This window comes from Callithrix jacchus, chromosome 8 (genome assembly GCF_049354715.1).
Source record: "Callithrix jacchus isolate 240 chromosome 8, calJac240_pri, whole genome shotgun sequence".
Classification (NCBI taxonomy): Eukaryota; Metazoa; Chordata; class Mammalia; order Primates; family Cebidae; genus Callithrix; species Callithrix jacchus.
Genome location: NC_133509.1, coordinates 48,688,616 through 48,832,794, shown reverse-complemented (window position 1 = coordinate 48,832,794; position 144,179 = coordinate 48,688,616). Strand labels below are relative to the sequence as shown.

The 144,179-nt window shown below is 38.4% G+C and overlaps 1 protein-coding gene across 3 annotated transcripts; it reads left to right on the top strand.

Annotated features, from left to right (window-relative positions):
- Positions 1-54,221: 54,221 nt before the first annotated feature.
- TMCO5A (transmembrane and coiled-coil domains 5A) lies at positions 54,222-118,312 on the top strand. Of its 3 annotated transcripts, none has more exons than XM_035259888.3 (10): positions 54,222-54,434; positions 85,723-85,846; positions 86,235-86,285; positions 87,038-87,109; positions 90,205-90,261; positions 90,731-90,790; positions 91,239-91,303; positions 92,374-92,431; positions 96,659-96,699; positions 110,799-118,312. In XM_035259888.3, exons 1-10 carry the CDS (start codon positions 54,310-54,312, stop codon positions 110,995-110,997), a joined length of 852 nt encoding a protein of 283 aa, XP_035115779.3. In that variant the 5' UTR covers positions 54,222-54,309; the 3' UTR covers positions 110,998-118,312. The 3 variants fall into 3 exon arrangements, with proteins under 3 accessions (XP_035115779.3, XP_017832951.3, XP_054095721.1); XM_017977462.4 differs by lacking the exon at positions 54,222-54,434 and adding an exon at positions 83,473-85,323; XM_054239746.2 differs by lacking the exon at positions 54,222-54,434 and adding an exon at positions 83,473-85,323 and having other exon boundaries at positions 85,672-85,846.
- Positions 118,313-144,179: the final 25,867 nt, after the last annotated feature.

The following is a 144,179-nucleotide window of genomic DNA, read 5'->3' as shown; positions in this document are numbered from 1 at the left end:
GGTGTGTTTCTGTTACTCACAACTAAGAATTCTGACTAATTTTCTCAGCAACAGAGAGGCCTACTGTTTGTGGAATGGATAATACCTACAATACAGCAGAACATACGGAAGCCTTTCACCCATCCTAATTATATTCTCAACTAATAATAACATAGCTTTTTATTACAAAGAGAACCTAAGAAAACCTTAGTCTGACCTTGTTAGAGTGAGTTAGGAACTTTGTCAACAATCTCTCTAGATCCTCCCTCTTAGTTCCAGGAGAGATGCTAAACTACAAGGAAAAGGAACAGCCCAGCAGATGCTCAGCAATAAGGAAATTAGCCCTGATTTTACCCAAATATAACTTTCTGGTTTTTGGTTTATTCATTATCAACTCTCACTCAAAAATGGTTTGGATCTGTGTCCCCACACAAATCTCATGTTCGATTGTAATCCCCAAAGTTCAAGGTGAGGCCTGAGTGGAAGTTGAATTGGATCATGGGGAAGATTTCTCATCAATGATTAATACTACCCACTTTGTACTGTCCTTACAACAGTGAGTTCTCACAAGAAATCTGGTTGTTGAAAAGCATGTGGCACCTCTCCACTCTCTCTTGCTCCTGCTTTAGCCATGTGACCTGCCCACTCCCCGTTTGCCTTCCTCCCTGATTGTAAGCTTCCCAAGGTCTCCCCGGAAGCCGAGTTGATGTCAGTAACATGCTTCCTATAGAGCCTACAGACATATGAAACAATTTAACCTCCTTTTTTTATAAATTAGCCTGTAACAAGTATTTACAGCAAGGCAATAACAGACTGATACACTCATTTTCTTGTGTCTTCTCCTTCCTGACTGACTGGTTGTCACTCACCTTTCAGAGTTTGGCTCCATTTCCTAGACCCTTTTGTAAACAATTTTTCCATCACCACCCCCAACCTTTGGACCTCCTGCATGAAATTTATTATTTATTGGATAACACAGTCAAGGCATAATTCAGTACCAAGGGCAGCTGCTAGAAATTTGTTGCCTTTAGTTATAAAAGAAACTTAGTAAGAAAGAGTTAGTTTTGGAGCTGGCTCTTGAAGAATGGATAATTCATGGATAGGAGTGGAGGAAGAAGAAAGATAATTCCAAGTTACTAAACAATATAAACAGAGGCTCTAAGATCAGAATGAGCTGGTCAAGTAGATCAGAGAATGTGTCTAATGAAAGTGGTTTGCACAGAGAAATACTGTATTGTGGAAAAATGCAGCGACAAAGGGGTTTAGACTTAATTCAGGAGTCAGTGAAAGCTCTTATTCTAGGGATACTCAAATGTCATTTGGTTATGAGACAACGAATTAAAAAATAATATATCCTTACCTCAACTTCTAGGGAATACCATATAAATCAAGATTATACCCATGTAAATACATACACACATAAACATACAAAAGCCTAGGTCACAAATAAAAACATGCTTAGCCCAACAGGCCTTTACCTGACTTATGTAAGTTGCTTAGGAATACATTAGCCCTGAGAGAGTACTACCCGCTACAAAGAATTTAAGCTTGGGAAAGTTGAGCTATTCTTTGTATTGCACCAGCCAATTTTGTAAGCTCATAAAGTTAGTGCAACTTCAGTGCCAGAAATTCAGATATTTGGAAAATTATGTTTAGGGCCCAGCAATTCCTTGACCACTTCTCAGATGCATTCAAATTAAAGATCAATTGAAAACCACAGTCATGCATTCCAAATTTCAGTGGCCTAATGGGCCATGGATAAAGCAATATGTCTTTATTTTTACAGTGGTATAAAAGGAATAGACATTATTAGATCCTTCCATTTTCTTCTTTTTGAACTGTTTCTCCAGAATTGGACGTTTGTAAATCCCACAATTACCAGGAAATCTTTTCTTCAAATAAATGGAAGAAATATTGGGATTTAACATTTTCTTGCATGTGTCAGCACTTTCTGTTTTTTTTATTAAACTCAGGGAGATGTCAAGTTGAGACAATATATAAGAATGTTACTGTAAAAAAATCATTGAGGACAGAAGAAAAAACTGCTCACCTTATATGAATTTGGATACTCACAGAGACCCCATATAAGAGGACAATGGTTAGAATGAAAGGTCAAGACAGGAACAACAAAATGTACTTTATTTTTATTGAATATACAATTCTGAATAAAGAGTCACCTTTCATCTATTTCAGTCAAAATAAATGAAATTATCCTGTGGTAACAAACTATCCCAAAACCTCAAAAGTTTAACCAAACAAAAATTAATGTGTTGCTCATGGAAAATCTACTGCAGGCATTGGTGCCCTTCCAGAGCATCTCCTCATGGTCAACTTCAAAGTTTTAGTCCTATTGTCACAGCTAAAGCCCCTCCTCAATTGCCCTGGTAACAAAAGAAGAAGCTAGAGAGGTGCATGAGGGCTTTTCAGGTCTTTAATCCTGAAGTGACATACTTCCTTTCTATCTATATTGCAGTAGCCAGAAACAGTCATAAACTCTGCCCAACTTTAAGAAGGCCAGAACATACAGAGCGCAAACATAATCCAAATAAGCAAGAGGTATGTAGGCAGCCACAGAAGAGGATGAAATAAAGGAAAAATAGGGGAGGTGAGATGGAAAGTACAGATGGAGGAGGAGGAAAAGAAATTAATGTAATTCAACCACAGACTTAAAAACAAGAATCTCTAAATTTTGAGTTCTAATCTCAACTCTACTCCAGGATTGTGCAAGCCTTAGGATTCTTAGCTAAGTAAAAAGAACTTCTTGAGACAGATATGAAAAAAGCAGCTTGGAAAAGTAACTATTCTAAAGAATAATGTTCTCTGAAAAGAGGAATTGAAAAAAAAAAAAAAAAATATATATATATATATATATATATATGCCAGAAACAAGACGTATAAGCTAAAAGCCTCACAAAAATACAGAATAGTCTTTATTTTACATATAGAGGTATGAAGACACTGGGGAATACCATGTACATTTCCATCTATAGACAGCAAAACAGTTAACTAAAGTTTCAAAAGAACATATCTGTTTAAGAAACCACAGATTTGACATAGATATTCTGGTGGAGAAAAAGCCAGGAGCCAATATTAGGACTCACGTGTGAAAATCTGTGATAGTAACTAAGCCTTATCAACAATTTTGACAGCTCTATAACTCAAATTCTCATTTGTAAAGCAGAACAGGACTAGTACCAGCATCACCTACCTACAACAGGAAAATGTTTTAAAAGGCTCAAGGTGATCTATAAAAGAAGCACTAATCAGAAAATTGCCATATAGCCAAGGTGGCAGTGGCACCTAGAGGTTCCTTCGAAGAATACTTTTGCATCCAGTAGAATTCCTTTGGTCACATGGTCACAAAGCCATTTACTTTTTTTGTTATTACTTCCTAAGTAGCAACAATCTGATATTAGTCATTCTCTATTGAAAACACATTTCAGGATTACAATGGTTCGAGTTAGATTTTTTCAACTTTAAGATGAGTTTTGGGGGTTAGTAGATGCATTTTTGACTTCAAATGTTTTCAACACACCATGGGCTTTCTGGGTTGTAATCCCATCATAAGTCAAGGAGCATATATTATCTTCAAAGAGCATTTTTATTTTACTGAAGTCAAACATTATCTTGCTTAAAGAATATATATACATTATACACGTTTATGTACATGCTTGAGGAGATATCATTATGTATTTGTGCACGTACATACAAACATTTACTATTGGTGTGTGTGCTCATGTGTGTGCTTATGTGTATGCTCCTTTCTCTATGACCCGTGTGTCTCTTCACTAGAATCCATTATAGGAGGCATGCAAAATGGATACAAGCCATATGAATTCAGCGGCCTCATGGATTTGGATGCTCAAAAGCAGCAGTCATCTATCAAAGGAAGTGTATTGGACTAAATGGAGAGATTTTTAATAAGAGGCAAGGGGGTGCACTTTACCTAATAAAAAGAGCACAGAAAGACCCTGGCTGTGGCTAATGTGCATAAAAAATTCAGCCTGTCAGATCCTCACTTTTCTAATTCAGTAATCTAAATAATTTATTTGACATTTTAGCTCAAGATGACCTTTCTTAGGAAAAAATTACTGTTTTAAACTTTTAGCAAGTGCAACCCCAGCCACAGAATCCCTATTGAAGTCTGCATTTTCCCAAATGAGCAAAGGTTAATCTCGTAGTGCTCAAACACATTGCTGACCCTTTTAAATGGTTCGCAAAATGTCATTTAATTTTTTAATCTAATTTCAATTATGTTGTAATATTTGAGTTGAGTATTTGGGGGTGGGAGTACTGATGTGAGATTCCAGTCAGGTCCTACCTAGAGAAATTTAGGCAAATGATTCTTTTTAAATAAAACAGGGTTAACAGATAATGCCATGCATTTCCCCTGTGGTTTGAATATACATATAATCATTCACAATATATAATAAAATCAAGCACACTTCCCCTGAAGGATTAACAAATGGGGATTAAGGTGGTTGGTTCTTGAGAGAAACAATACAAGATTCCAAGGTTCTCAAAGGTGCTGGATGATTGAGGATATTAGCTTTTAAGCCAAGGCTACTCAAAGGAAACCCATGCTCTAAGCCATATAGGGTCCACCTTATCCGCAGATTTCATCTTAGGACAGTTCTGAGTCCACCCAAGAGATAAGGAGGGTGACAGATGTTGTAGATAGATCACTATCTCATCCATCTACCATCTGTTAATGAAATTCCAACTTTCTCTCTCAAAACCTATGCTTTTTGCTTGCCAGCAGATCAGAAAAACAAAAGAAGGTAAAATTGTTACTATGAAGATAACTGGATCTTCTGCTCTGCACAATAAGCTATCATTTCATCATTGTATCCTCCGAAGCTTATCTAAGAGATTCAGAAATGTTGCAATACTTTGTTAACCAGGATTTCCTCCTACCCATACCAAAGGATAACAGCATTTGGTACTCTAATTTGACAAACATCCCATTTTCTCATTGTCATTTTTTAAGCAATGTGCCCCTGGAAACACTGGGTGACTTAAGTTTCTCTGTTATTTGCAAATCCAAAATACTATCGTTGGTGTCCATGCCAACGATCTGAGTACAATGAGCTGATGTGAGCATCAAGCCAAGATATGAACGCTTAGCTCCATTACTTCCTCTCATCATCACCTCTCTTGATGTAGCATTCACCAGAGAGCCTAGTGCTCCTTATTTTCCTTACGCTGAAATACCATATTTCCCTTAATCAAAAGTACCTATAAGCCACACTCAAAGAAGGTGCCTCAATAAATGGAGTTTTGTACATAACAACCCATAGGCAGACGAGTCAGCATCTTGCCTGTTCCTCCCACTTTGCCACTTTGCCAAATTTGCCTCCAAAGGAATATTTAGATCAGACACAGATACAAATAAAGATGTCTGATTATCACTTCTACTTTAAAACATACATTTTTTACTATCATCAATGAGAACTGTGTGAAGTCTAGGATACCATGCTGTTTCATAAATGAAAAATAGTCTGTTTCTGCTATTTTAATTACATCCATCCCAAGGGTTCTCAGCTCAAGGTGTACATTAGAATCACACAGGGGTAACTGCAAAAATACAAACTTAGGAGCCCCTCTTAAATCTTACTGAATCAGAGTCTGTGCATATGGGCCTAGTGTCATATATTTGTATGAAGCTATGCAGAACTGGGTATGCTTACCTACTCCTGGTTAAGAACCACTAATTGGGTAAGTGTTCACATGGGTTATCTAGTATAATTGGAATAGTGAATGAATGTGTGCTCTGAGGAAGAGAATTTCCAACATGCCTAGACTAAAGGATAATCATTCCAAACACATGAAAGATTTGGAATGTGCAGAAAACAAAAGTCCTATGTAAAAGTATCTCTCAAACCATACTTTATTATGATTTATTTTAGATATTTTGATAAAATATATCTTATCCCTGGCCCTGATCATTGTTTGGAATATTTGCTATAGCAATTGCTATTGCTAGAAATTGCTGGCATTCATTTAAGAAAAACACACAGGCAGTCAGTCTTTGGTATAAAAACTATACAGTACTATATTGCCATACCACTCAAAAAAGAGTAACATGAAGAATCTTGCCTGAGAGTTACTGGAATTCCCACATTCCAAGGTTCCTGGTTCTGATTAAGGTAAAAATGGAATAAATTGGGATCATATTAGAGAGAAAGCACAAAACACCAAAAGGTAGTTCCTAAAAATTTCTCGATCTTTTTCTTTTCTCACTCTAGAAGATTCTACAGGCTTTTCACACTTGAGTATCTCAGATCCCAAAAGTCCAAGCTGTCCCACATTTTCCTGGAAACAATTTCCCAAAGCTTAACCCATAATACACAATTTCTGCAACAGTTCTGAAAGAAAGTATATCTTTCATATTTTCATATTTTATAGGGTTAAATAAGTTTGAGAGATCCAAATGCACATTAGCATGGTCAGTCTTGGGGAAGCTATTACTATGGAAATGAAATGATTAGTAAGGCTTTCCTAAACTGTGAAATAACTATCCTGATTTTATGTGATACGTTAACATCCAATGAGAAGCTATTCCAAAAGACACACTTTGATAATGATAGCTGTAAATCAGCCAAGACTGTTGTCTCTTCAACCTCGGCGATTTTTTATTTGTGAGACAAAATGTCACTCTGTCACCCAGACTGGAATGCACAATCATGGTTCACTCTAAACTTGACCTCCTGGGCTCAAGCAATCCTCCTATCTCAGTTCTCAGCCTCTGAGTTGCTGGAACTACAGGTGGGCACCACCACACCCAGTGTATTTTTAGATTTTTTTCATGGAGACAGGATCTTACTAGCTGCTTAGCATGGTCTCAAATCCCAGGCTCAGGCAGTCCTCCCACCTCATCTCCCAAAGTGCTGGGATTACAGGCATAAGTCAGTGTACCTGGCCCACTGTGAAATAACTGAAGTCAGTAGAATTGAAATAAGTAAAACAGTCAATAGATGTATCTCTTCTCTTCCTTTAGAACGATGAAAAACTGCTTGAAGACAGAATGAATAGAAGTGGGGTAAGAAGAAACAGGGGAAGAGTATGCGTCTGAACAAGATATGCTACAGGCTGAGTGTACAAATCAGGAATCATTTTGCTCTGAAAGCTCAGCAGCATTCTAATGTAATTAACTGTCGCTCCTTGCTTCTTAACTTTGAGTAAACTTGCTTACTGTGCTTAACTGTAAGACAGAAAACAATTTAATTAAATTGCAATGCCTGAGTTCCCCTAACCTATATCACAAATGTAACCATTAACATTAATATTCTAATCTCAGTATCTCCAAGCTCCATTCACTCAGGTCCCACTCTCAAATTCATTAAGTTCAATAACTTGCCTCAGTACTTGGAAGAGTTTTTATTGGAATTCAGGATAGTGTGGCTTTTAAATACTCTATTCCACAGCTTGAGAAGCATAAATACTTACTCTCAGTGTTTTCTTAAATTGGTCACAGCAAACCAAACTTGGAGTCCCCCCTTGAATGGCACTCTCCCTGAGAGCTGGCACTCCATCACCAGCCCCTCCAATAAAGCTCCCAGAGCCACCACCAAAGCAGCTACTATCACCTGTGTGTGGACTCCTGCCAAGTGAGCAATGATGCTTTGCAAAACAAAAGCCCTCCTCTCCTCCTTGCTTCTGTGCAATGGTGACTTTGAGTGTCATCAGAGCCCCAAAGAGGGCTTCAGATCTCTATGAGACAGATTTATCTTCTCTCAGACAAGCCTTGTCATTCCCGCTACCAGCCCAACTATGATTGCCACCCATCAAGCTAAATTCCTATACACTCTATGCCTATCAAAGGACAGAGGAGAAAGAGCACCATTGTTCCTTTGGTGCTAGTTTAAAAGGAGGGAGAATAAAAACAACTTCTCTAGACCTGTATGTGGATAGCTCCACAGTGGGCTAAGTGGCTTGGTCCAAAATATTCTGGTGTTTTAAGAAACAGATATTACAATGGGCAAGCATGTCTCTTTTATCCATGGGTTATAGAAATTCCATGAGAGCTGCAACATTGTTCTCAAGATTGCATTTAGCCCTGAGGACCTGCCACTGAGTTAGGCTTCCTTTGCCAGACTCCATCTTCCACTATGGGCAGGTAGCCTTTTCTTTTATCTCACCTTTCCCCTAAAATATGACTTCCGTTCAGCCCCTCTTCTCATCCCTACTTTCTACCATCAGAACATACTTACCCTGTGATATGACTTCCCAATACTCCCTTCCCCATTTCATCCCAGACTCTGCCATTCAACTCTTCCCCAGGTCCCTTCCAGGAAGCTCCACATACCTTCAGATAAATATGGGCTACAAAGAGAGACAGTTTGAGAAAAAGATGTTATGCTACTCATATGTCCAAAGAGGCTGCATTCTTACTAACTTAGCCTGACCACAGCTGCCCTTGATTCCAGCCCTTTCCAACCCTGGGACTTTGCTTCATGTCTTTGACTTGTCCTCTTTTCCAGCTCCTTCCCCTTGGCCCACAGAAGTCCATTATGCCCTTCCTTATCTCTGGCCTTCCTTTCATTTTCTAATTTTCTTCTCTATCTTTCCTCTTAAGCATTCACTCACTTCTGCAGCTCCTACAAACAGACTTCTAAAATTGTTCTGATTCCAATCCCCATTCTCAATCATTGGTATATCTAATGGCTGCTTTTCAGTTCTTAATTTTCTTGAGCTCTGTGCAACACCACCGGCAACACTCTGTATCAGCAACATCCTTCCCTTTGTTCGTTCCACCTCAGTCTTTCTCCTTGGGTTAGTTTCTTGCTGCTCTGTAAACTCCTTCTAGCTCTGTTTTATTTCCAGGCTTCTGGTATACTGTTTGATCTGAAGTCTTCTTGGCTTCCCCCTCCTATCACTCTATGCACTCGTCTTCAAAAGATCTCTATTTCATAGTTCCCCTTACCATCAACATACCCACATCTTCTTTTCCACTCAGTTGCATCCCTGGAGCTCCAGATCCATATGTCCCACAGTCAGTTGGACAATTGCATCTGGGTGTCTAATAGACACTCAAAACAGAAATACCTTGTCAATTTACTCTGCCACAATGTATTTCTCATTTTGGTGTAAATCTACCTAGCCACCCAAGAAAGAAATCTAGGAGTCTCTCTCCTTGGTCTCCCGTGTCACCAGGTCCTGTCATTCTCATCATCTCTCTCTCTCAAATTTGTCTTCTCCCCGCTATTCACACTGCTGCAATTCAGTCAGAATTTCCTATCTGGCCCCTACTTCATGTTCCCACAGCATTCAACTGCAAGAATGGTCCAATATATTTATACTGAACTGGATTCAGTTCCTCAATGCATCATTTTCTTCAAGATTTTTATGATTTCACCCATTCTGTCCTTCCATTCAAAATGTCTTCCTTCTTCTTGTTCACACGGTAGGGACTTCAAATGTCAAATGTCAGTTCCTCCATGAAGTGATTCCTGATTTTATCATGAAGAGATGTCTTCCTCCTTTGTGATGCCATAGCACACCAGATACAAACCTCCATTCATAGCACTGTTCTTGGTGGTTTGCAACTCTCTCTGTATACCTTTCCCCCTGCAGACAGTAAGTGTTTCTTGGGTAGGGAGACTATGTCTATACATCTTCACCTCACCAAAATTTAGCATTGTGGTGGGCTTTTAAGGATTGCTGAACAAATCGATTTGTCTAACGAACATTAAAAGAAGTGACAGAAATTAATGTTAAGAGAGAGAAGCAGGGATTTCTATTTGGGGGAGGTGTAGGGATTTTTAGCTGTAGAGGGGCAGGGAAATAGCCCTGCTTTCAGGGAAAAAATTCTGGAAAGTCTTGTACTTGGGTTCTCTTATCCAAGCTCTGCCACTTGCTGTATAACCTAGATTAAGTCATTCACTGTGTCAGAGCCTCAATGTAATCATTTGAAACAAAAAAGCTACACAACTCAGTCACCTCCAAGGTTCCTCTCATCTCAAAGACTTTAAATACAAGAGTTAGCCAGAAAAGAAGGGGAACTGAGAGTCAAACATAACATGCCAGCCTGGGTTCAAAGCCTGACTCTGCCAATTACTAGAGGTAACCTTAAGTAGAGTATCTAACTTCTCTAAGCATCAGTTTCCTTGCCTACAATGCACGTACAAATAATATATGTTTTTCCATCACAGAATCATGTAAAACTTAGTTGCTACACATATAGCACTTACAACAGTAGCCAATACAGACAGGCCAAGCACTTACCAACTAGAAGGCACTCTGACCACGAATGAACTTATATTTGACTTCGTAGCTTTTCACTTTAATGCTGTCTGGTGGTATTCCTGACTGAAATCACTCCATAGAGGAACTTGCTTTGAGGTTTGAAGTTTTTACCATGCAGACAAGAAGGAAAACATTTTGAAGAGAAGGACAAAATGGGTGAAATTATAAAAACGTTGAAGAAAATCATGCACTGAGGACCTGAATTCAGTTCAGCATAAATATATTGGACCATACTTGCAGCTGGATGTTGTGAAAGTGTGAAGTAAGGACCAGATTGGAAATTCTCAGTGTCTGAACTGCAGCAGGGAGAAGATAAATTTGAGAGGGGGAAGGTGAGAGGGACAAGACCGAGTGACCTCAGGACCTCCTACATACATAAGTCAGTAAGCCATTGAGTAGCAACATAGACTATAGATTTTGTCTCATGTCTGCTGTTTCTGCCAGAAGAACCAACCATTTTTCCACACAGTTGAGAGTAAGAAATCTAGCATGTATGGAACTGGCAGGTGAGACATTTAGGTTTCAGAAGTCTATCTTGGCCTCTATCTTCTACCAACCTCCATAGGGCCCTGGAAAAATTCATGATCAGTTTTCCCTCAATTCTGGGGAAAGAAGTGAGAGGATCAGAGGATCAGAGGATACTGGGGCAAAGGAGTTGATTTCTTCTGAACTCTTCCCAGAAAGCAGCCCATCAATCACAAGCCTGCTTCTTTTCAGGAGCTAGAAGTCACAAGAAAGGTATATCTCCAAGAAACAAAAGCAAAAGCAAATTTACTTCATTTTGAGACCATCATTTTGACTCCCAAGACCATTCTTTTTTCTCAGACTCCTTTTCTCCCAAGATGATTTCTTTTAGTGAGTTTTCCAAGAAGGCCCTTCACCTCCAGCTTCAGCCTTGGTCTTAACAGACCAACAGGTGATAGAAGTGAATGGACAGGGAACTTTGATTTCCCTCTAGCTGGATCCACACTCAGGTGGAGAGGCTTAGTAATAGGAAGCCTCTCACCTCCATCAAAGGCTAAGTGGACTTTCAGCAAGACTCTTTTAGGTATCCAGCATGTCTAATACACCAGATAGATTCTCCATTTGCTGAGTAACACAATAGGTAAAGGAGAAGCCCAGCATCGCATTCAGGATGTTTGAGAACAAAACGTGCAGGCTGGCAATGTGACTCCATAACCACTGCTAGAATACAGGACTGGTGGGGCTCCTGATACGCATGAGCCCTGGCTACGTCATTACAGCCTCTTGGAAGAAAAAACGGGATTGCAGATTTGGGCTATGGGTTTCCACTTATCTGAATTAGTAATAAAGAACTTGAAAGGCATTGGAGCAATGCCATTAGTCCTAGCTGCCTTCATTATTTTTAATATGCCTTTGTTCCCCTTCATTTCCCTTTAAGATTGGAGAAAGTCCATGTAAGAATTCGTGATTTTCTATCCCAATCTGCCTGTTTCTTTATAAATAGGCACACTTGAAATGGCACTGCCTCAGGAGTGACTTGGCTTAGCATGCTAGCAGACCCCTGCCAGGTGGGCTGCCCAGCAAAGTTCAACAGAAATAGTGCGAGTGGGCTAAGAGATGGATGGCGGCCCTTACCTGACCACGATGGGAAAACCTTTAAAACGACAAGCAAGCAGCCTAATTTCTTTTATTCCTCAAGGCAATGGTGAGGGGTTTTGATCTTTCCTGGGTTTGCTTCTCAGCCAGTTCTCATCCTTTGTCTTGCCCCTTTCAATGAGGTTCTGCAGTTTTATTTTTTCTAAACCAGAAAATGTCATGTGATTCTGTAAATGTTTTCTTGCTGTTGTACTTTTCAGACTATTTTCTTCCTTGTTTTTTGGAGGCCTGAATCTGCCTTTGGTCACACTATTTGCTCCTCTATGGTCACCTCGGAGAAGATTAACCCTTTCATTAAAAAAGCCTGGCCAGGGTCAAACTACCGCCTGGCTAGGGACTCTTATATCCCTTTGATCTCCCAGCTATGGAGAAATTATTAGCAAATTCTAAGCCTTCCCATGTGATTTGTTTTTGTAAATTTGTAGAAATTATTCCTAATCCTATTACGTGGCCTGGGGCAAACCTGCATTAAATATAGGAGACTTTTTGTTATGTGGCAGATGGATAATAAAGGAATGCTGAATGCAGCTCCATTCCAAGTTATGGGAATCTGGACACTTCATCAGCATTCACTTAATCCTCTGCCATGGCTCCGCCTTTGATGAATGCTCTCATTTATGACCACTGATGCCGCTCACTTAATTTCAGAGAAGAAAAATAATACCTAGCTGTTAATGTGAATATTTGAGTTTATGGCTGTACAATGAATAATTGTGACATTATCAAAGGAACATCTCCTTATACATTATTCAGTTGTATAGACCACATTAACCAGAGATTGGAAACTTGCAATTTTGCATCTTCCATCTTCTTTGGAACGGAGACACCACGCAGACAAAAGTCAGTGTCTCAAACCAAATTCTACCTGACAATGCGTATCAGCCCGCACTATATTTTGCTCATTGTGGTGCCAATCTCCTATCTTACCAATGACATTTTTTCAAAGAAAGAGGGGATTTCCTAGAGACTCGACCCCATGCAACTTCCATAGCTTATTATTGAATAGGAAAATGTAGTTTTGGTTTCTGCTTTAATACTGATGCCATGGAGGATGTCTTGAGGGTTAGACTGAAAATTAAGACAGCACACCTTTGCTGCTTATACTTTATATATAAACTGAAGGCCTTTTTCAAGTATGTTTTCACTTAGACAGCATGAGAGAATGGAACTCATCCATGAATTACTGAGTCTTTGCTGGGTTCAGCGAGGCAGAGATCCGTGCTGGTACCGTTAAGGACAGTCATGCAAAATCACTCACTTCTCTGTTACAGAATAGATATGCCTCAGCTGCTTCAGCATCGTATGCCTTTGTTTCTGGGGAAGTAGGGGATGAGGTGCCAGAGAAGAGATGTAAAGAGTAGGATGGAACATTTTCATTGTAAAAACTCAGTGGATAGTGTTTTTAACTGAGATAGGTGTAGATGTTATACACAGTCATGTTGTCTGAAAACGCCAGGAATATTTTATAAAACAGCAAATTTATTTAATAAGACAGCAAATACCTGTGCCAGACTATGAATGGCACCATTGAGGTATTGATTTTTAAACTATCCTTCCATTTCAGTTTAATTTCAAGATTGCTTGGTAAATACATTTTGAGGTTAAGATCAGATTTCTCGAAAGATGTTTTCCTGAGTTGCTGTTTGAGTAATCCTCGTGAGATCAGTTATATAGTTATATTCATGATGGCAAAACGCCCACAAACACATCTTTGATACTTGGGAGGTGCACTAAGCTAAATGAAATCAGCGATATGTGTCACTTTTCCAGTTTTAGTAAATTATAAGCCCAACATTTTCATATTCCGCTAGCTTCCACACTATAGTCAATTTATTGACACAAACCACTAACTGAAAGACTGTAGAAAAAAAAGTATTTTAGCCCATATTCAAAAAATGCATTATGGAAGTACATTTATGATTGTTCAATGCCCAGAAGCAAATGTGAACAGGACACACATAGTTCTACTCAAACTCCACATAGTTTAGTAATGCATAGTGAAAGCAATACACAAGACTTCTAGATGGTTAAAAGAGAGGTTCTAATTGCTGTTCGTTTTCATATTATATGAAATTAATAAACTGAGTAGCAAACTTGGAGTTAGCCAGATAAGACTTTCTCACCTCTACCTACTGAGGCTGAGAGTGACACCATCAGGAATCAGGTATAGACTCTTGGAACCACTCAGAATAATGCCCAACTAAACACATACTTTCAGCTGAAGAAACTGCCAATTTATGTCTGTGATAGGTGACTTCATAAGCACACTCAACCATTTTGCTTATGGTTATTGTTCTTTTTGACAGATAGAATGGCTCTAAAAACAATTCTCACATTCACTCTGCCAGCATTTATTAGTGGCCATCTGGATTATCTATCCCAGAAAAATAGATGCAAAAAAAATTACAAAGGAAAACTTAGATGAAAGAGCGTATCAGGTATACTAAAGACCAGTAGGTACCGAATCTAGTGCCAACTAAACACAAACGTCTTCTGTCTTCAGAACAGTCTTATTCTCAGTCTTGTTTATCAAATACTTGATTTCCATTCAAGTCATTGGGAATTTAGTAGACTTAGGGTGGGAAACTGACATGGATTTTTTTAAACACCATAGGTGATGCTGATGCACAGAATTAATGGCCACAAGCATAATGTGTTCAGGAATGAAAATCAAGCATTTGAGCTTTTTTCAAGTTTTGCAGGAGGTTATTTTGATTCGCAGCCATAGTTAATAACTTCTCCTCTGCAATTTGCCTTTACTTTAGAGGCACTGTGGAAGAGGGAAAAGAGCTATGATTTTGAAGCCAGACAATCCTGCATTGAAAACCTGGCATGCTTTCACCAGTCTGAGAGTGTGCTCTCAGACAAGTCATTTTAGCTCTGTAAGTCTCTGACTCCCACTCTGTAAAATGGGGATAATCCACTTACCTCACAGAGCTACTGTAAAGTTACTACTCCAGTGTCCGGGACATAGTAAGCACTCAATCACTGTGGCTTTCGTGTGACACTGACCTAACTCCCCCCCATAGTACAGGGAGAAGAGGAGGAGGAGAAGGAGAAAAGGAGGGGAGAGAGATTAGGTTTCCCAAGCCTTCCTTTACTGAAACAAACAGGCTTTACTGTCCAAATAATTCACTGCTAACTTGTATTCTGAAAACAAAACACCTTTTCAAAACAGTTCCAACTCTTTTTTTCTTCTAAAATGACAGCTAAAAAAAAAAAAAAAAAGCTAGCTAAAGTAAAATTTGTTTGCATTGTCACTTAAAGCAGGCAGAGAAAACAGAGGAAAAGAAATCACCTTAACTCTTTTTCCATGACCTTTACCTCCCTTTGAGGAAAATTTAAAAGAATAAAGCAAAGCCAAATGAGCCATCAGGGTGAAAGCTGTATATATTATTTTCATATGGAAAATGAAAAAAGAAAATACCATGCAAAGTGGAAATGGGGTTGCATGCCACAGCCAGAGGAAGCTGCCTGGGCAAAAATGCATACATCCATGCATGGATACATACGTACATAAATATATTCATGCATGCATACATAAACACATGGCATGTTAATAGAGAAGAAAATTATACTCTTCCCCCTAACCATGCTAGCACTTCTATTATTTGGAACGCTCACATCAAGTTAAGTCAGTCTCTTGGCCCCACTGGTGGTTTCAGAAAGGCAAAGCAACCACTTCACGACTCCAGACCTATAGACTGAAATTTTCTACTTTGCTGTAATACACCTCATGTCAGCTTTCTTCTGCAAACAGGTCTATAGCAAATGGGTTGGGAAGCTCACCATCTATATCATGTGTAATAAATTATACTTTGCTGAAATGTTGCCTTGCTAAAATATGCTAAGAAAGCTGTGAACAATGTTTACAAATAGTTCACATGTCACAACAAAACACCCACCACTCATGCATTCTTGCATTTCGCTATAATGAGCATGGTAAGAGAGGATACCGCTCTTAAACATTAGGAAAGTATTCTTACGGAGACATAATTGGGAGAAATTATTTAAATTTATAGAAAAATTATTTTTTTCTTCCTTCTTGAAGAGTCTGCTCTCTCAACTGTCAAGACAGCAGCCTCAATTTCACTCGCTTCCAGCATCTCATCACACAGCAGGCTGTTAGCACTTATTTTTATTTTGGTAAGTTGTTAATTTCTTGACGAAGCAAAAAACTTTGCTTACTGCTATTACATGCTACTGACATTTTAAAAAGCTGATGCAAACTAACAAATGCTGTATCATTTCAGGCAAGGAGAAAAGAGTTGCCTTCCTTGGAAGCCAAATGATCCGATTGTGTTTCAACCTGGGAGGCACCAAGGTAGGGCAGGTGTTGTTATTTCCACTGGTCATTGGGAAACGGCTGGGTGCAGGACAGTCACGCATGCCCAAAGGCTATAATGAGTAAGGAGAAGTACTTATATCAAAACCGTTTGCCTGCCTCTAAAGCTCATATTATTTCAAAATCAGAAAAACATGAGGAGGAGCTTTCAAGGTAAAATGCAGCATACTGATGTGAGATATTTGGGGGCAGAAATGCAGAAACAATTTACAGTGGAAGATATGTCAAAAGTAAGATACCTGAACAGACATTTTCACAGTGAAAGAGCTCTTCCTATGATATATCTAAGAAAGATCAGGAAAAACTGCTACATGAATGGAGTACAAAAAGTTTTCCAACTTAATTATTCTTAATTTTGTTTGTAAATCAACATTGAATTTTGATACTGTGGTGCTCACAAAATTTTGTAGTTCAGCGACTTAAAACTAATTTTCTCTATGATAAGAAACAGTCCCACATGATGTTAGTATTTTTTAATAAAAAGTTATTTTTATAAACATATAAAATCACATTTTTCATCAAAAAATCAAATACTTTAAAAATAAAGCCTTTGGTTCTTTGGTTCACTTAGAGCTGCTTACCTTTTTTAAGCAAAAAAACCTCTCTTCTTTGCTCTTGGGTCTGTTTTCTAAACTCCACCACTGGATGTTTTGTCACTTAATTAAATTAACCCTGTATTCTTGTTCTAACGGTGGTGCTGTGAAAGAAACTCTCAGTTTTTAATTCCCCCTGATGCAAGCACCATTCACTCAGCTGCCTTTTTGGCAGTGTGAGTACAGAAAACAGAATCAGGTGAAAAATAAATGTGTTTACCTACCATCAAAACACCTTTCAAGTCCAATACACATTTTTGTTCTATTAATGCCAACACGAATATGCAGGCACTGTGGCAAGAGGTGCTTTAAAATACAGCTAGGCAGACCGATTAAAACGTGCTGCTTTCTCTCTGCCAAATTCCTGCCTATGGGGAGCAATTAACTGTGCCTTCCATGCATTCAAATACTGAATCAGAAGTGAATCTTGTATCTCTGCCACTTAGACAAGTATAATTCCAATGGAAAGATTTATCAACAACTCACAGGCAGTTTGGGGTTTGGTTTTGTTTGTCAAACAGCACAAGCCCTCACGCTGCATCTGGACTCTGTTACAAAGTCACACGGGGGACAGGAACCCCCGGAGAAGGGCGCTCATTTTGGCCGATGAACAAGCAAATAAACCCAAACATCAAGAAGGCGCTTTGAACAAATAAACTGCTCTGTGCTAGACTGAACACACATAACATTATCCAGGAATATAACCCAACAGCAGAAGAGCTACTTTATTGTGGCTTCTTTGCAGTTAGAGAAGTCAATGTCAAATGTAATTGCAGAAGCCCATAATTGAAATTCTTAAAACATGAATGTATTCTACCAATACCATGTGAAATCACCAAAGGTTCCCTGTATGATGAAAAACCCCAGCACTGAAGGATATTTGAATGCAGTAACAGGATTACAAATTAGTCCAGGAAGAAAAACAACAACAACAACAAAAGAAAAAAAAAACGATTCTTGAAGATTTGGTGGTGACATTTTTATTTTTAGGTTTTAAATTTTTTTCTGCTCCATCAGTTATTTCATATGTATAGTTCTGTGATTGCTTGAGAGATAAATGGTTGAAGGCTATTATTACACCGGCCCAGTTACGACATTTCCACCCTGGCTGCCCAGCTTCAATGATCTTTTGGGTATGACATTTTAGCTTTGGCCTTGGTCCCCATCAACCTCTGAGGCAGAATCCAGGCAATGATCTTTCTGGGACCTGACTAAATGCCTAGTTAACTACAAGGTTACTCACAGTGGAGCAGGTCACAAGGAAACATTCAGGCCCCCAGATGTCTTTCTTCTTGCCTCAAACAAAGCAGATGTCTTAGATTTTGCAAGGCTGTGTGTAATCTACTTTGGCTTTGCAATTAAGAAACTACATATTTACCATGTCTTTGGACATTTTGAACTTGTTGTTTCAAGGGGAATATGTCTTTCAAGTGCACAAAAGTCAAATAGTTGAAACTTTGCAAGTAACAGTGATCCTTCATATAGATTTAGGACAAAATGTGGGAGGGAAAAGTGTTTTATAATGTACTCATCAGTACATATATATCATAAATATCTCAAGATTATTATGCATTGCATTATTAATAAAAGGTAACTCTGTTATACTTTTTATAACTGAAACGATTATTGAGTATTTCTATTTTGATATCTACTTTCAAAACTTACAAGCAGATGAATTCACAGTAGGCTGAGAACTGGCAGACAAATTAATATGCCAGAGCTTTGTTCTTAATGAATTTCAATGTTTCTGTTTCAGTACCTAAAAACATTTTCACATGATCTTAAGAGAAATAAATTAAATTTTCCTAGAAATAAAAAATAAATCATAAATAGATGAGTACTTTAATTGACATTAAGAATATCTGAATAAAACCCAACAGTTTCATAGACTTATGTATACACAGGAATGCACGCACGCACATACACACACACACAACAAAGATATGAGTATCAGATTTTAAAAGCCGTTATATCAATTCAAGTAATTTGGTACACATCGTCACAGAATCTATCCAAAACCCACCTGGAAGTTTTTCTATTTTTTCATTTCTTTATTGGTCCCAAACATCAATGCCTAGCCAGTAAGTAACCACTATCTCTAAAGCATTATAAATATTCATTTTTAGATAATAAAGACTTTTAAAATCCTCTCAAAAAATGTCAAGCTATTGCAAATGGATAAATCACTGTACACCTAAGTCTGTATTTGCATGGCTAAATTATGTATTGTAACTATGGAGTCTTTTACTTCTATTATGCCAAGGCGCACACGCGCATGTTTCCATGAATCTTTCCTTTAGGGGCTGCAGTATTATCATAATAAAGTCAAATACCCCACATTCTACAGTAGGTGTTCCATTTCACCTGGAAGGGACTCAGGCAAAGAAAGCAAAATGTACCAGCCCCGGAGTCTGAATTCCTTTGATATTGGCTGCTTATGTCATCTTCTTTGCAGTAATTGAACTGCTCTTTCGCTGTGAATTAATTTTAGCAGACTTTTTTTTTTTTGTATAAAAGCAAAATGTGTAGCATTTTTGAAATAAAAGAAATATATTATGTTACCATCTCTTTTATTAAAGCTTTGTTTCTCTTTTTTTCTGTCAAGGTGCATGAAGTGCTATGAAGCTTTTTCAAGACTATAAATTATGGGATAAAGTTTTAATAAAGAGAAGTTACACCACCGTGATGTGTCAGCCACAATGGCTACAGTCATTGTTCTTTAAACTTAAAACACTGCCTGAAATGCAAGCCTATTAGAAGACTTCAGCCAGTTTTTGTGAATTCCTGTTTATTTATGAGGTTTGCTTTTGGGGTGGGGTTATCTTTAATTTGATGTAATCACTGAAAGCATCACCTGAGGTCTTTGGTTGTCTTCATAAATGTCTAACATCACAATAGGCTACTGGCAGAAACCAGACTTCCACCTAAAGAAAACTTCATTTGTACAAAATTTCAAATGTCTAAAATCCAAAACAATCTACAGAATGTAGTTGTCTTTTAACATAATTTATCTGAATTTTTGTTACATTAATGGTGGGAAAACTTTTTATTCTTGTGTTTTTCTATTTATTACCTTTTTTGTTATGTTTATATTTTGATATTGTTTTTACCAAAAGTAAATTCACAAAGAGGAATTTTGTGTTTTGCATAACTATACACCTGATATTTACTTCTGGTGCTCTAAGAAATCGAAGGCTACTTAGAGTACAATAAAAAATAAAAATGTAATCAGTGGAATAAAGTATTTCTGTGAAGTCTGACAAACTAGAAATTTGAATTGCAGCCCCAAATATTTAAATAAGGTATTACAAAAGGAGTGCTAGAAACTAGTATATTGTGTAATTTCTTGTGAATAATGGAAATGTTCTCTATCAGGCATTTTTGTTTAAACGGAGTACATGTTTAAGAGAGATGGTATTCAGTCATTGTAACCTTCCATGACACAAGTATTAGTCCTGTTATAACTTCATCTTTTGAAAAGGAGACATGCACTAAAAAGAAATTCACAAAGTTATGAAAAGAAGTACAATTTAAGCCTCTCCTCCATCTCCATCATGTACAAATGCATCATTTCTCCTATAAGGACACTGATGAGGACTTTCAAGCATCCTCTCCCTGCGAATTCTCCTGTCAAAGCTAAACAACATTACAGCACCCATTTTGGATAACACATCTCCTCCGATGCCAAATGCCATGGTTTGAAAGTGTTCTCAGAAGTTCTTAAAGACAGATTTACTATAAATAAACTGCCAATGCCTTTATATTAATTGAATTCGCCATCTCCCAAAGATTCTTTGGTATGGTTGGTTAAAAGATAATACAATTTGACCATTATCCACTTAAATCCATTTAAATAAAATCTGTGTTACACAGAATTAAAATCATATTTGGTGGCAATATTCATCAATAAGGATCATACCTAATCATTCTGGAATGCTCTGAATTTCCCCTGTGTAAACAACATTCTCTACTAGAGGCTGGAGGCTGAACAAGGCATTTCGGGTACTCCTCTGTTGTAGTCTGTATTATCGTGGTAGCAGAAGGAGCGCTGGACAGAGAGTTAGAGGACTGGGTGGAAGTCCTGGCATGACCACCACGTGTGTCCAGACAAATCCTGTCATGTCTATGGACTTGAGTCGCTATTTATCTAAAATATGACCAGATGATCTAGAAGCCTCCCTCCTCTCCTACAATGGCACGTCTCATCTGAGTAAACACGAATAGGAGGACAATGTGAGCTGTTGCTGAGAGAATGTTATTACACGGTGGGTCTTCAGAAATCGGGTTTTCCCAAAGTCACTGTGCCTCAGCCGGAGCCCAGCAGCATTTTGTTATCATTTAAAAGACTAAATATGGAAAATTTTTGTTGGCTACAGTGAATAGGAAAACGCAAAAACAATTTTTAAGTCATTTACATATTTTACCAGAGCATTACCGTTTATATTTTATAATTTATTATATTTTAAATAACTTCCAGACAGAAATTCTGCACCATCGCTCAGATTGCTTGAGAGTGAAGATCGCCCTCAAGAAAACAAAGCACAACAAAAAGAGTCTTTTGTTGTTATTTTTGTTGTTATCCTAGCATTTGGGGTCTAAAACAAATTCTCCTTCAATTAATATTGACAGGCCTCTTTTCTGAAGATCATAGTTCTGATACAAATAACTTCCATGGGTGTTTTTTATTTGGCTCTGTGGTGGTAAAATGCTAGCTACTGTTTACAGAGAATTTATGTGAACATTCCTGGGATATGAATTATAAGAGAGAAGCAGTAAATACATTATATGAGAGAAGTATTAAATTCCTCTGCTCACTTGCTAAAGAAATACCCAATTTCTGCTAACTTATTCTCTATACCTGAGACACCCTAGTGTGGGAATGAAAACGGCCTCCCCCTGTTCAGGAAAGGATCTCTGTGGCCACAGGGTCAGTGCAGTCTTGACTTCACCCCCAACCCCTGATCTGCTCCACTTTTCCTTTTTCATTCTCCGGTATCGCCACGAACCATAAACTTCCCACAGCATCTCACAGTGTTTTCCTGAAAACAGCAGTGCTATTAGAACACAATAAACACATAAACAAATCAATAAAAGCACAGTGGTAGAGTTTTGAATCATCATGTCTAGGTGGCAGAAAAATTTCTCCTCATCCTCAAAATATATAAAATTACTGGAAGTTTGCAGAATTTTTTTTCAACTATGTTCTTTAAAACTCTTTTCACACAAAATTCTCTCTTAACAATGAAATTTATGAAAGATACACACACACTTAGAGTAGAAAAATGTGAAACTGGAAGGTCCTCATCATGGTTTGTCTTCAGTTCTGTGCATGTTTACATCTTGTACCTAAATACCGACATGAATTTTTTTAACAAACAATGTTTAAATTCCATTTATTATTTCTTGGGTATCTGAATATATAAACCGAATACAAAATGTACCCAGTTTATCTCTCATTTCTCTAATTATGCATGCAATGGTGCCTATTTATCAGACAGTGCCTGCTTGATTCAAACTTTCCAGTGGATTTTAGATGACTCTGTCAGTTACACAAGCAGGCTAGTTCAAAGACAGCGAAAGCGCTTGCTTTCAAATGAAATCTATATTTGGTAATTCTTAAAATATCATTTTTCCATGGCTTTGTAGGGCATATTGCTTACTCAGATAATGTGCATGCCTTTCCAGTGAGGCACTTTTTGGAAATGTGATCTTGGGTCACTTTACGTTAAACTTACTTACTCTACACATAGGATGAGTAATGCCAGATAAAGTACTGTCATTAAAAGCATTTTTATTAAGGGGCTGGTAGAGAAAAGCTTTAAGCAATGTTAGCCAGCTCTTTGTTGAACCAGGTGGGACATGTACATGAATAGAATCTCTTCAGACCTAGACCTTAGCCACAACACACCTGGCCTATGTTTGGAAAAGAAAGTCCCTCTTGTTTGGCTACACAGTCAGCTACGAAGAGCCAAGACAACTTTAATTTATCCATTAAGAATGGAGGCCCATATTTAAGAGTCATCAGCAATAAAGGAAAATACACTGGATCATTTCAAGTGCATGCTAATCATTTAATGTAATAAATGGAGCAACTCTAATTATCTCCCGAGGAAATGATTTCACACTAAAACAATGGGAATGAAGAGGTTACTTCAGGAGCATAATACCCAGCTGAAAATTACTCATGTGAATCAGAGATTTCTCTTGTATTTCATAGGGGAGGGGCTTTTCCCCCACGTACCCCTAATTCGGTTGCCTCCTTAATGGGGTTAAAGATATTTAGCACCAATCCTGCCGTGTTCTTATTGTGTAACCCCAAGCAAAGCTCTCACCAGGCTCAAGATCGGTGTCTCTCCTAACTGCTTTGAAAGCTGCTCCCTAATAAGAGGGTATCTGATTTCAATGCAGCAAAACAAATAAATTAGTCTAGAGACCACTGCAGCCTCCTCACGTCCCATTCCTCGCCTCCCCCAAAATGATCGATCTGCCACCTACGCTAGCCATTACAAAGGAATTTCCAATGAAATGCTTGGAATTGTTTTTTAAATGTTTCAAACTGTCATGACCAATGTTTTTGAAAATGTTAAGTATAGTTTTTTAAAGCTATTTGTTTACTTTTTGGCATCACAAAATGAAGGTTAAAAATATAATGGAGGATTTGGAGGGATAAAATATTTAATCATTTCATTGCTTCTCTTGCAGAAGACAGGTTTCACCATGAGCATAAAATGGTTAGCTAAATTCTCTATTTCTGTTGCCTCATTGTTCTGTTTCTTTTGATGAAACACATAAATCGAACACTGTCCATTTAGCATTTTTAAAAACATATTCACAGTAAATAGAACAACTACAGTGGAGGGGTACACGACCCCCTCAAAACTAGGTAGCAGCGTGATTTTGACTTTTTCATATCCTTCCTTTAAGTAAATCCAAATATAAACAGACTTGATTTCTGAATAGTTCCCCCCTCCAATTTCTCATAGCTCTGCTTTTGGGAATAAAAAACCCATTAGAAAAATCTTTCTCTTCATAAATAACAAAGAATTAGAAAATTGTGTCTATTTAAGTTCTACGTGGAAGCTAAGACACTCTAAGTACATATTTATCACTGTGAAAATAGTAAATGTAAATAAATTCATAATTCTGTGTCTGTTTTGGTCATATTCAAAGGTATGTTGAATAAGGAATCAAATCCTCTTTAGAATGGAATTGATAAACACATTAGAGAACATGAAACAACTATACAAAATAGAAAACAACCCAATGCAACACTGATTAATTCTCCAATTAGTGTAAAAAGTGTAAGCGGAAATCACAATTTTGAGGGAGAAGATTTGTATTTATTTAAAACTGACATCCGTATTTTATAAAAGGGAATGCTTTGACTTTCTTTTTACCTTAGCATCCCTGCTCACTGTGTACATGAAAACAACCGGTATCAGCTATGAAGTTAATTGGAATCAACTGCGCCCATCTTTACAGGAACACACCGGAATGTGCACCATTCAGGCTCGGCTTACCATAATATTCTCTACGGAATAGTTGACCACAGGATTCTCATTCACAAACAGCCAGGTTAAACAGTTAAATGCTAGCAAATCCTGCATAGCCCTGTGGGAAATTTCACTTTAATCCTGAACTTATAAGAGGACAATCAAAGCCCAAAGCCTGGGTAACAAATCTGATCCTCTGTTGCAATCTGTGTCCTCATGGGAAAGAGAGAGGTGCTCTCCGTACAAGCCCTAGATGGATAAATACCTAAATGATGAGATAGATGGGGAATGCAGAAGAGGCGTCTGGCTTCAGCCATTCGCTTCCAATTCCATATTACACTGTGAGAGGCAATTCTTGTGCAGCTCAGGAGCAGCCAGTCCTGATTACTAGAAGTTGAAGTGTGGCTTAAGGAATGATTAATGACAGTGTCGGGAAGAAAACAAAGCGCAATGAGAGTTATCTATAATCCACCTGCTTGCAGATGCTATAGTAAGGGAATGAAAATGGCCCCGGTGAGCTCTGATGATAAAAAAATCAAACTAGAAAGGTGCAAAGCTGTAGATATGTATTAATCTGATATATAAAAACTAGGTCTTAGCTTGAATAAAGCATTAGGCATGAATGGAGCCCCATAGGTGATAGATACTAGGCCATAGTGGACTTCACATTGTCTGTATTTTTTAAATCAAACAGAACTGTTCCCTTCAGTATTGCCTTTGACATTAATAGGTTGGTATTTGAAAAGTCACAGTTCACTAGATGAGCAGGCTTGTGAGTGCAAGCTCATTAAACAAACCCCCTTTTCTTGTTGTTCTTAAAAAATATATATGATGACACGATAGCACCACCTTGTGGTTTTGCTTTGCATGTACACACTACCCCCGGAGAGGTCTAAAATTCAATCACATTTTCCAAACATATAAATCCAGGGGGAATGTAATTATAAGATCGATGGTGTACTATATAAGCAAGCACGTTTATGAGTAGCTTTCACCTAAGACAACACAATACCAATAAGATCAATGATGCTTCATAATGTATTTTTGGATGCAATATGAGGTCTCAGCCTGGTCATTCCAATTAACTACTTTTATTTCAGGCCACCAGTGCAAGGAGATCAGAAGACATCAAATATCCATCTATATGAAGAGAAGGCACAAAAGCGTTTCACATGCTTGTTCCCCAGCAAGTAGTCACTGGCTTCCAAAATTTAACAAAGCTAAATAACAACACGTTGAGCTTTTCATAATTTTTCTATGTGGGGAAAAGATTGTGGAGCAGTGAAATGCGTATGTGCTTTCTTCTAAAACAAAGAACATTTTGCTCATGTCTAGACAGAACTCTAAGCACCTTTAGGAAGCTAAATTTTTATGTTCGGGCATTTTGTTGATTTGTTGGTTCACTATATATTTGCCTTTTGATATGATCTTGATTCTACAGATGCAATAGCATTCCATAATTTCACTTCAGGTGCAATCATTCCTGCTAGGAGGTAGTGATGGACAATGATGCGAGCAGCCTCAGGACATTCACTTATTCCCAGGTTTGGGAAAGCTGCTTCTGCTTCTGTCCAGAGTGCTAAATGCCTATTGCATTCTCTCCCCTTTCATCTAACTAGCAACAAGTTAGATGTTAATTCATATTTCATGCAAGATTTTTAATATTGAAAGTCTAATGAAGATTTAGCATTCCATTTTTTAACAAGGCTGATGTTACTGTTGAAAGAAAGCAAATACATTATTTTAATTAATATCAATTCATAAGTGCTCCTGATTTATATATTAAACAAAGAGAGAAAGTGTCTTGTCATACACGACAATTGATTCTGTATTCACCCATCATTTACTCAGAGCCCACTTCCCCCCTTCTTGCGTGGGAAAAGCATGATGGAAGCCAGCATGTAGAATTGTGTCTCTCACATGCTGTTAATGCTGCGCTGTGATCACCTCGCCCCTTATTTCCTTATGACGAGCTTCAAGTCAGTTCCAGCCAACTGTGCTTGTCTCCACCTGACATCTTCTCCTAACAAATAAGCAGCCTCTATTGTTTTAAGCTTAATGCCTTTGTGTATGGCACAGCCTTCCAATAATTGCAGAAAGCCTGATAATTCGTGTGTTATAAAGGCATAATGTTAGGCCAAAGGACGTAATTAGTAATAGCTTAAGGCAGCTGGGAGCAAGAACTGCCTTACAAACCAAAACATCTTCAGATATTCAGCTAAGTACAGAATTAGCAAGACAGCAAGGACCTGAATGGAGAAACAAATGTCCTGCTTCATGTGTTATGATATAGCAGGCAGTTAAGAAAATTCCAGAATTTTAGAAGATGCTCTGATCGCACCAGACCATCATTAAATTGGCTATTGGCTATTGGCTATTAATTAAGTTCTGAGCAATTTTTTTCTTTCTCCCTGCAGTTCTTTCAATGGCAGCAGATTGTCTTCTTTTGAACTCAACGTGGTGATTTTCTCATGTGAAACCTCTACGCCAAAGTACGCAGCGTTCAGGTCCTGCTTCCCTACCTCTCTCCCCACACCCACCCCTGCATAGACACTCTGTCAAGTAACTTATGTCAATTTCCAAAGGAACAACAGCAAAAAAGTAGACACTACAACACTTCACATTCTGTGCTCTGAATAAAAGATATTTTTCTCTAAGATTTGTTGCTACATTGCTACCCCAGAAAGACCCCAGAGATACAGGCAGAGCCCAGAAATACATCCTGTGGGTGGGCCAGTGGGAAGGGGAGGAGCTGCAGTACTTATGTAGAATGCTTTTAAGCCAAAGAAAGGATTTTATTTCTTCTTAATTGTTAGGCTGTATACAAGTTAGTAATTATTTTGTCGTCCTCCAGTACCATGACAGACACACACACACACACACACACACACACACACACTCTCTCTCTCTCTCTCTTTCTCTCTCTCTCTCTCTCTCTCTCTCTCTCTTAATGCTTCATGCCTGAATCACTCCAACCAATAATGCTGACTGGCTGCTGTTTCTGGGGAGAAAACGTTCCAAAGCTCCAAGTCAAGATATTCATCCCACCCTATTGTTAAGAGAAAAATAAATCATTTGCCAAGAGTAAGACAATTGGGACCCTGAGAGAGGACCTGACCTGGAAAACCAGCCAGATTCCTCTCCTGTCTAACCCATTCTCTTCATTCAATCAGTTTAAATCTAAAGGTGTATTTGTCTTTCAGACTGTCTTTCTGGACTGTATGAGGCTCCATCCCCAGCAGTGGATGTGGCTTCCTCTCCCAACCTCCTGAGGTAGAAATGGCCTGAGTGTTGTATGCACACTTTATTACTCTGCAGGGTCGGCTCAGACTTGGAAACATGCTTCAGAATCAGTGTGTGAAGGAACACTCCACCCCAACAGGAATGCAAGTTACATTTATGCTCTAGAAAGTAAGGCGTCTCCCAATTTATTTACCCTGGCATGATTATTTATCTGGCACTATATGGCAGTAGTAATCCAGGGAGTTGCTTTGTAGTTACTCTGTTACTGCTCTTGTTTTGCAGTAACTCTGTAAATAACTTGTGTCACCAATCTATGTCCCAGTTCCAGATGGAAGATAAGACGTTATTTCTGCTTCAGTGCAAAATCTTAACAGCTGATGTAAGGAGGTGTTCAGATTCCTATCTAAATTACATGCCAGATACTCTGCATTAGCATTGTTAGGCGGGTTATTTATCTCCAACCTGAATATGTTTCCAGGATATCGAATGATGACTTATAAGCTATCTCCTAGGATGTGATGTGCAAGCCCAGAGCAACGTAAGAAAAAATTTCAAACCACTTCCACAGATGATCTTAGCTTAGAAAAACTGATTCAACACTGTACCATTTACCTTAATTAACACAAATCTCAGCCATATTTGTTTATAACACTGCGTAAGTGACTAAATAAAACCATTATGAAGCTGCCTACAAGGCCACTGGGTATGCAAGGAAAACTACACAGTCATTACTACCCAGTAGAGGGCAAACACATTGTATTTTATTGCTAATTTGGACCAAATCCCTGTAATTTGGTGTTTAAAGATTGTGCATGGGTTATGAGCATACAGTCGTTGAATAAACGTTCCATGGTATGTTTTTAACATCTGTGGATGTTTTAATTGAATAATAGTCCCCCCTTCTGTATAGCTCAATGTACTGTACTGTGTATTTGGAAATTTGAACAAGGTACACTATTTGGAAAAGAAATCACAAAAGAATATTTGCTTGTGCTGTCTAGAACTCCCTTATACTGCTAGGATCTAGAAGGGATTAAAACAAAACAAAACAAAAAAACTACCTTCAGGTGAATAAATTTTTTTCCAAGTGATCTTTGGTTTCCCTTTGTTAGGAATGAAGCTCTTCATCTCTTCCCCACTCCAAGGTTTGTTTTCCTCCAAGTGGAAGGTAGTTTGGGCCAATAAGTTGTGTTATTCCATTAGTTTATGTTTAAAGACTAAGAAGAGATATTTCTGTGTTATAAATTATTTATAGCACAAGAACAAAGGGAGGCTGTCAGAACTGCTGCTACTTTGAGAAAATAAAAAAGAAATGATGAATTTATGGAGAGTCCAATTTAATAAAGAGGGAGGAGATGCAACCACTAATTATTAACATCCATCTGTAGACAGAAACCTGAGAGTAAAGAATTAGATGGATACATTTACATCTGTCTGTCACCAAAAGAAATCTCACTAATGGTGTTCCACACTGCCACGAAACTCTCCCCATCCAGCTTAGAGAGCCTTGGAGACATGTGAAGATATTTTAATCAACCGCAGGGCATGGAAGTCAAGCAGAGAACTTTAGAAATGGGCACTGAAATCACTACCACTCCCTCCTGCACTCTCTTCCCTTCTCAAAATGCCAAATAATAAAAAGTGATGTGGACTTTATCCTTACATCTAGCTGATGTGGGGAGCAGTGAGTTTGGAAAACTTTTCTATTTAAGCAGCTGCAAGCCACATCCCCCTACTAACACCAGGCACAGGGTAGAGACAGAGGCATGAAGGAATGAAGACTATGCAGCAAAAAAAAGAAGAAGAAGAAATGATTTACCACGGGAGAAAATTTTTTTTGTTATTTTATTTTGATCCTGAACCTACCTCTTGTCTTCTGGATACTGCTTTTGTGAACGGGAGGGAATAGAAAATGGGATGCTTTGAAAACTCATGATCCTGAGCTGCTGCCTTCTTTTCTCAAAAGGAGCAGAAGAGAAGCATAAATATATTAAGAATTCGTCAAAGAAAAAGAAATGTTCCATGCCTGTGTGAAGCCTGCTGATGAGAGGGGGGGAAAAAAGCAGCCCTTCTCTCATGAACATTAGTTTAGGTCTATAGACCCCTGAAAGGGGTCACAATTTCAACTTTGCCCTTGTCATCTTATTTTCAGTACCAAGGTCATCTATACTTGGGAGGTTTCAAATCACCTTTGAAAAATTTAGGGCACTATTTTTATCTGTCACCCTTCTACACACAAGCCTTGGGCTGGTTCCCATATCTGCTATTCATAGATTTGGCAGTTTTTTAGCCTGAATTTTTGATGTGTTGTCCATCATGTGATTTTTCCCAGTTGGTCTGAATTAGGCAGACAGGGTATGGGAAGAGAGGTTTTTCCAATTCTCTGCCTTTATCACATATTTTTAAATCAGGCAGAAGGAAAGAGTGGTGTGACTTTTCAGAATTTTGGAGATGCCACTTTATTTATAGTTTTCTGCGCTATAGACAAAGTAAGACTTTCTGACAAGATCACACAGCCATTAGTTCAAACCAGATTATATTTCCTTAAACATTCTTGTATCTTTTATTGAAATTTTCCCAGTTAATAAAACTGCCTTACACATTTTTATGAATTTATTTTCAAAGTACAGGAAACATGGATTTTAAAAAACTGCGAATGACTATCCAGTCCAAAGATTTCATAAAGGTTTCTTTCAATTAGTGTTTAGTGCAGGAAGTAATGACTGTCCACAGGCAGCAATGCCTAATGTCAGAGACAAAGACTAAATATGTAAATAAACTGACCACAACCTTTCCTCTTTCGGATTAGATTCTACCCCCAAAAAATGGGTCATAGAGAAAAACTGATAAATATTTCACAGTTATCTACAGGTTGATTTTGATCAAGTTGTTTTCAGACGTTTTATAATAATCTATGAAAAGAAAATTTTAAAAAGTGTTCTCTCGTTTCACTTATCATTAAAGTCATTGGCTTTCATCGGGGAAATTAAATGCTGGAAATATGCTTGCAAATCTCTATAGAGTTCCATACAATGGAAAGCTGACCATGAATTTAATGGGGTCACATATGGTGAACTGGAATAGATGGGCCTGTTTTTAATAGCAATTTTGTTAGAAAGGTACAGAGAGGTCAGCCAATAAATCAATCTAAAATAAACTTTTGAGGATTGTTCATTTTTCATTTTTTTCCCAAATACTTTTCATTTATTATCTGGAATGTGTAAGATGTATAGAAATTCCAGAAAAAGCTTTTCTAACATGGTTTACCAGATGTCAGGGTCAGACTGAGAGCCCTGGGGACCAGAGGCTGAGGAAATACTGTAGAGTGGGGGGACCAGGGTGGGGACTCACGGCTAGAGAAGGGACACAAGATGGGGACCTGTCAGTGTCTGGAGTATGACACCTGCCTTCCAAAGGAAGACACTCCCTGTTCTCGAAACCTGTAAAACTTCTACAAAGTAGAGGAAAGTAATTGAGATTTAGGGAAGCTGTCAAATAAAGGAAAGGAACAAAAGTAGATTAACAGAGAGCACTAAAAAGAAGGTACGATTATTCTGTGGGGTCTGTACCCCAAAACATGACAACTGAATCCAGCAGATGAATCCTTTATCTAGACAGCAGATGTCCAGAGGCCTATCTCAGGGGCTCGTTTTCACTTACACGTATCGCTTCTCGGCCTTTTGGCTAAGATCAAGTGTACTCACATGTGCAATTCAGTTACTGAACTTACGATAAGTATATGCCTCCTTGGGCTCAGAGAGAAAGAAACCCTGGTCAGAAAGAAGAAATGTGACCTGAAAAGCAGAAATCCTGCTTTCACCCAAACTAGCTGATGGATTCAGCACACTGCTTCCCATTGATCTGAACCTCTGTTTCTTCACCATCCATGTAAAAGCTTTGGAAACAGGCTTCTTGTAAGAGAGCTTCTTACTGGGGGCTGAATTTAGGTGATGAAAGAAGAAGAAGAAGAAAAGGTACCTCTTTTAGTTCTAGAATTATATGTTCCTAGAATCCAGGCTAAGAATATTCTAATCTCATTCTCTCTCTCACCCATACATACACACCAACACTTGAAAAACAACCAACACAGACTTCCTGTATTATAGGAAGGTGAACTTTCAACTTTTTCTTTCATTTTCTCTTATCTAGATCTATAAGTTTTACACTAAAAATAAAACCACAACTAAAGATTTACAAAGAACAAATTTTCCACTGTTTTCTTCACCTATTTTCAAGAGATCCAACCGACCATACTTTTTTCAACAAATGAACTGTAGTCCTCCAGAAGGCAGTGAATTCTCCGCATGTTACACAGCACAATAAATGTTTGATGAAGGCACTTCAAGTCCTGAAGATGGGAATCATGCTGAGGAAAATGTACACTCTTGTAAGAGGTAACTACAAATTTACGAGATTTGATACTAAGATCAGATAGATCTATTAATCCTTTTTATGCAAATACTTTACTGAAAAAACTACTATGATTTCATCTTTATACTTAGATTCTGAACTTATGATGAGGCTATATCCCAATAAACGCATTGCACATTGTTAATAGCATCAAGTCAAAAATGCAGTCAATGCACCTAATCTATCAAACATCATAGCTTAACTCTGCCTACCTTAAATGTGCTCAGAACACTTACATTAGATGATAATGGGGTCAATCATTTGGTACAAGTCCTATTTTACAATAAAATGTTGACTATCTTATGTAATTTACTGAATACTGTGCTGAAAGTGAAAAACAGAATGATCCAAGGGGTATTATTCTGTTAACATTGTCTCATTATAGTATTTTATCTTGAATATTTTATTTACCTTTGGGAAATCCCATACAGATTTTTTCAGAGTGTGGGAAGTTAGGTGTCTGCCTAGTGCCTTAGTCTTACATTTCTTTTGGAAAGGCAGAAACTGGGTTTGTAAACTCTCTTTTTGTTTGCTTAATGGTGAGTTTTGCTGAGGTGTGGGCGAGCAAGAAACTGTCTTGGTGTGCTATGAAAGATCATGGAGATGCCACCTGCATGAGTGTCCATGGAGCTCGCTGGAGAGTGTGGACTCCTGGATTCCAACACACCAATGGCCAGGAAGCCACCTGCTGGCCATGCATGGTCTGGGCAAGGAAAAAGAAAAACAGAACTAGAAAGGAAAGCCCCGTGGTCTTGTCCTTCCAGCGCTCTCTACTGACAAAGTCTAGCATTGTGCTATCCAGCAAAGAGTTTATAGGATCCAGCTCTGCCATCACAATGCTGAGCAAAGAAATATATGTATTAGGAAGTGAGAAGCAGTAAGTTGATAACTAGCACAGTAACTCTGTAATTTGCTGCCTAAACCAGAAAGCAAAAGGGACAGTTTTTAATATGTATATGGAGCCATTAAGTACACACTAGAACTGTCTTGGGAGAAACTAGAGACATAGAAACCCCCAATGCGGGAGCTGAGTCTTGAGGGGCAAATAGAATCTGGGTGTGAGGAAAACGAGAATCAGTATGTAACGCTGTAGAGGCAAGGACCAGAGCAGGCAAAGAAATGATGCTGGAGTTACGAAGCAGATAAGCTTGGTGTGTGATAAGAGAGAGAAGTAAAGGCATCCTCAACTTATGATGATTCAACTCATGATTTTTTTGACTATGATGGAGCAAAAGTTATGTGTGTTCAGTAGAAACCATACTTCAAGAAACAGGTTAGTAGCCTGAACAATAGGGAGAATAGTGGAGCTGATGGAGACTGTAGCATGTTACTAGGAACATCTCCACAACATAACACAAGTCCAGGCATCCTGTTCTGAGTGACTTCACTCTGGCTTCTAAATTGCTATTTTTATTACAGATGTGGGAGCTCGTCCACACTTCCATCATTCCAATGAAGTCACAAAATATTTTAGGTTCCATATATAAACCAAATATGTGAGGGATAGATATGCATTAACAAGAGGACCGAGGCCAGGAAGTATAAAAATCCAGTTAAAAAAATGTGCAAATGTGATGGTATGTTCATACCCTTAGATATCTACCCATGAAGGTAAGGTAAGGGACATCTTTTTCTACAAGTTTATAGGGCTATGTGTTAATAGGGGCTGAAAGTTGAGTCCTAATAATGCTGGCAGACTGATTATATTGAACAAATTAGTTTATCTACCTCCATCTTAAAGTGAGAAGAGTATTACACTCTAGCATATACAAAATATTATTGTAAATATATATAAGAATACAAGAAACTATGATCTAGCACAATAAAAGGATTGGGTGCTTAAATTAATCAAATATTTCAGTCTTCTATAGTTTGCCCACCTCTAAGCAATCAGAAAGCAAAGCAACCCAGGGAAATACACTGAACGCCTATACTATGTTGAATTGAATTCTGCTTTGCAAAGATTCATATGACACCACAGGATCCTACAGAGCTTCATGATCATTGATTATCATCCTTAACAATGGACAGATGCAGAGATTGTATCCTGTGAGACACTAGAGAGTAATGAACAGGCCCAGATACAAGTTCTCACTTTGTTGCTTATTAACGGGATGACCATACACCCTGATTTTCTCAGAACAGTCCCAGTTTGTGCCGCTGAACTGGTGTGTTCATTAATGGTGTTCTCATTCACTCTCAAAACTATTCCCATTGAACAACAAATTATATGGTCTCCATTCTTATACCTGACTTTAAAAATCCATTTAAGATTTTGGAACCCTGGTTTCCTCAATTATAGATCTGAGGATACACCTGAGATAATATTCACAAAAGTGCTTTGTGAGCTTCTTAAGCACAATGTACATGTAAGGCATCATTACCATCACTATTATTGGAAAAACTTAGTCAATACAGCATCAAATAGTAAAGTGTCCTGCCTTAAAAAAAAAAAAAAAAAACACTGTGCCCTTTTCATTTCCATTATTTATTCAAAAAATATTTGTTAGCTTACTACTATGACCCAGAGACTCTTGGCACCAGGGACAGAGATGAAAAACCAAACAAACAAGAAGTGGCCCATACCCTCTCATTCCTTTTACACTAACGCCCCTGTGAAAATTAATCCCATTAGAAAAGACCAAATGAGTAAGAGCAACTCTATTGTATCCATCTGACTGAGAGACAACTAAAGTGCAGAAAGGTGAGATTCCCAGATCAGTCTGTGACTCAGTCCATTTCGCATGAAGGCTAAAACTTGTGAAACCTAGTTTACATCCATGCTCTGGCCAGTTCATTATTTTGTTTTTAAAGGATTAATGGAAATTCTCACGGAGTCCTTGATCTTACCTCAGGAGATCTCCTAGATCATCCTGGCCTCTAGGCAGGATTGCCCTTAAAGGCAAAACAAGAATCCGGCTAATCCTCACAACTGTGCAAAGTTGGCCAGTCCTGTTTATACAAGCTCCACAAACCAACCTTCAGGATGTATTTTCAAGTTTAATGGCCCCATCCTCAGAACTTGACGAGCTGCCACAGTCCTGTAGACCTCAAAACAATTCAACATTCTACACTGAGAATGGAGGACTCTGAAGAGAAATAAAAGGAAGAAGGGAAGTCTTCCGTATTCTAATGTCCAAACAAATCACCAGCAAACAGACCTTCGGCGAAGAGTCTACATAGGTAAGTTTTCAGAATGAATATAAATATAATATTTTTCTGCAGCTATGAAGACAGCGGCTCCTCTTGATATTAATACATCACTACAAATACACGGGGAATAAGATTATGATTCACTAATATTCAATACACCTGAATAAATGCCTGTCTTCGGTTTCAAAAGGCCAAAGTCAGAGCCTAACAACCTGTGTCTTTAACACTCCTTCCAGGTTCCAAAACTGTATTTTAATCAGATCTATTCGATGCGAGTAGGAAAGCATCCCTATGATCTGCTCCAAGTGCCCTCCAAAATGCCTGCTCTTTTGGAGCTCTAACAGCTATTCAGAGAGCTCCAAGTGCCCTCTTTTGGCCTGTAGGGAGAATTGCAATCCTCTTCTATTGTCAAGGAAGCCCTTTGGAAAAAGAATGTGTTTACAACAAAGCCCTTTACTTATGAGCAAACCGCAATGATGACTAGACAAATGGAAGTTGCCTCTAGTCAAAGCACTTCTGCTTTCAGAAAGCCTCATTAAATGAGTTTCATTATACATCTCTCAACCCTGGTCGGCAAACAAGGCTCATTCTTAACCCTCTCAAGTCGAACACTGCATTTTAATAGCAATTCGTCAGGGAGCACACAGCACTCTATGTTAGAAGCTGCCTCTGAGGACGAGTTGTGGCCAATAGTTACTGTCCTCTTCCTCTCTCTCCATTAGCATTTATTTCATCTTGCCCCATACTATATATAGTTAGATATTTACAAAAGACCTTGTCCATTCCTTGAGGGCATGAACTATATATTGTTTATTTTTACATCCCCAGAACCCGCCATAGTGCTTGGTGTGTAGTTGGGGCTCTCTGATGATTGAAAGAATTATGAGATGCAGAAGAGCTCATTTGGAGAAAATATTCTGTTTAATCATTGCTGGAGTCAATTTTCCTCCTTCAATCTATTTTGTTCTAATTTCCTGACAAACTTTTCAGTAGCTTTCCTTTTAGGATCTTTGGAACTTGAGCACAGCAATAAGATTCCAATGGGGTAGTACAAATCTTCAAAGGCAAATGGAGGAACTCAGTTGTATGGTCTCCTTAGTAGGTTTCTACCTTTTTAAAATCTAATAAAATGTAGTATAAAGTCAGTTGTAATTCTCAGACTTTGGCAGCTAGTTCGATTCAGGTAACAAGTTCAAAACCGACTAGGTCAATATAAAATCTTACAATATCTTGTCATGGGAAATGCTCTTTGAGAGATATCCTTAAACGACCATAATATACCTTAAGCAGTATCTTACAATAAACATTTTCTAGGCAATCTGCATATTGGCTTCATCATTCTGATTTGCACTACTGAGGGGTATAATGAATGGGTGCTGGAGGTGCTTCCTTCACAAATTAAGGTGAATTTTTAAAAATATGACATACACCTCAGATATCATATCACATCTTTACTGAATTTGAGTTTCTGAAATTCCAAAGAACCAAGCAGAATATTCCTAAAACACATAGCACACTATAAGCTCCTAATGGCCAGCTGCAAGACCAAATTAAGTTTCATCAGCAGTTATCCCAAAAGAGTATTGAAGATTTACTGGACATACTTGGATCAGACAGGTCCATTCTTTGTCATGGGTTAGCAATTAACAAACAGCTGCCAAAGCCAAGACACCTAGGCAGCTCTCACTGAAAAGGCTAGAAAGGCAGTGAATGGTGCCAAGGACTATGATTCCCACGCAGTGGAACTCGGTCCACCTCAGTGACTACCTGAGTGGTTGACATGTACAGGCAGTAGTTGAAACATGAGCCCAACTAAAGCTACCCTAATATAAATGAGTAGAATAAAGCTATTCCAGCAAGATAGTAATGGATATGCATTCAAGTCTACTTAATATCTGCCAGGATCATAGAAAACAGTATTAATAGTTTGAATGACATTTGTTGGAAGGGGTATGTAGAAGGCATCAACAACCTTCTCATTTCCCTAGTTCAAGAAGGCTTTACAAAGTAGCTAAGATAGAAACACTGCTTCCAAGCAGGAGTTGTGGGAAAGGATTCAAAATAAAAAGTTTGTGGAAAGAAAGATACTTAGGGTAACACATAAAGAGAAAAGGATCTTTGCCAGTAACCAACAATTTGTTTTAAAAGTAACTTTTAAAATATCCAAAGTTCTACCTCTTTTTTGTAATAATATTTGAGAAACTATTAACTAAATTGCAATGTTACATAGTAAAACAATGTAAGGATATAAAAGCAATTAAATAGTGGCTAGTTTATACATTTTATAAGTTATTTTTTAAAAATCAATGGATAAGAGAGTGATTCATAAACAAAGAATACCAGTCTTCAAGGTAATGAGAAAACTTTAAGTGTTAGGTCTAAAGTATTAACATTAATAATGATAACTTAACTTCACAGTAGATAAAACTTTCATATCTATGTATTTCCATGTATGTATACATACAGACCTGTGCGTATAGATATACTGTGTGTGTGTGTGTGTGTGTGTGTGTGTGTGTGTGTGTGTGTGTGTTTTACCACATACATAATCATAAAACATAGTTGCTTGGGGAAATATTCAAGAGACAAAGTGAGAAATCTGTTTTGCAGAAATTATTTGCTAGCATTTCTCTTAAACACATAATAAAGAAAATATGTTTTTAAATATAATATGTTTATTAACATTTCCAAGATTGCTCCAGGAATAAACTTTTTCTCTGGGCTGAAGCATTTTGTAGTTGCTCATCACAGACAATTATTCGGTTATGCAGAAAATAAGGTTTTGTGAAAAATACGTCCAGTCCTTTTTATGGCTATAATCGTCAACAATTTAAGAGTATCCACTGTTGCCGGATCATCCTCTGCTTCATGAAAACAGAATAGGCAAAGACGGAGGTCTGTCTTTCAGGGGAGGGTATCCACCTGTTTATGTATTTCTCTCTATTTATCTACCTATTTATTATTCTAGCCATAATTCTAAACATTACCTATTTCAGCATTTATAAGCTTTTTTAGTGCCATAGGCTCCTTTGACAGTCTGGTGAGATCTGTGGATACTTTCTTAGAAAAATATTTTTAATGTATATAGTAAAATACAGAGAATTACAAAGAAACCGGTTATATGTAAATATATTTTAACTTTTCAAATGTGAAGGTATTGTTTACATTTAAAATTTTTAATATCATTCTATCTTTTTCTACCCTTTATTTTTGATTCTTTGCCACACGTCTTAAGTAAAATCTACATTTCTTTAACTTGTTACATCAATATCTAGCAGTTGATTTAATAACTACCATAATTTAAAAATAGAGATGAGATGAACATAAATGACATTTTTGAGATCTACAACGCCTATAACATGCTATAAAAATGTCTGATCTCTATTGGTGACAAATTCACAGGTATTGCTAAAACTAATGTGGTTTTTTTTGCCTTATTCCTAATTAAAAGAAATGTTCAATTTCAGTGAGAGATTATGGAAAATAAAGATGTTATTTTTCCCCATCTATGCTCATGGACTCCTGTATCTTAAAAATCCTTTGATGTGGTCTTACTGTACAGACACACAGGTCTTCAACAGTCTGATCTGGCTAAAGCATTAGGGATATATATTCCTTGTTTAGGAATAAAATGTGTCTACATCGCCTTCCTCTGCTACTGATACGACTTAGGTAAAATCTTTACATTTCTGAACTTAGAAAAAGCAATGCTTAATGTTAAACATTTTAAGATAATTCATGAAATTGTAAAGGGAAACAGTAAAGCACTAAATTGTAGACCTCATGACACACAGGGAGAGTATTAGAAAATTAAATGATAAAGAGATAAAAGGGGCTTTGATATATATGAATATTTTAATGGAAAAGGGAAAGCCCAAATTCAATGATGATTATGCAGTGATCTGGAGATTTCACATACAAAGATATTCACTACCCAGTGTTTCCAAATGCTGTTCTGCAGCTGCAGATATGAGATTGTACAGCATGAACTACAGAACTAGATGTAGACAGAGTATGAAAAGTTGGAGCAAAACGAATGTCGAAAAGAATAGAAGGAAAGCCCCTTGTTGCTTAGCTCGAGAAGAGAATGGGGAGAAGTGGTAGGAGCAGATTGGTGGTGGTAAGGAGGGGAGTTCAGTGTGAGAGAAAAAGAAGTCTAAAAACCTGAAACAAAATTGGTGCTTCCCATTTCCTGGACATCCACATCCACTGTCCTCTGGGTAGCACTTGATGCTTTAAACGCATTCCTGACTTCCAAGTGAAACTGTTCATTATTTTCTAAATACACTTGTGTACTTTCCCATCAGCATTACCTTTTTAAAACTCTTCATTTAGTCTGGAATTTGCTTTTCATCTCTACTTATAAAAATCTCACTCAGTATTCAAGGTGCAGCTGAAAAGTCAACTGTTTGAAGTATTTTCTAATGAATAATGTCTAGTTAGAATAAATCTCAACTCATCCAACTTTGTCCTTTCATCACAGAACTTACCATACTATGTCTTTTCATTGAGTTTGTCATATAAATAACTCATTAGAATGACTAGATCTTTACAGGAAATATCTTAAGTTCCTCATGTTTGGTGTTCTCTGCAGCACTGAATATTATACTAAGACAGTAGGCACCCAATATATGTTTACATACTATCAGTGACATCTCTTCAACATGAACTGAATCCAGTGATCCTGGACCACTCATAGTGCCCTGTTGTTTTGACCAACAGAAATGTCCAGGATGAAGACATAAACAGCTACTTGTTAGCTGTCAACTCCATAAATGGCCTTGCCAGCCATGTCTCCTTTCTTGCATTTGAATGATGACAAAATTAGAGTTTAGAAAAGTGTTCACTTACTACCCAAGATCACAGAACCAAAACATTGAAGCAGGTTTCCCAGTACCCAGTCCACTGATCTTTTGGCTTCACCGCAAAATTTATTAAGAAGAGAAGATAACAGAAACTCTGGATTGAAATGCCATAATTTCTACCACATCAAATACAGCTTTTGGGGAGTCTGAGCCATGTCTTTTTATTTAGTAGCTACAATTTTAAAGTAAGGAGTACTATTCAGCCATAAAAAAGAATGAGATCATGTCATTTGCAAGAAAGCAGATGGAACTGGAGGTCATTATGTTAAGTGAAATAAGCCAGGCACAGAAAAATAAACTTTGCCTGTTCTCACTTATTTGAAGGAGCTAAAAATTAAAACAATGGAATATATATAGATAGGGAACAGAATGAAGGTTTCCAGAGGCTGGGAAGGGCAGTGGGTTGGATGGGGGGAAGGAAGCAGAGATGATTAATGGGTACAAAACATAGTTAGAAAGAATGTCTAAGATCTAGTATTCGATAGCACAACAGAGTAACTATAGTCAATAATTTAATTGTACATTTAAAAATAACTAAAGGAGTAGAATTGGATTGTTTATAGCACAGAGGGTAAATGCTTGAGGGAATGAATACCTCATTTACCCTATTGAGATTCTTAGTGTTGTATGCCTGCATCAAATATCTTATATACCCCATAAGTATATACACATACTATATATGCATAAAAATTAAAAATTCTACAAAATGGAAAAATAAACAAGATGGTAAAAACCATTGCACAGGAATAACTGGGATAATCTTGAGCTTGAAAGTGAAAGACAAATCGATCTACTATAAGGACACATGTACACGAATGTTCATTGCAGCACTGTTTACAATAGCAAAGACCTGGAATCAACCCAAATGCCCATTGATAATAGACTGGATTGGAAAAATGTGGCACATATACACCATGGAATATTATGCAGCAATCAGAAATGATGAGTTCGTGTCGTTTGTAGGGACATGGATGAATCTGGAAAACATCATCCTCAGCAAACTGACACAAGAACAGAAAATGAAACACCGCATATTCTCACTCATAGGTGGGTGATGAAAAATGAGAACACATGGACACAGGGAGGGGAGTACTAAACACTGGGGTCTATTGGGGGGAAAAGAGGAGGGCCAGTGGGAGGGGGAAGTGGGGAGGGATAACCTGGGGAGAAATGCCAAATGTGGGTGAAGGGGAGAAAGGAAGCAAAACACACTGCCATGTGTGTACCTACGCAACTGTCTTGCATGCTATGCTCATGTACCCCAAAACCTAAAATGCAATAAAAAAAAAAAAGAAAGTGAAAGACACAAATGAACAAGTTACAAAGAGCTGAAGAAGGCAAAAGAAGCAATGTGGAGGCAGAAGCTAGGAAAGAATGAAGAGTAAAGGAGAAGCTGACATGTCTCTCTGATGTCTCCCATCATCACTGTGATTCTTTCATGTCCTCAGACCAAAAGCCTTGGAGTCATCCCTAGTTGTTTCTGACCACTTCATCAGCAAATCTTGTTGGCTCTACCCTCACCATTCATTCAAATGTGACCATCGCTCACCATCCCTATAGTTATTTTTTAACTAAATTATTGCAATACCCACCTAAATGATATGCAATTCTGTTTTTGCAATCTATTCTTATAGTAATTAAGGTGACCTATTAAACGTTTGTGAGATCACATAATTTCTCTGACCCATGCTCTTCAATGGCTCTCCATCAGCCTCAAGGTAAGTCAATGTCCCTTTAATTTTCTAACCTCAATTCCTGCTATCGTACTCACTTACTCAATTCCAGCCACATTGGCCTCCTCTCTATTCTCTCTAATCCAGATCCACTACTAACTTTAGTCCTTTGAATTTTCTCTTTCAGGACAAGGAAGAGCCTGGCCGATTCCATCTGGCTAGTTCAAAAGTCGAGTTCTCAGTGTGGTCTTCCCTGGCTACCTATCTAAATTGAATGCCCCTTCTTCTCATGATTCATCTTCCTGTGCTTTTTCTCCTTAGGTTTTGGCACTGAATAATTTATTCAGTTATCTTGTGCACAGTCTGAAGCCCAAATAAAATGTTTGCTCAAAGAGGGATTTTTGCCTTCTTAATTTCTGTTTTTCACGGATACATCCCCAGTGCCTGGAACACTGACTGATATGCAGTAGGTGCTGAACAAATACTTGTTGAATAAGTTCATAAACAAATGTGCAAATCACACTCTGCTTCCAAGAAGGCCACCACTCAAGTTTCTGTCGGCAACTTTTTCCTTGGGACACTAATTTCTACCACCAAATCTTTAAGTGGCCTTGCATACTCTGTTTCTGTGGATATGTGTGGCTTTCTCCAACACATATCCACCTACAACACATAACCACCTACCAAGGGAAACATGATGCTTTGAAAAGTAACAATCAGGTCTCTTCTTGACATATTCTTACTGATATCCTCGACATTTTCTTGCAGAGTGATTCTCAATGTTACATAGAGCAGCACAGAGAAGTCCAGACTACCTGGTTCTCACCTGATTCCATATGACTGGATAGAAACAGAAAAAGGATGTGTTAAGGGAAACTTTCCAGCTCGCTCCAGAACCACACCCTTCACCTAGATCTGTCCCCTCTTCCTGTACTGAGAGAAATTTCATTTTTGTAAAACATTTATAAAATATTTAGGATAAAAAATTCACTGAAATAGTGATAACTAAACAGAATAATCTCACTAAGATTAGGGGATTGAACTAAAGATGAGAATTCACAATTGAGTATCAGAAAGAGTCTCTTATAAGGAAGACATACTGAGCCTCGCTCCTAGATAAAGGAGAACTATACCCACACTCTAAACTCATTTAATACCAAGAAAATTCTACAAAGGATAATTACAATTTTTTTTATTTTACAGATGGACTGGACAATTTTCTACTGAATAAAGAACTACCTACTTGGTCACTGGAACTTATCAAACACATCAAATTACCAGATTATGCATAAAAGGAGGTATATGTGCAAGGAGAAGGGACCAGAGTCACATATTTTGACTCTGAGAGAGGCCACTGTTCTTCAGACCAAAAGATTGCTAAAGGCATGATTGGCAGGCACCGAGTCCTTTGGCTACCAAGAAACGAGAATAAAGAGTTTGGCCAAAACTGAAGAACAAACGAAGGAAATGTCCAGAAAGGACAGAAGCTACATCTAGAAGTCAGAAGTCGTCCTTTTAAGCCTTCAGAACTTTCTGTGTTTTGCCTTTCCCCTAGTGTTTACTGCTTGCTTTGTCAATATTCTTCCTCATCATGAATTGTATTCATCTTAACTATTTTATTATACAAATTCATACAGTTTAAATTCATATATGGAATAAGGCAAAAAAACTGGCTAGCTAAATACAGTAGATACACATGTATAAAGACATATTATCCATATTTTACAGATGAGGAAATTGAAACTCACAGAATTCAAGTGAATATGTGCAAGGTAATTCATCTCACTAAATTGTAGAGATGAGACATATGTGGGGATCATTCAACCTATGTTCCTTCTACCAAACCACAGTTTTTTTCTGTGACATGCCATCAAACTAGTGTAACACTTTGTCCAAAATACTGGTCTGATATAAAACATATTGCCTGGTATTGTGTTTGTTTGCACAAGGCTGTTCCCCCAACTATGGTATGAAGTCTTCAAGTTTTCATATATAAACATGGACTGACCAGTCAGATTTGCCTCCCTGCACATAGCCCTGTGATAAGCCCAGTGCCTGGCACACCAATATTCATCCAACTAGAAGCATGGTCCCATGAGTGCACACGCATTCACGCAAGCCTCAGTCTCTCCTAGTGATCTGCCTTCTGCCGATTTCAGGCTCTCATCCAATGTTGTTAATGTGCACATCAGGCTATTGTCCAAAGTAATATGTTGAACATGAATGTAGGATCTGGGGCTTTCTCTCTCATCATGGTAAAGTACCGATCACATAGATTTTTAGTAAGAGAAGTTGAATTACTTAAAATGATTACAATGTTAAAACGGGGGATCAATGAGTTGTACATGGACATTTATATTATATTCAATTTTTTTCTGGTCATAGTAACATTCTTAGCAACGTTTAATCTATAATGATTTTGTGAACTCTCTTTAAAATCCATATGCAACAGGAGGTTTCCCACCACAACCATTCAAGCCAAGAGAGGGAGGCTTCAAGAAACCCCCTCAGAGGGCTCAACATGCAACCCCTAGACTTTGGAGGGCACAGAGCCTAGAGACTGACTGTAGTCTGGAAAGAGTCCAAATGTTCAAGGCATGCAGGAGTTACTGCCTTTTAAGGCCAAGAAGAAGTAAGGGCTATGGTGAGAGCAGACGGCACTTCCAGAGTTTATGGGACAAAAGAACCAAATGTTTCCTTTTAGTCAGAATGGATGCCAGGGAAAGTGGCAGAACTTGAGTTGCCAACAAAGCTCCATGCCCAAGTGGCCATCCTCCAGAGTATGATGACACCAACAGAAAGAATCAGGTCCTCAGGTCAGCCAGAGGGTGCATCTCCTCTGCCAGGGAACAATGCTATAATAGGGGTCTCCAAGGAACCCACAAAATATCTCATCTGCCACCCGGAAGGGTACAATACCATATAAATGACAACTACTAATTAAGAAAGACCATTACTCCTTCTTCCCCTTCTCTCCCTCTCCCCACCCTGACCTTGAAAAGTGAGCAGAACAAGGTAAACACAGAAAGCAAAGACAGACAAAGAGGATGTCTCTTTCCCCACTGCAGGTTTCTGAGGCAGGCTGTGAGTTATGGAATAGAGATAGGGAGAAGATCTCAATTGAATTAGAGGTTAAATATTTAACATTCCAGACATTAGTCTTCCAAGTTGAATACTCTTTCTGCACACTGTGCTTACTCACAGCAGCTTCCTGTTTTTACAAATACCTATTACACAGTATATATGTCAGACCACAGAATATACAGCTTAGGAGCTCTGGCTTATGGAAACAGAGACCTGAGCTCAGCTTCTTTGCATGCAGAAAAAGAATAACAATAACAGTATTTGATCAGATTATTGTGAAAAATGAATGTACAGGTGATACAGCAAACAGTTCATGCATTTAATTGATATTTATGGACTGCGTTAGTTTCCCAGAGATGCTATCGTGAATACCATAAGCTGTGTGGCTTAGAACAACAGCAATTTACTGTGTCATAGTTCTGGAGGTCAAAAGTTCGAAATCAAGGTATTGGCAGGACCATGTTCCCTCTGAAGATGATGGGGAAGGATCTGTCAACACCCTTTTCCTAGCTCCTTACAATTTCTTGGCTTAGGGTGACACAGCTCCCATCTTCACATGGAATTCTCCCTGCGTGTCTCTGTATCTTCATTTGACCATCCTCTTGCAAGGACACCAGTCACACTGGATTAGTGCAACTTCACCTTCACTAATCATATCTGCAATGACCCTAGTTCCAAACGAGCTCGAACTCTGAGGTCCTGGGGATTCGGAACTCAATATATAAATTTTGGGGCAAAATTCAGCCCACAACACCTATTAGGCATTAAACACTTCTATTTACCAGCAGGACAGCAGTAAACAAAGTGTACTTAGGGTATCTGTGTTCTAGTGGGGAAAGTCGCACAGTAAACGCACACGTAAATGACTAAGTTAATTTCAGACAGGGATAAGAGCACTAAAGAAAGTAATATAATGGATTAGACCAGTGGGTCTGAAACATTTGGTCTCAGGATCTATTTACCTCTTGGACCCCAAATATGTGGCTGTATGTAAAATGGTCAATGTTTACCACTTTAGAAATATACCCCATTTTATTCATTGTTTCATATTTAAAAATTGTGATACATAGTTAATGCTTCACATAAAAACATCAAGTTTAATATCAAAAAAACTAAGTTTATGCTCAGAAAAATGACAAAATTTAGTGTCAATATTTATAATTCAAGAAAACATTTTTATACTGTTACAGAATGTTGGTTCCAGTGCTCACTCAAATATCATACTAGTCAAACCACTCCTAGCTGAATACCTAAGCATTGTATACATACTGTTAGATAATTTATTGCCACCTACCTCTAAACTTGTGGTTCTCCAGCTAGCTGCACCTTAGAATTACCTGGCAGCTTAAACAAACTTGATTATTAGGCACCACCCCAAACCATTTAAATGTTCATTCATGAGTTCTGCTGAGTATTAGTGTTACTTTTTTTAATTTCATCATAATTAAGCTACAATCACTAGGAAGAATCAAAACCAAACGCACACAACGATAATATACGTAGGTGACTCTAAGCCAGGATTGAGAACTACTGGTCTTGTTGAGATGAATATGAGCTCAGAGAGGCATAGATTAGTAAAAATCAACCTCTCTCTCAAATATTTTAAGAGTCATCAGTCTGACCTTGCTCCACTCCAGGTCCATCGAATCATTTGCATCCAACATAAATAGAATCAAGAATACGTACATTATATTAATTCCACCTGGATATAGATGGCCAAGTAATTCCAATGCTGGAATGAAAAGTTCAGCTCTTGCTACCTTGGAAAATGCCCAACAATCTGTCCTGCAAAAAGGTTGAAATGTCAAATGACGTTGCTTCCTACAAAAGTGAATTAGAGCGTGACCTCAAATGTTAATATATTCAGATCTTTCTTCTCCCCTTAGAAGGTCAAGTATTCACAACAGCCGTAAAATCTGCACTAACCTATCCTCCCAGGATTTCTGAATATGCAGTAACAAATTACAGAACTAAACAAAACAAATCCCCTATTGAAGGAAAGTTAGAGTCTAAGAAAAAGTAAGATTTTATGAAGAAGCAGCTAACCAGAGAAAGGTGTCATCAATAACAAATGATGCCTAATTAATAAGCAATAACAGTTATATCATGCTTTACAATTTATAAAACACTTTTGCATTTATCACCTGATTTGACCCTTATAACAGTTGTATTTGGTGACTGTTACTTATATTTTCATTTTCCAAAAAGAGAAAGAGAGATTATGAGAGTTGTGACTTATCCAATATTAATGGCATAGCTAAGACCTAAACTCAGGTCTTTTTCAGGAAATCCTGAGCTTTTCAACTGCCTTTTCCTATATGTGGGGATGTGTCAATGTTTCTTAAACAGGTTTTCCTGTTAGATGTTACTAGTAAAAACTTTCTTGCCATGCTAAATAAATGCAAACATCTATTTTCAATACATTATACCACTTATAAATCAGAGAGATTTAATTCATTTACTAAAAGAGTGTTTTTCACCAGAGATTACTGAGCATTTTCTAGTCTTCATTACTATTAACAACAGTTAAAAAGCCATAGTTAGCCAATAGAACCAGTTTGCGACAGAGTCCGCAAATGCTCAATAGAATTCTTTTAAAGCTTTTTTATTTGTCTCAATATTCTCCAAAGCAAGTCAAAAACACTGTAGTAACTCTGACAACTGACCAAATAGACACAAATGCAATCATCTCCAGGAGGCAGTTTGGACAGTAAAGAAACGCAGGCTAAAATAAAAATCTCTCTAACTTTTCACCTAAAAATCCAACCTAACAAAGAACGTGGTAACATTAACTCACATAAAAGGCAAATGTTTAACAGTGATGAATATGAAACCCAGTCAATGTCTCATTTTAAATAACATCTGTGGCTCTTTGTCATCAATAAAAATAATAGTACGATTCTCTTTACTCTGTGTTATTGTGTAGAGGCTAAGGGGGAAATAGCTGTCAGCATAACAAGGGAGCAGGGACACTCTCCTCTTTTATATTAATAGCAGTCAGTTTTACTTTTATATTAATAGCAGTCAGTTTTTACAAAATCGAACAGCCAAATCAAGGCTGGACAGAACAAGATGCCAGGGGCCACAGAAAAGCAGATGCCTTGGCGTGAAGGCAGCCTATGAATATTGGTTTTCCAGGATTTTGATAGCAGGAGTGTTTATCTTATTGAAAGCAGAGTCTAATTGAAAAAAAGAGTTTTTAAAATAGTGAGCCATTAATTAGGCGGCATGGGTTAAAGCGCAGGCTTTAGTAATGTACAAGGCTTCTGGGAGCCACAGACTATGCTCATCGATTCTGTCAGAGTGCCAGAGGAATGAGAGAGCCGACTGTTTTGCCTCTTCTGGAAACCTACCTGATACATTTGGAAGTGGCTTCACCATGCGTTGCCTCTGTTCAAATCATCCCATAATTACTCTGGCACTGTAAGCTGCGAACTTGGCGGGCTCTGAGAGCTATCAGATGTTTTTCTCATGCTTGCTGAACCTCTCTTAGACAAATTTTGCATTGTTTTTTGTGTCAGCTTTATCGTGGAACATCGTGTTGCCATCTGGGAAGAAAAACAACATGGCAGAGGAGCAGCTGGTGAATGGCAATGGCCAAATAAACATTGGCAGGCACCCGCCATTAGGTGAGATAAGAGGGATGGGCAACCGCCAACACCAATGAGCCCTCCTCAGTGGAACATCTCTCGCTGTCCTCTTATCTTCATTCAAATTCGTGGCAATTTTTTATTCTGAGGCTCAAGCCCTCCAAGTGTCAGGTGTTGGGCCTCCCCGCCTCTGTCCTGGAGGAAGAAGATAGATCTGTAAAATCCTGGCTGATTGAATTTCTCTCCCTGGGCAGGACAATGGGCAAGGGGAAACATCTGATACCTTAACAGAAGGACACCCCTCTGGGATGAGAAGATACCCATACCTTTACCAAGCTTTTCAACCAATTTGTTGATGTTTCTTTTTCTCATAAGCAACACCATCAGTATTTATAGATTTCAAACTCTTAAATCTTTTAAGGACTCCGTGTGTCATAAATAAATAAAAATGATACAAATTTGCCTTTGATAGCAGGGCAACAAGAAAGGTGAATTACACCAGATTAACAAAATTATACCCCATACTTTTTTGTTTCTAAGATATAATTTTTCCATTTTAACATTTCTGAAAGTGAGTTGCACAGTATAGATGTCTTTAAAAAAATTCAACGACATTCAGACAGTGGAATGAATTGTGAAGTGCCAAGAGTCCTCGTTGCCTGCACATGTGCAAACTAGTGAACACTTAAAGGTAGACATTTGTTCAACCACCTCCATTGCATTACTTGTATCATTGGAAACAAAATAGGTGAGTTTTTAACTTAAGTTTAGATATCAAGTTTTGGCTTAAAAAAATCGAAAGGAGATTACATTGTGATAGAGTATTAATTTCTTTAAATTGTTCAGTTCATAGAAACATTTGATAATAGGCCTTGTAATCAGAGGCAATAAGAATTGCTGAATCAACCTAAATAATTCAAAACTTTCTAAGTTAGTAGGCACTGGCATGATGAGTACATGCATCAGGGAGACTGATCCAAGACAAAACATCAGTCTGAGGAAGCCTTCCAACTAACTTTCAACATGTAATTCAATTAATGGGAAAATTATATCTCCCCCGCCCCGTGTGTGTGTGTGTCTGTGTGTGTGTGTCTGTGTGTGTGTCTGTGTGTGTGTGTGTGTGTGTGTGTGTGAGAGAGAGAGAGAGAGAGAATTTAAGCAAAAAAGAAACAGAAAAAAATGAAGTTCCAAGCAAGAAGAGCAGTACTGTATACCACCATGCTATTTACAAAGGCCAGTGGCTGAGAACCTTTGAATGATAAAGTGTAAAAAGCTTAAATACACATTATGATTGTGATCATTACAAAAACATGAAATTATATGTATCATTAGTTGTTTTAAAATGCATAAAACTGATGTATAGGTAATATATTGTTTCTTTCACCACCAAAAAATTAATTATTGATGATGTTACACGAACTTATTTTTGTGTCAGTCTTATGGTGGGACATCATGTTGCCACTTGGGAAGAAAAACAACAGGGCAAACTTATGCTAACTTTCAGAATGATTGACAATCATCTAATTCATCCCTTTATTTTAAAAACTAAGAAAGCTGTTTCTAAGATTCCACACCTCATTCAGAACAGAACTCAAACACGATTTATGAGCAAAGCAAGGGGACTTCTTGAAAAGGAGAATGAGAAGGCATAAAATTAAATGTCTTTTCTCAGGGACAGGTCAAATCAGGACCGGGCAGTAACTCTCCTTAAACAACATTAGAACAAATTCTCCGAAAAAAAAAAAAAAAAAAAAAAACCCTGAAACTGAATCAATCCTCCTTTAGACATCTATGATTAAAAACAATCAGAACGATTGTTGAAAATCTAAGAGAAACTAAATCATAAAGAAAACTTTTTTGAAGTCTCTTTAGATTCAACATTACTAATGAAAAATTCAATCATTCTGAATGTTTCAATAAATTATAATTTATGTCCAGCCAACTTCTTTTGTCACTATTCTATTCATTCATTTGACAACTGTCAGGTAAGTGCATGGCAATGGTTATTCTCTTGATTTGATCTTCAGTGAGATTAACCGTGTTAGTCTCTTGTTACAATGTTAACTTGGAAAATTTGAGATTATAATCCATTAGTCTATAGTCCATAATCTCTCAATTTAATAAGGTTTTACCTACAGACCAGTCTTACTCAAAATTTACAAGACATTTTGTTCTAAAGTAGCAGAAAAGTATTTTAAAAAATAAACCCATCATTGTCAAACAGAAGCTACAAGCCTTTTCTTTTCCAAGCTTGAGCATGTACTATGTATATAAACACCAGACAGCCTCTGTTGTGTAATGATGCCAAGAAAGGTGAGTCTTGCCCCCATTTTATTGATGAAGAAAGAAATCGAAGCCCAGAAATGGTAAACAGCTTCCCCAACACGAAGCAGCTCAAAAACCTAGAAAATCTGACCCAAAGGCCTGTGACTTTAACTACCATGCTATAATAGAAGGTGTTAAAACATCACCAAATTAGCAGACTATAACTACATGTTGTAACTTTAAGTCAGTTAAAGTAATCAGGTAGGCTTCCTGGAAGAAAAATGAATATAAGCTTGAAGGATAAACTTAGCAAAGGTAGATGCTGTCCAAGTAAATAAATAAATAAATGAATACAACGGAAAAGAAGCTAAAAATAGAAGGACAACAAGAATGGGAAATTCAGAAGGGAGTTGTTGAAATTTTGCAGAAGGCCTTCAGGAGAAAAAAAAAAAATCGAGTTGGAATTAAACGCTGGCCAAGGCAGTGCAAATTAATTTGTAAACGATGGATGTCCCAGTTGGAAGGCTTCCAGAGAGACACAGCAGTACGGGCAGGAAGTAGCCTCCCTGTGATGAGTAAGTCACCACCTTCCTGTGAAGGGTAATAGCCTCACCTCTCAGTGGGGCTCAGATGACAAAATGCAAGAAGGTGACAAAGCTAATATGATCATTGCATGATAAATTAGAGCATATAATAACATGGAGATTTTTCACCCCCAAAGACAGGATCTTTTCACTTAACAGAATCAATGAAGAAAGAAGCATATCTTTTCACCACTGCAAATCACCCAGAGCAGCTCCGAGTCTGCAGTGTTGAGATGAGGTTATTTTGAGCTAACAAGCTAATCTTCTGACCAAACACAAGGTCCCTGTTAGCAACAAAATTTTATAAAAATAGAATAAAATGTAACCATTAAATAGTAAATGTCTTAGTTTGTGTAGCAATTATGCAATACCTAAGATTGGGCAATTTTCGAACAATAGATATTTGATTCTCACAGTTCTAGAGGCTACAGGTACAAAATCAAGGTGCTAGCAGGTTCAGTGTCTGGTTTTTAACTGGGTCTCTGCCTCCAAGATGTGAATGCTGTGTTCTCTATAAGGGAGAGTTGTTGTGTTTTCACCTGGCAGAAGAGATGGAAAGGCAAAAAAAGGCCTAGGTATTATAGTTCTCTTCAGCACTTTTATCAGGCGCTTTTCCATCCATGAAGTTGGCACCATCATGGCCTAACGACCCTGCCTTTTAATACTGTTGCACTGGGGATTAAGTTTCAACATGAATTATGGAGGGACACAAGCATTCAAACCACAGCACCAAACACTCCAAGAATTTAACAATAAAGTTAACATAACTTTAACTTTATGTAAGTTAAAGCCCAGTCTTTGAAGAGCCCAGATTCAAGATTCCAAGTCTGGAAAATCTTATCATATTAAAATTGGCAAAAAAAGGCACACTGAATTTGAAAAGCTAAGCAAAGTATCCTGAGTAAAAATCAAAAACAATTCTAACATTGCATACTTTCAAATAGCCAGGCCTGGGATAAGGGGGTTTGGAGGGGGAGAGAGGGGGCTGCCAGCGAGTGCACATAGATGGGAATCCTGAAGCCTACAGGGTCTGTATAAATATGGAAGGCAATTGTTATGACCTCTAGAGTGCTGATATACAACGTCAAGTGCATGAGACCCTCCAAGTGGGAACCTAAACTTTGGGAAAGCAAGTGCTAGGAGCTAAGAAGTTCAACCTGACAATGAACACCTTAAAAGATGAGACAACATCTTCTTTATATTAAAATGCTCAGAACCAAGCACAATTCTCAGTACGTATTACGTGTGCAGTAATCATTTGATCAATAAACAGGCATATGTCCCTTCTACGATGCCGTGAGCTGTAGTAGAGACAGACTCAACCTTGCACAGGGATAAAATACCATCACTTAGGGGATGTTTCTGAGAAGCACAGGAGTCCCCTTCTTTCACTGACCTCCAGAAGCCTTCATGGCATTGCCAAATGTCATCATGAGAGGGTAATTTCTTAGCATTAAGTATCACCCCTCTCCCTGGCAAATGGCCCTGCAAACAGCAAGTTCATGAAGTACTAATATCTGACCGAGGTCATTCTCTGAAACATGAGTGGCACTGATAGCCTGATTTGGAGATGTCAAAAACAAGTAGAGAGAGAGAGAGAGAGAGAGAGAGAGAGAGCGAAAGAGAACGAGAGCGAGTGCGGGGGAGGGAAGAAATGTGCTAAAAAGAAGCTGTTCCCTTAAAAATTCTCCTTGAACATCAAATGGAAAAGACCCCTAATCCTTTGAAACACAGGCAGTGCCATACTTTAAATCATTAGACAATGTTTGGATTATCTGGCCCTATGTCCCTCCTTTATATCAGAAAAAGCTCAACTATTCAATGAGCTCAGCTCCAGGAATGCCCACGTGCACAGGCTGGTACATCAACTTCCTGGCACCAGGTCATTCTATGCCCTTTCATTCAAGCTACCTACCATTTACTTACCCTACCAAATATCAAAGAGAATTAAACAGCTACAATAGCTAAAATTCTATGGATCTGGATAAATACAGACAGAAAAAAGTTCAATAGATCGATTAGAAATAAATAGCATTTATTTGAAAAGATATATATAGTAAATGTGATACCCTGAATTTGTTTCAGCAAGTTATTGAAATAAAACTGTTTTTTAAATCTACTTAATTCCTAGTTTATTTAAAAAATTAAGTGCAAAAATCTAAACTTTAAAAATAAGAGAAAAATAAAACCTATCAATTCCCTGGCCTTTTAAACTTTAAAGTTAGATAAGAAATTACAGAAGAAAAGTTAAATTTTATAAACATACTAGTTTAAATCTTTATATCAGAAAATGCCTTGAAACAAAATTTAAAATATAATAGACATCTAATTTATTCAGCAGCTCTGCCTTAACTTTCCTTAGAGCAAACAGAGTTCCCTCTTGGCTTAATTGTCGCTGTCTCCATTCCTCCAGTGGTGGACATTTGAGAACATTGTGGCCAATCCCACATTCTATAGCCCTAGGCATAATGACCATTTCAGGAATAGGCACATGGCCCACACCTCAGACTCAGTTCAAGAGGTGGTGCTAAAATGACTGGAAAGAGAATCCTCTTTACACAGGCATGGCTGAGAAGGCTGAATTTCTGCCTGGTCAGTTTGCGTCCAGATAGAAAAAATGTTGGCCTTGAATGAGGTCAATCCAGAGGAAATCCAAGCTGTGACAATGGACAGATCCTGAGCCTGAATAATGCTATTAAGTCCTTCAGTTCAGCTCTCTAAAGGCAGTTCTCCAGAGCCTTCGGTGACGTGAGCCAATAAATTCCCATTTTGTTAAGCTAGTTTGAAGTGGCTGTCTCTTGCAACTAAAAAACATTAAAATTCAAAATGAGAAAAAAGGATAGTAAACACCGCATTGCAATGGTAATTTTCTGAATACATAAATTACTTTTATATATTACTTTTTTTTCTTTAACAGGCACTGTTTATTGGGGGTGGTTTCCTGGGATTGTTGTAACAGTGGACAGAAGGTCTGGCCAGCCCTCCCCACTGCACTGCTGGACGGAGGCCTGGGAGGGAGAGAGGCAGGAGGATGTCATTTACCCGGGATTTACAGACTCGGCTTTCTCGAAGGTCTGTGAGTCTTTCGCTGCCTTCTGGATTGCACGGCAGATGAACTTGTTTTTCTGCTCCCATCGGCCCTGGTCATCTCCAGGCGGCTGAAGATGAAGAAGCCGGAGCCCTTGATCCTGCGAGGTGGCGTGGTGCTGTGCCACCAGTGGGGAGCGGCACCTGGTTGTACAGCCACTGCACCGAGATGTCCAAGGGCAGCAAGTCCTGGATCAGGCAGGTGAGGGTGCGCTTGTCGGGGTTCCCCAGCTCCTCTGGTGTTGCAAACGCGTAGACCTCTGGGGCAGCATGTGGGCTGCTCATCTTGGTTGTGGACCGCACGAGGGCCCTGGGCAGGTGGGAGTGGGTCACCCTGCAATAGTAGGTCTCCCCTTCGAGCCAATCTCTGGTGCCCACTGGCAGGGTGGATGTGATGGTGACCGTGCCATTGAGCCTGTACCTCAACTGGATTACCTTGGACCCTGAGGGGGTGGTATTGCTGTGTGAGGCTTTGAGCCACCCAGACTGTGCCCTGCAGATGCTGGAGCTGCACAAATCTGCCTTTGATAAAGAATCTCAGAAGATGTTGGTGGCTCTGGAAGAAAAATGTCCCCATCTGAGCATTTCACATGAACCTTGGATTGAGGAGGAATACAGGATCAGGGTTGTGATCCCCTGATGGGGTGTGCCCTGAAGTAGTCTTCTCACAAAGGCTTTCCTTGATCACACTGGCACTTCTCCTCCTGGCACTCCTGTCTTGTAACTGCATGTCAAGGCAGCAGGGCTGTGATTTCAGGGCTACTCCCTGACGGTGTTCTAGCAATGTGATTATAGAGTGTGATTCAGTGGTTATGTGCTGATGCTCTTGGCCTCGGTCCTATATTCCCTTATCTTTAGAAATCCCTTCCTACTTTGTGATATGTAGAAAAACAAGTACGTGAAATGAGTGCTAAATGCTCTCAGGAGCAGGCCTTTATTTTCTTAAAGGATGTCTTGGTATGTAGGAGCATGGATTTGCAGGCACCACAATCCTGTTACTTCTGACGCAAAAGTGACTTTGAATGTGTCTATAGAGTGTACTGCTAGCACCCAAACTTCCCAGTTTGTCCAGATTTAGATTTGATCAGTTTTCTTGTCCAATAGAAAAGCATTTCTAAATCGCTCCTTATCCTTTCACATATAAGACTCCAATAGATCTTTCTAAAACTTCAGTATTATTCAAATATATCTACACTGTCTATACATAGTTTAAAAGACAGTATTAAACACCTCATTGACATAATTAAACATTCCCTAGTTCTCTACGGTAAACTGCCTATGCCTTATTGGCCTAATTTTTTTTTTTTTTTTTTTTTTTTTTTTTTTGTGAGATGAAGTCTCACTCTGTCCCCTACGCTGGAGTGCAATAGCACAATCTCGGCTCTCTGCAACCTCTGCCTCGGCCTCCAAAGTAGCTGGGATTACAGGCACCCAGCACTACACCCAGCTATTTTTTTTTAATTTAAAATAAGAAAGAAAAAATACCAGAGGTTCACATAACATTTCTTTCTGCATGGGGGCCAACATGGCTCTCGGTTTTGCAAACACTTGAGCCTCTAGCACCATTAAGCATCCAGTGGCTGCCTCAGCATCCAGGCTGAGATAGCCGTATTCTGGAACAAAGCAGCCCATCTGAAGGATCACTGGAGGAGGGAAGGCTGCCCGCTTAGCCCTGGCTATTAATAAGAATTTTGCCTCAGAGAAAAAAATGAGCAATATTATAAAAGTATAAAACAGCTAATTAAGAAAATTTTAAAACACACCATGCTAATAATCAAAGAAATTCAGTGAAAGCATATTTTACCTAAACCATTTGTTAATCTATAAAGTTCACCTAAAAAGTTGTAATAATCACCCAAAATGGAAGTGAGGTTGAGGAAAGATAAGCAACTCTCAAAAACTGTTTATGAGAATATAAATCTCTTCAAATATTTTTACAAAACTGTTGGCCAATATATAGAGACACTTCAACATGCTAACACTGTTACTATCATCCTATATTTAGGAATCTAGCCTAAGAAATTATCTGAATCAGAGAGAAAAGATTATGCATAAGACATTTCAAAAATCATGCGATTAAAAATGACATTGATGAAAAGTTTTTAAATGCAGAGTAAAATATTTTCATTGTATCTCTAAATTACAAAGGCAATTTAAATAATTGGTGTTTATACTATAACTGTGACTGAAAATTTTATAGAATAAAAATTTTATAAATATGGAGAAAAATGAAAGAAGAGACACCAGTGTTCATCGTGACTATCACTGGCTTGTCGGGTTCTTCATACTGCTTTCTTGAATTTTCCAAATTGCCCATAATAAGCATCATGTTAATCATCAATACAAATGTTCAAAATTCTTTCTAAAAAGTGACTTTCCCCTTTGTCCCATTTTCTCATATACTCTTCGAGGGTACATAATGTCACACTCAAAGGGTACTCTAATTGGAAGGGATTTCGGAGGTGATGTGGATCAACATTTTCCCTAACAGCTATCACATTCACAGCGTCTCTGACAGGTAGTCATTCATTTTCTGTTTGCAGACCTGCAGTAAGAGTGGGAGGGGCAAGGCTCAGAGCTCTTTCATATTCAAGAAGGCTTCTGGCTCCAGATGATGAAAAGTTCCTCCTTATACTGACTCGGCATCTTATGCTGAATTTTCTCATGTTGACTTTTCTCTTGGTAACTTTAAGTCATTGATCCTAGCTCTACTCTCTGAACAATAGAGATCATGCTATAGGAGGATCCCAGCTTATCATGAAACAGATCACAGTTTGAATCTCTGCTGCACCACTGTATGTATGATGTTCTTGGAGAGCAAATCTGAACCTTTGCTTCCTCACTTGTGAAATGGAGACAACGATACCCATCTGTCAGAAGTTAAAGAGATTCCATGTATAAAGGGCCTCTCATAGTAAGAAGTTACTTGACAGCAGAAGTTTATTGACTCTTAATTCTCTGTCCTTTTATCCATAGAGATGAGCATGTTGCCCAAAATACATGAATCCAAAATTTTTGTTGAATGAATGGTTTTTCAAACAGCTGTGAATCCACCTAAGCAAACAATAGTCTACCCACATTTCCCCATCCTAACTGTGAGAATGCTATGAAACAATGTGAAGTGCTCTACAAAATTTAGGATACATTATATTTCAACTTTACCTTGAATTACCAGACAAGAAAGAGATATGACTAGTCCAGCTAATTTTTTTTTAAACTCATGTTGCTCTCAGTAATCATACTCCAGTCAAAACCACTCATGATTTTATTTACTTACCAGTCTAGTCAAGAATTATGCTTATAATAGACAACAAGAACATTAGGCTAGAGTTTTCAAAATCCTTCTCGTATACTTTCATTTTTTCTTTAATTTGATCTTTTGGCCACTTCTGTGCAACTTACAATAAACTTTCAAGAAAAAAGTGAAGCAACTGAAAAATAAGCTCTTCATGATAAGCAAAAGGTAATCCATTTTCGTGGATTTTTTTTAACACTCTGGATATAATATATTAGGGCCTGAAGATATGAACTTACTTAAATCACACTGACGCTCTCTGCTTCCCCTAGGCACTTGTGATTTTAGTCCATGTTCAAGTTTTCAGTTCTACTCTTTGCCAGAGAGAGCTGAGGCATTCAGAGGCAATAGGAGCAAACTGTGACTTTTGTTTTGTATTAACTGTTAATATTGCATCTGCCACACATCTCTCCTCTGGGCCAGCAGTTTTTCCCAAATGGTTTATACTGGTTTCTGCCCACTTATCTTTGCTTCTCTGACTCTCATTTCATTCTTTTAGGAAAGGAACAGCTACAGTGATTTCATTTAATCTTCTCCTCCCTTTGTTTTTCCTCTGGATTGAAACTAGATAGAAAGTGGGAATTTTCCTGTTTTCCCCGAGCTGCATTTAAGATCAAAGTTGAAGACTAAAATATGCTAAGAACTCCCTTCATATTCTAATATATCAAACATCCATAAAGAATTTACTAAAAGGTTTTGCTTTTAAAAAAAGTCTTACTACCAACCACTGCCACCTCTCCATGGACAATATAAGAAGAGAACTTAGACGGTAGTGAGGAGGATCACCTTTATAGAGATACTGTTTCACGACGGAAAAGGAAAGTAGGTGATCTTGCTACCTAAAATCAAAGGAAGAAAGCTTCAAGGGATTTCACTTTAATAATAAGAGGAGACTACATGAAGTCAAGATGCACAATTCATTTGTCAGTGGGCAATCTGTTTGGCCCTCACACCCAGGCCATCACACCTAAGCCAAAGGAAAGAGGATTAGTGAGCATGGTGAGGCTGAGAGAAGAGGCAGCAATGAAGCTCTCTCGCCCAATCATTTGGCATTGCCTGAATAGATGACTTTCTGAGGAGTCAGTAGACACTAAGTAATGTTGTTGAATTTTGACTGTCTTCCTAGGCTTTAACAGAGGACTAACCATCAGAAAAAGCGTCTTGGTGTTGGGGTGTGCGGTTTTTGGAGGGGTTAAGGAAGTGGAAAAGATATAGCAAATTTCTCATATCAGGAGCTATATACTAGGAAGGGAGGAAGTCTGAAGACTCTCAGAAGAACCCACTTATTAAAGGACCAGCAACTGCCTGCCTGCCACACAGAAGGCACTCATAATGACCTTGAGCCAAACGAGCAAGGACAACTAACCAAGTAGAGAACTCGACCTCATTACTAGAAGTTAAGTCGGGAGGTATTTGCCCTTGTCCCTCTTCTACATCGTCTGAACATGATTTGAGAAAAGCAAAAATACACCTCCTAGATATAAGATGGAGGAAAGAGAAGTCAATTCTTTATATAATAAAAGGGATAAAAGAACTCTGAATTTAATTTAAAATTTTCAAAAGGACAACACAAGACTATTCTAATAACTGAAAGTGACTAGAACCTTCTGCAATATTCCAGCGTTTTATTAAGGTACGTGTTGTTAATGCATACAATCAGGTATGATGATACATAATTGTATAATAGGACAGTGAAGAAAAACAGTAACTGGAAGCTTATACCCAAGTCAATTGGAAATCTTCCACTAACATATTTAATTATATCTTCTCAGGCTTTCATCTTTATCTAGAATGAGGATGGCCATACCTTCTTATTTGCTATTCTTTCCCTTTTTTCTCTCGTCTGTATTATATTGTGATTACACATTCAGAATACTTATGCTTCTTGGTATCCCCTACAGCAGCACAGTAAAAATGACTTGAAAGAGTAATCTGAGGTGGCAATCCTCAAAAGGTCCCCATTCCACCTCTGCAATGCAAGAATTCAGATGTGTCAGGGGGACTCTGTGTGGACTACCAGGAATGGTGGCAGCAAGAAGCAATGGCTAAATGGGGAGAGACATGACCACACAACACTCAAAAAGGGTACCTTGGAACTCCTAGGCAGTGGAAAATGTGGAAGAAACTTAGTCCAGTGCGAGCTCACAATGTCCATTTCTACAGAGGGCCATGGGTTGATTTTGTAGATCTCTATGGGCAACATTACTTGTACTATCTCATAACCTATTCCTATAATATCTTATGCCAAATTCTACTAGAAGGAGTGATGTAAGTCATCAAAGGAGTGGGGAGAGGAGTTATTAAATCAAAATGAATTAGAAAATCAACAGGCCACGAAGAAAATGCAAATTCAAGATCAGGTCATTATTTTTTAAAAATGTTGTAGCATCTCGCAACGAGTAAAATGAACAGTTCAATGGGAAGATATTTATATCAAGAGTTGTGCCACTCTAAGGAAAACTAGTACTTATTCAGTTAACACAAGGCAAAAAGTGCTGGGACCTAGACTACTGAAAATAGTGCAGAGGTATGACACACTTAAAGTTTGTAAAATACTCTTGTTTGGGATTTATTTCAGTCAAAGGGTTTTCAGAGAAACAAAAGCAATAGGACAAGCACACGTGCATGTGCGTGCACACACACATTCACACACACACACAGAACGGGGTGGTGGGAGACAGAGAGAGATGAAGGAATTAGGTTCACATGATTACAAATCCTGTAAGCTCCATAAAAGTTAATCCGCCTTATTAAGAATGTCAGCCTAAAAAGGGAGCTAGAGGGCAACAGAGAACAGACTGAAACACACACACACAACACACACACACACGTGCGTGGTATAAGCTTCCAATTACTGTTTTTCATTATGCTATCATACAATTAAGTATCATAGTACCTAACTGTATGCAGTTAATAACCGATACCTTAATAAAATGTTGGAATGTGTGTGTGTGTGTGTGTGTGTGTGTGTGTGGATGTGTTTAACAAATATTTGTCAAAATGAGAAAAAATAATGTCATAGAAGGACTTCTGTAGCTGTCAAAGAGAATGTGAACTACTCTGAAGACCTTCCCAAGAAAAGGGATTTCATAGATTCCATTGGTAGGAACATATGCATAATACTTCCCTTTATTGTTTGTTAATCTTACCACTTTGGTCATACTGAATCTAATTGTGGCCTGAAATACTTAACAACTGAACTAAGTTAAGTGTTAAACATTGAAAACTTAGCATTTGTGTTTTAACCAAGCTTTTCAATATTGTAGACCGAAGTCATAAGCAGCAGAAATTTCAGGCACCACTACAGCAAAAATAAGAGACTTTTAAAGATGGACTGGACTGCATATTTATAAAATTTCTATGATATTGGTAGCCTAGAACTATATATTGATGTGCTAAACTACAAAGCTCTTTTGACCAATGTTATTGAGGCAAACCTTTTCATTTTTCTTTCTTTTTCATTTACCAATGATTAATTGAAGCTGAGCTATCTCATTGCTCAAACTTCCTTGCCACCACTGAATAATAAACTAGTGGATTCAGAGCCAAAGCTATGTGATGCTCAGATCAAACTGCTGTGGTTTTCTGCTTTGGTTTTGGAGACAAGGTTTTACTCTGTCCCCTAGGCTGGAGTGCAGTGGCACAATCGCACCTAACTATAATCTTGCTCCTGGGCTCAAGCAATCTTACCATTTTACACTCCAAAGTAGCTGACACTACAGGTACGTGGCACCATGCCTGGATAATTCTTTCATGTTTTGTAGAGACAGGGTCTCGCTATGTTGCCCAGGCTGGTCTCCAACTCCTACGCTGAAGCAGTCCTCCAACTTCAGCTTCCCAAAGTGCTGAGGGATTACAGACATGAGCCATCATTGCCCAGCCTCTGTTGTGATTTTTTTAAGTCTGACATAAAATTATCTACGACATATGTATAAAATAAATTTGCCAAGTTCTATTTCAGAATATTTTAGCTGAGTATTTCATATTCAATTAATTGTCATGAAGGCCTAAAGAGATAGTGGAAACCCTAAAGCAATAATTTTCCATGTTGAATGTTCCCAAGTTTCTTAAGGGAAAATAAAAGGAGAAAGGTGAATTCACTGCTACAAGACTTTTTTTTTTAAATGGAAACTTACTACATTTAAAACTAAGTATAACTTACTAGGTGGGAGTACTTTTTAGAAGGTCAACAAGAAAACAAGAAATTGGCCTCGGATGCCATACCTAGACTAGAGGCAGCACAACTGCTAAGTGAACGGTCTGTGCTTTGCCCCAAGGATCCGGGAAATTAGCACAAACAAAATAGTCAAGGGCTTACAATTTAGCTGTGGGAAGCTGAAGTGGGAGGACTGCTCCAGGATAGGAGTTGGAGATCAGTCTGGGCAACATAGCGAGACCCTGTCTCTACAAAAAATAAAAGAATTAGCCAGCCACGGAGGCACGTCCCTGTAGTCTCAGCTACTTTGGAGGATGAAGGGGAAGATTGCTTGAACCCAGGAGTGAGGCTATAATTAGGTATTACTGTGCCACTGCACTCCAGCCTAAAGGAAAGAGTCAAATCCTGTCTCCAGTTTACTGCAGCTAAATAGAGAAAAAAGCAGTTGATCCCAGGGGAAGTAAGTACATGGTAATGTAGGATGCAATAAAAAGCAGTGGCAAAGTAATTCACCGCTGCTGTTTGTTTCATCCAGTTACTCTGAGCAAAGGCAGCTGCAATGAGGGGACAGTCCTCTTTACTCCAGCATCTGGGGAATTCTGGGATTTCCAGCACAAAGATTTCCTATCAGTTGAAGGGCAAAATGACAGAGGATTCAGGGAGATTCACCAGCTAATGGACAGGGGAATAAATTCTCCCAGAACATTCCCCATTCCAACCACTGGAAATGGAATCGTCCTTCAGATAATCTGTATGCCTGTTTCTTTTTTCCATTTTCAATTTATAATAACAATAACGACCTAGACGTAGGACATTTCCTGGGCTTTAATGACTGTCTAAGGTTAATGGCCCTCAACTACACCTCAGGCCATCAACCCCTCCCAGCTGGTCATTAATCTCCAGGAAATATCCTGTTTCAGGGTCATTATTGTTTCACTATCAACTATACCTTAAAAGCTTTATGGATTCTGCAAATACACATCTCTCACCAATAGAGGTTATAAAACCTGTTTAGAATTCTGAAATTATCTTGAGTTTGACCTCTCAGACACATTTTCTTCAAAACTAAAATTGTTCCAAGAAAACACTCAACTTTATTTTTGTTTATCTACTTATATTTTCTCAGGAAGGAGATCTACTAGATATTACAAAAACGTAAACAACATCAGTACGATTGAGGTGGGGAGGTCTGCTTTAAAGGGAAGCACCCTCTATCCTGAACAATACCATAACTCAGTGTTTGAAAATATATGTTATTTGTGAAAAGAGCTCTCTACAATGATGTATGTGTTGAAATGTCACCAGATTTTATCACATACATAGAATTTTCAAAATGTATCTAATTCTAAAATCTCTTTTTTCACTTTTACAAAATCTATACATTGGTATTATTAAAACAAGCATTTCACCCTCTGCAGAATATTCCATAGGACTAGAGGCTGAGACAAGGGTGAAATGCAACTCCTGGATGGAATGCTATTAAGATTTTAATTCAGCAGCAAAGGGAATGATGCTTGTCCAGGAAACTTTTGTAACCTAGAGATCTAGTATAGGCAAAAGACGGGGACAGGGCAGGTGTTTAAAACCAAAGAAATCCAACAAATGGTAATGCGGCATTCCCCAATAAACAGGAAGATTACAGAAACATGGAGACTTGGATAGGCCTTAAAGAGTTGTGGAAACCCTGGATGGGCCCCAGCTTTGAGGAAGATTTTAGAGTGTAAAATCCATGCATAGAGATTTTGACAAGAACAATGTCTCGATGCAGATTAGCCAGGACTACAGTTGCATGTCTGGATTTTAGACCCTGAAACTGAAAATTAAGGTAGGACATTGGTCACAGGAATAAAGCACAAGCTCAGGTACCAGACCCAGAGCACAGAGTCAGTGAAAACAGGAAGGCAGGCTGATTTCGTCTGCTCAAGCTGCTGTAACAACATATCATAGACTAGGTGATGTGAACGAAAGAAATATGTTCCTCAAAGTGCAAGGTCAAGATACCAACCAATTCATCTTCTGGTGAGGGCTCTCTTTCTGGTTTGCAGGCAGGCAACCACCCTCCCACTGTACCCTCCCAAGGGAGGGAGAGGGGAAGGAAGAGAGAAAGGAGGGAGGGAGGGAGGGAGAGAGGGAAGGAAGGAGGGGGGGAGAGAGAGAGAGAAGGAAGGAGGTAGGGAGAGGGAAGGAGGGAGAGGGAGGGTGGAGTATTCAGTATCTCTTTATTTCCATAGGTTATTGGGGGAAAAGGTGGTGTTTGGCTACATAGGTAAGTTCTTCAGTGGTAATTTGTGAGATTTTGGTGCACCCATCACCCGCACATTATACACGGCCCCATATTTGTAGTCTCTTATCCCTCACCCCCATCCCACCCTTTCCCCCAAGTCCCCAAAGTCCAATGTATCCTTCTTATTCTTTTATGTTCTCATAGCTTAGCTCCCACATATCAGTGAGAATATTCAATGTTTGGTTTTCCATTCCAGAGTTACTTCACTTAAAATAATAGTATTCAGTCTCATCCAGGTCACTACAAATGCTATTAATTCATTCCTTTTTATGGCTGAGTAGTATCCCATTGTATGTATACACCAGTTTCTTTATCCACTTGTTGACTGATGAGTATTTGAGATAGTTTCACAATTTTGCAGTTGCATATTGTGCTGTTATAAATATGCAAGTGCCAGTATATTTTTCGCATAATGACTTCTTTTCCTCTGGGTAGATACCCAGTAATGGGACTGCTGGATCAAACGGTAGTTCTACTTTTAGTTCCTTAAGGAATCTTCACACTCTTTTCCTCTGGGTAGATACCCAGTAATGGGACTGCTGGATCAAATGGTAGTTCTACTTTTAGTTCCTTAAGGAATCTTCACACTCTTTTCTATAATTGGGAATGCAACTATACTAGTTTACATTCCCACCAGCAGTGTAGAAGTGTTTCTGGAACACCACATCCACACCAGTATCTACTGTTTTTTTTTATTTTTTGATTATGGCCCTTCTTGCAGGATAAGGTGGTATCACACTGTGGTTGTGATTTGAATTTCCCTGATCATTAGTGATGTTGAGCATTTTTTCACATTTGTTGGCCATTTGTATATCTTCTTTTGAGAATTGTCTATTCATGTCTTTAGCCCACTTTTTCATGGTATTGTTTTTTTCTTGCTGATTTAAGTTTGTTGTAGATTGTGAATATTAGTCCTTTGTCAGATGTATATATTGTGAAGATTATCTCCCACTCTGTGGGTTGTCCGTTTACCCTGCTGACTGTTCCTTTTGCCGCATGAAAGCTCTTTCATTTAATTAAGTCCCAGCTATTTATCTTTGTTTTTATTGCATTTGCTTTTGAGTTCCTGGTAATGAAATTCTTGCCTAAGCCAATGTCTAGAAGGGTTTTTCCAATGTTATCTTCTAGAATTTTTATAGCTTTAGGTCATAGTTTAAGTCCTTAATCCATCTTGATTTGATTTTTGTATAAGGTCAGAGATGAGGATCCAGTTTCATTCTCCTGCATGTGGCTAGCCAATTATCCCAACACCATATGTTCATTTGTTGAAAAGTGTGCCCTTTTCCCACATTATATTTTTGTTTGCTCTGTTGAAAATCAGTTGGCCATATGTATTTGAGTTTGTTTCTGGGTTCTTTATTCCATCCTATTGGTCTATGTACCCATTTTTTACCAGTACCATGCTGTTTGGTGACTATGGCTTTACAGTATAGTTTGAAATTAGGTAGTGTGATGCCTCCAGATTTGTTCTTTCTCCTTAGTCTTGCTTTGGTTATGTGAGATCTTTTTTAGTTCCATATGAATTTTAGAATTTTTTTTCTAAGTCTGTAAAGAATGATGGTGGTATTTTGCTGAGAACTGAAATTGTGATTGTCTTTGACAGTATCATCATTTACAATACTGTTTCTAACTCATAAGCATGGGATATGTATCTATTAGTTTGTGTCATCTATCATTTGTTTCAGCCGTGTTTTGTAGTTTTACTTTCAGAGTTCTTTCACCTCCTTAGTTAAGTATATTCCTAATATTTTATTTTATTTATTTTATTTTTTGCAGCTATTATAAAGAGGCTGAGTTGTTGATTTGATTCTCTGCTTGATTACTGTTGGTGTAGAGAAGAGCTACTGATTTATGAACATTAATTTTGTAACCTGAAACTTCGCTCAATTCTTTCATCAGTTCTAGGAGCTTTCTGTAGGAGTCTTTAGTGTTTTCAAGGTAAATGATTATATTATCAGTAAAAGGCAAAAGTATGACTTCCTCTTTGCCAATTAGAAGGCCCTTTATTTCTTTCTCTTGTCTGATTGCTTTTGCTAGGACTTCCAGTACTATGTTAAAGAGGAGTGGTGAGAGTAGGCATCCCTGTCTTGTTCCAATTCTCAGAGGGAATGCTTTCAACTTTTTCCCATTCAGTATTATGTTGTCTGGGGTTTGTCACAGATGGCTTTTATTACACTGAAGTATGTCTCTTGTGTGCTGATTTTGCTGAGAGTTTTAAAGAGATGCTAGGTTTTGTCACATGCTATTTCTGCATCTATTGAGATGATGATGTGATTTTTGTTTTTAATTCTGTTTATGTGGTGTATCACATTTATTGACTTGTGTATGTTAAACTATCCCTGCATCCCTGGTATGAACCCCATTTGATCATGGCAGATTATCTGTTTTATACGTTGTTGAATTCGGTTACCTGGTATTTTTGTTAAGGGTTTTAGCATCTGTGTTCTTCAAGGATATCTGTCTGTAGTTTTCTTTTTTGGTTATGTCCTTTCCTGGTTTTGGTATTAGGGTGATGCTGGCTTCGTAGAATGAATTAGGGAGGCTTCCCTCTTTCTCTATCTTATGAAATAGTGTCAAAAGGATTGCTACCAATTCCTACTTGACTGTCAGGTAGAATTCTGCTGTGAATCCATCTTGTCCTAGACTTATTTTTATTGGTTTAATTACCATTTCAATATTGTTGTTTGTTATTGGTCTGTTCATGGTATCGAATTCTTCTTGATTTAAGCTAGGAAGGTTGTATCTTTCCAGGAATTTAACCATCTCTCCTAGGTTTTCTAGTTTATGTGCATAAAAGTGTTCATAGTAGCCTTGAATGACTTTTTTATTATACTTTAAGTTCTGGTGTACATGTGCAGAATGTGCAGGTTTGTTACATAGGTATACAAGTGCCATGATGGTTTGCTGCATCTGTCACTCCATCATCTACATTAGGTATTTCTCCTAAAGCTATCTCTCCCCTATCCCCCCATTCCCTGCTATCCCTCCCCTAATCCCCCAGGTTTCCCTTCCAGTGTCCATGTATTCTCATTGTTCAACTCCCACTTATGAGTAAGAACATGTGGTGTTTGGTTTTCTGTTCTTGAATCAGTTTGCTGAGAATGATGGTTTCCAGCTTCATCCCGTCCCTGCAAAGGACATGAACTCATCCTTTTTATGACAGCATAGTATTCCACAGAGTATATGTGTTGCATTTTCTTGATCGAGTCTATCAATGATGGGCATTTGGGTTGGTTCCAAGACTTTCCTATTGTGAACAATGCTGCAATAAACATATGTGTGCATGTGTCTTTATAACAGAATGATTTATAATCCTTTGGATATACACCTAGTAGTGGCATTGCTCAGTCAAGTGGTATTTCTATTTCTAAATCCTTGAGGAATCGCCACACTGTCTTCCACAATGGTTGAACTAATTTACACGCCCACCAACAGTGTAAACACATTCCTATTTCTCCATATCCTCTCCAGCATCTGTTCTCTCCTGATTTTTTTTTTTCTTGAGACGAAGTTTCGCTCTTGTTACCCAGGCTGGAGTGCAATGGCACGATCTTGGCTCACCGCAACCTCTGCCTCCTGGGTTCAGGCGATTCTCCTGCCTCAGCCTCCTGAGTAGCTGGGATTACAGGCATGCGCCACCATGCCCAGCCAATTTTTTGTATTTTTAGTAGAGACGGGGTTTCACCATGTTGACCAGAATGGTCTCGATCTCTTGACCTCATGATCCACCCGCCTCAGCCTCCCAAAGTGCTGGGATTACAGGCGTGAGCCACCGCGCCCGGCCCTCTGTCCTGATTTTTTAATGATCGCCATCCTAACTGGTGTGAAATGGTATCTCAATGTGGTTTTGATTTGCATTTCTCTAATGACCAGTTTTGATGAGCTTTTTTTCATCCTGATACCAAAACCTGATAGAGATAAAACTAAAAAGAAAATTTTAGGCCAATGTCCATGATAAACACTGATGCAAAAATTCTCAATAAAATACTGGCAATCCAAATCCAACAGCACATCAAAAAGCTTATCCATCACTATCATGTTTGCTTCATTCCTGGGATGCAACCCTGCTTCAACATACACAAATCTATAAACATAATCTATCACATAAACAGAACCAAAGACAAAAGCACATGATTATCTCAATAGATCCAGAGAAGGCCTTTGACAAAATTCAGCAGCGCTTTATGCTAAAAACTCTCAATACACTAGGTATCAATGGAATGTATCTCAAAATAATAAGAGCTATTTATGACAAACACACAGTCAATACCATACTGAATGAGCAAAAACTGGAAGCATTCCCTTTTAAAACTGGCACAAGACAAGGATGTCCTCTCTCACCACTCCTATTCAACTTAGTATTGGAAGTTCCAGCCAGGGCAATCAGGCAAGAGAAAGAAATAAAAGGTATTCAATTAGGAAAAGAAGAAGTCAAATTGTCTCTATTTGTGATGACATGATTGTATATTTAGAAGACCCCATCATCTCAGCCCAAAACCTCCTTAAGCTGTTAAGCAACTTCATCAAAGTCTCAGGATACAAAATCAATGTGCAAAAATCACGAGCATTCTTATACACCAATAACAGGAACAGGACAAACAGAAAGCCAAATCATTAGTGAACTCCCATTCACAATTGCTACAAAGAGAATAAAATACCTAGGAATACAACTAACAAGGGATGTGAAGGACCTCTTCAAGGAGAACTACAAACAACTGCTCAAGGAAATAAGAGATGCCACAAACAGATGGAAAAACATTCCATGCTTATGGTTGGGAAGAATTAATATTGTTAAAATGGCCATACTGCCCACAGTAATTTATAGATTCAATGCTATCCCCATCAAGCTACCATTGACTATCTTCACAGAATTGGGAAACACACACACACACACACACACACACACACACACACCTCTTAAACTTCATATGGAACCAAAAAAGCCCACATAGCCAAGACAACCCTAAGCAAAAAGAAAAAAAGCTGGAGGCATCATGCTACCTGACTTCAAACTGTACTACAAAGCTACAGTAATCAAAACAGCATGTTACTGGTACCAAAACAGAGATATAGACCAATGGAACAGAATAGAGGCCTCAGAAATAATGCCACAAATCTACAACCATCTGACCTTTGACAAATCTGACAAAAACAAGAAAGAGGAAAAGCAATGAGTAAAGGATCCTCTTAAAAAAGTCATTGAAGAAAGGATCCCCTAAATGGTGTTAGGAAAACTGGATAGCCATATGCAGAAAGCTGAAACTGGATCCTTCCTTACACCTTATACAAAAATTAACTCCAGACAGATTAAAGATTTAAGCATAAAACCTAACACCATAAAAACCCTAGTAGAAAACCTAGGCAATACCATTCAGGACATAGGCATGGGCAAGGACTTCATCAGTAAAACACCAAAAGCAATGACAACAAAATACAAAAGAGACAAATACTAAAAAGCTTCTGCACAGCAAAAGAAACTTATCATTAGAGTGAACAGGCAACCGACAGATGGAAAAAAAATTTGCAATCTACACATCAGAGAAAGGGCTAACATCCAGAATCTACAAAGAATTTAAACAAATTTACAAGAAAAAGAAAAGAAAACTCCATCAAAAAGTGGGTGAAGGATATGAACAGACACTTCTCAAAAGAAGACATTTATGTAGTCAATGAACATTTTTAAAAAAAAGCCATAAATGATTTTTTGTATTTCTGTGATGTCAGTTCTAATATCCCCCACTTCATTTCTTATTGAGGTTATTTCGATTTTCTCTTCTTTTCTTGGTTAATCTTACTAATGATCTATCAATTTATCTTTTCAAAACCCAGCTTTTTGTTTCATTTATCTTTTGTATTGTTTTTTGTTGTTGTTTCATTTTCATTTACTTCTGCTCTGATCTTGGTTATTTCCTTTCTTCTGCTGAGTCTGAGTTTGGTTTGTTCTTGTTTCTCTAGTTCCTTGAGGTGTGACCTTAGATTGTCAGCTTGTGCTTTCAGTCTTTTGAAGTAGGTGTTTAGGGCTATGAATTTTTCTCTTAGTACTGTCTTTGCTGTATCACAAAGGTTTTGACAGATTGTGCCACTACCGTCATTCAGTTCGAAGAATTTTTTTAAGTTCCATTTTAATTTTGTTTTTGACTCAATGCTCATTCAGGAGCAGGTTATTTAATTTCCACGTATTTGCATGGTTTTGAAGGTTCCTTTTGGAGTTTTTTTCCAGTTTTATTCCATGGTGGCCTGAAACAGTGCTTGATATAAGTTTTCTTAAATTTACTGAGACTCATTTTGTGGCTTATCATATGCTCTATCTTGGAGAAAGTTCATGTGCTGTTGAATAGAATGGGTATTTTACGGTTGTTGAATGGAATGTTCTGTATCTATCTGTTAAGTTAATTTGTTCCAATGTATAGTTTAAATCTATTGCTTCTTTATTGATTTTGTCTTGATTGACCTGTCTAGTGCTGTCAGTGGAGTACCGAAGTCCCCCACTATTATTGTGTTGCTGACTATCTCATTTCTTAGATCTATAAATAATTGTTTAATAAATTTGGGAGCTTCAGTGTTAGGTTTAAGAGTGTGATATTTCCCTGTTGGACAAGGCTTTTTACCATTATATAATGTCCCTCTTGTCTTTTTTAACTGTTGTTGCTTTAAAGTTTGTTTTGTCTGATATAAAAATAGCTACTCCGGCTCACTTTTGGTATCCATTTGCATAAATGCCTTTTTCCACCCCTTTACTTTAACTTTGTATGAGTCCTTATGAGTTAGGTGAGTCTCTTGAAGGCATTAGATGGTTGGTGAACTCTTTTCAATTCCGCAGCTCTGTATCTTTTAAGTGGAACATTCAGACCATTTATATTTAATGTTAGTATTGAGATGTGGGGAATGATTCTGCCTTTTCTGGCAGAAAATTAAGCATATCATACAGAGTTATATACTCCAATATTCTATTTCCAAAGGGTGGAAAAAAACTTACACAAGACACCACTGAATATTTCAAACTAGGCAATATATATGTTAAAACTGCAAGGTATCTGGATATAAAGCAGGAAGCAGAAGTCAACAGCAACTTCCCAGAATTTTCAAAATAAACTCTTAATCAGAGGGAAAGGAATCATTTAACTTACAGAATACAAAATGACGTATTATTGTTTTTCTACATGACTGTTATGGTAACACTTTCCTCAAGCACTAAAGCTGACATACTAATTGCTACTGGAATATTTTAACTATGAAATTAGAAAAGCATAAAACAAAAGTTGAATGTAAAAAATACTGAGATAAGGACTTAACTGTAAATAAGTTTATTTGAAAAGTTGTATAGAATTCAGAATAATCATTTTAAAGAAGCTCAGGGAACTACTAGAAAATACTAATAGAAAATTAAATTAAAAGTAGGCAATAATTTATGAAAAAAATTAATTTGGCAAAGAAATAGAAACAATAAAAAACATAAATCCTGAAGATAAAGAACATAACTGAACTGAAAAATTCAATTAAAAACGTCAATAGCAGTCTTCATCAAGCAGAGGACTCAGTGAACTTGAAGACAGAACATTTAAAGTTTTCCAGTTAGAGGAGTAATAAGAAAAACAAGGGAAAAGAATGATGAATTTGGGAATTATGAGACACCATCAAGCAAACTAACCCTTACACAAGAGGAGTTACTGTAGGAGAAGAGCAACAGAAAGCCTGATAATGACATTTAAGGAAGTAGTGGCTGATAATTTCCCAAATCTGATGAAAGACAACATCCAAGTACAGAAAGCTCAGAGGTCACCAATAAACTGAAGGCCAAAAAGCAGTTAGTCAAGACACATCATAATCATCATAACCAAATAATCAAAAATCAAATACAAAGAAAAAATACTGAAAGTAGCAAGAGGTAAGAAAGATCACATTCAAGGGATCCTTAATATGGCTTTCAGCAGATTTCTCAGAAGACATCCTACAGGCCAGGAGAGAGTAGGAGTATAATACATTAAAAGTGTTGAAGGAGATAATTGACAAATAGGATCTAATTAAACCAAAGTTCTTCTGCACAGCAAAAGAAACTATTATCAGAGTGAACAGACAACGTACAGAATGGGAGAAAGTTTGTGCAATCTATCCATCTGACAAAGGGCTAATAACCAGAATCTATAAAGAACTTAAACAAATTTACAAGAAAAACCCCCATCAAAAAGTAGGCAAAGAATTTGAACAAACACTTCTTAAAAGAAGACATTTATGCAGCCAACATATAAAAAAAGCTCATCATCACTGGTCACTAGATAAAAACAAATCAAAACCACAATGAGATACCATCTCATGCCAGTTAGAATGGCGATCATTAAAAAGTCAGGAAACAACAGATATTGGAGAGGATGTGGAGAAACAGGAATACTTTTACAGTGTGTAAACTGTTAGTGGGAGTGTAAATTAGTTCGACCACTGTGGAAGACAGTGCGGTGATTCCTCAAGGATCTTGAACCTGAAATACTATTTGTCCCAGCAAATCCATTACTGGGTATATACCCAAAAGATTATAACTTATTCTACTATAAAGACATATGCACACATATGTTTACTGCAACACTGTTCACAATAGAAAAGACTTGGAACCAACCCAAATGCCCATCAATGACAGACTAGATAAAGAAAATGTGGCACATATACACTGTGGAATACTATGCAGTCATAAAGGAAGGATGAGTTCATGTCCTTTGCAGGGACATGGATGAAGCTGGAAACCATCATTCTCAGCAAACCAACACAGGAACAGAAAACCAAACACCACATGTTCTCATTCATAAGTGGGAGCTGAAAAATGAGAGTACATGGACACAGAGAGGAGAACATCACACACTGGGACCTGTTTGGGGGTGAGGGGCCGGGGTGGGGGATAGCATTAGGGATGCTAAATACCTATCATATCATTAGGTATGATAAATACCTAATGTAGATGACACATCGATGGGTGCTGCAAACAACCATGGCACATGTATTTCTATGTAACAAACCTGCACATTCTGCGTGTATATCCCAAAACTTAAAATATAATTTTTTTAAAAGTGCTGAAGGAAAATAACATGCCAACAAGAATTTTTTTACTCAGAAAAGCTGTCCTTCAGAAATGAGAGGGAAATTAAAATTTCTCAGAAAAACAACACAACAAAAACTGAAGGGAGTTCATCACAATTAGGCCTGCTTTACAGGAATTGCTAAAGGGAGTTCTTTAGTTCTTTCAGCTGAAATGAAAAGCTGCTAATTAATAACATAAAACATATAAAAGTAAAAAAAGAAAACCTCAATGGTATACTACATAGCCATATTTGGAATTCTCTAATTCTGTAAGAAAGTGCATAAAACAATTTTATCCCTACTAGGAGGTTTAAAAGACAAAAACCTATTAAAAACAACTGTAGCTACAATAAAAAGGGATGAAAGAGGTTATTACATAATAAGGTGCAAATTCACCATGAACACACAACGACTGTAAATATATAGGCACCAAACATCATACCACCTAAATATAAAAATCAATTATTGAATGATCTGAAGGGTAAAACAGATTTCAAAACTGTAACAGTAGAGGGCCTCAATAACCTAGTTTCAACAATGGACAGATCATCTTGACAGAAAATCAGAAAACATGTATTGAACTTGAGTTGCACTTTAGATCAAACAGACATAATAGACATACACAGAACATTCCATCCAACAACAGCAGAACACACATTTTTCTCAACTGTTCATGGAACTTCTCCAGGACAGGTCATATGCTAGCCCACAAAACAAATCTGAACAAATATAACAAATATAAGATAATTTAAATTACAGCAAATATCTTTTTAGGTCACAATGGCATAAAACTAGAAATCAGTAACAGAAGAAATCTTGGAAGATACACAAATATGTGAAAATTAAACAGCACACTCCTAAACCAACAATAGGTGACAGAAGAAATAAAAAGTAAAATCATCATTACCTTGAGATAAACTGAACTGGAAACACAACATACCAAAACATGTGAGATGGAGCAAAAGCATTTCTAAGAAAAAAATTTATGGTGATAATAAACATCTATATCAAAAAAAGAAGGGGCCAGGCATAGTGGCTCATACCTATAATCCCAGCACTTTGAGAGGCCGAGACTAGTAGATTGCTTGAGCCCAGGACATTGAGACTACCCTGAGTAACATGGAAAACTCCATCTCTATCAACAATACAAAAATTGGCTGGGCATGGTGGTGTGTGCCCTGTAGCCCCAGCTACTTCAGAGGCTGAGGTGTGAGGATCCCACTTGAACATGGGAGCTTGACGTTGCAGTGAGGCAAATTTGTGCCACTGCACTCCAGTCTGGGCAACAGAGTGAGGTGTCTCAGGAAAAAAAAAAAGACGAAGAAGAAAGATCACAAATAAACAATCTTAGATTTAACATTACATCTCAAGGAACTATCAAAGGAAGAACAAACTAAGCCCAAAATTAGCATAAGCAAGGCAATAACCAAGATTCGAGAAGAAATAAATAAAATAGAGATCAGAAAAACAATAGAAAAAAATCAATGAAGCTAAGAATTAGGGATTTTTTTTTTAAAAGATAAATAAAATTGACAAACATTTAGCTATACTAACTAGGAAGTTAATAGAGGATGCTCAAACATAATTAGACATGAAAGAGGAGACATTACAACTAATACCACCAAAATATAAAGGATCATAAGAAACTACTAATTATATACTAACAAATATAACCTAGAAGAAGCAGATAAATTCTTAGACACATGCAAGCTACCACAACTGAGTCATGAGAAAATAGAAAATCTGAACAGACAACCACACACACACACACACACACATACACACACGGTAAACAATAAAAAATGGGCAAAAGATGTGAACAGGCATTTCTCAAAGACTTAAAAATGGTCATTAAGTACATGAGAAACTACGCAGCACTAGTCCTCATTCGTGAAATGCTAATAATAATCACCTCATACCTGTTAGAATGGCCTTTATCAAAAAGATGAGAGATATACACCAAGAGGACACAGAGCAACAGAAACTTATAAACATTATTGGTGAGAAATGTACATTAGTACAGTTATCATGGAAAATGGTATCAAAGTTTCTCAAAAAACTAAAAACAGAACTACTATATTATTCATAATCCCATGTATGGGTATATAGCCAAAGAAACTGAAATCAGTATGTTAAAGGGATATTTGTACTCCATGTTCATTGCAGCACTATTCAGAAAAGCCAAATTATGCAAACAAACTGAGTGTCTATCAACAGATGATTAAAGAAAATGTGATATACATATACGTGTGTGTATGTGTGTGTGTGTATGCGTGTGTTTGTATAGATATACACACAATGAGACATTATTCAGCCTTAAAAAAGAAGGAAATCCTCTCATTTTCAATAACACAGATGACTCTGTAGAACATTTTGCCAAGTGAAACAAGTCAGGCCAGAAAGGCAAATACCACATGATCACCCTTAATATGCAAAATTTAATAAGGTTGAACTCACAAAATTGGAGAGTAGAATAATGGTTACCAGAGGCTGGGAGGTAGAAAAAACAAGGAATAGGAAGTTGTTGATTAAAGGGTAGAAAGTTTCAGATAGACAGGAGAAACATATTTTGAGATTTGTTGCACAGCAGGGTGACTACAATTGATAGTAATATATTACATATTTCAAAATAAGAGTACATTTTAGATGTCTCACTATAAAAAAATGTAGGGTGAGGTGATAGATAAGCTAATCAGTTTGATTTAATCATGCCACATTATGTACATATATAAAAACATCACACTGTACCCCATAAATGTATACAACTATGATTTGTCAATCAAAAATAATTTTTAAAATATATAATAAACAACGTTGAGCCAAGATTAGCAGGGCAATCTCTTCAGAGAGCTGTGCTGTGACTTCATAGCCCAAAAGGGAAGGGTGCAAGGGCTACCACTTCCAAACCTAGAGAGACAAGAAGAAGGATGGGAGATCTGCTCCCCCTATGCAAGATAAGTGAGGTAGGCTAAGTAAAGAGCTTCCAAACATGTTTACATCCTTAACTTCACAACTTATAAACATACCTTACATGGTAAAGGGAGTCTCTGCAGATGTGATTAAGTATCTTTAAATGCAGTTTATCCTAGGTTATCCAGATGGGTCAGATATAATCATAAAGTTTTTTTTTAGACAGAGTTTCTCTGTTGTTACCCAGACTAGAGTGCAATGGCACCATTTCGGCTCACCGCAACCTCCGCCTCCTGGATTCAAGCAATTCTCCTGCCTCAGCCTCCTGAGTAGCTGGGACTACAGGCGCGCACCACCATGCCCAGCTAATTTTTGTATTTTTAATGGAGACGGGGTTTCACCTTGTTGACCAGGATAGTCTTGATCTCTTGACCTCATGATCCACCCACCTCGGCCTCCCAAAGTGCTGGGATTATAGACGTGAGCCACCGCGCCCGGCCCATAAAGGTTTTTATAAGAGGGAGGCAGGAGGGTCAGAGTTAAAGAAGCAATATGCCAATGGATGTAAAGGTGAGAGAGTCCCAGAGAGATCTGAAGATTCCATACTCTTGACTGCAAAGATGAATGACAGGGCCACACACTAGGAATGCAGGTGGCCTTTAGAAGCTATAACTGGCAAGAAAATAGATTCTTTGCTAGAGTCTCCAGAAGGAATACAGCTCTGCTAACAGCTTGATTTTACCCGAGTGTATTAGTCTGTTTTCACACTGCTATAAAGAACTGAGTGAGACTGGATAACTTATAAAGGATAGAGGTTTAATTGGCTCACAGTCCAGCATGCCTGGGGAGGCCTCAGAAAATTTACAATCATGGTGGAAAGAAAAGGGTAAGCAAGGCACTTCCTTCACACAAGACGGCAGGAAGGAGAAGTGCTGAGTGAAGGAGGAAGAACCCCTTGTAAAACCAACAGATCTGATGAGCACTCACTATCACAAGGGCAGCATGGGGGAAATTGCCCCTATGATTCAATTACCTCTGCTTGTTCTCTCCCTTGACAAGTAGGGATTATGGGGAATTACAATTCAAGATGAGATTTGGGAGGGGACAAAAAGTCTAACCATATTACCCAGTGAGAACCATCTCAGACTTCTGACCTCCGAAACTGTATAATAATAGATTCTCATTGTGCTAATTCACAAGATTTGTGGCAATTTGTCATAGTGGCATATAAAACTAACACAAGGGAAAGGTTTTAGAAAGCCCACTAGGACATCTTACTATATTTCCTTTAAATCCCAGTGAACGTTGGGTACTGCTGACTCTCCTCTGAAAAATCCAAGGGCTTGATGCAGGTTAGCTAACAGCTGTGATGGCAGAGTGAAAAACTGGGAATTGGTCTGCATTCCAGAGCCTCTTGAGAGACAAAGAATATATGAGTGTGCCTTTCCTGCAAAGGAAAGCCACCTGCAGGGTCAACTTCATGGACATGGGACTTGTGCAGCCACAAAGGGATCTATATTCAGAAGGAATCTGTGCTTAATTTAATGTTCTGTTTTCACTGGATTGAAATTCCTCATCATTTCTGAGCAAAGGGCCCTGCAATTTTATTTTACACTGGGTCTTGAAAATTATGTGGCCAGTCATGGTCACCAAAAAGGGCAAGAGACCAGCAAAGACCAGCAAAGAGATGCTGACAAAATGACAAAAGTCTCGTGGTTAATAGAGAAGCAAGTGAAGAGCTAGATTAGACATGCTACTGCCCAAGTCAGGGCTACAGATCCCAGTTATACCAAGATACTGGTTGGGCAACCTGCAAAACATCTATACGAGCAAGTAAGAACTTTAAGTCCCCTTTCCCTCTCCTATGTAGTAGGTATATGTTCATCCTCATAGCCAGCTCGGTGGGAAGAAGAGATGTGCTCCATGTGGAAATAGATAAATAAAGCCCCCTTCCTCAGTTACAGCTTTGCTGCCAGAGGGCTGAAGACTCAACTCTATCTAGTTCAGAGTTTTGATTACGGCATGATATCAGATTTCTTGATTACTGAACTGGAACATTGCTCTGTGACTGGAAGCAAACAGAAAATGTCATGGGATTGCTAAGTTTCCATTTGGAGGAGGAATTAGTCCCAGTGGAAAAAAAGATTAAATTTAAAGAGTAATGGAAGACCAAACAATCTATGAATGAGAACTTGTTCAGCCAATGATTATCTAATCAGGTCAAATCGGGGAATCAGAGGCAAAAACTCTCACTGCAAGTTTCACAGACCATATGTATGTAGAAAAACATTTAGTACTGCCTTTAAAAATCAACCAGAGAATAAATAATATGAGTAATATAAAGGGGAAAAACTTCCAATATATTATTTCCAATAGGAAAAAGTGCATAGCAAAAACTTGTATACATGTATAGAATTATTAAGTGTCAACTAAAAGCAAAGGAAAAAAAGAAAAGATAACAAACAAAAATAAATTTCCAAATGTACTCTTTGTGGTTGGAGAAAAGAAAAACACTTGAGCCTCCATTATAAATGAAAATTGTGTAATACATCTCCCCTGAGACATCTGATCTTAATGTATAGCATAGACAAACACGGGGATAAGGAGGGGACTCCTTCCTTCTATCTACCCTTCACTGTCCTATGTTATCTTTATCAAAAACAATTTTGCCACTCTTTGCTTAGAAGTCTCGAATGCCTCTCCAGGAGCTTTCAAGGTGAAACCTAAAGTCTGCAGTACATGCACGTGGTGCTCCTCAACCAACACAGCTGTTCCTTCCCCTCCACGCCATGCCACATACACTCTTTGAGCTCTGTTTCCCAGACTTCAGCCACCCACACACCACCTTCGCAGTGTTTGCTTCATTTACATTCCCTCAAAATTGCTATCAACTTAATATTTTTCTACAAACCAAGTAATGTTTTTACCTAAAATTATCCTCATTCAAAGCAATATCTTTTAGTCAAGTTTTAATGTACTAACCATTTTACTATATATTTAACTATTACTTTGACATTAATTTTCAAAAATTAAAAAGTTGATCTCTGTGTCACGTTAAACCACCTGTTCAGGTAACACCACTGGTATGTACTGCTCTAGACAGAAACTACAGTGGCTTTATTGAATACTGAGCATTCTGTGCCTTTGAACCTGTTGTTTTCCTCCTGTTACAGTGTCCTTCCTATTTTCTGGTAAAGTTATTCCCTTCCTTTAGGATTAACTGAACCCAAAGTTACCTCCCCATGAAAGCTGCCCCAAATCACTTAAAGCTGTTTCTTCTTTGTATTCAAAGCACTTTCTAACCACTTTCTACCTTTCTTCACTATGACGTTTATCACATTGTAGGGCCATACTATATCCCTGTCTGTCTCCTTTACAAAACTGAGTAGTCATGTGTGGGTCATTCCATTATCTAGGTCCATGCATAATAGATGCTCAATAAAAGTATTTGTTAAACAAAGAAAGAATGATAGATATGTAGCCAAAGCTAAGTTAATAATGTCATTTACAGCATAATTATCTCAGCACAGTATTATTTTGGTTAAACAAAAGATGCCCCAAAATCTTAATGTATGGAAGATTCTCTACAATTATCAAATGAGACTAATAAAAAATCAAATATTTTTTCCATATATGGCAAAAAGAACACAGAGTTGGAAGACTTGAGAAAAAACTATAAAGTTACATCAGAAGTCAGTGTAAATTTGTTTCCTAAGACTTTGCATGTAAAGTTATTCCAGTTCTTCTTTTTTTAGGAATCCTCCATTTAATTATCACTTACGAATTGCAAATTTTAAATATAAAAGTTAGAAAAGCAAATTTAAAATAAAGCAAAGGGTGATTAAAGCAGCAACCAAGCATTGGTTACCTCTGATGAAATGACATCATTTAAAACAACGACAAAATGTTACTACTATGAAGCCTACAGTAAATAGCTGCTCCATAGTAGTATTGCAATGGTGGGTGGGGGGGGCATCCTGAAGAAGCTCCCAATTCCCAGAACCTAAGAGGTTCTTGGCCTGTCTTACCCTGAAGAATGAGGAAAGGGGTGCCAGAGATGCAGTGAGCTCACCATTGGTTTTGTGAAGAAGTGATTTATTAGGCAGAGACAGAGAAAGAGAAAGACAGCTCCCATGCTGCCGTGGGAGGGGATCCAGAGAAGGAATCTATATCGGGAGTGAGCAGCAGAATTTTAACCCTTGAATTATTCCCTCCCCATTCATGTTCTCATCCAATGAGAGGAGTTCTTTCAAACTTCCTCTGGAGTGACTGATCTTTGACTCTGATACCAGATTGGCTACTTGGTCCACAACTCTGAGTTAGAGAGCCCCCTCCTCCCAGAGCTTTCGGGGGCCCACCTGGATTTCTCCACCTAACCCAGAGGGCACACAAAGAACTTGACATTTCCGGATGGAGGGGTGGAGCCGGGAAACTCCTGCCTTTGAAATCCTGCCCCTCACACACCCAGGAAGAGTCCCGCAGTATCTCTGTGTTATAATTGAGAAAATTCCCTTTTCACGTTGCGCTCTTCCAGCCTTACAGAAGAGTCAGAAAATGTTCCAGGTATAGTCATACATATGCGGGATTTTTTATTTATTGCCTTTTAATCCCAGCGAGACAGTTATTCCCTCTTGCTCTTATTTTTCTTATACTTTTTATTTTGAATACTGATTCGTAAAGGGTCAAAATACAAGTTTATATTTTGCTTATACTGAAAATTATAATGCTTATACAAATAAAATCTTTGAACGCTTTTATAGGGATGGGATCTCTCAGCAAGTCTATTGCATTTGGCAAGGCATGACAGCGAAAAGTTAAGCCAAAAACAGTTGCTCTAAAGCTGCACTAGGTGTTAACCAAACCATCTCCCAAATAGCAGGAAGGCTTATACCAAACACCTTAATTTGCCCCCAAGCTCCTGTTTTTACCTTGATTTAATAATTCCCAATGATAGCAATCTGTTGTCCTCATCCCACACAAGGCCTCAAGCCTGGGGTTCTGCTGCTCATACCAGCTTGCCTTCGGTAGCCCCTCAAGGAGAAAAGCTCCCCAGGAAGGAGATCTCGCTTTATTTTTATCCCAGTTAAAGTCCCTGTCCAATCCATTAACAGCTCTCATAACCTTGGTCCAGGGCATTTCCTGCAGAAGCTATAACCAGCTGGGGTTAATGAACTCTCCCTACCATTAATTCCTAGGAGAGGCCATTGGCCTGAATTGTTACTTAATTACTCTTCTGTGTACAGCTTCATAAAGCAATGAAATGCCTTCTTTCAGGAAGAAGGGAGATGGTAATGGGGGTCATCAGAGGCCATTAATTTTACAAATAGTTTATTGGAAACTACAGTATGTTAAGAAGTCACTCTGGCTCACAAATCAACTCAATGTGGTCCTTACTAAGTAGAGATCCAAAACTTCACAAGTTTCCGTGACTCGCATACACAAAAAGTTACAACTGGTGCAGAATCTTATCAAAGGTATACACCACCTTCAGGTAGGCAGAAATATATTCTTTAGATTCTGCAATTGATCATACCTTCCCCTCTAGCTCTTAATCCTAAAGTTGGCAGAAAAGAATAAAGCCAATTTTGGATTTCATTAAATTTTCCAATTTAAACATGTCAGGTAATTTCTCAGTCTTAAGGAGACTCTCTCTCTCCAGAGTGCTCCTCTTTCCCAAGATGGTAGCAGGTACAAGAAAACGCTCTGTACCCAGGCGGCCTCATAGGAAAAGCTTTGGGTCTTCATGCCTCCCCTCAGTGCTCCCAGATCTGCTGGACTCTGTGTCCACCTCAGCACAACTGGAGAGCTTCTCTTGTCCTCCAAGCTTCTTACCACATCTACACCCACTCCCAAGTCCGAGAATGCTCAGTCACTTTTTCTGCACCACCAAAATTATACTTCCAACAACCTCCCCACTATACTCAAAACACATATGCACACTGCGTTTGCTCTTCCCTCCTCACCTGTTTATGTTTCCTCACGGTAGTTACCAAGCAAAAGAGGCTCCCTGCCCAATGTGCTAGAAGCCAATACTTTGATACAAGGTTTTTTGGGAAAATAAAAGCTTTTTACTGTAGGTCTACCAACAAGAAGACAGGAGTCCAACTCAAATCTATCTCCCTGTTTGAAGGGGAAGCCTCTATCTTTTATTAAAAAAGGTAGGGAGTGGATTCTAGAATTAGCAAATGGCTGACAGAAGAAAAGGGGAGGTCTGGAAAGTCCTCAGGCATCCACAGTTATCTCTTCATGCCTCCTCATGGGTCCCATGTGAAAAATTCAGAAGAAATTAACATAAAACCTGCACTGGAAATTCAGACCATGACATCAGTAAGCTTGTTCTGCACAGACTCCAGTTGGCCCTATTGGTTCCAACCAATTTCAGCCAGGTTTTTTGTTTTTAAATCTCTCACATGGAAGGAGTTTCAGCATTTCAGCAAATAGTTTCTTTTCTTATCTGCTATTCTGTAAGCTCAAGAATTTGTTAGTCACTGGTTTCTTTAACTCTTTGGGGTATGGTTTCAGCAGTCTCCTCTTTTATCATATTAAGTAAAAAATAATTTTATTTTATTGTGTCACCAGGCCCCCTACACACACACACACACACACACACACACACACACACACACATCTTTGAATATAAACTTCACGAGATCAATAGCTTTTGGCTCTTTTGTTCACGTGTTCTCTCCAATGCTTAGAACAGAGCCTAGAAAACACATCATGCTCATTCAGTGTTCCAGTGTTTGTTGAATAAATGAGTAGTTAGTTGACTACATGATGAAATCAGACTGCTGGTCAAAGGACCTAGACTTTTTATTTTAGTCACACTGGTTTCCAGCACACTGTGCAGTGATCTTCTTTTGCTTGGTAAGACACCACGAGGAAACACGTGAAGGAGGTAAGAGCAAACGCAGTGTGTGTATGTGTTTTGAGTGTGGTGGGGAGGTTGTCGCAAGTATAATTTTGGTGGTGCAGAAAAAGCAACGGAGCACTCTCAGACCTGGAAGTGGACTGTAGATGTGGTAAGAAGCTTGGTGGACAAGAGAAGCTCTCTGGATGTGCTGAGGTAGACACAGAGTCCAGCAGATCTGGAAGCACTAAGGGGAGCCAGGAAGACCTGAAGCTTTTTCTGTGAGTCTTCTGGGTACATAGCTTTTTCTTTTACCTGCCTCCATCATGGGAAAGAAGATCCCTCTCGAGCAGGAGAACCTCCTTAAAAGACTGAGAAAATTAAAGGCAAAGGAAAATGAAAGCCCCAGGAAGAGAGCTTTATCTGCCAGAGAAATAAAAGATAGAGGCTGCCCCTTCAAACTGACCAGAAATCAACTCCACTGAAGCTACTGCTACTCAGGGCAGACTTGGCCATGAAATCCACACACTCATCTAGGCTCTGAACTCTGCGCAAATGATGAGAAACCACTGCCACCCACCCCACTATGACATGTTGCCCCGCCCATCCTATGTCAAAAGAAGAGTCATGACCTCTCAGAATGTTCTGAGATTCTACTGGATAGTTCCAGTGTAGAAAGATTAGACTCCTCAGAAGCTAATCGACTAGGGAAGGATCAGACACATCCAAAGGGAGGTAGAATTTGTAGAAAAAATGGAGGGTAGAAAAGAAAACTGAGGGGAAGAGAGAGCAAAATCATTGACCTGTACTTGGTTTTCTGAGCCCTCTTTAATACTAAAGATCTTAATATCTGGAAATTCTGGCATAAGCCAAAATAGAAAGCAGAGATTATTTTTCTGGGCAGTTGTAAACCTCCTACATTCATGCCCATGGGGACTTATGGAAAGCAACTGGCCTAGAACAAAAAGAGACCTAAATATTTATTGCCTCTATTTCTTCATAGTGTCTTGTATAAACTTCCAAAGGCTTTTATGTTGATAAGCCATCTCTGACTGTGTCTACTAATACGACATACATTCCAGCATTATCCCTGTATCCTGACTGTATCTTTACTAGGGTATAATCAGATCATGGGCAGAAGAATCGAAGGGCTGAGATTTGTCATGGTTAAATAGGAGGATTAGAGGGAGAAAACCAGTTAATTTGATTTCTACTTTTCAGTAGAAGCAAAATGTAAATAGTAGGTACTCTATCCTTCATAAATGAACCCATTTCCCCATTCATTAGATACAACTCCATTGGCATTTTAGGGAATCGACATTGGAAGGACACAAGAAAGGTCAGCTAGATTAAGTAGTCATTATTATGCAAAGCCATATCCAGGGACCAAGGTGTGAAGCAGATTTGCTACCCACCCCTTCCCTCATCTTCCTGCCTCCTTCTCCCGTTTTACTCCTGTTTATGCACCCACCTCTGTACCCTACCCCAAGCATGCCATACCCTTCTGAAGTAATTATTATAAAGCCCCCATCCAAGCAACACTTCCATGATAGGACTTAACTTTTCAATATGTCCTTCATGCCTATCTAAAACAAAAGCCCTGTACCTCATGAAGCTATTTGTGGTTAATCAATTCAAAGACAAATCAGTGAATTAATGTACATTAGAAGAAAAAATATATACATATGTGTGTGTGTGTGTGTGTATGTGTGTCTCCCATGAGCTCTTTCTAAAATACTCTAGAGTTACCATTATTCCGTTTAAATTTACTTCAAAACAGATGTTTGTATTCTTGAAAGCTATGCCTAGAGCCGATTTGTGTGTGCTCACTGGAATGACTCTCATGGTAACAATTTCAAACTTTGCAGTAGGCAAGTAAGGGAGAAGTATTGAGGTAGGAGGAGGAAGGGAAAGACTGAAGCCCTATCATGCTGGTGGAAAGCTTCTGTGGCTCTGCAGAAAGCCAGGCCCAACCGGAAGTGATGTGACAGGTTCTTAGATAAAAGTGTTCAATAAAAGTGTACTGCATAAGCAGGTTTTATGAGCAGTTTATCTAAGAAAAGATTGCCAAGAGAAAGATTTCTCTCCAGTGCAAGGGTTATTTAAGGAAGCAAAGCTTCTCATGAAACCAGAGAGAAGGTGCACTATTAGATTGATGACTTTGGAGGAGAGAGCCTGGGAAAGACCCTTGCTGACTGAGCTGAGAATTATCGAAACAGTTGTAGATCATGATAAACAAATGCAATTTTTCAAGAATGAAAATGTTAGGTCCCCAGAGAGAGCGAGGTTAATAAACTCTGTGTCTTCAGATATCCTTTTTGGCCCAATGATTATTGATATTAAGATAACAGACCCTTGTTCATTTTGGGAACTGCGTCTATAGGTCAGAGAAAATGGAAATCTTAAGATTGACCCAGTCAAAAAGAAACATTATCAGTTTGAACATGGACCTTGAAAGGGATATGCAGAGACTAGATGAAGCAAATCAGGAACTTCTTCTCAAAATCCAAGAGAGAGAAGATAGGATTCAGAGGTGAGTATTAGGGTTTCGTGAGGGGAGTTTCCAATCCAAAGAAGGGGTGGAGGAATAAAACAAAAGCTGAATTTTCCTGCTTGCTCTAGAGATCTCTATCTTGTGTGGCAAAAGTTACTTTTTCATTCTTCGACATTTCTCTTGAATACTGAAGCACAGCAAGTTTCAAACAGATTCCTAAAAGACAGAGTTGAGAACATTGGAGTGTTTGGCTTAGGAATCAGGCAGGTCTTCCTTCTTGTAATGCTGAAGTGATCACAATCCTATGGATTCAGTAAGGGTTTTTGCTTGAGATTGATGTGCAAGGTCCCTGAAATTCCTTTATATCTGATATCTGTGTTTTATCAGTTCTGAAACTGCCAAACATGGGTCCTCACAGCATACATTTGTGTTGTCAAGGCTGGAAAGTGAGACCACTCAGATGGGAGACCTGGTGGAAGATGAAGAGTGGGAGAAGGAGAACTGCACCATGATGGAAAGGGAAAGAGCCTTACAGGAGCTGGAGGAAGAAACGGCCAGACTTGTAAGCAAGAAGCTGGGAAGAGCCATTTAAGAGGTTACATTCCTCATTGCATCCTTCATCAACTGTCAGATTAGCTTGTCTCTCCTTTTTATACATGAAGAGTAGCCACCTCAAAAGTCATGATAGAATTTGTCCATGCATGGAAGGGGGTATATTTGGTAATGTGTTTGGCTTCTTCGGTAATGTTTAATATTGGGAAGCCCTGCAGATGGGCCTCTATATCCCTGTACTTCAACATGATTTAATCTCAACACACACATGGCATTATGCAAATAAGGTCAAGTTACTGCAGGAAACTATAGTTGGGGTGAAATGGACAGCAATCAACTGAAAAAGAACAGATGATAGAATACAGAGGCAGACTTATACTCTTATTTCTCTCTCACAGGAAAAGAAGAATGAAACGTTGGTCCACAGTATAACAGAACTTCAACGAAAGGTGAGGTGGGGTTCTTGTGTTCTCCAGTGTCCCCACAACATCACCATTCATCAAAGAGGCTAGGCTGGGGGGAAGTGATCATAGAGGAGCCCGTAAGTCAGAGACCCCTGTACGTGGAATGCATACTACTCTCTAATCCACTCTCCCAAGGCCGAGGTTCATGATCTAAATGTTACAGATTTTCTCTGTAAGCATGAGGGGAAAGGAATAGATGGAATATTTAGTAATCTCATGGGTTCTTCCTTCTATCACCAGAAAATGGATTCCAACAGATACTCTGGTGAAGTCATTAACTAGAACCTTTGTGGTGAGAGGTTAATTTTACTTTAAACAGAGACTTTTTAAACAACAACAATTACCTTAATCCCCACAGATTTCCTGTTTCATATGTAGACATTTCTAATACCTCAACAGCTCCTCAGAATACAGTGGACTTGCAATGACTACCCTACCCTCTGACCCATGAGTAGAGAGTAGCCTTCTACTGCAGAGGGCTATACCCCTGAGTAACCCTGCATGAACTGCGGGTTCAAGAAAGTACTCCTGCCTTGAGTCTCTAGCATCAGTGGCCAAGACTAGTGAGAAGAAGATGGAGGTTGAACAAAGATGTTCTCACAGGTCACCAAATATCTACCCAAGGACCACGTCCTGGAGGGTTTTATAAAGGCCATAGTTGCTAACCTCCACACACTAGAGAAAGCCTTTGTCTTCTATACTTTTTAATGTAATATATTTTTTATTTGAAACTATAGCTTACAAGGAAATCACAAAAGATAACCAATTGTGAACAAAGTACTCCAGATGGAGCCTCAGAAGAGATAAAGGTAAATGAAAAAGCAATCCTAAATGTGGTTGGGCTATGTAACCAGGAAACAAGCCGTTAAGTCGGAAATCATTGCAACGTTGTGACAAATTCTTTTTTTTTTTTTTTTTTTTTTTGAGATGGAGTTTTGCTCTTGTTACCCAGGCCGGAGTGCAATGGCGCGATCTCGGCTCACTGCAACCTCCGCCTCCTGGGTTCAGGCAATTCTCCTGCCTCAGCCTCCCAAGTAGCTGGGACTACAGGCACGCGCCATCGTGCCCAGCTAATTTTTTGTATTTTTAGTAAAGACGGGGTTTCACCATGTTGAACAGGATGGTCTTGATCTCTTGACCTTGTGATCCTCCCGCCTCGGCCTCCCAAAGTGCTGGGATTACAGGCTTGAGCCACCGAGCCCGGTCGACAAATTCTTGGTAGTTTTCCCACATGTCAAGCTTAAGCTTGGGCCACTGAGTGCTGAGTCTCTCTGCGTTTATTAAGGAATGGCACTCTTAAGTCTCATTTGTTGTTCTCTCTTCTGTTAGGTAGAGCAGGGCACAAATATGTATGCAACATTTGAGGCAGTTAAACTCCCTAGTTTAAAGCCACAGCACATAATTTGGTATATGAAATTGAGTAATTTAATCACTCCCTCTCAGCCTCAGTTTCAAGATTAAATGAATTGTGTACGTAAAATATTCCTTTCTTTTTTGGATAGTTCCAACTTCAAAAAGATGGGCAAGTTTTAAGTTATTATTTAAAAGTCTTGCTGAAGTGCATGTATACATTCACAGAGGCAGCACTAGGTTTTGTATGTCTACTGAGTGCTCGGCAATTTATGTACCCTGTCACGGATGCCAATTTAGAAAAGGATTCAATTAGTCGCTCATGTATTTAATGTTACAACTACCTGCTATGCACATCATACTCTGCTTGGCATGTCTCTAATTGTGTTCTAGAGCTAAGAACCTGAGGCTAGCCACACCCATTTGATGAGACAGAGGGTAAAATTTTTTGTATATATTCATGGAGTACAAGTGCCATTTTGCTACAATGACATATTGTGTTGTGGACACTTCATTTTTCTTCAGAGAGCAGATAAAAAGATTTTGGCACATTCTCTGCAATTACATCTTCACCCTTGCCTTATCTAACTTGTCTGTTCCTTCTAAAGCCCGCCCTTGGTTGTGTGTATGAAACCTCTGAAGATCTAGACACATAGAAAATAGAAATAGAAAATGAAAATATGGAGAATGACTCTCCTATCTTCTGCTGGGCAATTTAGTTTTGGTGACCACAAAAGAAAGAAGTCCAAAACCACCAAATAAGCTTGCTTGGCTCTGCTCATTCAGATTAGTTATCTGGAAAGAGAGAAATCAGGAAGAAATCGGAGCCAAAATTAGGAAGAGTTATAAAGAACCCTGAGTACCATCTGACTGCAGTGGTCAAAACACTGATTTGCTTCAAGATCATTTCTTTCTACCAGAAAATAAGCCCAGCCATAATTGAGTGGTGACACTTTTAAGTCTGGCTGTGTTCACTCTGTCAGCTGATAGACAACAGAGTCTAGTGTTAGTCAGAATAACGGCCCTCGTTTGGCTAGTTAACCCTAAAGAGTTCCAGAGTACTGTTTAATCCTTTGAACCACTCTTTTGCCCACCTATTTGACTGAATTGTCAGGTGATAGCTCTGATTCTGTGACATGTACAGGATCTCTTCTGCTTCTGTTCCTCTGACATGCTAGCAATCAGTGCAGCAGCTTAATGGGGTGCCTAATTCAACCCTTTGTGACTCACAGCATTGGCTTGAAACTATACATCCCTTAGCACACTTGGCTGACTGGTCCTGGATGTAACTGAACGAAGAGTGAAGCAACTGTTAGAAGAGTGCAGATGTGAAGTAACGGCACCTAGATGAAAGCGGGAACAGCAGAGCTGAAAAAAGAAGGAAGAATGGTCAAGTCTGCTCTTCCGCCAAATTCTCTCTCAAATGCATCCTTTCCTGTCTACCACTTCTGTTGCTACTGTTTTTTTACAAGCCACCATAACCCCTTACCTGGACAAGAGAAGTCACATTTCAACTAGTCTCCCTGCTTCTATTTTCACACCCCATCTCTTTTTTTCAGACACATAAAAGGCTATTTTCTAAAAGCCTGAATCAGATTGTGTCTTTAGACTTCAAGCCTCTCCTGCCTTCTCACTGCGATTAGAACAAATAACTGAAATCCTTTTAGAAGCCACAAGGCCCTACACAATCTAGCCCCTGTCCACATTTTCCCACCTTGTCTCCTACCTACCAATTTCCCTTATGCTCTGGCCACTGGATTCCTCACACAAGCCAAATCTGTGATAATTTCATGGTCTTGGCCCTTGCCATACCCTTCCAAGAGAACATATTTTTTCTGGATCTCCATTTAGCTAGCATTTAACATTCAGGCTGTAGCTCAACCAGCATCACATCAGAGAGGCCTTTGCCAACCACCTACCGCCACCTCTCGTATAACCACTACCATTACTATCTTCCATCACATTAATGTTTTTGTTTCCTTCATAGCACATACCATTATCATGTTGATGTATTTGTTGTGTCTCCCTGTTAGAATGCCAGCTCTGTGAGGTTGGAGAGCCAGTTCGTCCTGTTACTACTGTATCTTAAGTACTACCCCCTGCTCCCCGACACACACATACTTCACTCCAGAATAGTGACTGATATAGAATGGTCTTTTGCCAAGTATTGCAGGAAATAAAAGAGCGAGGAAGGCATACAGGAAGGGAGAAAGGAGTAAGCAAACATCTTAGAGTCGGACTATGTTAAAAGGAAAAGGAAGAGCAAAGTTTTTCAAAATTGGTATTATTTTTAAGAGAAATGGCTAAGTAACAGTAGGAAGCTAAGAACTGAAGTTTAGAGGTAGCATTAGATGAAGACTAAAAAGTAGGAAGTATAAAAGAGCAAGTTCACCAAGCAACTGCAAAGGGCACTGGGTGGTTTAACTCCTCCATCAGATGTGTGACGTTGTGGCCCTGAGGCTCCTCACAGCTCATGAGGCCACCTTGGAGACAGCATTCCATTCCTGCACAGCTTTCACCTTGCCGAGTTAGCAGTCTCTTTCGCTTTCTTTAGGTTAAGTTACAACAGCTGGAAGCTTCCTGCGCACGCCAAGAGAAGGAGCTGCTCAAGGTAACAGCACAAACTTCAGTGTGACTTACCCCTAAAAAGGGAAATGTGATCCTTGGTCAGACAATCTATTTCTCAAATGAGCGGTTTACGTTAAGGTTCCAGATCCAAGACCATAATGGGGCTAGGGAGGGGTAAAGAAAAGGAAGATAAACACAATCTCCGACGTTACCTTCTCTTTCACATTTTTTTTTACATAATTCACTCTACAGTATATATCTCGCAAATATTAGTATCTATTCTACTTCCAATTGCCCGCAAATTCCCCCTTTGACCTCTAACTCCCATTTAGCTTATTTACCTTAAAAGAAGGAACTACATTTATCTGTACAGCAAAAATAATAAATAAATAAATAATATTTAGAACAGTTAGAAAACCAATTAGGAGTTGGGACACAGGAGGAAACAAGTATGCTTGAGTTCTTATAACAATTTGCTGAAGTATATATACAACCAAATTTTGATTTCCCAGGTAATGAAGGACTATGCATTTGTGACCCAGCTCTGTGAAGATCAAGCCTTCTGCATAAAGGTAGAGCTTCTTGGTAAAGGGATAGCAAAGATTTTATTAAGGTACAGCATGAAATAGAACCAGGATTTTCAAAAAATACTATCTAGAACAATTTCAACACTTCAAGGTGGCACTACTGGGAGACTTTGAGGTCATCAGCACCCCACTACCAATATCACTCTGTTTGTCTTTGACTCCGTGGGAATTCCTGCCCTGGTCTCCCACTCTCTGTGCTGTTAAGTTAATAATGCACACTGCTTTTTATAATGTCAATTATGCCCAGAAACGTATCCAGCGGTGAGGCATAGTGAGAGATCAAGAGTAGTGGTGGGGTGGGTTTATGAAAGCAGAGAAGGTGGCAGTGGCAATACCAAGCATTCATGATACCGTGTAATAATAAGTGATTAGGCTTAGAAAAATTATAATGCTTCTAAGTAGTAACTGTAGCTTCCTTTGTTTCTCTTTGAAGAAGTACCAGGAAACGTTGAGGAAAACAGAAGAAGACCTAGAGGCTCGGTTCCTTGAGAGAGAAACGTGAGCTTTGGCAAAGGAACATCCTGGTTTTGGTAGTAACTCCATCTCAGCCTGAGTCAGAGCAAACAATTCCCAGATCAATTTCTATTTGGAATTGAAGGAGTCCCGACTCCACATATCTTTCCCCTCTGTTAGTTATCTGGTAAAGCACACCAACTTAAAAAATCCAGTCATTTTCCCATTCTTCTAAAAGACTGCAGACACACCTCTCCCTTCATAATTTTATCACATTATTATTTAGGTTGATATTAAAAGTAGAAACTCTTTAAAAAGAGTTGGTGGTCAGTCACTTTGATAAGTCAGGCATTCCTTACATGTCACAGAAAGGCCTTTTAATTAACACCATCCTTACTTCCCCCAAATATATGGAAACTCAAACATATGGGATACGCATGAAACTAATCTCTAGACTCATACTACAGGTACCACATTATAAAAATCAGAATTGTACACTGTATTGAACTATGAATATTTAAAAGTAGAAATTATAAAGGGAAAGCACTCCTCAAAATACACTGTTTGTCAAGAGTCTAAATGGTGAGAAATCCAAACCAAAAATCTCACCTCCATTTCTCGGCCTTCTTTGTAAGTTAAATATTAACTTAGTTAAGAAGTATTTCTATTTATGAAATATTCTGAAATCCTTGGGTCAAGAACGAGAGATCAAAACTGCATATTGCCTCTCTATAGGCCAAGTACAAACTGTGGGCCAGGGTCCTGGGACTTGTGGGTCCTAAAGGACACCTTCAAGTCACTCAAGATCATTGCTGAACATTGGTTTATGGCTTGACTCTTAGGCCAAGACAGTCAACCTAGAACAGGTTGCCCAGTAGAATTTTCTGTGCTAGATAGTAGGTAAAACTAACTACATATGACAATTGAGTTCATAAAAGATGTACTCGACTGTGGAAATGAATTTTAACTTTAATTAAATAGCTCTGGGTAGCCAGTAGTTCCAATATTGGATAGTACAGATTTAGAATTTAAAGCTTTTTTTGAAATAACCATACTGTAGTATGAATATATTAGTGCACTTTGTTCAATTTCTGTCCTGGCTCTTATCTTCATAGATCAAAACTCGTGAGCATGAACTCTGTGGAAAAAGAGCATACCAGCCAAAATAACGAGGTGAACACTCCACTCTCTCTTCAGCTTCTCCCAGTGTCTTTGCCTTTCAAAGACGCCTCCAGCAAACTATATAGACCCACCAAATATATACCCAATCTTGCCATGTGCATTTTCCAAGAACAGTACCAGCTATAATTACAGAGCATTCCAACCCTAAGCAAACAAACTAGATGCTAAGGAACAAACTACGTTCTTCTCACTCTGCCATACAAATAACAGGTTCTCAAAAAACTAGCCAAAGGCCTAAGAGAACTCCGGATGGAGGCAAGAAGCAAGCTTAATTGAGGCTATGCTCGCTCTATAGAAAAAGGCCAACACAGGGCACAAACACCACCTCTTCCATCTCCTGCAATCATAGTATTCTTTCCTGAAGATCTCGACATGGTCCCTAATCTCTCACACCATAGAGCACCCACTGGCTGTCATCATCTAGTCAGAGTTGGCCTGTGAGTTAATACATAGAAAGCTATTTCTTCTTTATGTCCGAGTTTCATCATCTGTTCATATTTAACATTATGTAGTCACCAGCACACGTACAAAGGTCTGAGGGAAACAGAACAATTTCGTACAGAGCACCAATCCTCTTAGCCTGCTTGATGGCTTCTGGTAGCAAGGATAAAGGGTTAAAGTTCGACTTTTGGTGGGCTTTAAATTTTGTAATTTATATTAGCTTTAGAGTCCAGGTTGACAATCATCAGAAATTTCATACAGTTGAGATAAATTCTCAGAAAAAAGGAGCTTATCTCTTCCTTAAAAGCAAGTATCAAATAGTGATCATTGTGCTTATGTCATCCAAGTGTTTGGATATATCTTAGGCCATGTCCATGATTCTCAGCGTTCTGAACAAGTCATTCTTGCCCTAAAGCTTGCATATTCTGCTTAGTAAACAAAATCCCTGAAACCAACCCGACCCACTTCTGTAGAACCAAGTTTTTGCCATCTCCAATGTGTCCTAGATCTCTCCCAACAACTCATCAAAGTGTTCCTTCTAAATATCTATCAGAGAAAAAAAATAATAAAGTTGCCTACATCAAGCTCATCAGGGTCTCATGATGGTTCAATGACCTAGTGATGTCTGAGCAACTTTAGAGAGAGGCTCCTGAGCAGTTTGACTGTTTGGCAGGCCATGTAATCTTACTTAAACTATAGAACAAAATGTATAATCCTGAAAGTTTCTTTCTAATTCTGATTCTGTGAGCCTCATTTCCACAGCTCTAATTTTTGTTTTTTGGGGTTTTTTTGGTAGGAAACTGAGGTCTCACTATGGTGTTCAGGCTGGTCTTGAATTTATGGACTCCTGGGTTCCTCCCACCTCAGCTTCCCAACTAGCCAGGACTACAGGCACCTACCATCATGCCTGACTTTCTCTAAAATGTGATCATAATTCCTCTTTTCATCTCACAAGGAAGTTAAAAGGACAATGAAATAACGGAGAAAGCATTTTGAAATAAGAATGCCACAGAAATACAGGATTTATCCTTATCATTGGATTTTTTCTTCTAAGTTCAGGGGTACATGTGCAGGATGTGCCCCATCACCTAGGTATTAAGCCTTGCTATTAGCTTTTCTTTGTGATGCCCTCCCTCCTACTACCTCATACCTGCTGACAAGCCGCAGTGCATGTTATTCCCTTGCATGTGTCCATGTGTTCTCATCATTCAACTCCCACTTACAAGTGAGAACATGCAGTGTTTGTGTTTCTGTTTCTGTGTTAGTTTGCTGAAGAAAATGGCTTCCAGTTCCATCCATGTCCCTGCAAAGGACATGATCTCATTCCTTTTATGTCTACCTAGTATTCCATGATGTATATGTATCACATTTTCTTTATCTAGTCTATCACTGATGGACACTTAGGTTGATTCCCCATTTTTGCTATTGTGAAAAGTGCTGCAATGAGTATTTGTGTATATGTGTCTCTATGATAGAATGATTTATATTCCTTTGGGTATATACCCAGTAGTGACATTGCCAGGCCAAATATTATTTCTGCTTCTAGGTCTTTGAGGAATTGCCACACTGTCTGCCACAATGGTTGAACTAATTTATACTCCCACCAACACTGTAAAAGCATTCTTCTTTTCAGCAACCTCACCAGCATCTGTTGCTTTTAGACCTTTAATAATAGCAATTCTGACTGGTGTGAGATGGTATCTCATTGTGGTTTTGATATGCATTTCTCTAATGATCAGTAATTTTTTCCATATTTTTTTTGCCTGCATGTATGTCTTCTTTTGAGAAGCGTCTGTTCACGTCCTTTGCCCACTTTTTAATGGGTTGTTTTTGTTTTCTTATAAATTTGTTTAAGTTCCTTATAGACTCTGGGTATTAGACCTTTGTCAGATGCACAGTTTGTAAAAATTGTCTCCTATTCTGCAGGTTGTGTATACACTCTGGTAATAGTTTATTATTCTGTGCAGAAGCAGTTTTGTTTAATTAGATCACATTTGTCAATTTTTGCTTTCTTTGCAATTGCTTTTGGCATTTTCATCATAAAATCTTTGCCCCTGCCTATGTTCATGGTATTGCCAGGATTTTCTTCTATGGTTTTTACAGTTCTTGGTTTTACATTCAAGTCTTTAATTCATCTTCAGTTAATTTATGTATATTTTGCCATGGAGGGGTCCAGTTTCAATTTCCTGCATATGGCTATCCTATTTTCCCAACACCATTTATTAAATAGGGAGTCCTTTCCCCATTGTTTGTTTTTGTCAGGTTTGTTGAAAATCAGATGGTTGTATGTGAAAAGTTTTATTTCTGACTTCTCTATTCTATTCCATTGGTATATGTGTCTATTTTTATACTAGTACCATGCTGTTTGGGTTACTGTAGTCTTCTAGTATAGTTTGAAGTCAGGTAGTGTGATGCCTTCAGCTTTGTTCTTTTTGCTTAGGATTGTTTTGGCTATTAGGTTTCTTTTTTGGTTACAAATGAACTTTAAAATCTTTTTTCTAATTCTGTGAAGAATATCAATGGTAGTTTAATGGGAATAACATTGAATTTATAAATTACTTTGGACAGTATGGCTACTTTCACAATATTGATTCTTCCTATCCACGACCATGGAATGTTTTTCCATTAGTTTGAGTCCTGTGATTTCTCTCAGCAGTGGTTTGCAGTTCTTGAAGGAGTCTTTCACTTCCCTTGGTAGCTGTATTCTTAAGTTTTGTGTTTTCGTTTTTGTTTTTTTTTTTGTAGCAATTGTGAATGGGAGTTCATTCATGATTTGGCTCTCTGCTTGCCTATTGTTGGTTTATAGGAATGCTGTGACTTTTGTAAGTTGAGTTGGTATCCTGAGACTTTGTTGCTTTTCAGCTTAAGAGATTTTGGACTCAGATGATGGGGTTTTCTAGATTTAAGATCATGTCACTGAAAACAAAGATAATTTTACTTCCTCTTTCCCTATTTGAATACCTTTCATTTCTTACTCTTTAATGAATGCCCTGGCCAAAACTTCCAATGCTATGTTGAATAGGATCGGTGAGAGAGGGCTTCCTTGTCTTGTGCCAGTTTTCAATGGGAATGCTTCCAGCTTCTGCCCATTCAGTGTGATATTGGCTGTGGATTTGTCATATGTGGCTCCATTATTGTGAGGTATGTTCTTTCAATACCTAGTTTATTGAGAGCGTTTAACACAAAGGAATGTTGAATTTTATCAGAGGACTTTTCTGCATCTATTGAGATAATCATCTAGTTTTTGTTTTTAGTTCTGTTTATGTGATGGATTATGTTTATTGATTTGTGTTGAACCAACCTTGCATCCTGGGGATGAAGGCAAATTTGATCACTCATCTTTAGATTTTTATAGCGTTTAAGACTTATCTCTTAAGATATATTTATACAGTTTTCTTAGCCTACAAACTTCTCTAAGTGTCACTGGCTGAGCAGAAGATGGAATAGTATAGTGAGAGAGCCAAGAATGTGGACTCAGAGATCCCAGATTCCAGGCCCAGTCCTGCCACTAACCAGCTATGTGACGTTGGACAACATTCTTTGCCTTTCTATGCCTTAGTCTGGTCATATAAATACGAAAAAAGGTAGGATGAATAATACTAATAAATATATTTTCAAAATTTTGCCTGAAAATTTTATGTGCTTATGCATATAAAAAGAATTTGTCAAAGTTATCTAAATAGCATTTAACTAATGGCTCACTAAATATTACTGGACAATGATAATAACCTCCAGAAATTGCTTATTCATCAATATCCTTTCTTCTTCTTCTTCCAGGGTATGCCTACCCATAAGACAGCAGTATTATTCAGTAAAAAGTAAGTAAAATATCTTCAAGTAAACTTCCTATAAAATTGTGAGCCCTATTTAGCCATGTTGGCAGAGGGAAAAGTCTAAACTAGAACCTTGTACATGCACACACACACACACACACACACACACGTGTCAAGTCAAAAAACTAGTATCATTGACTATTTCTCAATCCTAATGATATGACTTACATGGTTAAAGGTAATTAATAATCTCAACTTTCTATTATTAAAATCAATAGCCTTGTGACAATAAAAAACAGGAATTTGATTATCTAAAAGAGGTGTGGCAAATCTCCTACTTACTGCATTTTCCCTTTAACAATTTGAATTATCTTGATGTATCTGGTTTCCTAGTGGCCCCTGTAGATTAGATGAAGACTGTCACATGCTAGTATAACACTGCAAGAATTATGAGAAAGAGCATCTAACAGTATTCAACACGTAACGGTTGCTCAAAACTACCTGTTAAATTAAATAAGAATTTAAGATTCAAACACTTGAGTTTATATTCATCCTAAGGGAATCACTGTGATAGCAAAGTAAAATTGGTATTCATGAAGCCCCTACATTTTCAAGAAAAGGTGAAATTACATTCAATATAATCTGTTTAAGAAGGCATAAAGAAACATATATTCAAAATGGTATTAAATATGATTTAGACAGAGTTCCATCAAAATGGTTAACATAAAATTATCGGTGCTTAAAGGTCAGCTTCAATTGTCTGGAAAATTTGCTTAAGGAGAATACTCCTTCATACCAGATAAATGAAATATTACATCTTTCAATATTCCTAAATACAATATTCCTGAAACAATTAGCAGAATTTTCTGTAGAACTCCTAGTTTGTTCTCTTATGCTCCAACACCAGGGCCCACCATGGAAATGACTGTGTGGACTCCTAGAATAAGGACTGTCTGCCTAAAGAGAGTTGGTATCCTGAAAGGAATCTTACAAAAGAGATCCTGCAAGTCTAGCTCATCATGTCAAACTACAAATGTCTTTCCACTTGTTCTGCCTCAACATCCTGTGGGCACTGGTACATTGGGCACTAACTCAAGAGACAAGAAAGCTCAGCTATTCCTAGGATTTTCCCTGGGAATGAAATCCCAGAACCTCTCATACACATTGCCTCAAATATCATGGAGAGTGGTGGAAAGATTTTTCAAGATCTTCTGATTCTAATTTTGACCAAGGTGCTATACTAAAACGAATACTGGCTCCTCTCATCAAGATCACTCATAGCGGTAAACTTGAGAAAAGTGGAGGGGAAGGAGCTGTTTTTGACTGATAAGGGTGAACAGTGAATTTGTCCTGGGGCAGAGACATCCCAAAACAGCTAGGTAAGGATAATACAGGAAAGAAATAGAAAAGGTTTACTCATGCAAATCATATTAAAACCATAAGGCTGGCCAGGCACAGTGGCTCATGCCTGTAATCCCATCACTTTGGGAGGCCACCGTGGGCAGATCATAAGATCAAGAGATAGAGACCATCCTGGCCAACATGATGAAGCCCCACCTCTACCAATAAATACAAAAATTAGCTGGGCACAGTGGCATGTGCCAGGAGTCCCAGCTACTCAGGAGGCTGAGGCAGGAGAACTGCTTGAACCTGGGAGGCTGAGGTTGCAGTGAGCTGAGATTGTGCCACTGCATTCCAGCCTGGTGCCTTGTAACAAAGCAAGACTCTGTCTCCAAAAAAGAAAAGGAAATAAAAGAAAACAACTTAAGGCCTAAATAACTCATCAGTTGAAAGAAAAAAAAAATCAGAGAAGATTCAAGATGGTGCTGTAGGAGCAGCTCAGGATTGCAGCTCCCAGTGAAAGCACAGAGAGTGAGTGGACACTGCATTTCCAGACAGATCTTTATTGCCCACAGACCAGGAGATTCCCAGGCAGAGAAGTCCCACGGGTAGCCAGTGCAGCTGTTTCGACAGGCATGGCAGTTTTGGCTAGCGCGGCCATTTCGGCCCATGCTGCAGCACAGCGGCTCTCCGTACAAGATACACTGGTCTGGTTGCCCTGTTAAACTGGCAATTGGAAATCCAGGAAGGCAGATTAGCCCATTCATCTGATTAAACGGACTGAAACATAGAGTCAGGTCAGGAGATTCCCAGGAAGCAACATTGTTTCAGCCGGCACAGTGGGTCACCGCACAGGAAATCACACATATCCTGGTACCCTTTCAGCAGGCGACTGGAACACCTAGGAGAGAGTCAACCATTCAACTTAAAAAAAAGGGGGCTCTGAGGCAGGGAGCCAGGTGATCAGGCTTGGTGGGTCCCATGCCCACAAAAACAAACAAACAAAACAGCAATTGGAAACACTCAGCGTTGAGAGTTTCACGGCAAGCACAGCTAAACCTGGGATGGTCCAGCTCTGTGGGGTAGGGGCATCTGCCATTATCGAGGCACTCCACCCCTGTGGAGGTAGTCTGCCATTGCTGTTGCAGCCTGCTGTTGCCAAGGCAACCCACCATAACACAGAGAGTCCGCCATTACAGAGGCGGGCCACCATTGCCGAGGCACTTCTAACCACACCCATATAAACAGGACTGCAGAGAAATACACACGGCAGCAGGCGGAGCCCACAGCAACAGGGTGGACCCCACAGCAGATCAGCAAAGCCTTTGCAGGCAGACAGTGACTAGGCTGCCTCCTTGCTGTGCAGGACAGCCCTGAAAAAAAAAAAGAAAAAAAAAGACGGCAGCACAATGGATACTCATAAATAAAGCCCTAACTCCCCAGAACAGAGCATCTGGGGAAAAAAGGGGGGGTTATGAGTTCTGCTGCAGCAGACTTAAACGTACCCACCTAGCAGCTCTGAATGAACAATGGAGCTCACAGCTCAGCACTTGAGCTTCTATAAAGAACAGACTGTCTCCTTAAGCAGCTCCCTGACCCCCCGTATATCCAAAGAGTCACCTCACAAAGGCATCATTCTGGGACAAAGATAGCAGAAGAAGAAACTGGTAGCAACACTTACTGTTCTGTAGCTGCTACAGGTGATGCCCCGTCAAGAAGGGCCTGGAGTGGACCTCAGCAGTCCTACAGCAGAAGGGCCAGACTGTTAGAAAAAAAACCAAGAAGCAGAAATAACTTCATCATCAACAATCTGGACATCTACTCAGAGACCCAATCTGAAAATCAGCAACTACACAGATGACAGGTGGATAAATCCACAAAGATGGGAAGAAACCAGCACAAAAAGGAGGAAAACAAAACACCATACCTCCTAAAAGGGATCACAATTCCTCACCAGCAAGGGAACAAAGCGGGACAGAGAATAAGTGTGATGAAATGACAGAATCGGACTTCAGAATGTGGGTAATGAGACACTTCCGTGAGCTAAAAGAACATGTTCTAAATCAATGCAAAGAAACAAAGAATCTTGAAAAAAGATTTGAGGAAATGATAAAAAGAATGGACAACTTAAAGAGGAATATGAGTGAATTGATGGAGCTGAAAAACACAACACGAAAACTTCATGAAGCATGCAGAAGTTTCAACAGCCGAATTGACCAAGCAGAAGAAAGGATATGAGGTCGAAGATCAACTCAATGAAATAAAATGAGAAGTCAAGATAAGTAAAAAAAAGCGCAAAGAGGAATGAACAAAGTCTCCAAGAAATATGGGACTATGTGAAGAGACCTAATCTACATTTGATAGGTGTACCTGAATATAACGAAGAGAATGAATCCAAGCTGGAAAATACTCTTCAGGATATTATCCAGGAACACTCCCCCAACCTAGCAAGGCAGGCGAATATTCAAGTCGCAGAAATACAGAGAACACCAAAAAGATATTCCTCAAAAAGAGCAACCCCAAGGCACATAATCATCAGATTCACCAGGGTTGAAATGAAGGAGAAAATACTAAGGACAGCCAGAGAGAAAGGATGGGTTACTTACAAAGGGAAGCCCAACAGATTCACAGCAGATCTCATGGCAGAAACCCTACAAGCCAGAAGAGAGTAGGAGCCAATATTCAACATTCTTAAAGAAAAGAACTTTCAACCCAGAATTTCATATTCAGGCAAAGTAACCTTTATAAGTGAAGGAAAAATAAAATCCTTTGCAAACAAGCAAGTACTCAGAGATTTTGTCACCACCAGGCCTGCTTTACAAGAGTTCCTGAAAGAGGCACTACACATAGAAAGGAACAACCAGTACCAGCCACTCCAAAAACATACCAAATGGTAAAGAGCATCAACAAAATGAAGAATCTGCATTAACTAATGGGCAAAACAGCCAGCTAGCATCAAAATGGCAGTATCAAATTTACACATAACAATATTAACCCTAAATGTAAATGGGCTAAATGCATCAATCAAAAGACACAGACTGGCAAATTAGATAAAAATCCAAAACCCATCAGTGTGCAGTATCCAGGAAACCCATCTCACATGCAAGGATACACAAAGGCTCAAAATAAAGAGATGGAGGAAGATTTACCAAGCAAATGGAGAGCAAAAAAAAGCAGGAGTTGCAATTCTCATCTCTGATAAAATAGACTTTAAGGCAACAAAGATCAAAAGAGACAAAGAAGGACATTACATAATGGTAAAAGGATCAATAAAACAAGAAGAGCTAACGATCCTAAATATATATGGACCCAATACCGGAGAACCCAGATATATAAGGCAAGTTCTTAACGACTTACAAAGAGACTTAGACTCCCACACAATAATAGTGGGAGACTTTAACACTCCACTGTCAATATTAGACAGATCAACCAGACAGAAAATTAACAAGGATATCCAGGACTTGAACTCAGACCTGGAACAAGCAAACCTGATAGACATTTACAGAACTCTCCACCCCAAATCCACAGAATATACATTCTTCTCAGTGCCACATCACACCTACTCTAAAATTGACCACATAATTGGAAGTAAATCACTCCTCAGCAAATGCAAAAGAACTGAAATCATAACAAACAGTCTCTCTGACCACAGTACAATCAAGATAGAACTCAGAATTCAGAAACTAACTCAGAACCACACAGCTTCATGGAAACTGAACAACTGGCTCTTGAATGTTGACTGGATAAACAATGAAATGAAGGCAGAAATAAAGAAGTTCTTAAAACAAACGAGAATAAAGACACAACATACCAGAATATCTGGGACACATTTAAAGCTGTCTCTAGAGGAAAATACATAGCAATATGTGCCCACATGAGAAGAGTGGAGAGATGCAAAATTGACACCCCATCATCAAAATTGAAAGAGCTAGAGGAAAAAGATCAAGAAAACTCAAAACCTAGCAGAAGACAAGAAATAACTAAGATCAGAGCAGAACTGAAAGACACAGAGACACAAAAAAACCCTTCAAAAAAGTAATAAATCCAAGAGCTGGTTTTTCAAAAAGATCAACAAAATAGACCATTAGCCAGATTGATAGAAAAGAGAGAGGCGGATTCAAGATGGCGTGGTAAGAACAACTCAGGATTGCAGCTCTCAGTGAATGCGCAGAGGTTGAGTCAAAGCCGCATTTCCAGATGAATCTTTGTTGCCCACAGAATGGGGAAATTCCCAGGTGTAGGAGAGACACGGTATGCAAGCGCAGCCATTTTAGCTATTGTGGCCACTTTGGCCGGCGCCGCAGCACAGCAGCACTCTGCGACACTCTGCACAAAACACACTGGTCCGGGTGCCCTGCTAAACTGGCAATCTGAGATTTGGGAGGGCAGATTAGCATATCCATCTGATTAAACGGGACTTGGACAGTGAGCCAGAACAGGAGATTCCTGGGAAGTGGCGTTTGAGTCAGCGCAGTGGCTCACTGCATGGGAAATCACACAGATCCTGGTGCCCTAACAGTGGGCGACCAAAACACCTGGGAAAGAGCCATCTGTTCAACTTTAAAGAAAAAAAGAAAGGTGCTCTGAGGAAGGGAGCCAGGCGAGCAGGCTCGGTGGGTTTCACCCCCACAGGGACAAACAAAACGGCAATTCGAAATGCTCTGGGTGGAGAGTTTCACTGCTGGCACAGCTGAAACCAAGATGGTGCAGCTTGGTGGGGGAGGGGCGTTCGCCATTACTGAGGCAATCCACCCCTATTGAGGTACACTCCCATTGCTGACACAGCCTGCCATTGCCGAGGCAACCCGCCCTAACAGAGACTCTGCCGCAGAGTGGAGCCCGCGGTGGAGCCTGCGGCTGCAGGACAGAGCCCACAGCAACAGGGCGGACCCCATATGAGCAGGGCGGAACCTCGGCAGGCAAATAGTGAATAGACTGCCTCCTAGCTGGCCAGGATAGTGCAACGGACACTCATGAAGAAAGCCCCAACTCCTCAAAACAGAGAATCTGAGGAAAAAAAGGGGTTTTAAGAGTTCTGCTGCAGTAGACATAAACATAGCAGCCTAACAGCCCTGAATGAACAACGGAGCTCACAGCTCAGCACTTGAGCTTCTATAAAGTACAGACTGTCTCCTCAAGCAACTCCCTGACCCCTATATATCCAGAGTCACCTCAAAAAGGACTGATCAGACTGACATTAGGTGGGCATCATTCTGGGACAAAGATAGCAGAATAAGAAACTGGTAGCATCCCTCACTGTTCTGCAGCTGCTACAGGTGTACCCCAGACAAGCAGGGCCTAGAGTGGACCTCAGCAGTCATACAGCAGAGGGGCTAGACTGGTGGAAGGAAAACCAAGTAACAGAAATACCTCATCATCAACAATCTGGGTGTCCACTCAGAGACCCAATCGAAAAGTCAGCAACTTCTCAGATGACAGGTGGATATATCCACAAAGATGGGAAGAAACTAGTGCAAAAAGGAGGAAAACACCCAAAACCAGAACACCTCTCCTCCTACAAAGGACCAAAACTCCTCACCAGCAAGGGAACAAAGCTGGACAGAGAATGACTGTGATGAAATGATGGAATCAGACTTCAGAAGGTAGGTAATGAGAAACTTCTATGAGCTAAAAGAACATGTTCTAAATCAATGCAAAGAAATGAAGAACCTTGAAAAAAGATTTGAGGAAATGATAATGAGAATGGACAACTTAGAGAGGAATATGAGTGAATTGAAGGAGATGAAAAACACAACACGAGAACTTCACAAAGCATGCACAAGTTTCAACAGCCAAATTGACCTATCAGAAGTTGAAGATCAACTCAATGAAATAGAACGAGAAATCAAGATTAGAGAAAAAATGCAAAAAGGAATGAACAAAGTCTCCAAAAAATGTGGGACTATGTGAAGAAACCTAATCTATGTTTGATAGGTGTACCAGAAGGGGATGAAGAGAACGAATTCAAGCTGGAAAATACTCTTCAGGGTATTATCCAGGAAAATTTCCCCACCTAGCAAGTCAGGCCAACACTCAAATCCAGGAAATACAGAAAACACCACAAAGATACTTCGCAAGAAGAGCAACCCCAAGGCACATAATCGTCAGATTCACCAGGGTTGAATTGAAGGAGAAAATACTAAGGGCAGCCAGAGAGAAAGGTCGGGTCACCCACAAAGGGAAGCCCATCAGACTCACAGCAGATCTCTCGGCAGGAACCCTACAAGCAAGAAGAGAGTGGGGGCCAATATTCAACATTCTTAAACAAAAGAACTTCAACCCAGAATTACATATTCAGCCAAACTGAGCTTCCTAAGTGAAGTAAAAATAAAATCATTTGTGAACAAGCAAGTACTCAGAGATTTTGTCACCACCAGGCCTGCTTTACAAGAGCTCCTGAAAGAGGCACTATACATAGAAAGGAACAACCAGTACCAGCCATTCCAAGAACACACTAAATGCTAAACAGCATCAACATAATGAAGAATCTGTATCAACTAATGGGCAAAACAGCCAGCTAGCATCAAAATGGCAGTATCAAATTCACACATAACAATATTAACCCTAAATGTAAATGGGCTAAATGCACCAATCAAAAGACACAGATTGGCAAATTGGATAAAAAACCATCATCAGTGTGCTGTATCCAGGAAACCCATCTCACATGCAAGGATACACAAAGGCTCAGAATAAAGGGATGGAGGAAGATTTTTCCAAGCAAATGGAGAGCAAAAAAAAAAAAACAGGAGTTGCAATTCTCATCTCTGATAAAATAGACTTTAAAGCAACAAAGATCAAAAGAGACAAAGAAGAACATTACATAATGGTAAAAGAATCGATACAACAAGAAGAGCTAACGATCCTAAATATATATGGACCCAATACAGGAGTACCCAGATGTATAAGGCAAGTTCTCAATGACTTACAAAGAGATTTAGACTCCCACACAATAATAGTGGGAGACTTTAGCACTCCACTGTTAATATTAGACAGATCAACCAGACAGAAAATCAACAAGGATATGCAGGGCTTGAACTCAGACCTGGAACAAGCAAACCTGATAGACATTTACAGAACTCTCCACCCCAAATCCACAGAATATACATTCTTCTCAGCGCCACATCACACCTACTCTAAAACTGACCACATAATTGGAAGTAAAGCACTCCTCAGCAAATGCAAAACAACAGAAATTATAACAAACAGTCTCTCAGACCATAGTGCAATCAAGTTAGAACTCAGAATTCAGAAACTAACCCAGAACCGCACAGCTTCATGGAAACTGAACAACTGGCTCTTGAATGTTGACTGGATAAACTATGAAATAAAGGCAGAAAAAAAAGTTCTTCAAAACCAACGAGAACGATGACACAACATACCAGAATATCTGGGACACATTTAAAGCAGCCTCTAGAGGAAAATACATAGCAATAAGTGCCCATATGAGAAAAGTGGAGAGATCCAAAATTGACACCCTATTGTCAAAATTGAAAGAGCTAGAGGAGCAAGATCAAAAAACTCAAAACCTAGCAGAAGACAAGATATAACTAAGATCAGAACAGAACTGAAGGAGACAGAGACACAAAAACCCCTTCAAAAAAATCAATAAATACAAGAGCTGGTTTTTTGAAAAGATCAACAAAATAGACAGACCACTAGCCAGATTGATAAAAAACAAAAGAGATAACAACCAAATAGATGCAATAAAAAATGATAAAGGGGAAATCACCACAGATTGTACAGAAATTCAAACCATCATCAGAGAATACTACAAACAACTCTATGCACATAAACTAGTAAACCTGGAAGAAATGGATAAATTCCTGGACACCTCTGTCCTCCCAAGCCTAAACCAGGAGGAAGCCAAAACTATGAATAGACCAATAACAAGATCTGATGTTGAGGCAGCAATTAAGAGCCTACCACACAAAAAAAGCCCAGGTCCAGATGGGTTCACAGACAACGTCTACCAGACACACAAAGAGGAACTGGTACCATTCCTTCTGAAACTATTCCAAATAATCCAAAAAGAGGGAATCCTTCCCAAATCATTATATGAGACCAACATCATCCTGATACCAAAACCCGGCAGAGACCCAACAAGAAAAGAAAACTTCAGGCCAATATCCATGATGAACATAGATGCAAAAATCTTCAATAAAATACTGGCAAGCCGATTGCAACAGCACATCAAAAAGCTTATCCACATTGATCAAGTAGGATTCATCCCGGCGATGCAAGGCTGGTTCAACATACGCAAGTCTATAAACGTAATTCACCACATAAATAGAACCAAAAACAAAATCCACATAATTATCTCAATTGACACAGAGAAGGCATTTGACAAAATTCAACAGCCCTTTATGCTAGAAACCCTCAATAAACTTGATATTGATGGAACGTATCTCAAAATAATAAAAGCTATTAATGACAAACCAACAGCCAATATCATACTAAATGGGCAAAAACTGGAAGCATTCCCTTTGAAATCTGGCACTAGACAAGGATGCCCTCTCTCACTACTCCTATTCAATATAGTACTGGAAGTTCCAGCCAGAGCCATCAGGCAAAAAAAAAAAGAAGGAAAGGGTATTCAAATAGGAAAGAAGGAAGCCAAATTGTCTCTATTTGCAGATGACATGATCGTATATCTAGAAGACCCCATCATCTCAGCCCAAAAACTCCTGAAACTGATCAGCAACTTCAGCAAAGTCTCAGGATACAAAATCAATATGCAAAAATCACAAGCATTTCTATACACCAATAACAGACTTAAAGAGAGCCAAATCAAGAACAAACTGCTATTCACAATTGCTACAAAGAGAATAAAATACCTAGGAATACAACTAACAAGGAATGTAAAGGACTTCTTCAAGGAGAACTACAAACCACTGCTCAACAAAATAAGAGAGGACACGAACAGATGGAGAAATATTCCATGTTCATGGTTAGGAAGAATCACTATTGTGAAAATGGCCATACAGCCCAAAGTAATTTACAGATTCAATGCTATCTCCATCAAGCTACCAATGACCTTTTTCTCAGAACTGAAAAAAAAAAAAAAACACCTTAAACTTTATATGGAACCAAAAGAGAGCCTGCATAGCCAAGTCAATTCTAAGTAAAAAGGACACAGCAGGAGCCATCACACTACCAGACTTTAAACTATACTACAAGGCTACAGTAATCAAAACAGCATGGTACTGGTACCAAAACAGAGATAGACCAATGGAACAGAACAGAGGCATCGGAGGCAACACAACATATCTACAACCATACAATCTTTGATAAACTTGACAAAAACAAGCAATGGGGAAAGGATTCCCTATTTAATAAATGGTGTTGGGAAAACTGGCTAGGCTTGTGCAGAAGGCAGAAAGTAGACCCCTTCCTGACACCTTACACTAAAATTAACTCCAGATGGATTAAAGACTTGAACATAAGACCCAACACCATAAAAACCCTAGAAGAAAATCTAGGCAAAACCATTCAGGACATAGGAGTAAGCAAGGACTTCATGACCAAAACACCAAAAGCATTGGCAACAAAAGCCAAAATAGACAAATGGGACCTAATCAAACTCCACAGCTTCTGCACGGCAAAAGAAACAGTCATTAGAGTGAATTGGCAACCAACAGACTGGGAAAAATTTTTTGCAGTTTAGCCATCTGACAAAGGGCTTATATCCAGAATTTACAAAGAACTAAAATAGATTTACAAAAAAAAAAAACAAGCCAATTCAAAAATGGGCAAAGGATATGAACAAGCACTTTACAAAAGAAGACATACATGAGGCCAACAAACATGAAAAAATGCTCATCATCACTGGTCATTAGAGAAATGCAAATCAAAACCACATTGAGATACCATCTCACGCCAGTTAGAATGGCAATCATTAAAAAATCTGGAGATAGCAGATGCTGGAGAGGATGTGGAGAAATAGGAACACTTTTACAGTGCTGGCGGGAGTGTCAATTAGTTCAACCCTTGTGGAAGTCAGTGTGGGGCTTCCTCAAGGACCTAGAAATAGAAATTCCATTTGACCCAGCAATCCCATTACTGGGTATATATTTAAAGGACTATAAATCGTTCTACTATAAGGACACATGCATACGAATGTCCATTGCAGCACTGTTTATGATAGCAAAGACCTGGAACCAACCCAAATGCCCATCGATGATAGACTGGACTGGGAAAATGTGGCACATATACACAATGGAATATTATGCAGCCATCAAAAACTATGAGTTCGTGTCCTTTGTAGGGACATGGATGAACCTGGAGAACATCATCCTCAGCAAACTGACACAAGAACAAAAAATAAAATACCACATGTTCTCACTCATAGGCAGGTGATGAACAATGAGAAGACATGGACACAGGGAGGGGAGCACTACACACTGGGGTCTATTGGGGGGAATCGGGGAGGGACAGCAGGGGGGTAGTTGGGGAGAGATAGCATGTGGAGAAATGCCAGATATGGGTGAAGGCAAGGAAGGCAGCAACTCACTGCCACGTGTGTACCTATGCAACTATCTTGCATATTCTTCACATGTACCCCAAAACCTAAAATGCAATAAATATATATATGTATATATATATACATACACATACTCTGTTTGTGAAACACTATCCATAGTATAAAAATGCTCAAAATACTCTGTTATACAAAATATACAATGTCCTTTCATACTGTTATAAAGTATATACACTATTTAGATGCACTCTCTGATAAAATGTATTTAAATTCCATTTGTACTCATTTATAAAAAATATATGTACTTTGTTTGTGAAACACTATACATAATATAAAAACGCTCAAAATACTCTATTATAAAAAATATAGAATATTCTTTTATACTCTCTGTCAAAGTATATACACCGTCTAGAGTTACTCTCATAAAATATATTAAAATTCTGTTTGTACTCAGTTATACAAAAAAGAAAAAGAAAAAAAATCAAGACCACCATAGGGAGGTTTATAAAAAATTATTACAAAATGTTACAGATAACATGAATGTTAGAAGACAACATAATCTTGGATAGAAACTCATTTATCAAGAAAGTAAGAACTGCCTTTAAATGACTAATAAATTCAACTTAATTCCAGTCTAACTCTCCAAATGGTTTTCCATGGAATCGAATAAAGGAATTCTAAAATATACTCTATATGGAAGACTAAAGAGTCAGGAATAACCTGGACAGTTTTAAAGAGCAATGAGTGGGGAACATGCCCTTCCAGATATCAGGACTTAGGATGATGCTATAGTAATTACAGTGTGATGTTGGGGCAGGAATACGAAAACTGCCTAGTGGAATGGAACAAAGAGTTCAGAAATTGTGCACATAGCAAACTTTGGTATGTGACAGTGACTGCATGTAAAAGGAAAAGGAAGAACAGCAGGAAAAAAATGGTTATCTATATGAGACTGGATCACTAAATACAAAAAGCAAGCCTGGATGTGTTAAAGATGTAAATGCTTTAAAAAAATTAAAATCTTCAAAGCTCTGTATTATTTTTTATGCTACATAATAAATTATCCCCAAAACTTAGTGACTTCAAAGAACAAACGTTTATTAGCTCACAGTTTCTGTGGGCCAGGAATCCACTTAGCTAAGTGGTTGTAGCTCAGTATCTGTCATGAAGTTGCAGTTAGGATGTTGACCAAAATTGCAGTCATTAGAATCTTAGGCTGCAGCTAGAAGTTATATTTCTAAGGTAACTAACTCACACATGTAGCAAACTTTTTCTGGTAGTTGACAGAAAGTCTCAGTTTCTCACTGCATAGACCCTTCCATAGGGCTGCTTGAGTGTCCTCACAGCATGACTGCTGGCTTCCTCCAAAGAGCATGGAGGAAACTGCAATGTCTTTATGATATAGTCTAGGAAGCTACACTACACACTGTGACTTCCACCATATTCTTTTCTTCAGAAGTAAGTTATTAAGTCCAACCCACACTCCAACGGAAGGGAATTCTCTTGAAAGGAGGAGTAAGAAGCCATCTGTAGACATATTTTTAAACTGCCATAGACTTTTAATAGAAAATATGAATATCTTTTGCATTTTGGGATAGGGAATTTTTTTTTAAGGATGCAAAAAGGATTGATTCTAATGAAAGGAAAGATTGACAAACTAGACCCTACTAAAATTGAGAACTGTTTTTCTTTAACATTCTAGAGCAAGTCAAAGTTATAAGTTGGGAGGATATATAACAATACATACAGTGGAAAAGGACCGATGTCAAGAGCATAAAACAAATTCTTACAAATCAATAAGAAAAGCTCAAACTTCCTTGTAGATAAATGGGCAAGAAGAAACACATAAAACCAATAAACCTATGAACAGATGTTAATCATTATTGTTATCAGGGAAATCCATATTGAGGCCATAACAAGAGATTATTTTCCACCGATTTGATCAGCAAAAGTGTTTAAATCTGATAATATCACATGTTGGAGAAGATGTGGGTTCACAAAAACCTATACCTTGCTGGAGGTTTATAACACAATCCAACCGTTTTGAAAAACAACTCACCAAAACAAAACCAAAAATGAGAGAATGAAATGATTTTAGCGATAAATGCTACCAGGAAAAGAAAACATGGTAATGGACAGAGAATAACCAGAGGGCCAGAGCATGGGAAAGGGGAGCTGCCACTATAAAGGGCTCTCAGGAAAGCGGGTGACACATGGGAAACATTTGAATATCAGTAAGGAGCCAGACACGCAATCAGGTATGACGTGTTTTTTGTTCCAAGTTTTCTAACCTCTGGTTAACAGTCTGTTGGCTTTCTCTTTGCAGGATTTTTTGCTGTCTGTTTTTCATCACCCTGTTTTTCATCAGACTGCTGAGCTACATGTTTTTTCATGTAAGATTTATAAATCCAGATCTCCTTATCAATGTACTGCCCAGGGTACTGAGCAGGAGCATCTTGTGGAAGCTCAGATGCATCTTCTTTCCATCTCTCACACTTGAGACAGAGGACATGTTACCCCACTGATCCCAAAGAAATATCCTTGAGCAACAGAAGGGAAGTGGGATCCTAGTGTGTAGAAAGAAGGCAGGAAACTTGTGGAGGAAAGAGGTTTACTTCAGTTTTTTCCTCAAGGTTTGCCCACTTGACTACCTTCTCTCTCCATGTTATTTATCCAAGATTAACCTCGCTCAGTAAAAAGCTCTGTAATAGATTTATGTGGCTCTATGGATCAGCTGAATAGTACCTGACGGTAAACAAATTTGACCATTAGGGGAATTATATAAATGCAAAGAAAAGTTAATTTATTATTCTAGTGAACCTCAAAAATCTGACACACTGGATCCCTGAAATGCAGAAGATTACTTACTACTTATATTAGAATTCATAGGTTGTAAGTGACCTTAGCTTAAAGCAATTTATACCAAATACATAATTATATTCACACATTTAAATATAAAATTAAAAGCTTATGAATAAGCCAGGCAAGACAGCAGAAGACTCCATCAATGATTCCCCCTTCAAAAACACCAATTTAACAACTAGCTACCTAAAGAAAGCACCTTCATAAGAATGAAAAATCAGGTGAGCACTCACAGTACAAAGTTTTAACTTCATATCGCTGAAAGAGGCACTGAAGAGGTAAGAAAACCAGGTTGGAATCGCCAAAACCACCGCTTCCCCTTCCTCCAGCAGCAGGAGTGTGGTATAGAGAGCATTTCTGTGTGTTGGGGAGAGAAAGATTGCAGCAGTTGTGAGACATTGACCTCAGTGGTTCCCTATTATAACAGAAAACAAAACCAAATCAAACTCAGCTGACACTTGCCTACAAGGAATAATTTAAACCAGCCATAGCCAGAGGAGAATTGCTAATCCCAGCTGTTGGAATTTAAGTTTTGGTAAGCCTTGCCACTCCCAAGCTAAAGTATTCTGGAGACAAATAAACTTGAAATCCCTAGGTGAGTACTAGTGCTTTACCAGGCCCAGACACAGTGGACTTGGTGGGGAGCCGTGGTGGTCAGAGTGTCTAAGGGAGTGCTGGAATCACCCCTCCACTAACCCCAGACAGCACAGGTCATGGCTCCAAAAGAGACCCCTCTCCTCTGCTCAAGGAGGACTCAAGTTGGGAGGACTTTGTCTTGCATCTTGAGTTGCAGCTCCAGCCACAGGAAGATAGGGCACCAGTCCGAGTCATGAGCCCTCCTTTCTAGGCCCTAGCTCCAAGATGTCATTTCTAGACACAGCGTGGGTCAGAAAGGAAGCTGCTACCTTTAAGAAGACTCAGTCTTGGAAGGACTCATTATCTGCTAACTAAAAAGCCCTTGGGCCCTGAATAACCAGCAAGGACACTTAGGTATTATGTGGAGGGCTTTAGGTGATATCCTGAGAATTGCTGGCTTCAGGTGAGACTCAGCATAGTCCCAGCTATTGTGGCTATGGGTCAAGATACCTTCTACTTGAGAAAAGCAGAGGAAAAAGCAAAGGGGACATGGTCTTCCACTTGGCCACAGTGGGCTAGAGGACAGAGTGAGCCCTTGGGGTCCCCAATTCCAGGACTTGGTTTTTGGAATACATTTCTGGAAATGCCCTAGGCCAAAGGGGATCACATTACCCTGAAGCATGAGTCTCAGGCCAGACTTTCACTACAAGTTGACTGAAAAGCCTTTGGGCCTTCCTTAAAAAAACCTTAGTAGTAGTCTGGCAGTACTCCCCATAGATCTCTGGTGGTAGTGGCCATGGTGTGAGGCATCTCTGTCTTTGGAAAGGGGAGGAAAGAGGAGAAGGACTGAGTCTTTTGGTTTCAATGCCAGCTCATCTCCAGTACAATAGAATATCAGTTAGACTTCTAAAATTATTGACTCTAGACCCTGGCTTTCTGACAGCACCTCTGGACATGCACAGGCCCAGGGGAAACTCACCACACTGAAGGGAAGGACACAGGCCTGGTTGCTCTGCCACCTGCTGATTGTAGAGCCCCAGGGCCTTGAGTGAACATAGGCTATAACTAGGGAGTGATTACAGCAGGCCTTGGGTAAGACCCAGTGCTGTGCTGACTTCAGGTCTAACCCCGCACAGTCCTAGTGGCTTTAGCCACAGAGATACTTATGTTAAACCACCCTGAGCTCCAGATGACTCAGAAAAGAGATCTTCCATTCATTTGGAGGATGTAAGCAAAGAGAATAAGAACCTCTGCCTGATAATCCAGAGAATTTTTTCAGATTTTGCATAAAACCATCAAGGTGCTACCTCTACAAGTCTGCAAGAACCACAGTATTACTGGGCCTAGGCGGCCCCTAAGGCAGATATGGCTTAGATCGCAATATCAAAATATCACCAGGGACCAATCCTGAAGAAACAGAGTTATGTGACCTTTCAGATAGATAATTAAAATACCTGTTTTGAGGAAACTCAAAGAAATTCAAGGTAACACAGAGAAGAAACTCAGAATTCTATCAGATAAATTTAACAAAGAAATTAAAATAATTTAAAAGAATCAAGCAAAAATTCTAGAGTTAAAATGCATTTAGTATACTGAAGAATACATCAGAGTCTTTTAATAGCAGAATTGATCAAGCAGAAGAAATAATTAATGAGCTTGCAGACAGGCTAACTGAAAATACACAGAGAAAACAAAAGAAAAAAAAAGCACACCTACAGAATCTAGATAGTAGTCTCAAAAGAAAACATCTAAGAGTTATTGTCCTTAAAAGGGAGGTAAAGATATAGGCATAGAAAGTTTATTAAAGGAATAATAAAGAACTTCCCAAACCTCGACAAAGATATCAATATCCAAATATAGAATACCAACAGATTTAACCCAAAGAAGACCACATAAAGGCATTTAGTAATCAAACTCCCAAGGTCAAGGATAAAGAAAGGATCGTAAATGCAGCAAGAGAAGAGAAACAAATAATGTACAGCGGAGCTCTAATAGGTCTGGCAGCAGACTTTCCAATGGAAATCTTACAGGACCGGAGAGAGTGGCATAACATATTTCAAGTGCTAAAAAAAATAAACATTTATCCTGCTATAGTACTCTGGTGAAAATGACTTTCAAAAATAAAGGATAAATACTTTCCCAGACAAACAAAATCTGAGGGACTTCATTAACACCAGACCTGTCCTACAAGAAATGCTAATGAGAGCATATTAATGAGAAGGAAAAGGACATTAATGAGCAATAAGGAAGTATCTGAGGTACAAAACTCACTGGTAGTAGTAAGTACACAGAAAACACAATATTATAACATTGTAACTGTGGTATGTAAACTACTCAAGTAGGAAAACTAAACAATGAACTAATCAAAAATACAACTTTTCAAAACATAATATAATAAAATCTAAATAGAATTTAAAAAGTGGAAGGACAAAGTTAAGAGACAGAGTCTTTGTTTTCTTTTTGTGTGTTTGTTTATGCAAGCAATGTTAAGTTGTTATTAGCTTAAAATAAGGGGTTAAAAAATATTATTTGCTAACATCATAGTAATCTCAAACCAAAAAACATACAATGGTTACACAAGAAATAATGTGCAAGAAACTAAATTATATCATCAGATAAAATCACCTTTACTAAAAGGAAGACAGGAAGAAAAGAAAGAAGACCACAAAACAACAAGAAAACAAATAACAAAATGGAAGAAGTAAGTCTTTACTTATCAATAATAACATTGAGTGTAAGTGGCCTAAACTCTCCAATCAAAGGCCATAGACTGGCTGAATAAATTTAAAAACATGACCCAAAGAACTGTTGCCTAAAAGAAACACACTTGACTTATAAATGCACACAAACTGAAAATTTAAAAGATAGAGAAAGATATTCCATGCAAATGGAAACCAAAAAAAGAACAAGAGTAGCTGTACTTATATGGGACAAAATAGATTTCAAGATAAAAAATATAGGAAGAGACAAGGTCACTACCTAATGATAAATGAGTTAATTCAGCAAAAGGATATAACAATTTTAAATATATATGTACCCACTGGAGAACCCAGATATATGTAGCAAATATTATTAGAGCTAAAGTGAGAGAGAAAGAGACCTTAATAAAATAATACCTGGAGATTTTAATACCCTACCTTCAGCTTTGGACAGATCTCCCAGACAGAAAATTAACTAACATTGGATGTAACCTGCACTGTAGTCCAAATAAACATAATAGATATTTACAGAACATTTCATCTACCGGCTTCAGAATACACATTCTTTTCCTTAGCACATGGAACACTCCCAAGGATAGACTGTCTATTAGATCACAAAACAGCATTCACAAAAAATTAAAATAATATCAAGCATCTTCTCTGACCACAATGGAATAAAACTGGCAATCAAAAACAAGAGGAATTTTGAAACTATAAAAATACATGGAAATTAAACAATATGTTCCAGAATGACTAGTAGGTCAATGAAGAAATTAAGAAGGAGATTGAAAAAAATTCTTGAGACAAATGTTAAGGAAATACGACATAAAAAAACCTATAGGATACAGCAAAAGTATTAATAAGAGGAAAATTTATAGCTATAGGTGCTTATATCAAAAAAAAGAAAAACTTTAAATAAACAACCTAATGGTGTGTTTAAAGAACTAGAAAAGTAAATGCAAAACAAACCCAAAATTAATAGAAAAGAAACATAAATATCAGAGCAGAAGTAAATGAAATCGAAATGAAGAAAACAATTCAAATGATCAATGAAACAAAAAGTTGCTTTTTTGAAAAATTAAACAACATTGAAAAGCCTACAGCCAGACTTACAAAAAAGAGAGAAGATTCAAATAATGAAATCAGAGATGAAATTGGTCCTGCAGAATTCAAAGGATTATTAGTGGTTACTATGAGCAACTATAGGCCAATAAATGGGAAAATCTAGAAGAAATTGACAAATTCCTAGATACTTCCAACTTAACAAGATTCAACCATGAAGAAATACAAACCCAAAAAGACCAATAACAAGTAATGACTGGGTAGTATTCCATTGTAGATATACACCAGTTATATACTTGTTGACTGATGGGGATTTGGGGTTGGTTCCATGATTTTGCAATTGCAAATTGTGCTGGTATAAACATGCATGTGCCAATCTTTTTCGTATAATGACTTCTTTTCCTCTGGGTAGATACCCAGTAGTGGGATTGCTGGATCAAATGGTAGTTCTACTTTTAGTTCTTGAAGCCATCTCCACACTGTTTTTCATAGTGCTTGTACTAGTTTACATACCCACCAGCAGCATAGAAGTGTTACCTCTTCACCACATCCACATCAACACCTAGTGTTTTTTGATTTTTTGATTATGATGATTCTTGCAAGAGAAAAGTGGTATCACATTGTGGTTTTGATTTGAATTTCCTTAATCATTACTGATGTTGAGCATTTTTTCATATGTTTGTTGGCCATTTGTATATCTTCTTTTGAGAATTATCCATTTATGTCCTTAGCCCACTTTTTGATGGGATTGTTTGGTTTTTCTTGCTGATTTGTCTGAGTTTATTGTAGATTCTGCATAGTCCCTTATTCAGATGTATGGATGGTGAAGATTTTCTCCCACTCTGTGGATTGTCTGTTTACTCTGCTGACTATTCCTTTTGTCACACAAAAGCTCTTTAAGTCCCAGCTATTTACCTTTACTTTTATTGCATTTGCTTTTGGAGTCTTAGTCATGAAATCCTTGCCTAAGACAGCATCTAGAAGGGTTTTTCCAATGTTATCTTCTAGAATTTTCCATTTTAGTTCTTAGCTTTAACTTTAAATCCATCTTAAGTTGATTTTTGTATAAGGTAAAATATGATGATCCAGTTTCATTATCCTACACGTGGCTAGCCAATTATCCCAGCACCATATGTTGAAAAGGGTATCTTTTCCCCACTTTGTTTTTGTTTGCTTTGTCAAAGATCAGTTGGCTATAAGTATTTCTGAGTTCTCTGTTTTGTCCCATTGGTCTATGTGCCTATTTTTATACCAGTACCATGCTGTTTTGGTGACTATGGCCTTATAGAATAGTTTGAAATCAGGTAGTGTAATACCTTCATATTTGTTCTTTTTGCTTAATCTTTCTTTTGGCTATGTGGGCTCTTTTTTGATTTTATATCAACTTTGTAATTATTTTTTTCTAATTCTGTGAAGAATGATGGTGGTTTTTTCATAGGGATCGCATACAATTTGTAGATTGCTTTAGGCAATATGTCATTTTCACAATTTTGATTCTCCCCATCCATGAGCATGGGATGTGTTTCCATTTGCTTGTGTAGTCTACCATTTCTTTCAGCAGTGTTTTTTAGTTTTCCTTGTAGAGGTCTTTCACTTCCTTGGTTAGGTAAATTCCTAAGTATTTTATTTTATTCATTTTTGCAGCTACTGTAAATGGGGTTGAATTCTTGATTGGACTCTCCACTTGGTCTCTGTTGGTGTATAGAAGAGCTACTGATTTGTATACGTTAATCTTGTATCCAGAAATTTTGCTGAACTCTTCTATCAGTTCTAGCAGTCTTCTGAAGGAGTCTTTAGGGTTTTCAAGGTAAACAATCATATCATCAACACACAGTGACAGTTTGACTTTCTCTTTGCTGATTTGTATGCCCTTTTTTTCTCTCTCTCTGTCTTATCTGATCACTCTGGCTAGGATTTCCAGTCCTATATTGAAGAGGAGTGGTAAGAGTGGGCATCCTTCTTGTTCCAGTAATCAGAGGGAATGCTTTCAACTTTTCCCCATTCAGTATTATATTGGCTGGTCAAAGATGGCTTTTATTACATTGAGGTGTGTATCTTCTATACCAAATTTGCTGAGAGTTTTAATCATAAAAAGATGCTGGATTTTGTCTAATGCTTTTTCTGCATCTACTGAGATGATAATGTGATTTTGGTTTTAATTTTTTTTATGACTTGTGTATGTTAAACCATCAGTGCATCCCTGGTATGAAACCTACTTGATCATGGTGGATTCTCTTTTTGATATGTTATTGGATTTGGTTAGCTAATATTTTTTTAATGATTTTAGTATCTATGTTCATCAGGGATTTTAATATCTATGTTCATCAGTCTGTAGTTTCCTCTTCAGGTTATGTCCTTTCCCAGTTTTGGTATTAGGGTGATGCTGGCTTCATAGAATGAATTTAGGGGTAGGGGTTCCCTCTTTCTCTATTTTGTGTAATAGTGTCAAAATGATTGGTACCAATTCTTCTTTGAATGTCTGGTAGAATTCTGCTGTGAATCCGTCTGATCCTGGAGATTTTTATGTTGGTGGTAATTTTTTATTTGCCATTTTTATCTCGCTGCTTGTTATTGGTCTGTGCAGTGTATCTAATTCTTCCCAATTTAAGCTAAGATTGTATCTTTCCAAGAATTTATCCATCTCTCCTAGGTTTTATAGTTTATGTGTGTAAAGGTATTCATAGTAAACTTGAATGACATTTTTATTTCTATGGTGTCAGTTGTAATATCTCCTATTTCATTTCTTAATGAGGTTATTTGAATTTTCTCTCTTCTTTGTTAATCTTGTTAGTGATTTATCAATTTTATCTCTCTTATCAAAGAACCAGTTTTTTCTTTCATTTATTTTTTGTATTTCTTTTGTTGTTGTTTGTTTCAATTACATTTACCTCTGCTCTGATCTCAGTTATTTCCTTTCTTCTGCTGAGTTTGGTGTGGTTTGTCTTGTCTTCTGCAGTTCCTTGAGGTGCGACCTTAGAATGTCAGCTTGTGCTCTTTGAGTATTTTTGATGTAGGTGTTCAGGGCTATAAACTTTCTTCTTAGTACTGCCTTTGCAGTATCCCAGATGTTTTGATAGTTTGTGTCATTATTGTCCTTCAGTTTGAAGAATTTTAAAAATTCCATTTTCATTTCATTTTTTACTCATTGCTCACATTTAGGAGCAGGTTATTTAATTTTGATGTGTTTGTATGGTTTTGAAGTTTCCTTTTGGTGCTGATTTCCAGTTTTAGTTCACTGTGGTCTGAGAGAGTGCTTGATATAATTTCAATTTCTTAAATTTATTGAGGCTCACTTTATGGCCTATTATATGGTTTATGTTGGAGAAAGTTCCATGTGCAATTTAATAGAATATGTATTTTGCAGTTTTTGTATAAAATTTAGTTCTGTATGTATCTGTTAAGTCTGTTTGTTCCAAGAGATAGTTTAAATCCATTGTTTTTTTATTGACTTTCTGTCTTAAAGACCCATCTGCTGCTGTCAATGGAGTATTGAAGTTCCCCACTATTATTGTGTTGCTGTCTACATCATTTCTTATCTCCACTAGTAATTGTTTTATAAATTTGGGACCTCCAATGTTAGGTGCATATATGTTTAGAATTGTGATATTTTCCTGTTGGACAAGGCCTTTTATCATTATGCGATGTCCCTCTTTGTCTTTTATAACTGCTGTTGCTTTAAAGTTTGTTTCGTCTTATATAAGAATAGCTACATCTGCTCTCATTTGGTTTTCACCTGCATGCAATGCCTTTTTCCACTTTTTACTTTAAGTTTATGTCAGTCCTTATATGTTTTGTGAGTCTCCTGAAGGCAGCAGATAGTTGGTTGATGAGTTCTTATCCATTCTGCAATTCTGTATCTTTTAAGTGGAGCATTTAGACTATTTATATTCAATGTTGTATTGAGATATGAGGTACTGTTTGTTGCATTCATTATGCTATTTGTTGCCTGTTTTTGGGGGGGCTTTGTTTTTGCTTTTTAACTTGTACTTTTTTTATAAGTCTCGTGTGATTTATCCTTTAAAATCGTTCCATTTTGATGTGTTTCCAGGATTTGTTTCAAGATTAAGAGCTCCTTTTAGTGGGTCTTGTAAAACTCACTTGGTAGCAACAAGGTCTCTCAGCATTTGTTTGTCTGAAAAAGACTATATCTTTCCTTTTTATATGATGTTTAGTTTCACTGCATACAAAATTCTCAGCTGATAATTGTTTTGTTTGAAGAGGCTGAAGATAGGACCTCAATTCTTTCTAGTTTGCAGGGTTTCAGCTGAGAAATCTGCCATTAATCTGATAGGTTTTCCCTTATAGGTTACCTGGTGCTTCTGTCTCACAGCTCTTAAAATTCTTTCCTTTGTCTTAACTTTAGATAACCTGATGACAATGTGCCTAGGTGATTATCTTCTTGTGACGAATTTCCCAGGTGTTCTTCATGCTTCTTGTATTTAAGTGTCTAGTCTCTAGCAAGGCTGGGAAAGTATTCCTTATTTCCCCAAGTGTTTTTTTCAAACTTTTAAATATCTCTTCTTCCTTGGGAACACTAATTATTCTTAGGTTTTGTCATTTAACATAATCCAAGACTTCTTGGAGGCTTTGTTAATATTTTCTTTTACTTTTTTCTTTGTATTTGTTGGACTGAACTAATTTAAAGACCTTGTCTTAGATCTCCAAATATTTTTCTTTTACTTGTTCAATTCTATTGCTGAGAATTTCCAGAGCATTTTGCATTTCCATAAGTGTGTTCAATGTTTCCTGCAATTTTTACTGTTTTTTCTTTATGCTAACTATTTCCTTGAATATTTCTCCCTTCACCTCTTGTATCATTTTATGTATTTCTTTTCACTGGGCTTTGTCTTTCTCTGGTGGCTCCCTTATTAACTTAATAACTAACCTGAATTCTTTTTCAGGTAAATCAGGAATTTCTTCTTGGTTTGGATCCACTGCTGGTGAAGTAGTGTGATTTTTAGGGGTGGTTAAAGAACCTTGTTTTGTCATATACCACAGTTGTTTTTCTAGTTCCTTCTCATTCGGGTAGGCTCTGTCAGAGGGAAGGTCTAGGGCTGAAGGCTGTTGTTCAAATTCTTTTGTCTCACGAGGTGTTGCCTTGATGTAGTAATCTCCCCTTTTCCTATGAACATGGCTTCCTATGAGCTGAATGAACTGCAGTGATTGTTGTCTCTCTCTTCTGGGTCTAGCTACCCCACAAGTCTAACAGGCTCCAGGCTGGTACTGGGTGTTGTCTGCACAAACAAAATTAAATATCAAAGAATTAACCAAGGAAGTGAAAGATCTTTATAATGAAAACTATAATACACTAATGAAAGAAATTGAAGAGGACACCAAAAAATGGAAACTTATTCCATGTTCATAGATAAGAAGAATTAATATTGTTAAGTATCCATATTACCCAAAGCAATCTACAGATTCAATGCAATTTTTAACAAAATACCAATGACATTCTTCACATAAATTGAAAAAATTATTCTAAAATTTATAGGGAACCATTTAAGACCCATAATAGCCAAAACTATCCTAAGTAAAAAGAATAAAACAAGAGGAATCACATTACTTGACTTCAAATTATACTACAAAGCTATAGTGACCAAAGCAGCCTGGTACTGGCATAAAAACAGACACATATACCAATGGAACATAATAGAGAACCCAGAAACAAATCTGCACACCTACAGGGAACTCATTTTTTGACAAAGATGCCAAGAACAAACACAGGAGAAAAGACAGTCTCTTCAATAAATGGTGCTGAGACAACTGGATATCCATATGCAGAAAAATGAAACTAAATCCCTGTCTCTCACCATATGCAAAAATAAATTCAAAATGGATTTAAGTCTTAAATCTAAGACCTCAGCCTATGAAACTAATACAAGAAAACATCAGAGAAACTCTACAGTACATTAGTCTGAGCAATAATTTCTTGAATAATACCTTACAAGCACAGGCAACCAAAATAAAAATGGGTAGATGGGATCTCATTAAGTTAAAAAGCTTCTGCACAGCAAATGAAGCAATCAACAAAATGAAGAGACACCTCACAGAATTGGGGAAAATATTTGCAAATTACGCTTCTGACAAGAGATTAATAACCAGAATATATAAGGAGCTCAAACAACTGTGGGAAAAGAAATCTAATAATCTGATTTAAAATGGGAAAAAATTTGAACAGACATTTCTCAAAGAACACATACAAATTGCAAACAGGCATGTGAAAACGTACTCAATATGATGGATCATCAGAGAAATGCAAATCAAAACTACAATGAGATATCATCTCACCCCAGTTGAAATGACTTATAACCAAAAAGGCAATAACAAATGCTGGCAAAGATATGGAGAAAAGGGAACACTCGCACACTGTTAGTGGGAATGTAAGTTAGTACAACTGCTATGGAGGACAGTTTGGAGGTTCCTCAAAAAACTAAAAATAGGGCTACCATATGATCCAGCAATCCCACTGCTGGGCGTATATCCAAAACGACGGAAATCAGTACATTGAAGAGATATCTACACTTTCATGTTCATTGCAGTTCTGTTCACAATAGCCAAATTTGGAAGCAACCTAAGTGCCCATCAATAGATGAATGAATAAAGAAAATATGGTACATCTACACAATGGAGTGCCATTCAGCCATAAAAAAAAAAAGAATTAGCATATGCATTGGAACTAGAGTCCATTATGCTAAGTGAAATAAGCCAGGCACAGAAAGACAAACATCACATGCTCTCACTTATTTGTGGAATCTAAAAATCAAAACCGTTTAGCAAGCTTTGCAGAATAAAAGTCTTTTCCAATAGGTTCAACAGTAAAGTCCAGAAAAGGTCATAAATTGGCCTATCTGGGATCAATTTCCTACCCGGTCCCACAGTGTGGCCAGAGGGATGGAGTACTCTGATTGGTCAAGTGTATGTCATGTGTTCAGCCTCTTGTTAAGGATTAAGAGCGGTAATAGAAGAGTAACAAAGGAAATCACCTAAACTATATGGAAGCATTTCTCCGAGGAAAAGGGGCTCAGTTCCCATAGAAGAGGAAAGTAGACCTCTGGAAAGGAAGCAGAGGTCTACTTCATTGTTAAATTCTGTGTCTTCCTATAAGCAAAAGTTATATCATCTCAAGATCATAGATTAAGATGCTAGAAGCTATTGCCTGGAGCTCAGTTTAAGAACCATGTAAATTATCAGGTCCCTAGGGCTAAAGTAAGCAACAATTCTAAAATAGAATTGAGTGGGATAAACTTCTTCACCAATTCAGAGTAACATATATATCACATCTCTTATTTTTCAAATTAATTGCTGAAATACCTACATGCCTTACTCAGGATATACTCTATATTATTTTCCAGTACAAGAAAAAATTATTCTAAATAGTAAGGTTGTAGGTCTAAAAATGTCATTAATTTCAAGAAAGCTGATATCAAGCAGGTCATATTTTCTAGGTATTGTGCAATGGCAATAGAAATTACGAAAATGTGCTTTGGGAGGCCGAGGCGAGTGGATCACGAGGTCAATAGATTGAGACCATCCTGGTCAAGAAGGTGAAACCCCGTCTCTACTAAAAATACAAAAAAAAAAAAAAAAATTAGCTGGGCATGGTGGTGCACGCCTGTAGCCCCAGCTAAGGCAGGAGGCTGAGGCAGGAGAATTGCTTGAACCCAGGAGGCGGAGGTTGCGGTGAGCCGAGATAGTGCCATTGCACTCCAGTCTGGGTAACAACAGTGAAACTCCATCTCAAAAAATAAAAAAAGGAAAAAAAAGTAATTATGAAAATGTGTAACCAATCAGTAATATCTAGCCACAGGCAAATTTTATATAAGATCCTTTTAATTAACTTCTGGATTAAATGGAAAATCAAAACTGAGATTACTTTTATAGGGTCAGTTATATGCTAAGGAGGAAGCATGGTAATTAAAACTGAGACTTAATTTAAGGTAAAAAAAAATTCTACCCTGTTAACTTAGTATTAGATGAAAACAGAAATTCTGGTCACATGCAGGTACTATTCACTGCAGTGAAGTATATCTTTTCAGAAAGTTGCATAAAAGTGAATAAAATGCCAGGTATTAATTAAAAAAAAAAACAGGATATATTTGAACTCCTTCTTGAAGTTATTCCTCCCTCCTAAATTGTCAGAAGCCTTAACAGCTCTCATATCCAAGGAACCAACCTGGGATTCCTTGGTCCACTGCCATTTCTTTGTGGGACAACATAATGTCACTGTTGAAAACTAATCCTACGCAAAGTGGTCAAGTAATGTATTGTACAAATTGAGACACTTTTTATAATAGAAAGGAATGCTGTTAATAATTATGCCAGTACAAGAGAAATTAGACAGGACTGTTTCAGAAAACCAGGATGTATGGTAACTTTCTATGTAATTCAAGATCCTGTTCACCCTACCCAGTTAGCCGAGGCAGGTGGATTTCATTCTTCAGTGTTGCACAGACAACAGTGTCCCATGCTTAGAATCTCAGTGCCAGACATTTCCATACTTCTACATTTCAAAATATTTAACAGAATGATGAGCTTATACTATTCATGGGTTGAGAAAAAAGGGAAAGGAAGAAAAAGAATACTTGTTAAATCTCTATTGTGGTGTAGTGTTGGGAATATATGGATGAAGAAAACATAGGACCTGTTTTTGAGAAGGTAGGAAGGAGAGACAGCTATATCACATGTCTGTATGAGAAGTCCCAAAACAGAAACATAAAAGAGGGAGTAATTCTTCATGTCTATGTCCAATAAGAGGTGATGTCAGATCTATGAATTATGTTAGACTTAGAATGAAAATGACAGGTATTAAATAAGCTGACCATGTGTTAGCAAAGCCGTTCTTTACTGAAGGACTAAAAACAGTTTCCATCCTAGGTGAGTTTTTGGTTTTTGTTTATTTTTGAGATGGAGTCTCACTCTGTCACCAGGCTGGAGTGCAGTGGTGTGATCTCAGCTCACTGTAACTTCCGCCTCCCAGGTTCAAGCAATTCTCCTGCCTCAGCCTCCCATGTAGCTGGGACTACAGCCATTCGCCACCACTCCCAGCTAATTTTTGTATTTTTTAGTAGAGACAGGGTTTCACCATGTTGGCCAGGATGGTCTCGATCTCTTGATCTCGTGATCCACCCACCTTGGCCTCCCAAAGTGCTGGGATTACAGGTGTGAGCCACCGCACCTGGCCCTAGGTGAGTATTTTAAATGGAGGTACCAAATAGAAGTACCCCAAAGAATGAGCAACTTAATCTATTGTATTGACTATTGTTGGTAAATTCTTTATAACACCAGCCTTCAGAGAAAACCAAATCCTCTTCTACTGGCAATTATTAGAGTAATGCACAAATACCTGTATTCTGATAATATGAATAACTCTAAGATATCTACTCAAGACCCCATCACCCTAAACGAGAATACCCAATACTATGTCAATGTCTTGAGAGTTTCCAATAAAGTTCTGCATTTTGTGTGTAGCTTTCTTTTTTTTACTTTTATTTTAGGTTCAGGGGTACATATTCTGGTTTGTTATATAGGTAAACTGCATGTCACAAGGGTTTGTTGTACAGATTATTTCATCATCTAGGTAACAAGCTTAGTACCCAATTGGTGATTTTTAGGTCCTCTCCCTCCCCCTTCCATCCTCAAGAACAGATGTGTTCATGTGTAGTCAATGTTTGCTCCCTCTTATAAGCAAGACCGTGCAGTATTTGGTTATTTGGTTTTCTGTTTCTGAGTGAGTTAGTTTACAATAATGGCATCCAGCTCCATCCATGTTGCTGCAAAGGACATGATCTTGTTCTTTTTTATGGTTGCATAGTATTCCATGGTGTATCTGTACAACGTTTTCTTTATCCATTCTACTAATTATAGGCATGTAGGTTGATTCCATGTCTTTGCTATTGTGAATAGTGCTATGTTGAGCATATGCATGCATGTGTCTTTATAGTCTAATGGTTTATAGTCCTTTAGGTATACACCCAATCATGGGATTGCAAGATTGAATGGTAATTCTGTTTTAAGTTCTTTGAGAAATTGCCACACTGATTTCCACTATGGCTGAACTAATTTACAGTCTGAGTTAGTCTATTTTCATGCTGCTGATAAATACATACCCAAGACTGGGCAATTTTCAAAAGAAATAGGTTTGTTGGACTTACAGTTTCACATGGCTGGGGAGGCCTCACAAGAGAAGAGAGCTTGTGCAGGGAAACTCCCATTTTTAAAACTATTGGATCTCATGAGACTTATTCACTATCACAAGAACAGCACAGGAAAGGTCTGGCCTCATGATTCAGTTACCTCACACCAGGTCCCTCCCACAATACATGGGAATTCAAGATGATATTTGGGTTGGGACGAAACCAAACAATATCATTCTGCCTCTGACCCCTCCCAAATCTTATGTCCTCACATTTTAAAACCAATCATGCCTTTCCTACAGTACCCCAAAGTCTTAACTCATTTCAATATTAATTCAAAAGTCCACAGTCCAAAGTCTCATTGGAGACAAGGCAAGTACCTTCTGCCTATAAGCCTGTAAAATCAAAAGCAATTTAGTTACTTCCTAGAGACAATGGTGGTACAGGCATTTTGGTAAATATGGTCATTTCAAATGGGAGAAATTAACCAAAACAAAGGGGCTACAGGCCCCATGCACATCTAAAATCCAGTGGTGCAGTCAAATCATAAAGCTCCAAAATAATCTCCTTTGACTCCACATCTCACATTCAGGTCATGCTGAATGCAAGAGGTGAGTTCCCATGGTCTTGGGCAGCTCTGCCCCTGTGGCTTTGCAGGGTATAGCCCCTATCCTGGCTAGCTTCATAGCCTAGCATTGAGTGTGTGGCTTTTCCAGGTACTTGGTGCAGGCTGTCAGTGGATCTATCATTTTGGAGTCTGCAGGATGGTTGCCTGCTTCTCACAGCTCCACTAAGTTGTGCCCCAGTAGGGGCTCTGTGTGGGGTTTCTGACCCCATATTTCCCCTCCATACTGCCCTAGCAGAGGTTCTCCATGAGTGCCCTGCCCCTGCAACAAACTTCTGCCTGGGAATCCAGGAATTTCCATACATCTTCTGAAATCTAGGCAGAGATTCGCAAATTTCAATTCTTGACTTCTGTGCACCTACAGGCTCAACACCATGTGTAAGCTGCCAAGGCTTGGAGCTTCTACCCTCTGAAGAAACAACCTGAGCTCTACCTTGGCCCCTTTTAGTCACAGCTACAGTGGCTGGGACACAGAGCACCAAGTTCCTAGTCTGCACACAGCAAAGAGACCCTGGGCCTAGTCTACAAAACCACGTTTTCCTTCTAGGCCTCCAAGCCTGTGATGGGAGAGACTGCCATGAAGACTTCTGACATGGGTTGGAGACATTTTCACCATTGTCTTGGGGATCAACATTCAGCTTCTCAATACTTATGCAAATTTCTGCAGCTGGCTTCAATTTCCCCTCAGAAAATGGGATTTGTCTTATCTATCACATTGTCAGGCTGCAAATTTTCCAAACTTTTATTGCTCTGTTTTCCTTTTAAGACAATGCTTTTAACACACCCAAGTCACATCTTCAATGCTTTGCTGCCTAGAAATTTCTTCCACCAGATACCATAAATCATCTCTCTCAAGTTCAAAGTTCCAGAAATCTCTAGGACAGGGGCAAAATGACAGCAGTCTGTTTGCTAAAACATAACAAGAGTCACCTTTGCACCAGTTCTCAACAAGTTTTTCATCTCCATCTGAGACCACCTCAGCCTGGATTTCATTGTCCATATCATTATCAGCATTTTGGTCAAAGCCATTCAACAAGTTTCTAGGGAATTCCAAACTTTCTCACATTTTTCTGTCTTCTTCTGAGCCCCCCAAACTGTTCCAACATCTGCCTATTACACATTTCCAAAGTTGCTTTTACATTTTTTAGTATTTTTTCAGCAGTGCCCCACTCTACTGGTACCAATTTACTGTATTAGTCTCTTTTCACACTGCTGATAAAGACATACCTGAGACTGGGCAATTTACAGAAAAAAAAAAGAGAGGGAGAGAGATTTATCAAACTTACAGTTCCATATGACTGTGGAGGCCTCACAAGTATGGCATAAGGTAAAAGGTACATCTTACATGGCAGCAGACAAGAGAGCTTTTTCAGGGAAACTCACATTTTTAAAACCATCGGCTCTTGTGAGACATATTCACTATCATGAGAACAGCACAGGAAATACCTGCCCCCATGATTCAATTACCTCCCACGAGATACCTCCCACAACACGTGGGAATTCAAGATGAGATTTGGGTGGGGACACAGCCAAACCATATCACAGGTCTACCAACAATGTATACACATTCCCTTTTCTTTGTAACCTTGTCAGCATTAGCTATTTTTTGACTTTTTAATAATGCACATTCTGACTGGTGTGAGATGGTATCTCATTGTGGTTTTGATTTGCATTTCTCTGATGATTAGTGATGTTAAACATTTTTTCATATTCTGCTTGGCCACATGTATGTATTCTTTGAAAAAGTGTCTGTCCATGTTCTTTGTGGACGTTTTAATGGGGTTGTTTTTTTCTCATAAATTTGTTTAAGTTCATCCTAGATTCTGGATATTCAACACTTATTGGATATGTAGCTTGCATATATTTTCTCCCATTCTGTAGGCTTTCTGTTTAGTCTGTTGATAGTTCCTTTTGCTGTGCAGAAGCTCTTCAGTTAATCAGATTTCTTTTGACAATTTTGGGGTTTTATTGCAATTGTTTTTGGCATTTTCACCATGAAATTTTTGCCAGGACCTATGTCCACAATGACATTTTTTTAGGTTGTCTTCTGGGTTTTTATAGTTGTATGTTTTACATATGCATCTCTAACCTAGCTTGCATTGATTTTTGTCTATAGTGTAAGGAAGAAGTCCAGTTTTAATCTTCTGCGTAAGGCTAACCAGTTATTCCAGTACCATTTACTAAATAGTGTGTCCCTTCCCCGTTGCCTGTTTTGTTGACTTTGTCAAAGATCATACAGTTACAGGTATATTTCTGAGCTTTCTATTCTGTTCCACTTATTTATGTGTTTGTTTTTGTATTAGTACCATGCTGTTTTGGTTACTGTAACCTTGTAGTATAGTTTGAAGTCAGGTAATGTGATATCTTCAGATTTGTTCTTTGTGCTTAGTATTTTCCTGGATGTTGGGGTTCTTTTTTGGTTCCACATAAATTTTTAAAAAGTTTTCTATAATTATGTGAAGAATGCCTTTGACAGTTTGATGAAAATAGCACTGAATCTATAAATTGCTTTGGGCAGTATGGCCATTTTAAATATATTGATTCTTCCCATTCATAAACATGAAATGTTTGTGTCATCTCTGATTTCTTTGAACAGTGTTTTGTAATTCTCATGGTAGAAATTGTTCACCTCCTTGGTTAGCTGTATTCCTAGGTATTATATTCCTTTTGTGGCACTTGTGAATGTGATTTGTTCCTGATTTGTCTCTCAGCTTGGCTATTGTTGGTGTGTAGAAATGTCAGTGATTTTCGTGCATTGATTTTGTATTCTGAAACTTTGCTGAAGTTGTCTATCAGCTGAAGGAGCTCCTGGGCTGAGACTATGGGGTTTTCTAGATGTAGAATCATGTTCTCTACAAACAGATAGTTTGACTTCCTCTCTTCCTATTTGAATGTCTTTACTTTGTTTCTCTTGCCTTATTCCTCTGGTTAGGACATCTAGTACAATGTTGAATGAGCGTTGATGGTGGGCATCCTTGTCTTGTTCCAGTTCTCAAATGTTTCAATTTTTTGCCCATTCAGCATAATGTTGCCTGTGATTTTGTTACACATGGCTGTTATTATTTTGAGGTATGTTCCTTCAATACCTAGTGTATCAAGGGTTTTTAACATAAAAAGATTTTACATTTTATCAAAGGCTTTTTCTGTATATATTGAGATGATCATGTGGTTTTTTATTTCAGTTCTGTTTATGTGATGAATCACATTTATTGATTCATGTATGTTGAACAAACCTTACCTTCTAGGGATAAAGCCTAATTAAAGGTGGTGGAATTTTTGATACCTTGCTGGATTTCGTTTTCTAGTATTTTGTTGAGGATTTTTGCATCTTATCAAGGACACTGTTCAGAAGTTTTCATTTTGATCTGTCTCTGCCAGATTTTGTATCAGGATGATTCCGACCTCATTAGAATGGGTTAGGGAGGAGTCCCTCCTCCTCAATTTTTTGAAATAGTTTCAATAGGAATGGTACCAGCTTTCCTTTATTCATGTGATATCATTTAGTTGTGACTTCATCTGATCCTGTGATTTTTATGATTGGTTAGCTTTTTGTTACTGATTCAATCTCAGAACTCATTATTGGTCTGTTCAGGGATTCCATGTCTTCCTGGTTCAATCTTGGGAGGTGTTATGTTTCCAAGAATTTATCCATTTATTCTAAGTTTTCTTGTTTTTGTGCTTAAAGGTATTAGTAGTAGTCTCTGAGGGTTTTTTGTATTTCTGTGTAGTTGGTGGTAATGTTCTCTTTGTTATTTCTGATGTGTTTATTTGGATCTTCTCTTTTTTTCTTTATTTGTCTAGTTAGTGATCTACTAATGTTTCTTTCAAAAAAACAACTCCTGATGTCTTGATCTTTTTTATGGTTTTTCACATCTCAATTTCATTCAGCTTGCCTCTGATTTTGGTTATTGCTTTTCTTCTTCTAGTTCTTGAGTGGTTTGCTCTTGTTTCTCTAGTTACTCTAGGTGTGATGTTAGTTACTAATTTGAGATCTATTTGATGTGGGCATTTAATGCTATAAGCTTTTCTCTTAACACGGTTTTAGCTGTGTTCCAGAGATTCTGATATGTTATATCTTTGTTCTCAATGGTTTCAAAGTATTTCTTGATGTCTACCTTATTTCATTGTTATCCAAAAGTTACATAGGAGCAGGTTGTTTAATTTCCATGTAACTGTGTGGTTTTGAGCAGTTTTGTTAGTATTTATTTCTATTTTTATTGTACTGTCATCCAAGAATGTGTTTGGTATGATTCGGGTTTTTTTAATTTGCTGAGGATTGTTTTATGGCCAATTGTGTGGTTGATTTTGGTGTATGTGTCCATGCAAAAGAGAAAAATGTATTCTGCTGTTTTGGGACAGAGAGTTCTGTAGGTTTATGTTAGGCCCATTTGGTCAAGTCCCAAATACATTTGTTAGTTTTGTGCCTCAATTATCTGTCTAATACTGTCAGCGGGGTGTTGAAGTCTCTCACTATTACTGTTTAGTTATATAAGTCTCTTTGTAAGTCTTTAAGAAATTGCTTTATAAATCTGGGTGTTCCTGTGTTGCGTGTGTGTGTGTGTGTGTGTGTGTCTGTGTGTGTGTGTGTGTGTTCTGGGTGTTCCTGTGTTGTGTGTGTGTGTGTGTGTGTGTCTGTGTGTGTGTGTGTTCTGGGTGTTCCTGTGTTGCATGTGTGTGTGTGTGTGTGTGTGTCTGTGTGTGTGTGTTCTGGGTGTTCCTGTGTTGCATGTGTGTGTGTGTGTGTGTGTGTGTGTCTGTGTCTGTATATATTTAGGACAGTCAGATCTTCTTGTTGAATTAAACTGTTTACCATTATATAATGTCCTTCTGTGTCTTTTTTGGTTATCATTGGTTTAAAGTCTGTTTTGTCTGAAATTAGAACAGTAACCCCTGCTTTTTTTCTGTTTTCCATTTACTCGGTAAAATTTTCTCCATCCCTTTGAGTCCACAGTGTCATTACATGTCAGATGATTATCTCAAAGACAGCATATAGTTGGGTCTTGCTTTCTTTATCCAACTTGCCACTGTTTGTCTTTTATTTGGAGCAGTTAGGCAATTTACATTCAAGATTCAATTGATCAGTTGAGGTTTGATTTTGTTATCATGTTAGCTGATTGTTATGCAGACTTGATTGCTTTATAGTGTTAATGGTCTACGTACCTAAGTGTGCTTTTTTGGTGGCCAATATTAGTCTATCCTTTCCATATATAGCCATCCTTAAGGATCTCTTGTAAGACTTGGTGATAAGAATTCCCTTAGCATGTGCTTGTCTGAAAAGGATCTTGGCCAGGCACGCTGATTCATGCCTGTAATCTCAGCACTTTGGGATTCCAAGGTGCGTGAATCACCTGAAGTCAGGTGTTCAAGACTAGCCTGGCCAACATGGTGAAACCCCCTGTCTACTAAAAATACAAAAACTAGCCAGACATGGTGGCACATGCCTGTAATCCCAGCTATTCAGGAGGCTGAGTAGGAGAGTCACTTGAACCCGGGAGGTTCAAGTGAGCAGAGATCACACCACTGTATTCCAGCCTGGATGACAGAGCACGACTCCATCTCAAAAAACAAAACAAAAAAAGGATCTTATTTTTCCTTCACATAAAAAGCTTAGTTTGGCTGTATATGAAACTCTTGGTTAGAAGTTCTTTTCTTTCAGAATGTTGAATATAGGCCCTCAATCTTCTCTCACTAGTAAAGTTTCTGCTGAAAGTTCTGCTGTTAGCCTGGTACAGTTCCCTTTTTAGTTACCTGCTTCTTTATTCTAGATGCCTTTAACATTTTTCTTTCATTTCAAACTTGGAGAAACTGATTACTGTCTGTCTTGGGGACAGTCATCTTGTATAGTGTCTTACAGGGGTTCTCTGCATTTCTTGAATTTGAATTTTGGCCTCTCTAGCAAGGTTGGGGGAATTTTCGTGGATGATGCCCTGAACTATGTTTTCCAAGTTGTTTGCTTTCTTTCCCTCCCTTTCAGGGTAGCCAATGAGTCATAGGTTTGGTCTCTTTTTCATAACCTCATGTATCTCAGAAGTTGTTTTTATTCTTTACTGTTTCTTCTTTATTTTTGTCTGACTGAGTTACTTCAGAGAACTGGTTTTTGCGGTCTGAGATTCTTTTCTCAGCTTGGTTGATTCTGCTGTTAATACTTGTGATTGTATTATAAAATTCTGGAAGTGAGTTTTTCAGCTCTATCAGATTAGTTTGGTTTCTTCTTTTCTTTTCTTTCTTTTTTCTTGAGACAGAGTCTCATTCTGTTGCCCAGGCAATGGCATGATGTTACAACCTCTGCCTCCTGGGTTCAAAGGATCCTTCTGCCTCAGCCTCTTGAGTAGCTAGGATTACAGTGCCTGCCACCTTGCCCATTTTTAATAGAGACATGGTTGCATTGTGTTGGCCAAGCTGGAAACTCCTGACCTCAAGTGATCTGCCCACCTTGGCCTCTCAAAGTGCTGGGATTACAGGCATGAGCCACTACATCCATCCTGGTTCTTCCTTAAAATTGTCATTTTGTCTTTCACTCCTCTATCATTTTGTTGTATCCCTTAGATTCCTTGGACTGGGTTTCGACTTTCTCCTGAATATTAATGATCTTTGTTCCTCTCCATATTCTGAATTCTATTTCCGTCATTTCAGCCATTTCCACCAGGTGAAGAACCACTGTTGGGGAACTAGTGCAGTTGCTAGGAGGTAAGAAGACACTCGCTTTTTTGAGCTGCCAGAGTTCTTGTGCTGGTTCTTATTTGTGTGAGCTGGTGTTCCGTTAACTGTGGTGTAATTTGGGCATAGTCTGCTGTCTTTATTTCTGGATGTTTTCAGCAGGCTGGGGCTTCGTGCAGGGTCTTTTGTAGTTGAATTCTTGTTCTTGGTTTCATGGGGTGTCTATTAGCAAAGTATTTTTGGTGTTGAAGTTTGGGTTGTGATCCAGTAGATGACACTTAAGGGTAATGAGCAGTAGACAGCCTCTTGCTCTGCCATGTGGCTCCTTGTATTTGCATTTGCATTTCCTTGTATTTCCTTGTGTTTGCAGCCATGCTCCGTATCAGTGCTTTGAGAGCATGGGCTCCTCTTCCACTCAAGTGTTAACTGCAGATCTCAGTGTGGCACTCCTGGGCTGTGCACCACAGCCCTGGGGCAAGCTCAGCCTTTATGTTGCCTGCCTGACTTGAAGGGAGCAGAGGCAAGGAATTTGGCAATGGCCAAGGGTCTTTCACTTCTCTCTTATGGCTATACCCCCAGAGAAATGTGGAGGCCTTACCAATCTGAGCGATTGGCCTGCAGTGGTGGCAGGAGCAGGACCAAGGTCAGGGAAGTAGGGGTGGGAACAGAGCCACATACTTTTTAAAAACCAGATCTAGTGAGAACTCACTGTTATGACAGAGTACCAAGGTGGAAATCCACCCCCATGATTCGATCACCTCCCACCAGGCCCCACCTCCAGTACTGGGGATTACAATTTAACATAAGATATGGGTGGGGACATAGATCCTAACCATGTCAAAGGCCCTGCCCCATGAGGAGTAACAGGCCCCACCTGGAACAGTCTGGTCACTTTTCCATAAAGCAGCTGTGCTGTACTGCAGGTCCTCCTTAGTCCTTAGTCTTTTTGCTTCCTCCCAAGCCTGAGGGCAGGAGGAGCAGAAGCTTCAGAGAATGAAAATAGCAGGTCTGACCGTTACCGCTGGGAGTTCCACCTCTGGGAGTCCCAGGGCAATGCAGGGCTGCCAACGCTACATGAAACTGGACTTCATTCTTGGCAGAATGTGCTAGGCTCCCATTTACCAGCACCCCACCACATGATAGAGCAAGAAATCCACACCCTCTCAACACTTGAATGTGAAAATTGGCATCCTAAAAAAGTCGTTTGACACATTGTGGGTTTAGAACCTGCCCAAGCACCCAAGCGGGGGTGGGGTGAGTGGGGACCTAGGTTATGAGGCCCTGCCTAGTGAGAAGTAGCAGGGACAGGGACCCGTGAGGAAAGCAGAGTGGCCACTTTTCTTTCAGGCCGCTGTACTAGGGCAGGGCTGCATTAGTCCATCTTTTTGCTGTGTCCCAAGCCTGAGGGTAGCAAGGGGAGGAGCTCCACAGCAGTGAAAATGGCAGGCCTGTCTGCCACCACTAGGAGCTCCATCACAGAGCTGCAGAGCTGCTACCAGCTCAGGAGCCCAGGTGGGGTGAGGTGGCTGGGGTCCCATGTCAGGAGGCCCTGCCCAGTGAGGGTAAGCAGGGGCAGTGACCCTCATGGTAAACAGTCTGGCCACTTTTTCATAAGACACCTGCCCTGTGTGAGGACTGTGTTAGTCTTTAATTGCTTTTCTCCCTCCTGAGCCTGGGGGCAGCAGGAGCTGAGAGCTGCAGAGCAGGAAAACTAAGGGGCCTGCCTGCCGCCACTGGGATCTCCATCTCAGGGAAGTGCAGAAGCTGGAGAGCTCAGGCGGTAACTGGGGGGCTGCACTATGCCAGTGGGTCTAGTCTGGTAGGGCACAGTGGAGGTAAAGGTCTGCAGTCCATCCACTCCTCAGCCCTGTGGATTCAGCCTCTATCCCAGGGTCCTGTGAAGGAATCTTGCTGCCCCCAATGCTGGAGCTACAGTTGCTGGTGCCAGGGTTCCCAGGGGTCCAAGATTGTCAGGAAGGCACGTGTGCCTGAGCGGGGCTCTGCCCGGACTCTAAGCAGCTCTCCATGTCAGTCTGGAGGCTGATTTCTCTGCACTGGAGGCCTCTCCTGGCTCCGTGCCAATCCTGGGTGGGTAGCTGTCCTGTCTGGCATTTCTCCCATCTCCATGAGTTGTGTTGCTTCCCTGATGAATCCCAGATTGTCCACCTGAACAATTCAGTTGAAGAGCTGAGGTTTATTTGCCGCTCTTTCTCCTCTCTGTGAGAGAGGCGCATGCCAGCTCCTTCTAGTCAGCCATCTTGGCCAAAAAAATAAATAAATAAATAGAAAACTAGTTTCTTTCTTTCTACAGTGAATGACAGTGAAACGTTAAGATTCAGTGGAACCTGGCAGTTTGTTCCCACCGGGTGGCCAACGTTACATGAAACTGGACTTCATTCCTGGCAGAATGTGGTAGGCTCCCATTTACCAGCACCCTGCCACATGATAGAGCAAGAAATCCACACCCTCTAAACCCATCTGAAAGTTGGCATCACAAAAAAGTGCTTTCACACATTGTGGTTTTAGAATCAATGTATTTTAAGAAAACTTTTTTGAAAATTTTTCTTTCATGAATATTTCATTATTCATCATTCTATTTTCTCTGCTGTAGCTACACAGAATAATGCTGAGAAAATAGTTCAAAAGTTATTGTAGAGGATTCAAATCACCACTGCCAGCTTAAAATCTACAAAATTTTCACTTTTGTTGTTTAAAGTAAAGGTAAATGTTGACTGCATTCTTTGGAATCAAACCCAGAATATAGTTGCTGAGGGGGAGAATACAAAGTACAAATGTCTGCTCAGAGGATAAAGAAAGCCAGCAAAAAAACTGGCCCCAGAAGGCAGAGCCAGCCAGCAAGATCGTTTCACCATGGAACAGTACTACTGCCGAAGGAGATTCAGTGACATTTCACATGACTTTATTTTAAAAGATGAGAAAGGAAGGAAGAAAGAGAGAAAGAAAAAAAGGTTGTATAAACTTTTGACAATGAGCAGCTGCCACTTAATGTGCTTTTATTTTACTGCAGCTGTTAACTGGGCTTCCTTAAAATGATTTAAAATTTCTGATTTTATAATATTCAGAAACGGAAGTCTTAAAGGCAACACCCAATGGCTAAAATCATTGCTTTGAAAAAAACCTTTCTAGCTGGGCACAGTGGCAAGCGTTTGTAGTCTCAGCTACTCAGGAGACTGGGGTCGGAGGATCACTTGAGCCCAGGAGTTCAAGGCCAGCCTGGGAAACACGGAAAGACCCTGTCTCTGAAAATATAAAAAACAAAATACATTTCTGATAAGTAACAAAACTAATATCAGCTTTTCTGTGTTTACGGACAAACCTGCAAAGGTAACATTTATATGCAGCATGAGGTCACGGCCTGACTAGAAACTAGTGTAGGGGAGATAAGCTGCTGTTGGCTGGCTGTCTTGCTTCTCCTGATGAATATTTACAGCAGGGACTGGCTATAGATGCCAGGAGCTGCCCTTCCCAACAGTGTCTTCATCATTACAGACAACTGAGCAGCTTGCATTGGACTTTGAAACAGTGTCCTTCCCTATGATCTGACCACGGCAGCATGCTTCCCTCCTGGACAGTAGAGGCCGCTATTCCATGCCACTTGCAGAATCTCTTCAGAAGCTAGTCATTCATTCAGAAGTAAATTCTATTCCTGCTAGATGTGGAACATTGATGGACCAAGGTCCAAGATAACAGCAAACTTGTGTCATTTTTCACAGGTTCTTAGGCTCTAGCCAGATTTGAACTTCAAGAGAATAGATGTGGAAAACAGACAGATGTGGATGATAGATTATTTGAGATTCAATTTTAATCCACCTAAAATCTTCAGAATATGCATCCTCAGTGAATTTCTTCATGAGGTCTCTGTCCTCACATCTATGCCCACACTGAAGCAGGACTTCACACTTTGACAAGTGCCAAAGATAGATCTCTCTGCAATACCACATATATTAGTTTACAATAATATATTTATAATTCTATATCATATATTATAGTCATATATAAATATTACATATCTATTATATAATATTTTATATATATCTATATATAATAGATATTATATATTATGATATACAATTGTTTATATGTTATTATATATCTAATATATCATATCAATAATATATTAGATATATTGTATATGAGATATACATTATATCATATATCAGATAAACACATGTTATATATAATATATATAATTATATAAAATATCTATAAATCTAAATATGATAATTATATAATATATAAATATACTGGGCCATATTATATAACAGAAATACAATATATATGTATGTGTGTGTATATACATATATTCATGGAGACAAAGGCAAAGGATGCCTGTCAGTCATCATACTGCAGAAACTCAATCATGCCCTTGGACATGTTTGTTTTTCTATTCGTAGTCCTTTCTCTTCCCACATCTATAATCAATCTACCTTTCTCTTTCTCAGCATAGCCTAAAACATATTGCTGCATAGAACCATTAAGCTCTCTCTCTCTTCACTTTTATTTTCTAGGCAGTAAAACTAAAGTTTGGGAGCTATCTGTACAGTAAGCTGAGTCCATTCTACCATGTACAAGAAAGTGTCTCAGCAGACCTAGAAAGAGCATGTCATGTGCTTGCCATGACACTGACCTTTCCCTCTTGCACAGACATGATAATGATCCATTTATGGGCACTTACGATGTGCTGCCACTTCACTTTAGTGCCTCATGTGCATCATGGTTTACACAGTCTTCTAAGGTAGATATCATTATGCTCAGTTTCAGTTCACAAATAAGCAGGTTCTAAGAGGAAACAGCACAACCTAGGTTCTGACTTGAAAATCTCAGGATATATGCCTATATCTGACCCCAGAGTTTGGCCTGTCTGTAAAATCTCTATTGCTTCTTACAGCAGGCATTGACCAGATGGCTGGCTGGGGAGACGCTGGGGCACAGCAGAGGGTAGGAGAAAGTTCACCTACCTGGGAAGGAAAAAATTCCAACCTTGACTACATTTATAGAAGAACTAGGCACCAGAGGGACTCTCAAGCAAATCGCAGACTCATAGAATTGGCAAGAAATTTAGAGATTGTCAGATACAGTGAGATACTTTCCCAAGATCACAAAACTAATTAGTGACAGAACTAGAGTCAGAACCCAGTCTTGTGAGTCCATTTTTTTTTTTTTTTTTTTTGAGACATTGAGACGGAGTTTTGCTCTTGTTGCCCAGGCTGGATAGCTGGGATTGCAGGTGCCCAGCACCAAGCCTGGCTAATTTTTATATTTTTAGTAGAGACTGGGTTTCACCATGTTGGCCAGGCTGATCTCAAACTCCTGGCCTCATGATCCACCCACTTCAGTCTCCCAAAGTGCTGGGATTACAGGCCACTGTTCCCAGCCTTGTGAGTCCTTTTCCAATGGCCCTTCTATTAAACTAGCATTCCCCAACTCTTTACAGGGGGGTTGCTAAGAGAGACTTTATTGAAATTGTTATTTAAAACCAAAATCAACTATACTTATGTCTTCTGAGGACATGAGAGGATACATGTTGCTTATCTAAGTCTTCTAAGTCATGTATATTTTAAGTGTTGCCTCTGGGGAAATAAACCTTCAGGTTCCCCTCCTTGCTTCTGTAGAAAGTAAAGCGGGCAGGGTAGAGAAGAAAGGGTAACACTTGAAATACATTAAGCTTTTTTTAGCAGAGCACATTAATAAATCTTAAGCTGTGCAAAGTGTGAATGAGGGAGGAGGTGGTAAGTGCTAGAGCTAAAATGGTCTTCATAATAATGTAAGGATTTTTTTTTATCACAACTGGGAGACAGAGAAGCAGCAGGAGAGAAAGCTGAACAATGTCATGAGACTGTGAAATCCAAGTTGGTGGAAATGGAGAGGGGCTTTCAGAGGACCAGAAAAGTTAACATTCAATGTTGAAATATTTTCTAAACAGCACTGCAACATAAGTACATGAGTACTTCAATATCCAGTCAAATCTACCACACAGTGGTAGATATTTGCTTGTGCAAGTTGCTTCTTGTGGTCTGGTTGTTATGGTTTGAATGCAAGTGTGCCTTCAAAATTCAGATGTTGAAACCTATCACCAAAGCAATGGGATCAGAAGGCAGAGCCTTTGGGAGGTGATTAATGTCCTTTAAAAAGAGGCTGCAGGGAGCATTTGCCCTTTTTTTGTCCTTCTGCTCTTCCACCTGTGAGATCACAGCAAGAAGCTGCCCTCTTGGAAGAGAGAGCAGCTCTCAGCAGACATCAAATCTGCCAGCACCTTGATCTTGGATTTCCCACCCTCCAGAACTGTGAGACATTTCTGTCGTTTATAAGTCACGCTGTCTACGGCATTATGTTATAGCAGGAGAAATGGACTAAGATACTCTTACAAGTGAATTTTGGAGGAAAGAAGCCTTCATATCTCAGCTTTAGATCAATACTGGATCAGAGATTTTTTTTAAAAAATAACCATCAGTTATAGAAGGTATTTATAGAAATTTTCAGAAAAAAAAAACAGAACAGAATATGGAATGGGGGAGGGGCAAAGCAATCTTAGAATCAAAGAGTGGGTGGTTTCTGCTGACATCTAGATTACAGAAGATTCTTCAACAGTGTTGTGTTATTTCCTCTTCATTCTCTCAAAGGAGTCAATAAGAGCTCCCTCTCACTTTCCCACCACACGAAAGGCAAACCAGGTGAAAGGTTCTAGAATTCCACCAGATTTTAATTGTGAGGCTGTAGGATATGTAGGTGTTTAATTTTTCTCTTAAAATTAAAATGATTTTTCTTGGGTTTTATTATTGGATTCCATGCTCTGTTGTAAGAATATTTTAATGCAAATTAACTAAAATTGTATAATTTTTTGCTGTCATCCTTCATCCAAACCACATAAAATTCCTAAGTTTCACTCAAAGTTCTAGCAGTACACTGTAAATTTCTTAAAGTACTGTGGATAACTATAGAAAAATGTTGTACTTCACTTGGCTATTCTTAGAAAATACTTTTTAAAAAAATTGTTTATTCTATTTTTAGAAAATACCAGTTAAATTGACTTTCTCACCTCTAGACACTTCTCAGAGAATTATGAAAGCAAATTCAAGGTGAAATAGTGAGCTTCCTTGGGTTCCTTTAATTTATTATGTTTTCATTCTGATGCAAGTAGACAGAAGTTTTGTCTTGGTCATTCCTATCTGTTAATTGAAAACACTCTTATTACCTTTTCTAAAATCAAGTTATGTTCTTGAGATTGTATTTATTTTTAAAAATATTCAGAAACTCAATTTCCACTAATTCATATTAGCTTTTGAAAATTAATCTAACTTGTACTGTATTCTCTGTAGAGTTGATATCTTGGTTGGAACCTTTTCCACTCAAGAAATTGTCTGGTGAAGAAAGTAAATGCCATTATTATCCTTATGCTTTAAAAATCTGTAGAATTTTGGAACTAGAAAAAACAACCAAGACAACTAAGTTCTAGAGAAGTTAAGTGACTTACCTTGGGTTACATGGATAATTAGTACTAGAAGGCAGAACACATAGAATCACGGAAACTTGGTTTATAAGAGTTTGAAGGGCAGTCAGTTCAATCTCTCAAATATGTTTTTAAAGTGAGGCTTACACATAGTGAGCATGCAACAAATAGGAATTAAATGAATGTAGAAATGTACATACTGACCGACCTAATTATTACTCAGTTTCTGGTTAGAAACCATAAAGAAAACCCCTAATAAAAGCATTTTCTAAATATGAAATATAATGGAATAAAAATCTTTCTGATGGAAGGGAAAAATGAACCAAGGGTGGGTAAGGTAGAGGCTCTGTGTGTGCGTGTGTGTGTGTGTGTGTGTGTGCGCGCGTGGGGGGGGGTGTGTTGTTTAAATCAAACACTTTTTATTATGATAAAAAACACATAGAAAATTTTTCATGTTAATCATTTTTAAGTGTACAATTCAGCAGCATTAAGGACATTCACACTTTTGTGCAGCCATCACTGCCATCCATCTCAAGAACTCTTTTTATCTTGCAAAACTGAAGCTCTGTACCCCATAAACAGTAACTCCCCATTTCCCTTTCTCCCAGTCCCTGGAAAACACCAGTTTACTTTCCATCTATGAATTTGACTACTTTAGGTACCTCATATACATGGAATTACACAGTATTTGTCTTTTTATGACCGGCTTATTTCACTTTATACGTCTTCAAGGTTCATTCATGTTGCTGCATACAAGATTCCCTTTCTTTTTATGACTGAAAAATTTCCTCTGTTAATGAACACTTATGTTGGTCTCACATTTTAGCTATTGTAAATAATGCTGCTATGAACATGGGAGAACAGATATCTCTTCAAGATTTTGCTTTCAATTATAGCTATTTATCCAGAAGGATAATTGCTGAATCATATGGTAATTCTATTTTCTATTTTTTAAGGAACCATGATACTGTTTTCCACAGTAGCTGCCCACTTTACATTTTGACCAGTAGTGCACAAGAGTTTCAATGTCTCCACACCTTCATCAACATATAGCTTTTGTGCTTTTGATAGCAGTCATCCTAATGAGTGTAACGTGATATCTCATTCTGTTTTTTATTTTTATTTTTCTAATAATTAGTGATGCTGAACATCCTTTCATGTGCTTACTGACCATTTTTGTATCATCTTTGGAGAAACGTCTATTCAAGTCGTTTGCATATTTTTAATCAAGTTGTTTCTTATTAAGTTCTCTCTATATTTGGGATGTTAATCCTTTATCAGACATATACTTTGCAAATATTTTCTCTCATTTTGTGGGTTGCCTTTTTACTCTGTTAATTAAGTCTTTTGATGCCAAAAGTTTTTAATTTTTATGACAATCAATTTGTTGTTGTTTTTTCCTCTTACGCCTTTGGTGTTATATGTAAAAAATTGCCAAGTTCAATGTTATAAAGACTTTGTCCTGTCATCTTTTATTTTAAAGATTAGTACTTTTAATAAAATTAAGTTTTTAATAGCACATGAATACATTAACCTCCCCCTTCTTGATTTCTCTGCATTTTGTGCAACATCACTTTGACTTCATTATTCTTGGGTCTATTTTATTTCCCACCTTTATTTTGCTTTTGAAATCTTTTTCCTTGGTGGATTTCTATGTGTATTCCCTAGACGCCTCAGATTAAGTCTGATCACCATTTTACTCTGCTTTCTACAGTGAATTTTTGAGTTAATTTTTGCATATGGTGTTAGGTAAAGGGCAAAATTCATTCTTTTGCAATGTGTTCATATACTTTTCCAAGGACTGTATGTTGAAAATACTGACCATTCCCCCCATTGAATTGTCTTGACACCCTTGTTAAAAATTATTTGACCATATATGTGAGGATTTATTTCTGGGCTCTCCAGTCTGTTCCACTGGCCTATATGTCTGTCTTCACACCAGCACCACACCAGTTTGATTACTATGGCTTTTTAGTAAGTTTTGAAATCAGGAAATATAAGCCTTCCACCTGCTTTTTAAAGATTAATTTAGCTATTTATCATCTGTTAAGATTCCATGTAAATTTAGGATAAATTTTCTATTTCTGCCAAAAACAAAAACTCGGTGGGATTTTGATGGGGATTGCATTGAATTTGTATACCACTTTGGGTAACATTGACATCTTAGCAATTTTAAGTCTCCCAATACATGTGTGTAGGATGTCTATTTATTTATTATTTAGTTTATTTCAGCAATATTTTATAATTTTCTTTGTCCTTCACTTCCTAGGTTAACACCTAAGCATTTTATAATTTTTGAAGCTATTATAAATGAAATTTTATTAATTTCCTCTTCAGATTGTTTATTATTTGTGTGTAGAAATACAAGTGATTTTTTAAATTTTTGTTTTCTGCTACTTTACTGAATTCATTTATTATTTTAACAGTTTTATTAGGTGGAAACTTTAGACTTTTCTATGTATAAAATCATGCCATCTGTAAACAGAGACACTTTACAATTTAAATGCCTTTTTATTTCTTTTTCTTGCCTTATTGCTCTAGCTAGAACTTCCAGTACTGTGTCAAATAGAAACAGCAAACAGGGACATCCTTTCCTTGTTTCTGATCTAAGAGGAAAAGCTTTTAGTCCTTCACCATTGAGTATGATGTTTACTGTGTGTTTTTTCGTATAAGGCTTTTATTGTGTTGAGGTAGTTTTCTTATATTCCTAGTTTGTTGAGTGTTTTTAAAATCACAAAATGGTGTTAAAATTCTGTTAAAGGCTCTTTCTGCATCAATTAAGACAACTGTGTAATTTTTCTTTTATTCTGTTAATGTGGTCTATTACATTGATCAATTTTCATACGTTGGACCATGCTTGCATTCCAGAAATAAGTTCCATTTGTTCCTGGTGTATAATCTCTTTAATATGCTGTTAAACTTAGTTTCCTAGTACTTTGTTAAAGATTTTTCTTCAATGTTTATAAGGGATATTGTTTCGTAGTTTTCTTTTTTTGCGGGTTTTTGTCTGGCTTTTGTATCAGGGCAATGCTAGCCTCAGAGAATTCGTTAGGATGCAATTCCTCCTGTATGATATTTTTCAAAAGTTTGAGAATCTGTATTAGTTCTTCTCTAAATGTTTGGTACATTTCTCCCTTGATGCCATCAGGCCCAGTGTTTTCTTTATTGGGATTTTTTTATTGCTAATTCCTTCTTCTTACTAAGTAGAGGTATATTTAGGTTTCTAATTCTTTATGATTCAGTCTTGGTAGGTTTCATGTTTCTAGGAATTAATGAATTTCTTTGAGATTACTCAATGTGGTAAAATTATTTATAGTACCCTCTTAAAATTCTTTTAATTTCTGTAGCTTTAATAATAATCCTTTAATTTCTGATTTTAGTAATTTGAGTCTTTTCTTCTTCTTAGTCTGTCTAGCCAAAGGTTTGTCAATTTGTTGATACTTTTGAAGAACCAAGTTTATGTTATGCTAATTTTCTCTATCATTAAAAAAATTAACTTAACTCTGCTCTAATCTTTATTATTTGCTTCTTCCTGCTAACTTTGGGTTCAGTGCATTATTTTTTTACTTTCTTAAATTATTATAAATTTGGGTTGTTTGAGATTTTTCTCAGATGTAAGTGTTTA

Excerpts from the sequence above, each read along its gene's own strand:
- TMCO5A (XM_054239746.2), top strand. The coding sequence starts at position 85,184 with ATGGAAATCTTAAGATTGACCCAGTCAAAAAGAAACATTATCAGTTTG. Across the intron at positions 85,324-85,671 it reads AGAGAAGATAGGATTCAGAG|TTCTGAAACTGCCAAACATG; the intron begins GTGAGTATTAGG and ends GTGTTTTATCAG. Across the intron at positions 87,110-90,204 it reads GAGCCTCAGAAGAGATAAAG|GTTAAGTTACAACAGCTGGA; the intron begins GTAAATGAAAAA and ends CGCTTTCTTTAG.